Here is a 115568-nt window from a genome sequence, read left to right on the forward strand (position 1 = left end):
GTATTCATTTTGATCTATTTCGTCCTCATACACGATTCTGGCTGGAATCTAATCTACAGTTAAAATCCATTATGAAATTTAAAATCACGTACTCCTCAGTCAAAGATTGCGCTTTGCGGTAATCAAATTATTGACACGGAATCACAGGCTAAGCTTCGGATCGGTTTCCCGATCCTAGAATGTAACGAGGACTCTATAAAAACCTCATTCGTGGGCTAGTTGTCGAACATTTGCGAAGCATTCTCGATCAGAATTGGTCCCATTTGTTCCGTGGTAGTGAAAAATTTTAGTTACGACCATAGTTTGGTATCGCCTTACCCCGTTTTGCCGTTGTCCGTGGTTTGGTCGTGTAGAGCGGAACCGAGTGGAAACAAACCGCCACAATTGTTTGTACCAGACTGTCTAGAACGCACCAGGAAGCGATGTATTTTCTCAACGATACCGACGCGGCTATTTTTCCACTTGCTCGAACCGGTGACATCCCGAAGATGCTGGGATGGAATCTTCCCCCGGAGCAGCAGCATCTCGTTCACGATCACTGGAAAGTGTATCCGGCACCGCCCTTCCACATGCATCTTCTGCTGGGCATGATCTACTTTGTACTAATGAATGTGTCATTAATTGGAAACGGAATCGTCGTGTGGATTTTCTCGACGTAAGTTATGCCAAAAGCTGGTGATTCCATTTGAAATGTTGGCATACTAATCGAAAAGTTTAACAAGAGTTGCCTAATCTACTCCTTCATAGTTTCCGTTCAATGTTTCACAACTTTTCATTCACAGGTCTAAATCTCTCCGGAATGGATCCAACATGTTTATAGTGAACCTGGCAATTTTTGACCTGCTCATGATGCTCGAGATGCCGATGTTTCTTGTCAATGCCGTCAGTGAAAAAATGGTCGGCTACGATACGGCATGTACCGTTTATGCAGCGCTTGGTTCAATGTCCGGAATGGGAGGAGCAATTACTAATGCCGTTATTGCATTCGATCGCTATCGAACAATTTCAAATCCACTAGACAATCGTCTCAGTCGAAAACAGGCGGGAATTTTAGTGTTTCTGACCTGGTTCTGGGCAACTCCTTTCACAGTACTGCCGATGTTCAAAATCTGGGGTAACTTTATCCCGGAAGGATATCTGACTACGTGCTCTTTTGATTATTTGACCGACGATACCGAGACTCGGGCTTTCGTGATGTCAATCTTTATGTGGGCATATGTGATCCCGATGTCCATGATTTGTTTCTTCTATATGCGCTTGTATGGCCATGTGCGAGAACACGAAGCTATGCTGAAGAATCAGGCGCGCAAGATGAATGTTGAATCGTTGGCAGCAAATCGTAACACTAAAGCTCAATCTGTGGAAATTCGCATTGCCAAAGCGGCCTTCACCATATTTTTCCTTTTTGTTTGCTCGTGGACTCCGTACGCTATTGTCGCAATGACTGGTGCTTTTGGAGACAAGTAAGACTACACATCGACAGTACATTTTTCGGTTCGTTCACTGAACTTTTCTCTTCCTCCAGGACAATTTTAACACCTTTTTCCACAATGATACCGGCCATGTGCAGCAAGATTGTGTCTTGTTTAGATCCATGGGTGTACGCCATCAGCCATCCGAAATACCGCGAGGAACTGGAACGTAGAGTTCCGTGGTTGGGTATCCGCGAAGAACCAGACAATGTCAGCACAACTGACAGTAAGCAAACCGTCGTGGCGGATGCTGGCAAGGTCAACGGAGAGTAACCTGATTTAAAAAGAACCAGTTCCATACCAAATACCAGCTAATAACTAATAAAACGATGAAGACTCCTGGCTATGTAACGAGGGTTTTGATTAAATGGAAATGTATAATTTATTCACCCTTATCCTGTATTTCGATCGAATCGGATTTTGTCAAACGAATGTAAAAATTTGCATTCTCTAATTCGATCGAGTGATGCTTTTGTATGGAAAACTCGAACTCGATCGAGCTACAGAATGCTAAATTTCGTATTCGATCGAAACAATCCGATTCGAACGAAATACAGAATCGGGGTGATTATCTACACACATATAATATCCTAAAGCAGAGCATAGCGTGAAAATAAAGAACGCAACAAAATATCTGGCTGTGATTATTTCAATTCTCAACTCAAACACAATGTATCTCATGAATCTTTTCACTGTCGACTCTGAATGATTTTTATTATTATAAATAATAATAATAAAATTCACTCAAAAAAATAATCACATCATAGCTACATGAAAAATAATCAATGTTGCTCGAATATCGAAAATGCAACGAACGTCAACGATCATCGTTCGCTTTCCTTCGCCTTCGCTGCATCGCAGCTGGCATGAAGGTAACAGATCGGCTGAAAAGTTCGTATCGTTTCTATGAGAGGCGCCACTAGAATTAAATCCATACCATTTTCAGTTAGTACCAATCTTCAAAAGATACGTGTTTAAATTTGACAGCTGTCTGATTATTAGTTTGTGAGATATTGCATTTTGAGTGAAGCTACTATTGTTATTGTGAAAAAAATGGAAAAAAAGGAATTTCGTGTGTTAATGAAACACTACTTTTTGATGAAAAAAAGTGCCGCCGATACCAAAAAATGGCTTGATGAGTGTTATCCAGACTCTGCACCGGGCGAAGCAACAATTCGTAAGTGGTTTGCAAAATTTCGTACTGGTCATATGAGCACCGAAGACGATGAACGCAGTGGACGTCCAAAAGAGGCTGTTACCGATGAAAACGTGAAAAAAATCACAAAATGCTGACACCCTAAAGATATCAAAGGAACGTATTGGACATATTATTCACGAATATTTGGATATGAGAAAGCTTTGTGCAAAATGGGTGCCGCGTGAGCTCACAATCGATCAAAAACAACAACGAAAAACCATGCTGAAATTGAACGAATTGGGCTTCGAATTGCTCCCTCATCCACCGTATTCTCCAGATTTAGCACCCAGTGACTTTTTCCTGTTCTCAGACCTCAAGAGAATGCTCGCTGGTAAAAAATTTAGAAGCAATGAAGAGGTAATCGCTGAAACTGAGGCCTGTTTTTGAGGCAAAGGACAAATCGTACTACAAAAATGGTATCGAAAAGTTGGAAGATCGCTATAATCGCTGTATCGCCTCTGATGGCAATTAAACGATACGAACTTTTCAGCCGAACTGTTATATTCCTTACAGTTGTTATTCGCATAAAACAAACCCCCGAATGACTTGATGTGAATGAGGAACGAATATTCATGCAGCGATAATCGTCGCAAGTCATTTCGCTATGATCTTTGGTGCTGTCTGCGAAACAAGCAAATTAAGACGCTTTACTCTGTATCAATACCATAGTCTTATGTGTGTGTGATGAATCCTTTCCCGCAGCACTCCTCCAGACGAGATATTAATAATTTAATAGATGTAGAAGGCTTCGCGAAGAATGGAATCCAACGATCATTGCAAGGACGCTGTTCGAACTAATTCGAGGAGTAAAGTAAATGAACGACTAAGAAACGAATGTATACAACGAACTTGCACGATGTATACCTGCAACGAAGAATGTATTAGTAGATTAGGGTTCTCCACGATTATTCCTTATTCATTTTCATCCTCCTCTCCTTTGTGCGATGAATAGTTCAACGTTATTCGAGACGGGTGTGAGTTATATAAGAAGTTTGCACTGAAGATGGATGAATAAATTAGCAACAAAGATAAACTTAAAATTACAATGTCCTGTACAGTCCATCAAAAAATGTTAGATCAGTAGCCGTGAACTAGTGAACTTGGTAATAATGCAATTTTGTTAACCCTTCGTTTATAAGCGTCGATAAACATTGGAAAACGACGGTAAAATTCCATAGCAACAATTTAGAAGGCTGTAAACATACAATATTTCATTACTTCCAATCACTCTAATGTCTCGTAAGATAAGAATCCAACAAATGAGGCTGGGCTCCACTAGGAGATTGATAGTACCTATTAGCTCTCTCCGGACAGTACCAGCCTAGATGCGGTGTGGAATCCGGCGGAAAAAAATGAACCAAGAATAGATCCACTGGGTTCCTGCTTCCATGTCGTAAAAGGCGACAATTGCTGAAGTTTCTTTTTTCTTTCAGTTATCAGATATTTTAAATGTTTCACTTCTGATTACTCAATTTTACTAAATTATCTCTTTATCCAACCTATCAATTTCCGTCTAGCTTCGGAGAAAAGTTTTATTTGGAATGTTTTCTTCTTCCATGTTATTGATTGTCTTTCAGGATTATAAATTGAATGATAAAAATCAACTCGCAAATGATAAAAATCAATTGCGCAAATCCGTTAATATTGAATAATATTTAAAAAAAACTTGATATTAATATTTCAAACAATAAATTAATATTTTTCTCGATAGCCGGCTGCCCAGATCATCCAATATAACCAATCAATAATTTTAATAAATAATTAAAATAATAAAGCAGTAAAAATAAAGAATCAAGACGAACGTGAAATCTGTTGACCTTTATTTGGTGATTTAAAATGATTTTATAACAACTGTTTAGAATATGTCAATGCAATAAATCAACTATTTTGTCTTAATCCTATTCACTCGTTTATTTTGTATTGCGTAATTTCATTTTTAAAAAATAGGGAAGTATTTATTCTTTACGCGATAGTCTTGCAAATTTTTCTTCAGTTTCCTAGAATAAGAGATGTGAATCAAGATTTCCCGGGTCTTCAATATAGGATATTGTTGAAACATTCACTCGGGAAGTCAGTGAGTTTAGTAGTGCATCCGAGCATATTGAAACCGGAACATACAGAGTTGCGCGCGAATAATACCAATACTGAAATTTTTACTAACAAATATCCTTCTCCCGTGACACTTGTGGAGTGCGCAGTAGTATATACAGCCTCTAGGAACAACAAGTGTTGGACTAACATACCTTCCCATTCCTTAGACGATCTACGTTCGGGCTTGGCCGGCGTCGGTACTGATCAATGAATTCTGGGATTACCAGAATATGTACATTAAAGGATGATTTACCAGTCCTAGGTTGAATCATCTAGAAACTCCCTGTACAATTTCAGCTAATCCCGATCAGTAACGGAGTAGCAACCAAGGGTGGTCGCTCAAGCTCAAGCTCGTAAGATAAGAATCTAACAAATCAAAGAATCTTAGTAATAATTCGAATTGATTTTTGCTTTCCTGATTCAATATCTACTTGATATGCAGCAAAATATCGCGATTTCTTACATATTGAAACTTAAGATTTGTTAGTAACACGAAGAATATGTGCAACATTGTATACCGTTCGACTGAGCTCGATGAACTGAGCAAATGTCTGTATGTAACAAATATTGTCACTCAGTTTTCCCGGAGATGGCTGAACCGATTTTCACAAACTTAGATTCATATAACAGGTCTCGTGTTCGCATACAAAGTTCCAGCTTAAACTACATATTCACAAGGGGACGGGTATAGCGTGATGGGTAAGTCGATGCCCTTTCACGCACCCCACTTGGGTTCGATTCCGCACATAGGATCAGGAAATTTTTATGGCCCGAAGAGGCGAATGACCTTAAGGTTAAAACCTCTATAATTGAAACAAAAAAAATTAAAAAAATAGTCATTTTCTCTAGTTTGCAGACCATGAGAGTCTGAAATCAAATAAACCGTTCAAAGTCCCGTAAATGATTTGCTGAATTTTATCCAGTACAATGTACCGATATTTCCTAAATTCGAATCGCATCGACAAATGTAAAAACATTTGTAGGTCATATTAGTGTATGCTTGAATGAACCGAATGTCACTATGCCGATATCCAGCTTTCGGTTCCGTAAGTACAGACAATAGTAATCAAATGTGATACAATGGAGCTCACTTCACTTTCTCACATATGATTGAATAAATTTTCACTAACTTACAGTTCAAATGTAGTAGTATTATGCAACAGAGGTCTTCAAAACTGTTTTCTAAACATTTTCAAATTGTAGTATTTCAGGTAATTTCGGTTATATAAGCGAAATTGATAATGAAAAAGGCACCACTAGGTGGATTAAAACAGGTTTTGTGCATTATCGTTTTATATGACAGGTTGCAAATTCATACACACTACCCTGTTTTTTCGGAACCATAACCTATCAAAACATAGTGCTTTTAAATTAAACCTGAATTTGCGAAGATCGGTTTAGCCGTATCTGAGAAATTGGAGTGATTTCCGGAATGGAACACACGAGCACTTTTCCAGTACTTTCGGAATCATGAACGATGATCCGGTATACTCAAAGTCAACGTATTTGGTCATAAATTAACCATACTTCATTATTTTTACGTTTCGTCTTTGACTCATCAGTGCAGAGCAGTTCAAATTGAACTGCTTAGTGCTAAACTCGGCAGTTCAATTTGAACCGCTAAGCAGACGTAAAGTTTCTGCTACTTACAGAACACTTTTTGTTTTGCAACGAAGTGCAATGTCTTTTCTGACGTGCCGAACGAAAACGTGTTTTCGACTATTTCTGGCCGATGCAGGTATGGTCATACCATACTTGCCTAATTGAGGAATTATACGGCAGTTTGAATGTATTTGGCTTGATTTTTCCGTGTCCTTTCCTTATTTCCTTATATTACATTTTGGTGGGGAAAGGGTTCCAATCAGCTTTTTACAGCCCTGTCCAAAATGTATTGCCCTCCCCGTTAATTTGTATTAGGCCGAATTAGCGCATGCGCGCCATATAAACGCCTCTTTCAATATGAGGAAATTACATTGTTACCCAGCAGTTTCTATTATTTCTTCATGTTGGTTTTCTTACCTTTGTTCATAGTTTGTATTCTGTTTTACCTTAATTCCAGTGTTCTATTCAGCTGTGATTCGTGTCTTTTGTTGTCATTTTTCACTCCGTACTTTTGCTGGCATGTTATGTTGCTTCCTTAAATGTAAAAGTTAGTTGTATGCAATGGTGTTTATATTCTTACCAATATTCCTTTCTAATTCTTTCAGCATTTTCGTATTTCTTGTTCCTCATCCAGTCATCCGTTTCAAAAAAAAAATAAATAAAAAAAATAAAAATTAGTGTTTCATTGATCTTTGTAGAGCAGCTCATCATGGTTTGACGGATAAGAACTGAGGACATGCGTTTTTATTTAAATGATAATAACACTTGGGTTTAATAGTATTGCTACAGCATGTTCACATTTCGTTATCTTCGGTTAATTCTTGACAGTATATTACCATCCGCTCAGGCACTTTTGAACATCTGGTACACTGACTCGCAATCGAAATGTGTCACAACCAATTTGATACAACACACCCGAGGGAACGGTATAATGTATGTTGTACACACAAAAACACATACATACACACAGGCACATACGCATGCACACATGCATACATACCTACATGTATTCCACAAGCAAGCATCACAACATTGAGTTACTATTTCTATTCTAATAGATTCTAACTAAAATTTGTGTGCCAATAGTCATCTCATTAGTAGAGTCACCATGTTATTTTACCGATTACTCGACTTTCAATAAATTTATTGAGATAAAATCGAATACAAAATCTTTGTCTCGTCTGTAAGAAGCAATGGCACATAAAAGTAGTTCAGAAATGAGTCAATACTGCTGTTTTAACGAACAAAAAAAAATGCTCCAGATTTCATGTTATTCTTGAAATTAATCTATCAAACAGAGATAACAGATCTCACTCTAACTAATGGTTTTCGTACATGAAATGACTAATGGATTTGAGATGAATGGGGGTACCGTTACCCAATTTCTATCTCTTCTATTGGTCGATCGTTAGTCCTGAGCTGAAACGGTGGCCTTTATTACCGTTCTTGCATGCACTCACTCTTACATTTCATTCACACATCATCTCACCCATCAGGTCCCAAACGATACATCCTCACAATATAAACTGGATGAACATCGTTTGACAGCTATCAGTGGTTTGCTCATTGGTTCGGTCATTATTATTTTATTATATTCTACAATATTCTATTTCATTCCACAGTATTCCATGGTACACAAACCACCAATAAACGTCAAAGATGGATTCGATTTACCGTTCATTTATTGTCATCGTGTGAAACCCAATTGGGATACGTTTACTCTACTTAATTTTCACTTCACACTGGTAATAAGGGCCGGTAGTATGAAAATAAAACATAAAAAAGAGCTCAGTTAAGCCCTACCGGCCTCTCCAACCCCGGATGTTGGAGCGTAATGCAATCAACATCTTATTCAAGTCGTTCCATATATTATTCATTTAATTCAATTATGAAACTAAAAACTGTAACGCATATCTTTATCAAATTGTAACGCTAATTGATTGTATGTGATGATGTTTGCAATACCGTCAAGCCCACCAACCAAAGGGAGGGGCTTGATTTTTCCGTGTCATGTATAAAAACAAGCTTCTAAAAATGGAATTTCTATACGTATCAGCATGATGAATGACTAGTAGTGTTATATTGTAAGAATTTTCATTTGAACCTTGTGAAAAATGGATGAGCGGTCTCTGAGGAAAAAGAGTGCAATTTTTTAGTTCATTTTGCACATTTTACCCCGTAACTCCCGAACCGAAAGTCGGATCCAAATGAAATGTTCACAGTGATTGCATAGTCTTTCTATATGAGAAATATCCGTTGCGGTGCCACAACGGGATCTATTACACCAAAAAACCCTTACACCAAAAAAAACCTTACACCAAATTCATGCCAATTATTAACTTATGTCAAACGTTCTTCGGTCAAATAACCACACATCTTATGAATCAACCCAAATCTGTATGCGGAAAGGCTTGCTTGTTGGGGACGGGTATAGCGTAATGGGTAAGGCGATGCCTTTCATGCAACCCATCTAAATTCGATTCCCCAACCCCGCACATAGGGTCAGAAAGTTTTTCAGGCCTGAAGAAACGAATGACCTTAAGGTTAAAACCTCTATAATCGAAACAAAAAAATGGCTTGCTTGTTAAATAGGATTTAATTATGTGTTCCAATTCTTAATCTACTGTTTTGATTGGAAGTGACTTCTATGAATCCCAATCTTCTCTCTATTTGATTTTTTTCTATGACCGCAACGAATAGACATCTGGAAAGGAAATAAACAAATGTCTAAAACTATTATCCAAGAAAAAAAAAATTATTGCTTTTGGTTACTATTGTCATATGTTTGCATTGCACAGTTTCTGTATCGTAAAATATTAATATAACGCTTGTTATAACTCTGACTTGTTTTTCACCTTAAACAAATAACAGTTCAATCGTATTATTGCATTAAATAAAAAAAGTCATATTGAAAGAGCTGAAAAATCTTATAAATATGAACAGTAACATTCTCTCTTACGACCGCATTTATCGTAACTCTGGGTCAAATAATCTGATATAAAATTAAATGTCGAAAACGTAAAAACTGCAAAATCTTATTTTTAGGTTGATATTTCTGCATTAAAAACCGGCGAAGGCACCTGTTTGTGCAACCGTGGGTCTCTCGCATTTGGATTACCATGATTTAAGCTCCTTAACTCAGTCGAACCAATGTTGAACATTAGTTGTATACGTGGATCCAAACTGTACGTGGGTTTGATCACAAAAGATTGACGAACGCGATCGAAATTTGGCATTGGAATATCGATGGGGATCAACTGTAAGCAAAAATAAATGAAGTAATGGACTTTGCGTCACAATCTTTGAGCTTACTTTGTAGATTGTAGAAAACTTTCCGTTGAATGCATTGATTTCTTTTGCTGGAGTGTATCTATCAATGATGGACTTGAACGGCATCCTGAAAACCGATTGACTGTCGCTATCGCTGCCGTAAGATTGATTAGCCGAATCAGTTGTCGATGAATCCTGTTTCAAATGATCGAATGATATATCGCTGTCCTGACTTGTCCATTCAATATTTGATTCCGTGAGCAGTGAGTTAAGCTTTTGTGTCTGCTCGACTGTTCGTTCAACAGATTTCTGTTCTACACTATTTTTTTGGACAGAATTAAACATCAATTGAGCATGACTTGATTCACTTTTGAAAGCATTTATCCCGGTAACGCTGTCACCCTGACTAAGCCTGGAAGACGGCGACTCTAGATCTATGGAATTCATCTGAGATAAGGATGCTGCCAAATGTATGCCATGATCCTTTTCCAGTACTTCCAACTGACTTAGACTGCATCCCAGATTTAGAAAATTACCAATACAAACGTTGTCTGTTTTAGCGATAGTTTCCTTAGGACTCCTATCTTCAATATCATTAGTGAATGAAAGTAAACTACTGCTATTATTGGAATTACAGATTGATATGGAACCGATAGTATTGTCCCATGAATCAGTTTGGGTAACAGTCGAAGCATTTGAAACGTTCAATTCATCATTCAATATATTCAATAGCTCTTGATCAGTCAATGCTTGTTGATTGGTGGGAGTGCATATTTCCTTTTCGGGCATCTCTAATCCTAATACATCAGCGTTCTATGAAAAACATATATATAAGAATTCTGCGGCAAAGCACAAAAAAAAACTAAATTTACCTCTTTCAAGCTATTGTTCTCATTGCCATTTTGATCACTTCCAGTATAAATAGACTCTCTCCGATGAGCTGCTTTCATATTGCCAATGTGTATTATTGTTTCGTCTTCGAAGCCGAGTTTGAACAATGAGCTGGTACCAAGCATAAACAAATCTTCTTTTGTTCTTACACCAAAATTGATCAATGAAACAATTTGACTTTGAGTGAGGTGTTCCTTCAAATCACTCAACTGCTCAAACGCTTCCTCTTTTCTACAAGAATTGTTGAATGTTTTTATTGCCTCACATAATAAAGTGGTTGATAGGTTATCGTTAAATTCATTAGTAACTGTCGTTACTTTTCCTTCAGCATTGATGAGACCTTCCTGTTCCATTTGAAGTAATTCATCGTTACGTTCCTCGAAATTTTTCTTCAACAAAACATGTGGAAAGCAAGGGAATCTCTGCAACATATTTGCTGGAGCTGTCGTCACGTGTTCCCATAAAGCATCTTGCATGCTCTTTTCGAGGGCTGATCCGTGTCGAAGTTTACAACTAGCTCCATCGTGACATTCAAGACCAAAATAGTAATACTTGCAAGGAAACTCTGAATGCATGTATTTACAGTTTTGTTCTTTGGTGCATTTGTCTAAATAGTAGTACCGGCATAATTTCTTTTGTGGTTCCACTTCGGGCGAACAATTGTCGTCCAAACTAGCACTGAATGGGCGTTTCATTGATATCTGAAACTGCGGTATATTCTATATTGATCCACATAATTAACACAAAAAAATACCTTTTCTTCCTCCTTCAAACCGGAAACAACCGATCCATCGCAATTACCAGTTGCTTCAACTTCCGCACTGTCGCAATTTTCAATACATGGTTTTGAGTACATATCACTTTCCATAGTTTTCCGTTAGGACTACTATAAAAAATTCTATAAATGGATGCTGTTATTCATTTACATTCAACTTCAGAAACTTCGGAAACCGGAAACCAGTGATGCCACTTTTCGTTGAAGTCAAATCCGTAGATTTAGTATCAAGTGTACTTATACTAGTACATTTACAAAAACTTAACAGCTTTAAGCTCTAATCTACAAAGGCAGGCTTCTAATAATGACAGATCGATGGCTAATAGATGCGTGATTACAATTTTAATTGGACAAGCAAAACAAAATATGCAGACGATGTAACAATATTCAATTATTTTCCTTTTATATCAAGAGATATAATACTAGATCAGGAAATTTCTGGTAAAATAATGCTAAATCCGTAGATTTCATATGATTCATCCGTAGATCCGTAGAAAAGACAGAAATCCGTAGATCTACACTGAAATGAAAATCTTATTTATATTCATTAGATTTGTCATATGAATCATATGCAGAATATAATTCATAGAAATTATATGGAAACTTATAATCTTTATTTAATGCGTACGTCAAATCTAAATGGACGTTATCATAATGAAAGTTATAAAAATATCCCATATTATTTATATGGAAATCCGATGAAAGTCGTGAATAGTTGTGTCCTCGATATTCATCAACTGCTCCAGACCATTTTTTTCAGGAAGTTTCGCATCTCAATGTAATTTTAAATCGCTGACAAGACAGCTCATCCAACTTCGTTCAAGGATCTGCGTTAACGGACCATGAAATATATATCCGGTACATTTCATTACTCTATCTGTCTAGTAAGATTCATTATTTTATTTTCAGTCTCGGGATCTCACTTCTCTTTCGCAAATATCATGAGGTGCTCCCTTACCGAATGGAATACTAGTATAGCTTGAATCCTCAAAAAAAAGTAGTAGTTGGCAATTATCGGCTATTCGTATGACCTCCATTGAAAGTTATATATATATATATATATATATATATATATATATATATATATATATATATATATATATATATATATATATATATATATATATATATATATATATATATATATATATATATATATATATATATATATATATATATATATATATATATATATATATATATATATATATATATATATATATATATATATATATATATATATATATATATATATATAACTAGTCATATGGTATATATGAACCTATATAAATAAATTCGAAGTGAATATAATATGCGCTTCATAAATTGTTCCAATGTATGTTGTGCGGATATCTAGTAATGGTTATAAGACGCGCCGATAAATTTGACTCAGACTGGAAATTTCATTCGTTATATGGAAATCCTGTAAAAATAACGTTAAGAAGAGTTTTATGTTTCATAAGATTATCTCATATATTTGACATGATGTTGAACACATCTTGTAACTATGATTGGAAATGCTAATAGTGCAAAATCATTAGAATATCATATAATGTGAAAAAGAAAATTTAGCGCAGTGTACGGATAAATCCGTAGGGTTGACATCACTGCCGGAAACTTCACACCCTTCACACTTAGGAAGCAGCGATGCCAGATTGTTGTGTAATTTCGGTAGATTGACATTTTACCCTGAAATTCTTGCGGTATCAAGCACGAAATTCATTCGTAACCGAATGTTCGAAGTGAGCACACGCGTTTTTTTAACAATCGACATCGGTAAGACGAAGGTGCCTATCACAGCAGAGGCTGTAGTATAGGCATTAAATAAAAGTGATAAAAAGTAGCATCCCCGCAAGTGAGTTCTGTCTGTGCACCGGTTTTGTATCGGTATCGACAGTAGACGCTATTGTGCTATCCTCGGGCAGCAGTTATTTCTATTGTTTGCTACCCGCATCGCAGCTGCCAAATCCTGAGTCAAGGTCACGCTGAAGCACAACGAAGGAGTGAAGGAGCAACTCACCTAACAGCTTACCGTGACATACTGTTAAGTATTTTCTCAAACTTTTTCTTTCAACTTTTACTATTCATATATTTTCTTTTCATTTTATTTCTTTCTTTCTCATTTCAAGTGCGGGAGACTTCTTTACTCCCGCACTTTAAATATGAATATTGATGACAGTGGGGGTGTCTCGGAGGAGGGCGAAGCTGAACGAATGAACGAAGAACATTTAGAGGCTGAGTTTGCTTCCGAGATGCCATCTACCCCTCCTATACCATCTCCCCCTCCGATACCATCTCCCTCTCCAATGCCATCTCCCTCTCCGATGCCTCCATCTCCCTCTAAGATATTGCCTGCTCGCCAAAAAGTTTACCAAGACGATGGCTCGGGGGGCCCGTGGGTGGTATACTTCCGGCCCAAATTAAAGTCTCTCAGAGTTTTAAATATTGCTCGGGACCTGGAAAAACATTTCTCGGCAATAAAAACAATAGATAAGGTTTCGCCAAACAAGTTACGCGTTGTTGTGTCCGACCTGAAGCAAGCAAACGAGATTGCTACCAGCGAGTTGTTCACGAAGGAGTACCGCGTGTACGTCCCGTCTCATGTGGTGGAGATCGACGGTGTGGTCCGTGACGAAAGTCTGACAATCGAAGATCTGATGAAGGACGGGGTAGGCTGTTTCAAAAACCCCGACCTTCAACCAGTGAAAATTTTGGAGTGCAAGCAATTGCACTCCAAATCGATAGATGGTAAATTTTACCAATCGGACTCATTTCGCGTGACTTTTGCCGGATCTGCACTTCCAAATTATTTGGTAGTGAGTGGAGTTCGTCTACCTGTTCGGCTGTATGTACCGCGGGTAATGCATTGTACAAGCTGCAAACAGCTAGGTCATACGGCAACCTATTGTTGCAACAAACTGCGATGCGGCAAATGCGGAGAGGCCCATGAGGACGATCTCTGCAGAAGAGCAGTGGAAAAGTGTTGCTACTGCGGGGAGAATCCTCATGATCTTTCGGTGTGCCCTACGTACATACAGCGTGCGGAGAAATTGAAGCGATCCGTGAAAGAACGTTCCAAACGTTCTTATGCGGAAATCTTAAAAAGAACCACTCCATCGACCCCTGAGAACCCGTTTGCAATCTTGCCAGTTGAAGAGGATACCTCTGACGACCCAGGCGAAGGACCTTCCTACACACAGGTTGAAGGAAGCAGGAAAAGACAAAATCTGGCTTCTCCCAAGCTTCCTCGTAAAGGCCTCAGACTGTCCTCTTCGTCACAAAAGAACCAAACGGAAACAAAAAGTGCTGACTCAAAACCGAAGCAAACACCTCCTGGGTTCAAAAAACTTAGGGATGATAAGGAGTACCCAGCACTTCCTGGGGCATCAAAAAACCCGAATGACCCCAAAGCACAACCAGAAAATCCAACAAACGCTGGATTATTGAAATTTTCTGATATCGTGGACTGGATATTAACAGCCTTCAATATTACTGATCCTCTGAAAAGCTTCCTAACTGCTCTACTGCCAACAGTAAGGACATTTTTAAAACAGTTGACTGAACAATGGCCCCTCCTTGCAGCGATCGTATCTTTTGATGGATAATTTACCACTGAGAATCGAAGATATGATCATTGTGCTTCAGTGGAATTGCAGAAGTATCATCCCAAAACTTGATTCTTTCAAACACTTAATACATACTCATAATTGCGATGTATTCTCCTTGAGTGAAACTTGGCTTACTTCTAACATCAACCTCGACTTCCATAATTTTAACATAATCCGCCTGGACCGAGAAGACTCTTATGGAGGGGTACTTTTAGGGATTAAAAAGTGCTATTCATTTTATCGTATTAACCTCCCCTCGACACCGGGAATTGAAGTTGTTGCTTGCCAAATTAATATTAAAGGCAAAGATCTATGTATAGCTTCTATCTACATTCCTCCCAAAGTCTCGATAGGGCATCGTCGGCTTGCAGACATCATAGAACTTCTTCCTTCACCGCGGCTGGTTCTAGGGGACTTTAACTCGCATGGTACAGGATGGGGCTGCTTATATGATGATAATCGTTCTTCGTTAATCCAAGATCTGTGTGACAACTTCAATTTGACAATTCTAAACACGGGAGAAATGACACGGAACCCTAGACCGCCAGCACAACCAAGTGCGCTGGATTTATCCCTTTGCTCGACTTCGCTACAGTTAGATTGCAAGTGGAAGGTAATCTGTGATCCTCACGGTAGCGATCACTTGCCGATCATAGTTTCTATCACCAACCGTGGAAGACCATCGGAAACAATCAATGTTTCGTACGATTTCACACGAAACATTGATTGGAAACGTTACGCGAGCTCGATATCTGAGAAACTAGAAACATCACAGGAGCTTCCTCCGGAGGAAGAGTATACATTTTTGGCTGGCTTGATTCTTGACACCGCAATTCAAGCTCAGACGAAACGAGTACCTAGCGCGCAAACTAGTATGCGTTCTCCCAACCCATGGTGGGACAAAGAGTGCTCAGAGCTGAAAACGAAAAAAGCTTCAGCCTTCATCTCGTTTAGAAGGAACGGAACTCCAGATAATTATCGGAAATACGCGGCGTTAGAATTTCAAATGAAAAGTCTGATTAAAGCCAAGAAACGCGGTTACTGGCGAAGGTTTGTTGACGGATTAACGAGAGAAACAGCAATGAGCACTCTTTGGAATACGGCCCGTCGCATGCGCAATCGAAATCACGCGAACGAAAGCGAGGAATATTCTAACCGCTGGATATTTGATTTCGCTAAGAAAGTATGTCCTGATTCTGTTCCGGAACAGAAGATATCCCGCGTCGCGACATTGAATACAAACGAAACACCGTTTTCGATGGTAGAGTTCTCACTTGCGCTCTTGTCGTGTAACAATAGAGCCCCGGGGTTAGACAGAATTAAATTCAACTTGTTGAAAAATCTGCCCGACTCTGCCAAAAGGCGCTTGTTGAATTTATTCAACAAGTTCCTCGAGGGTAATATTGTCCCACACGAATGGAGAGAAGTGAGAGTTATTACTATTCAAAAACCTGGAAAACCAGCCTCCGATCACAATTCGTATCGGCCGATTGCTATGCTTTCCTGTATTCGGAAATTGTTGGAGAAAATGATTCTCTTCCGTCTAGACAATTGGGTCGAAACAAATGAATTGCTTTCAGGTACACAATTTGGGTTCCGCAGGGGCAAAGGAACGAACGATTGTCTAGCGTTGCTCTCAACAGAAATTCAAATGGCATTTGCTCGTAAAGAACAAATGGCATCAGTTTTCCTCGACATCAAGGGGGCATTCGATTCAGTTTCCATTAACGTTCTATCTGAGAAGTTGCATCAGCATGGTCTTTCACCAGTTTTGAACAACTTTTTATATAATCTATTGTCCGAGAAACACATGCATTTTGAGCATGGTGATTTGACGACAAAGCGATTCAGTTACATGGGTCTTCCTCAGGGCTCATGCTTAAGCCCCCTTTTATACAACTTTTACGTAAATAACATTGATGAATGTATCAACACATCTTGCACGCTAAGACAACTTGCCGACGACAGTGTTGTGTCTATTATAGGACCCAAAGCTGCCGATCTCCAAGGACCATTGCAAGATACCCTCGACAACTTGTCGACATGGGCTTTTCAAATGGGTATCGAGTTCTCTACGGAGAAAACTGAGCTGGTTGTATTTTCAAGGAAGCGAGAACCTGCGCAATTACAGCTTCAACTAGGGGGTGAAACCATAGCTCAGGTTTTCACATTTAAATATCTCGGGGTCTGGTTCGATTCCAAAGGTACCTGGGGATGTCACATTAGGTATTTGAAACGAAAATGCCTACAGAGAATCAATTTCCTTCGTACAATAACCGGAACTTGGTGGGGCTCTCACCCAGGAGACCTGATCAGGTTGTACAAAACGACGATATTGTCAGTAATGGAATATGGATGTTTCTGTTTCCGCTCCGCTACGAATATTCATTTCATTAAACTGGAAAGAATTCAGTATCGTTGTTTACGTATTGCCTTGGGTTGCATGCAATCAACCCATACGATGAGTCTTGAAGTGCTGGCGGGCGTCTTACCGTTGAAAAACAGGTTCTGGGATCTCTCATATCGACTGCTAATCCGATGCGACATTTTGAATCCGATGGTGATAGAAAACTTTGAAAAGCTCGTCGAGCTTAATTCACAAACCCGTTTTATGTCCTTGTATTTTGACTACATGGCTCAGAATATAAATCCTTCTTCGTTTGTTCCCAATCGTGTTCATTTTGTGGATACTTCTAATTCTACTGTGTTTTTCGACACATCCATGAAAGAAGAAATTTGTGGAATCCCGGATCCTGTACGCCCTCATGAGATCCCAAAAATTTTTAATAATAAATTTAAAGAAGTCGACTGTAATAAAATGTTTTACACTGACGGATCATATCTAAACGGGTCCACTGGCTTCGGTATATTCAATGTAAATTTCACCGCTTCCTATAAACTCAGTGATCCAGCTTCAGTTTACGTCGCAGAACTAGCTGCAATTCAGTATACCCTTGAGATCATTGACACTCTGCCCACAGATCACTACTTCATTGTATCGGACAGTCTCAGTTCCATTGAGGCTCTCCGTTCAGTGAAGCCTGGAAAGCACTCACCGTATTTCCTGGGGAAAATACGGGAACAATTGAGTGCTTTATCTGCAAAATCATACCAGATTACCTTGGTTTGGGTCCCCTCACATTGTTCCATACGGGGCAATGAGAGGGCGGACTCGTTAGCCAAGGTGGGCGCACTAGAAGGTGATATCTATGAAAGACCAATCTGCTTCAATGAATTTTTCAGTTGCTGTCGTCAGAAAACTCTAGCTAGCTGGCAGAATACATGGAATAGTGGAACTCTGGGACGATGGTTACACTCAATAATCCCACAGGTATCGACGAAAGCTTGGTTCCGGGGGTTAGACGTGAGCCGAGACTTTATTCGTGTAATGTCAAGGCTCATGTCTAATCATTATATGTTCAGCGCGCATCTCCGTCGTGTGGGGCTCGCTGAGAGTGGTGTCTGCGTTTGCGGTGAGGGTTATCATGACATCGAACATGTTGTTTGGACATGTGTCGAGTATTGTGATGCCAGGTCCCAACTCATAGGTTCCCTTCGGGCCCGAGGTATACCACCCTTCGTACCAGTCCGCGACGTCTTGGCAACTCGAAATCTTCCTTATATGACTCTCATCTATAACTTCTTGAAAACTATCAATGCTCAAATTTAGTGCTCTCCCTATCTCTTTCTCGTCTACAGCTCTACCGCACTCTTCTTTACGTTGCTGGAAGTATGGCCTGTGTAAACGATGCTTCGGAGCATGCACCTGCCTTGAACTGACTGAGTTGCTGGAAGCTACCCAAAAACGTCACATCAACGTCAAAACACACCAACGAAGCATCCCAATCCAGAATAATCTCTTCATTGCTACAAGCTGAAAAACATGAAGATTCATCGAACGCAAAATGTGTCTAAAAGATGTATGCCACAAACCAATGATGTATTCAAATTTCAATTCAATACTGTGTAGGTCCCACCCTCCCTATGTCCCCTTACTAACTGGGGAGTATGCCGCCCCGTAATACGGCATCCCTTTCTCTCTCCCTAACAACAAGACAATCGGCCACGTTAAGCTAAAGCAAATGAGCCTAATAAAAATTTTATTTGGAAGCACGAAATTGCAAGAGAAAACCTTTAATTTCGGCTCATCAGACAAATTAGTTTTCGTAGTTTTACGTAGAAATTATTAGAAATCTAATTTCCGTAGATCTTATTTAAATGATCCGTAGACCCGTAGAAAATCAACGAATCCGTAGATCTGACATCGCTGTTTGGAATGTCGGATCTGAGGAAGATCTGGATGTCGGATAAACGATCGATTAATCGAGTAATCGATTATTAACTGTGATAATCGAAGAAAACCTAATCGAGTAACGGCCCTTACACCATCATCAAAAGTGTCATTACTAAAAAGTAATGACACTTTTAATGATCGTGTAAGGTCTGCGAGTTCAGTAATGACACGAGTAATGATGGAATTCCGGATTTTTCATCATTACCAACATTATTTCTTCTTATTTTTTTGTGGAAGTGCTGAATATCGTCCGTTGTATTAGATGAGAAAATTTGACAACCATGAAGTAAACATTCTCTTCAGAACTGAACGTGAAAAAAAATTCTGGAAATGACAAACCTTAACGTTTCAATGGCAAATAAAATTTATTTTCAGCTAAACGAAGATAAAGAATATTGCTAATATTCTTTAATTGCTGAGGGAAAGTTATTCTGGTAACAAGCCCCGTGCTGGAATAGTTACAAATACTCATCATTAATAATGAACGTGTAATGCTAAAAAGTAATGATGTACAGTAATGCAGTAATGACGAGCGTTTGAGCAGAAGTGTCATTACTTAGCTTTCGAACGCTTAGCGGTCGTCCCGATCCGCTTTCGAACGATTAGCGATTGTCCCGACCGCACCATAACAGTCCATGGCTATCCTAGTCTGTGCTTACAAATATCGTTAACGGTCGTTCCGATCCGCTTTTGAACGATTAACAGTCATCCCAATGACAGTATTTTCACATCCTAACAAACGATTGCTGAGATGATGCACCGATCAATGGCGGTCATCGAATGTGTATACCACGTGATCACGTGGTATCGCAATATGAATGATAATTTACAACCACACAGTAATGACGCTTTTAATGATCGTGTAAGGGACACTAGTAGTTTGAAAAATAATATTCGATTATTAGATTTGGCACGATGACGACACAAATGATCTGCCGATGAAACAAGTTCATCTTTGACAGTTGCCGTGTACTTGTTTTGTTTTGCGACTGCAAGTAAAAATTGAAAAAAATTACGAAAAAGTGCCTGTTAAAAACGTATTCCACAGTGAAAATAACTAAAAAGATTGCCCTGTATGTGTTTCCAGCATCAAGGAGCGATATATGTATGAATCTGTTGAGGGTGAGGCGACTTGCAATTTTTACGTTCGAACGATTTGGTTGAAGAAATAATAACTTCTGATGAACTTTTAAACTGTAAAAAAGTACACGTCAACTGTAAACAAAAGTTCATTCTGTTCATTTTTGTGAGGTTATGTCATGTTCGTGCAAAACCTAATTGAATTATTGAAAAGTTCGAAAAATCCGACATCCCTAGTTGGTTCAATGGATTCAATTAGATTTTTTATCGTGACGTCACAAATGAACAAAAATTTATCCTTGACAGTTCAGTGGTACTGTTTACAAACAAGCTTGAACAAACTCGAGGATCATATCTCATACAATCATCTTTACATTTCACAACTAGTCACTTTTATTTAATGAATCTTCGAAACTAACAGTATCGAATCGTTAACAAATGTTCTTAAGGCCATCGTCCAAGTACCATGTGCGCGGGTGGTTTAGGAAATTTTCGATGGAAATTTTGAAAAATTTGCCAAAACCAAAAACATACAGACCTTTGAAATACTTTTATCTATCTACAGGGTGAAAATGGCTGGAAAATTCGGAGGATTTTCCGAGTCTTATCAAAAATAGCACTGAAAAATGAGCTTTTTTTGTAATTTTTCATGGAAAATCCACGAATTTAAAAAATTTCCACGATATCGGTTATATGAAATTCGTTGATTTTCCATGAAAAGCGTGAAAAGGTTTTCCAAAAATGTTTCCTAATGTGATCCTTGTTGCCAGCATAAGGTTTTTTTGAAAAAAAAAAATTCATTCCATCGAATTATTTTTCAAATAATTGTGAAAAATTACAAAAAAGCTAATTTTTTCAGTGCTATTTTTGATAAGACTCGGAAAATCCTCCGAATTTTCCAGCCATTTTCACCCTGTAGATAGATAAAAGTATTTCAAAGGTCGGTATGTTTCTGGTTTCGGCAAATTTTTCAAAATTTCCATCGAAAATTTCCTAAAACCACCCGCGCGCATGGTACTTGGACGATGGCCTTAAATTCTATTTAGGCGATACGGACCGTGAACGGTCTCATCCGTTTGTCAACAGACAAACAAAAAATAGTCTGTTTACAACCAGTACCGCCGAACTGCCAAAATGTGTTCATCCGATTGAGGTTAGCAGTGACGGTAAAAACCCGCTTAGAGAAAAACGTTCAACGGTGGTCCTTCGTTGGTCCAATACGTTGGATCGTTGGTCCAATGAAAGTCCAATCAATCGTTCAACGGGAGGCCAACACGGGACCTTCGTTGGCCGATTTTGAAACAGACCGTTGAACCGAATGCCATTTGTTTCGTTCAACAAACCCGGCAGACAGAGGTCCATTGTTGAGCCATTTTTAATATAAGGAGTTGGAGCCCCGTTGGACTAGTTTTACTGGAGAATTTCTGAAATTAATTCCACTTATTTTTTTTAAACTTACACTACATACCCGCACAGTACTTCTACTTAACGTAGAATAACAATAAATTTTCTTTCTATATGAAGGTAACACACACTTTTCAAACACTTCACACACTCAAAGACCAACAAAATTGAACGGCCTGCTGAGAGGGAAACCTAATTAGGTTTTTTACCGTCACTGCTAACCTCAATCGGATGAACACATTTTGACAGTTCAGCAGTACTGTTTGTAAACAGAAATTTCTTTTGTTTGTTTATTGACAAATTGGATCAGACCATTTACGGTCCGAATCGCCTAAATAAAGTTTTAAAACATTTGTTCACGATTGAATACGGCTCGTTTTTGATATTTATTAAATAAAAGAGACTAGTTGCAAAGTGTAAAGATGATTGTTTTAGATGTGCTCTTCGATTTTTGTTTAAGCTTGTTTGTAAACAGTACCGCTGAACTGTCAAGGATGAATACTTGTTCATTTGTGTCGTCACGATAAAAAACCTAATGGATCATATTTTCTGCTCGCTTACTTGAAGCTACTCAGTGACACAAAATGGTGTTTAACCAAAAATTGGGTAGAACCTTATCAAATTGACTGATACGATGTCTGATAAGCGGCCCTTACACGAGAATTATTTTTGTCATTTTTAATGATGACTAAGTAATGATGTATTTCAAATTTGATAGAAAACTCGTCATTACTGCACCATACACGTTCATTACAATGATATTATTTTTTAATAATGACATTTTTAATGACTCGTGTGAGGGCCGCTATAAAATAGAGACCCTGTTATAATTAGAGACGCGCGGAGTGGAAGCCAAAAGGAACCAAACGAACCGTCAAACGTAGAACCAAAAGAGCGAAGTAAATAAACATTGTTTGTTTCAGAAAAATTCAATAGGAGTATTGTTATCAAAGCTAAAATAAATTAGCTATGGAGTTTAATTTAGGAAAGGTTGAAGAAATAATTTTAATGTTCTAATAATCAAGTAAAATGGGTTAAGGTACGTGTATACTGAATCAAAAACATAATTAAATTTATTTCTTCAGTGGTAAACTTCAACTAGGATTGATACTGGCCATAACTGGAAAGTTTGCCAAACGTTTACTTAACTTTGCTTTGAAGTCCTCGATATCGATCAGCTTGACATACACTATTAGTTAAATACCGATTTGAACATAACGCCATATATTCTATGACAAAAAGACCTGCATTTCAAGTGAACAAAATGTGATCTTTACCGTGAATTTTTAAGCTCATCGTATAAACACAAATCTCTCGAGGTTGTTTTCTGAAACGATCAAATTCTGAACAGATTCTTAAACACGTAGCTCTTGAACCAACATTACTTTTCCTCCTTCGGAAGCAATATTTAACTTATGTTCATAATTAAAATGCAGCCTAAAATTTTCTGTTAAATCGCCGGAATGAAGTTTACAAAATTTCACCCTTTATCTCTTAAGGAAATTGAAAAAAACTACAAGGACCAGCCCCATGGGGTTGTTCGAGCCATTTGATGTGGAAAAGGCAACCAAAATTTCTAAAGATCTAGAACCAAACAGTTGGCCACACTTTTGAATCCGCAATTGCACGAGAGTCTGCTTAGAATGATCTTCAAGTTTTGTGTGCAAGCAGTTATTTTTATAGCGTTAAGTTTCTTTACTTCTGCGATTTCGGTTGAAGCGATGAACTTTATCTCATTATCAATCGAGTTCATAATATAACAATTAAAAATCAATCTTAAGCACTCAAAATGAATCCTAGGATAGTTGTCAATTTCTCAGGCAAAACGACATAACATGGAATTTCATCCGAGCTTGCATGACACAAGATCAGAGCATACCAATTGAAGTTTCAAACCGTTTTATGGCACTTTTTGTCCTGCTGTCTAGCAAAAACCTACCTCTAGCATGCTACGCGTAGGACTGAAACGTTAGCTATAATTTCGCTTCTATTTATAGATTCGCGTGCTTCCACAGGCTTCGCTTTTGCATCGATCGACCAATCAGAGCGATGCTTTCCCTTTGATATATCGCTTTCTCCTTCAAACCCGTCGTCTATGGCAGGGAAATCCGTTATGCCGAAAATTTTTATCAGACAAAATAAGACACTGCTCACTACTAATCAAAATTTCAATCATATATAATTGAAAATACGTGGCTTGATACATTCAAATAGAAACATAGAAATATTTATAATCGAATGATGAAACAATATTAATAATTGATACAAAATAGACTGAGCTGTAAGTGTTTAAAACCTGACCACATTTCTACGTGTATTTTTCCATGAGTTTCTAATTTGCACCTCTATATAGAAAACAAAGATGTGTTCCACATAAAAAAAAACGAACAGCGGTAAACGATCTATCAAAACGGTTTTTAGCCAAACTTGGCAGCACACTTTATTTTACCTTTTATATTTTTACTCTTCTAGAAAATCACACCAAATACCGACAGGAATTCAAGTTTTTAAATTTCAAATCAAAAGTCAAGTTCAACCAAATTTGTTTTGGCAACCAATAACAGATAGATCGATGGCTCCAATTTCACGAATTTTCTCTCTGGGCGATTAACTATAACAGCGTAACTAACTATAACAGCTTTATTATGATGAAAGTGTCGCTGACTTAAGGACTATTAACACCTTTCCGATTCGGCTCAGTGGCGGCCCGGCACCGTGCACGGACACCGATATTATTTCATCTGTTCGCTATGCGCTCATTCACTCCTATCCGGCACAGTCCCTTTTCCGTGCAGCTTGTCGTCCGTGTTGTGTCCGCCAGGCAAACTCGAATTTGTCGACCCCCAATTTTTTTTAAATTTTCACTAAAGTCAGTTTGTCAGTGCCTTTGCCGTGCCGGAACAGAAACGGCATGGAAGGGTTCCGACAAAAAACACTGACGGCGCACTGAAGGCACTTTCATTGAACTGTCACGGAACTGAACCGGAACGGAAAGATGTGAATAGTGAATAGTCCGATGGCCCTCCGGCGAGACAGGGGTTTGAGACAAACCTAACGAGCCGCCCGGGAAACACTCGTTACGAACAATCTAGCAATACGAATCGGAACAATCTGCATCGACCTAGGTGACGAATGAAGGGTAACGATTGGAAGCTCGGCACACGGAACTGTAAATCGTTTGGCTTCAAATTCGATGTCGGGATAGAAGGTGTGGAAAAGCGAGCAGCGAGCGGCTACCCTCTACCAGAGTGTACTAGGAACTGGCTTCATAGTGTTGGGCAAAATGTGTCTGCTTACCTGCAAGATGTGCATACGGCTTCCAACGACAACGACCAACGGTGCGTGAACTATGCTAACTCCCGAGGAATAGTAGTCCGAAGCACCTTCGATCCCGCAAAGATATTCAACTACGGAGCTGGACAGTTAGAGCTACGTCTTAGTATCTGGGACGCTCTCGAGCCCTTTCGAATCCCGGAGTGGGCTACGGCAAAGTGATGGACTTTCTTGTCGACTTCCGGTGGAGCTCTCAAGGTGTAAGCACGTTGATTCGCGGATAGTGTGTTAGAAATTCGAGTAATTCGTGAGAAGGAAAGAAAGCTTTTTCGTGCTGAAGTGGCTCGGCGGCGAGATACCACCGGTAGTCAAAAACAGTAAAGTCCATGTGACTCTATAAACGAAACCGCTGGATGTATGGTCATTGTAACCTTTCCAATCGAACAAAGAGAGAAGAAGAAGACTTTCTTGTCTCTTGTTCAATATAATAATCCATGGCGGAGAGCGGCCATGGAGCGAGCAACATAGTGACGTTTGCTAGATACAACAAAGAACAGCACAGGGCTAGGCTGATGAGTAAGGTAAGTAAGATATTTTGTTTTCTCAGCACTAATAAATAGTCGTCATAATAACGATTGCTCCGTTTATTTTTAAAATATTCAAAAAATAAAAGTGAAAGGTATTTAAACTATACTAACAGATTTATCGGGTACTCACTAGCCTGTACGTATAAGGATTTATTTGATTAAATTCAATTTTGTTTCGGAATATTCGAACGGATAAATCGTTCGTCTGTAATAACTAATTCTTAAATAATTCGACTGTTTTCTGTTAATCATTTCCTTTTTTCTTAAAGCTACATGCCGCATGCTGTAACGCAATTCTCTCCTGTCAATTCATTGCTTAGGTACTCATAGTTATCTAATCTATTTTTTGCGAAATACTACAGAGGTTTTGTTCAACCACAATGTGAAATGTTCACACAGTTACATGTTATGAATATAATAACCGCTTGTATGATTAAAAGCACTTATTTCAATAGTATGAAACAAGGCCCACCAACAATAAAACAAACTCCTCTCCTGCGGTGGTAATCTTGATTGTCGACCAATGATAATATTATGTTCTTGAATATTAACAAAAACAGTGTGTACAAAATATCGACAATAGTCTCTTCACATCCTAAAGAGTAGTGATCTTTGTTATCAATTGGAGCACATTAATGCCGGGTTCAAACAAACTACATTTAATATTTACTAACAAATATGGCAGTTTTTTACAGAATATTCAACTCGATATTTATCCGTTTCGTCATTTTTACCCGTACTGAATCCTCCTTGTCTGTTTCTAGTCATTTCGTCCGTTGTCGCTTCTTCGGAGGTTCAGCAAATACCCTGTCGTTATTATTTTCCACATCAGATAACGATTTTTTGCTTCCTGTAAGCTTTATATTCATAAGACGTTCAGCTTTTTGGATCACTTCTGGATCACGCATCCAGGTGCTACTGAGAATGTCATCGATCGAAGGTCGATTGTTGGGATCGACTGTCAAAATATCGTATATGAGCTTTTTCGCCTGTGACGATACCGACTTCCAGGAACGGTGACGGAAGGTGAATTTAGCCCGTTTAATTTGCTCAACAGCAGGACTTCCGTAATCATCTGAGAATGGTAGCGTACCGCTAAGCATTGTGAACAAAACAACTCCCAACCCCCAGATGTCAACTTTTCGGGTATAGGAACCCCTACCACCGGTCATCAGAACTTCAGGTGCAACGTATAATGGCGTTCCGCACAAGGTCCGCATCACTGAGTCTTTCTGCACGAATTTACTCAAACCAAAATCAGATACCTTGAGTAACGTCTCTTCGTTGCTGTCTCGTAGAAGAATATTATCCGGTTTCAAGTCTCGATGCGTGATACCTGCAATTAAAAGTAATCTTGTAATGATAATAGATCTATATATATAAAAATGCAGAGATCATTCTTTGTAATCGCATCACGTAAGAACGGATGGACGGATTGAGATGATTTTTTTTTGTTTGATCAGTTTTTACCCCCACCGGGTTCGTACATCAAAAAAATTAGGAAAACTTGCCGGAAAAGTGGGAAAAACCAATAAAGTTATTTTGTATGGACAATGGAATTTTCCACTGAAAAAGTCGTCAATGATTGCTAGATCATCGATAGGTGTTTGGCGCATAACGAGTTGCAAAAGTGTTTGGCCTTCGAAGAAAGGAATACTAGATCGTTGAATGAATCTTTTGGCGCGCAACGAGTTGTTTTGTGTGAATTCATGTGGTTCGTCATTTCGAACCACGTGCTTAATTGGGTATCAACATTATTACTTGATTCAATGATGGAACGCATATGAGTGTTCTAGCTATACCGTAAACAGGATCAAAAATTCTGATATTGTTTACCAGAAGATGCATTGTGTGCAATCATAAATCAAATAAACATAGATTTTTCAGTGTAATAGTAATGTAAGTGAGCAACCCGTGACACCAAAAGCGCCGTCTGATGGAGAATGGGTGCGTAAATGCTCCTAAAATGCATGCATAAAGTTGCATGCGCATTTAACACAACCACAGTAGCTAATGGAAAAATATACACCCGTTTCTCACTAGAGGTGCTGTTAGTGTCACCGTACAATGGGAAATCTATGTTTATTTGATTTATGGTGCAATGTAATCAGTTAGATGATTATGGTTGGCCATCGTAGGCGTGAGTTGAACAAATCACATTATAGAACGATTTTCGTATGAATCAATGATAGGATTCTGATGTTTAAATAATGAGGTCAAACAAAGAGGTTTGCCTTGCATTTAACATACTGAAGTTCGTTCGCGTCGGATTAATTCTGGTAGATTGAAAACCATTAGTTGTGAGATTTTATGCATTGTCACAAACGATAAGCTTGGTACAATCACTCCTCATGTTCACTCCGCTATAACAGAAGCATTGCACATTATTTTCATACAAAACTTTCTAATATAGATTCTCAGTACCGAACTCCACCGTTCGGGTACTAAAAAATGATATGGTGTCGAATAATAAGACGAGTATTGATACAATTATTAAACGAATGCAGTGTTAAAAGTTAATGGACACAATATTTAAAATAAAAAAATGGTAACTTGAACTTTCGAATGTCCAAGAATTACTCATTTTATCTTTCGGTTTATTAACAATATCAAACTAACTAGAGATTGTGAGAGGAGAAAGAATATGAACAATGTAGAGTCATAGTACTCAAGGTAGAGTAAGGATTTGAAGATAAAGTTCGGAAAAATTCGACGTAACAAGGTTCATTTAAGTAAGAAGAAGGTTTCTCGCACCTAAACTTTTACCTTCTACCAGAGGAGTCGAACTTAGCGATGCGAAACATCCGAGTCTCTGATATATCAAAAATTTACTAAATAATTACTGACTGACCAGAAGTCCTAAATTAAAAGTAAAAATACTGTTTTATCGCTAAATTGTTAATCGAAATTGTCACGCTACGAATATTCATCAAACACGATTAAATAATATCACCAGACTAGCGAGAAGTGACGAACTACAAGTCGCGAGGGCAGCTTTTGTAAATTTGTGGAATCACAAAGAGTAGTCATGTTAGTTATTTTTGCTTCACTTTTTATTCCTATATGTAGTTCACTTTTTATATACTATAGTTTGAGATTGATCTACAATCGCTGTTCGATGCACTGACTCAAAAGATGATATGGCGATCGGTGCATTCGCTTAATTTTTGCGTAACAAAAGCTTTTAACATATTCACAGTTTTTTTTAAGAATTCATCGCAGCCAAGTAATCAATAAAATAATGGAAAGATACATTAAGGTTCAAGAGTAACCAGGTTAACTTTTGTTGGTGATTTATATATTACGTACATTTTATTGGGTACGTATGTCATAGATCTATGTATTCATATATGCAGAGCAACCAGCTTATCAAAGTGGCTTACACGATTGAGTTTCAAACAATCTTTTTTAACAATAATTTATTCTCAAATAAATGTTAAGCCTGTCTTTTTGGATGAAATATCAGCTTTGATCAATGTTTCACCAACGTTTGATGGAAAATTACTTACATTTTATGAATGTAGATTTTAATCCCCTAACAAAACAGTTAGTAACACTGCTTCAATGCATTTGTATTAGATTGCGCTATACAAAACGAACAAAACTAAATATTATCTGTAACAAAAGCAGTTTTCCGGAAAAATAAATAGTTTTACGACAACATTCCATATCCATTGCCTTTAGCGTGTTCAATTAAAGGTTCCTATTCTGCGGGTTTACTTATAGAATCCATGTAGGAATGTGTTTGTTGCTAATCAAATGTGTCAGTGGAAATGTAAGCTGAAACTGAAATAATTTTACTCGAGTAGTTTTAAAGAAAACGGAAGAGTTTTAGACTAAGATTTTCGCTTTTCTTGAATTGCAATTTTAAGCAGAATGAACTGATTGGTTTACACTTGTCGTTCGAGGTCAATTCCTGGTGGACTCGATAGATTGTGCAGTGTGTTGGAAGGATCTGGTAATTCCTGTAAACCAGTACATGAAATCAGCGTTTGAAATTTTAATTCAATTTTTTTACGTGGTGAACATATCACCGGCCACAACTGATATTTTTTTTTTCCTTTTTTTCGGATCTTTATTGGGAAATGAAACCGTAGCCACGACAGGAACAAAATTTTTTCACACTTCGCAGTGAAAAATCATGGGAAACACATTTCTAAAATAGAAAAGCGTAATCGATGAATTAAAAGTTGTATTTATTTGGAAAATCCGAAAACCTTTTAAATTAATTTTAGATTTTAATTTCAACCAAAACAAAAAAAAAATTACCGAATTATCCGTAAGCTGACACTACTGCATTTACTGAATTTTCGGTAGTCGTTTGACATGTCAACAAAATTTTCATTACCGAACGCTCAGCAATCAATTGAATTACCGAACTGATTACCGAACGGTCAGCTGTTGAAAATTCGGTAAAATATTACCGAATTCTGCGAAAATTTCTTAGTGTGTATTTTTCAAGCATATGGAAGATTTATTGATTAAAATCAGGAAAAGAAGTGCCGGAATTTGTTTTTACGCACACATTGTTGACATTACTCATACGCTTGCATACGTTCGACAGTCCTACTGTCCAGAAACACAAATTCAAAAAAAAATTCGGCGAGACGAAGTTCGATGGGTCAGCTAGTATATAATAAAAATTGTACTTGAAAAAATGCTAAACTTTTTTTTGTGTATATCTTTTTTAGCATGGGTGAAATTTTTATTTTGAGTAAAGATCTATTCAATACTTTTCGTTTTTTCATGAGTTGTTTAGGAAGCGTACCACGTGTTCGTTTTACTCGGAGTCAGAGTCGCCCGTATGTAGGTATAAAAACAAAAACGGTATAAGTTTGTGAAAATGATTGTAGTCATCTCCGAGAGAACTGAGTGCATATTTTTGTTACATACATACACACACAGACGAACTGAATCGAATGGTATTTGGCATAGCCTTTCTATATAAAAAAGGCAAAACAGTAAAACTTAGGTTCTCAGATATCTTAAAAAATCATGAAACGTTGAAACCTGTTGTTATTAATTTCATTACAATAACTGCATAACATTGCAAATTCACAAAAGAAAATCCATTTTATTTTGAAAATTCGCAAAAAAACGCAAATCTTTGAGAATTCGCATGATAAAATCACATAATTTTGAAAATTCGCATGAAACAACCGCATAATTTTGAAAGTTTGCATAAAAAAACCACAACCTTGAAATAATTCGTTTAAAAAAAGAATGTATAAGTAGTCAGGTACACTTAACACAGCCATAAGCAACCCCAACCCCTTAATGACTACTATCTGCTGACGACGATAAAGTCGTATTTTGTTTCGTTCGGCACGTCAGTAAAAGCAGTGTAAAAGTTTTTAGCAATAATATTAAATTTACGTCGGATTAGCGATTTATTTTGAAGCGCGAGGTAAAAAAAAAACGATAAGAAAGAAGCCTAAGTTGTTCTACAAATAAAACTACTTAGCAATTACTTTTCTTTTTTTTTTATTCTTTGCTGTGTCACTAACGTTGCAGGCTAAGGCCAGCCCCATCTCACCCGTTTATTGTTAGGTTATATTTTTGATTGTTTTTTTTATTTATTATTATTGTAATGGCTTTTACAGGTTCCCGAGGATAGTTTTGCGGGGTCACAACACTGGTTCACTCCAGTACGATAAAAAATTTTCTTCCTCGAACAAGAAATACACAAATTTTCGTCGCACTAGTGCGAAACATGATCACACGTTGAGAGCTTCACCGGAAGGGGCGGTTACTTTTCCTTTTCGTCAAGTTTTCTTATGAAGTTTTCATATGCGTTCGGAAATAAAATATGTAGATTGTAGATCGCAAAGTATAAAAAGGAAAGGAAAAAAAGGTTTTGCCTGTTATAACGAAACACCATCTGATACAATTGAGAGATACGAGGTCAACGAATTCTAATCGATTTTACCTGAGCTGGGAAGAAGGATGTGTAAAGCCAAATGAAATGATATTTATAATGTATCATACAACGGATTTAGATTGAAAAACCACCTGGGTTCGAAACAGGTAACCAAACCTAGGTTTGATTCGATGTAGCACTTACCTTTAGCATGCAAATATTTAACTGCATGACACATTTGCAAGAAGAATAATTTGGCATTCTTTTCCGAAAGAAACTCGTTGTCGGTTATGCGTGTCAACAATTCTCCACCTTTCATGTACTCTAGTACCATGTAAACCGAATCTGGCGTGTTTACAATATCATGCATTTTTATTACGCATGGCTGTAAAAATTAGAAGTCACTAGATATAGGATTCACTAATTGTTGCATGCTACATACGTGTTCCAAGTTCTTCATTATGTTTACTTCGTTCATAACTCGCTGAGGATCGTTCAATACTCTCCGTTTGCTGCCTTCTGTCAATGCATTTTTCTTTACATATTTGATTGCATATGGTTTGCAGGACTTAGTATCGTAAACCAAATGAACCTCACCGCAAGCTCCAGATCCCAGTTTACGGCTGACATAGTACGTGTCGTTGATCGCTTTCGGCAGATCTTTCAATTCGTTAGATGAGCATTGATCCTTGAACAGCAATGCTTTGTAGTTGGGGTGTGATAATGCAATGATATCGTCATTTTTAAGTATCATTTCTTTGCCAGTCCCAATCAGATATCCATTAACAAAAGTGCCATTTCGAGATTTATCCTGTAAATAAAACATTTACGATACAATTTCCAATGAATCTAGTGCCCTTTTATCTAACAGTAAAAGTGTGTAGTTTATTTATTATCCTATGAATATAATAATAGTTTGGCATATGCTTGCATTGAATATATTCAGATGAATGCAACATAGCTCAGAGGTTTTACGCATACGATCAATAATCAATTCGTTTCCAAAAATTTAACTTAGTTTTAATAGGACTGAAATATTGGACCAGTCATACAAGCACATTGATAGAGACTTCACGTACGGAGATAAAATAAAGAAAATGTTTAATTTCCTTGTCTTTATGTCAATGTTTATCATATAAATATAAACTAGCTAGCAGTCTTACCATAATATACGTTGGACTCTGCAAGTCGTTGGTGTCCTTTCTTATTGAAAAATGTACCTTCGAAATACGACTGAGGAGTCTATCCGATAGGCAGTCCTCACCAATTCGTAAATGATTGGACTCGTTTCTACCAACATTGAAAATTTCATTGCAAAGGTCTGAAATAAATAGATAAATTAATAAAACCAAAACTAATATTCCTATGAAGTACGGTGCATGATTTTGTTTCATATGGCCACTCGAATTTGAAACACATTCCAATCCCGGGTCTAGTACAAGAAAAAAATAATTCCCCAATATGACCTAGGAAACAATTACATAGACACAACAGATAAGTTTGTTTTAGATACTTCTAGCTAAAATAAACGTTTAGCGAGATGGACCAAATCATGGTCTTAGCCAAAACATCACACACACAAAATTAAAGTTTGTCGGGAAAGGAATAGTTGCAAAATAATATTATTGTTATAAAATTGTGAAAATCACAAATCATGTACCATAGCTGCAGGAAGCAGTTCTGGAAATAAGTGGAAGTGGATTTTTAGTACCGAGGGTCTTAATTTTTAAATTTTTCCCATACAGTCTGCCCCAAATGACCGGTTCCACTGGTTGACTTTCGATCTGACTCCATAGACCAGAGTGTTGAGTTTGTGTCGCCGTCTGAGTATCGGGATCTTTATTTGCCATTTTGTTATCTACTTTCTAACTCACAGGACAACCAAAAGAACTTAAACTGTCACTTTATCGGAATCACTTTCACGTACTTATAAAAGATTACTAGATTGTCCGTTATAACAATAACCACGTTGTTTAGAAACTCGATATTATATATATGATGTAACAATGTATCTACGCATATCGAGAATCAAGATTCACATTGAATAATACAATCTCGCACTAAAAACATCCGATTCCAACGAAAAGTGTGTAAACATCATACAAAAGAAACAACGAACAGCCAAACTAGTTCTCTTCTTCAATCCCGTTGTCTTTTTATTTATAGAAAGAACTCAAACGAATGATTCCTCGTGTCTGTTCATAAGTGAATATCAATACATATGAACCAATTCTTATTTTTTATGAGGTCCTGGATAGAGCTATCATGTAAGCGGACTTTTTTCAAACCGTTTGCGGTAAACTTGAGGAATGGTGGTGTTCGTTAGCATTTCAATCAAACTCAACACATTTCCAAAACGTTACAAATGTTATACACACATAAATTAAATTACCTAATATTAAGGTTGTTCGTAACGCTGCCCACTCAGCAAGCAATTAATTTTTGTTGGTCGTTGAGCGTTTGTTGAACGGCATACTGCGCGAAATAATCGTTCAGTTTACAGGAACGGTTTGTTGTTGTATTACTTCTACAAAAATAGTGTGGAAATTGGGTCCTACTAGTGAAAAATTAACGATTAGCGATTCACACGTGGCATCAGCCAACTATCACCGGCTTGGAACGGTTACAGAACTACAACATGATATGTAAGTAATTTTTGTGGAGACACACAACATAATCGTCATGGAACATCTTGATGTCCGGTACGTGAATAATATCTGGCTAAAGAAATTCTTCAATTAATTTTGGCGTCGACCGGAGTTGATCAATCCTCTGAATCGTATTTGATACTGGCTTCTCCTGATGAAAACAAACCACGACGTTTAAATGTTCCGTGAACTTGACGTAGTGTCCCTTCATATGAATTGTTTACAATTAGTGTTTTTGTTCCGTAACCGTTCCATTCCGGTGATAGTCGCCTGATGAGCCAAGATTAATTTAAAAATTTCTTTAGCCGGATATTATTCACATACTTTTCACTGGTGTCGTCGTTCTCTTTTCATCGGGAATAGAAATCTAATTTCCAAATATATGCGGACTCTAGTGCAACAACCGATTCAAATGAATGTCGAAATTGAGTGAGAAGAAGCGAACTGATAATTACTAATTACTAGATAATTACTTTGAGACATGATGGGTAATGTCAATCGGAGCGGCCTTTACACGAATATTAGATTGTCATTACTAAAAAGTAATGTAATTTTTAATGAACGTGTAAGGGTAGTAATGATGAATTCGACCGTCCTACGACAAAAGGTTCTAACTGCAAATGACACTTTCTCTTTGTTTACTTTTTCTTTCGCGATTTACCGAACTGATTTTATATTGGACGCTTTATTCTTCGCAAAACTTTCAAGGTAAAACTACAAGCTTTCGATTTATATTGGAAACTATAGAGAATTTGCAATAATTGCTCCATAATAATAAAAAAAGAGAGTAAACAAAGAGAGGCTCTCATTTGTCGTGGGACTATCTAATTCTCCATAAGCGGGCCTTACACGATCATTAAAAGTGTTATTACTAAAAAGTAAAGTCATTTTTAAAGCACGTATAAGGGCAGTAATGGTGAATTCTGCATACAAATTTGGAATGTCATTACTTAGTAGTCATTAAAAATGACATTAATAATTCTCGTGCAAGGGTCACTTATATAAGTATAACTAAATATAATTTATAAGTTATCTTGAGGGGTAATCTACAATCTCAAAAAACAGTTATCATTGTAAAACGAAATAGCAGTCATCGTTGTCGTTGAGCGGAAATTCAAAAGAGAAGTACAGTTTGTTTGGTACATTTTTCTCAATTCATCAGCTTAGCTTTTTTGAGCTACTAACTAAAAAAGAATTTCTTGCTTGTAAGTAGAATCTTAATCTATTATAACCTAGGCGTTCTACAGTTCTTAAGCCAAATGAAGTAATATCTATTAAGGCCAAATACCATGCCCACGATTGATTTTAGGAAATTTTAGCTTTGAAAAACTTGTATCTATCTGTAGGAAATCGGAGGATTTTCCTAGTGTTATCAAAAATCTCTGTGTATTTTTGTGATCTTTCACAATTATCTTGAAAAACAATGCGACGACATAAATTCTTATGAAAGCTTTTCATGGAAATGCAACGAATTTCGTATAACCGATTTCGTTTCCTTTTGGCGATTTGAAAGGACTAAATAAATTAGTAATTATTTCACAACAATACTAATTCGCAATTAAACTTTCCGTTTTATTTATAGCTTTCATATTGTCCCAGTATAACGAAGTCTATTAGATGGAAACCCAAGTAGCAAATGTAACTTATTGAACTTTCAAGATGTTTTACAATTGATTTAGAAATGTTATTTATGTTAGATATGTTTAGTAATATGTATTAGAATTGGTTGTGCAACGTATCACTGTTAAGTTTCACAATACTACCGAAAAAATCACTGTAGAACAACTTTAAGTACATCTAAACAAGTGTGCAGTAAATCACCAACTTGTTAATGTTTCACTAGAAGCTCTACAAAAAATTTCACATCGTCATGTAAAACGAGAGTAACTACAACAATTGTGCAACTTATCAAAAACTTTCCAAACGGCTGTTATAATTGTACCGGGCACAATATACGTCGAAATTGCTATAAATCTCTTGTGGAAGAAAAATTAGTGAAATGATTGATGCTCTCCGCCAGGCAAAAAATGCTAAGCCGAATTGATAACCTTGCTGTAAAAAATATATTTCTGCAGAGACCGCATTGTTTTGGCTGCCTCATGAATTTTAAGATCAGTGTGCGCAGTTTACTTCAGTTTTAGAAAAACATTGATATAAAAATCTAAAACTGCCAAAAAAGTTGGGCAAGATGTTTGAATTGAACACAAAACTTGCAGACATGAGATTATTATCAAAAAAGTTGCATGATTACAGCGTTATATACGCAATGAAAACAAAAATCAATCAGATAATTTGTATTCGGTTTTCATTTCCCGAAAAAAAAGCAAACCTGACATCACTTTTCAAAGATATTGAACGTTAAATTTCATCATAGTTACTCTCATAGTTATATATTATCGCTTGTGCAACTTGTTTTTGCAACTCCAGCACACGGACTTGCCCAAATAATACCTACAGTGCGTATCACAAAAGTCGGGCCCTCTAAGATAAATGACTATACTGTATTGTTGTTTAATTCAACTAGAAGATTAAAACTGATAAAAACAAAATAAAAAACAAAACGTAGAGCATTTCTTTCCGAAATATTAACATGTTAATGTTTCCTGTTATTTAGATAATATATGTCCTTACGTTGGGTGAACCATTTTCTATTCAACTCACTGTTACCATCGATGCCATATTGGAAATATTCAAGAAAAATTCATTTCGAGATTTTTCAGGTTTAATTAAACATTAGTTTGATCAAAATCATCTGAAAATTTTAAAGAATGTTTGAATATACGTATTTCAAACACCATTCTGATGATTCTCATTAAAAATAATAGACTGTTATTTTCACAGAAATTTGTGTACAATCATCAAAACACGTTAATTTAAAGGCGCTTGAAAATTTCGGGCGCACGAATACATGTTTCACCATAAAAATGCAATTCGTTGTTAATTTTTCATTTACAAAATCACAAAAGATTAATTCTACAATATGTAGCATTATCATTTTTTATGAGCAGATTATTTTACAAGATCCATGTTTGTGTTGAGAGCAGTTGTATTGAAAATCGAATCTGAAACTTATTTATAAGAAATTATGTTTGTTATGTTTTTGTAAACGTCATTCCATTTCTTGTTTACATTACGTAGTAGATTGCACGAGTTTCACAATTGCTTTTTTGCTGGTTTTATTACTGCCTTTTTGATGGGATCGACGCATGAGTTTTTGTATCAGTTGCACAATAATTGTGAATAAATGTTCGTTATAATGGATAAACTTGAAAGTATGTTGCACAACATAGAAAAATTGCGCTTTTTCCATAACACAACAGTTACTAGAATAGTGATACAAACTAACTTGATAAATTGCACAATCTGTAGAAATATACAGGACAGCAACTTAACATGCTACTTGGGAATTGTTGAATATTTTTAAAGTGTAGAAATCTGATGAAAGTGTATCCTAATAAACTTTCCGTAGACAAAAATATGATTTTTTAAAGAAAACATTATGTCATCGCATTATTTTTCGAAATAATTATGAACACTCGGAAAATCCTCTGAGTTTTCCAATTAATTAAAACCACCCGCGCATGGTGCTTGGGCGATAGCGTTGAATGTGATAACAAACAATGTCAAAATACAGCGGTGTACACATAATGCAATTTGAAACCAATTTACTGATTGGTTTAATAGTGGAGTCGTAAGATATTGAAATACATAGTAAACATGAATTGAAAGATAGGTATAAATATAATCTTTTGCACGAGCTACGTGACCTAACCAGCTTCAAAGCAGGCATGTCCAAACACTGCACTGCACTGCGTGCTCCATATAACCACCGCCACCGCGTGTATTGAGAATGCCATTGCGTGCCAGTGCACAAAGAGAAACACGAAACGCAATATCCGAAGCCACGGTGCTCGTGGCGCTGTTTAATTTTCGGCGCTGGTGCTTCAAGCTTCGGCATACACCGAAACTGCGTGTTTTCAGTTTCGTTAAACACCGGAGCCGAGTGTTTTCAATTTCACGAAGGCACCGAAGAGCACCCATGCGTTGGTTATAATGTCAATCAATTGAATTCAATCAGACGCGTATTGATGAAAAAAGAATTAATCATTCAAACGCATTTTTCGTCATACCGTGGTGCTATAGGTGCTTATAGTACAAGCAACGTATATGGCAAAATCGGAAACACTCGGATTCGGTGTTTGCCGAAGTCAGGAACACTCGACTTCAGTGCTGCCCGAAAATCCAAACACCGTTGCTTGGCAATTACACGACCACCGGTACGGGTGCTTTTTCTACTGCGTTCGGTGTGTGTTTTTCAACACGGGCACGAAGCGTAGCATTCAATACTCCTGGTGGTGTGCTCACGAGTGATGGTGAGTACCGTGCAGAACGGATCCGTGTTTTTGCCATGCCTGCTTCAAAGCATATAATTTCGCTGGAGTTGAGTAAGCTCAAGCTTAAAGTAATGTTTTGAAAAGTTATAAAAAATGAACAAAATGTAGCCAAGCCCCCAATCATCCTTTACAGTTTCATTCATTCATAAATTCATAGTTATTATTTCGTAAACAAAGTAGTATTACTTTTCATTCCATGCTAACATAGTTTAAACTCAGGTTCTGCTAGCTCTCAGAGGCTTTGACAGAATAAGAATTTTCTGAACAATTCAAGAGGAGTATTGTTATCACGGTCTAACAACTACTCAAAGAATTTCAATAATTGAAAATGTGTAAAATTTATTATACTACATCCAATTCTTAGCACGCAATTATTCATTTATTGTTCTAGTAAACAAGTAACATGGATCGAGGAGCATATGCCGAACCAAAAAAAAAACACAATTTAAAAAATTTCTGCTGGCAATAAGCTTCAATTCGGTAAAACTTTAAATATTGTCCAGGGTCTATAGAGCCTGCCAAACTTTTATTAAGCATCAATTTAAAATTATTGATGTCGATAAGATCGTCGTTGTTCGTCGATTTCGAAGATCATATAGCTGACATTTCAAATTTCGGTTATATTAGCGTACAAGTGACTTATCGACTGACAGCTCACTTACAACCACAAATGCAATTGAGATTGGTTTGTTTTCATCAGGAAACGCATGCATTAAACACCATTCAGACGATCAATCAACTTCGGTCGACGTCAAGATTAATTTATTCATATTTTTAGCCGAATATTGCTCATGTACCCGATGTTAAAATGTTCCTTTAACTTGACGTAGTGGTTCTTCATATGAATTGCTTACAATTAATGTTTATGTTCCGTAACCGTTCCATGCCGGTGATAGTAGCATGATGCTACGTGTGAATCGCTTTTATATATTGTTTTGTTTTCATCAGGAAACGTATTGGCCACCCATTTTCACTAGGGCCGCCGTTCGTTTTTCACCGGGCATCAGAGATGCCAGATCTGCAGATTTGTCTGTAAATCTGCAGATTTGGGGCATAGTGCTGCAGACTTTTTTTTGTTGTGCAGACTTTTGCAGACTTTTGAAATTCTGGCAGACTTTCGTCTATATTAACAGACTTTTGAAATTTCCGCGACTTTTTTTTTGCTCGCCAAGTCAGTTTTGCGTGTCATACTTTATAGAGAAATTGCTGCCAGCAAGACATACTTGCTGACTTCAGATGTTTTTTCAGATTTACAGACCCTGTCTGCAGATATTTGAAATTTTTACCTGGCATCTCTGCCGGGCATAGAAACCTCAATTATTTCAGAAAGTGACAAGTTCAAATGTGTTATTGTTGATACGCTTGGTCCAAGAAAAGGTTGCACTTCCGGTGAAACTCTCAACGGGTGAGCACGTTGCATCGTGTTAGTCCGGGGAAAATTCGAGTATTTCGCAAGAAAGAAAGGATTTTCAGCCGTACTTTGACGATTCGACGCAGCCACACAGCGAGATTTTCGCTTGTAGTCAAGTGAAAAGAAAGTCCACTGGACTATAAACGAAAATTAACTGGCAATATAGCCTTAGTTGCTGTGCCATCAATTCGGCGTCATCTCAAGTGAGGTGACGCCAACCAGAAAGGAAGAAGAAGAAGAAGAAGAAGAAAAGGTTGTGAACTACCCGAACTACTAGATAGCCTAATGCAGCCGACGCTCCCCTATAGTTTTCCGAATTGGACCTTTTGAAAAAACTCCCGACATTTCGGTATCAACCCTGATTTTACAAATGGTTTGTATGTCACGTCAGTGTGACGTTTCTTGACAGTTTTCCAATTTTTCTCGGTGTGCATTTCGGAAATTCCTTCGTTTAGAAATTTTTCTCGTATTTATTTCTCCAAAAAGAACGATCAAAATCAATACTTACTGTTGTTGAAATTGTTACAAGTGTTATTTTAATAGCGATTGCAACGAGGTCAGCTGAAGCAGTTGCCTGGAGGAATCATGATGTCTAGTAAAAGTCAGGACCTCGTCGACAGCTGGGAGGAAATTGACGAAGATCGTGTAAGTGGAGCAATCTTCATTGCCAACAATGTCACTCAGCATAATCACGCATTTCCGTAGCTATAGCTAAATGCTACGGAGATATAGTTACAAGATTTGATTTTTGAGTGCCTCAAAACTGTTTTGGTAGTCACAATTTCAGACATATTGCAATCTGTTTACGTATACTTTTCTCTTTGAATGGTTGATAATGAAAATGATAGTCTATGAGCAGTGATGTCTTGGATTTCGTAATTTAGAGAATATTAAATAGAATGTACTTGGTTCACAGTTGACTTCCAGATTAAGCAAACTTACTGACGAGGGCACCACCGAATCGGGAGAAACATGCACAAACCGAGACAGTTCTGAACCAACTGGCAGTAGTCTAACCGCTATGCTGGAGGAAGAACTGCGCCCACGAATGATTCTTCAGAGACCGCAGATGCAGATTCTTCGACGACCGCAATCTAAAATTCCAGAGGAAAAGGCGACTTCTGAAAGTAAGCCAAAAACGCAGATAAAATCATTCGATCAACGAAAGCAGGAGTATGCGGAGGCTCGTTTGCGGATACTAGGCTCAGCCCATGACGAAGAAGAGCAACAGCAAAATCTGCCAATTGAACAGTAAGATATCCAACTTAAATTGTCTGCCTGTATCATATTGAATAAAAATCGTTAAATTTTCAGAGTTAGGAAAACCACTCCAATCACAAATGGTTACCGAATAGGTAACAGTCCTAGTAATAACAACATCAGCGGACAAATCCGTCCCCAAAATTCATTTCGAGCTCCGCCGGCGAATTATCATATGCAGCAACATCCTGGTCCCTACTACCAGCCACATTCTTCCGGAGGTGCACGAAATCAAATACCACCAGATACTGGCAATCATCACTACTATCACCATCAACAAGCCCCCCATCCCGGTCCAGGTGCGTACACCTTTCAGCAGCAGCAGCAACAACAACAACAGCATCATCAACATGCTCAACATCAGAAGCAACTGATGCCTTTCGGAATGCCTACTCAATCATCGTCGATTAGTAGCTACCATCATGGAGTACCTGTACCAGCATATGGTGGCGCACTCAGTAGTAATAACAATGTTTTGAGAATGCCTGCTGGCCCTGACGGTTCACATGGGTTTACGATGCGACGGTAGCTAGTTTATTAGAATCGATACTAATAAATAGGTTCTAATGGATGATTTCGATTCAAAACAATTCTTTACTTTCTTAATTATGCTTACAATTGTACTTTATCGACAGAATACATTTTCTTTTATAAAAGTTCTGTTATGGTGGGTTATATTTTCAGTCAAGTTGCTTTGCTATTCAAACACGGACAAGAAACATTATATGAAAACACAACATAATTTTGAATCCATGTCATCAAGATTGTACACTTTCGATAATTGCTATTGCTTCTTCAAAATGATTGTGAAGCAAACTGTTTTGAGTATTACTGTATGATAAAGGTGCGATAATTTAAACAAAATATAAAATTTTACCACACGCTCTGTATGTATCAAACAAATAATTATTCTTCAAGTAGAATATCAAATACTCGAAAATTCTATAGCTTATGCTCTATGATTCCGAACTTTTCTTTTGTACTATCACTATAGACTGATTTATAAATGATTAGGATTGGAATTGGCGAATCATCATTTGATGTACAGCTTTTGGTAATTCCAGATTTTATTCGGCCAGTCCTGAACGTAGATCGACGGTAAGGTTAATAGTCCAACACTTGTTGTTACTGGAGCGGTCTCCATTATATACTACTGCGCACTTCAAAAGAGGGAGAAGGATAGTGGGCAATAAAAAAAATTTAAGGGCATATTCAGTAGTGGTTTAGTTCTAGATGCATAATTTATGCCAGTTACAAAATTTAAATCTGGATTTTATAACAAGAAAAACTGACAGACCCAGTAGTGTTTAACTCGTGTTTCAAATATACAAAAAATAGAACGGCATCGTAGACCAGTTTTAAATTTGACAGGAGAACTGGTCGAATAAATAAAACTAGAACGGCTTGCTGGGGATACGTTTGTTTCAGTTTCAGTTATATTATAGACCACCCATATGAACCTTGCAGCTGCTGAATTTGCTCTAATAATAGAAGTATCCTTTTAACCTCTGGGAGCTCCACACAATTTAAAATCATTTGGTCATTATGCAAAGGCTAACAGACTCACGATCACACACAAACACACACACATCGTTTGATTGGTTGATCTGGGTAGCCGGCTACCGAAAGTATTTAATGATTATTATAACAATTTCTTATTATTACTCCAGCTGATCGACCCACCTTGCGCGCTGTGCTATCGTATCTAGCATTCTAATGACATGCCCAGCCATCGTATGCATCCAATCTATGCTATGCATACGGAAATAGCTTCTCCAAGCAACTGTGGCAATTCGTGGTTCCTACGCCGTTTCCTGGTTCCATGATCCATCTGCACTCAGTTCACAATTCACAATCACCCCAATTCTGCAATCCGACGAATTTGTGATACGAACGAATCTACACTTTCGTTCGAGTTCGAATTTTGCATTCTTCATTCCGTTCGACTTGTATGTTTCGATCGACTCTCGTTCGGGAACACTTGAAATTTCAACACTACTTACACGTTCTATATTATTTATATTATACATTTCTTGGTAAACGAAACCGTCACACTTGTATAAACAAATTAGAACGATTCTAAACCGAACAGAAGTAATACGTACGCAAGTCGATCGAGTAATGTTCGAAAATTGAACAACTCGAACGAATGATATTCGAGTTCATACCCAACTCGAACGGAATGCAGAATGGAAATTGTACATTCAATCGGAATATTTCGAATCGATCGACGAACAGAATAGGGGATATCTTATTAATATGCCATTGGTATCATTGTCGGTATGCACAATGCATGACAATAAATAAACGATTTCTTCGATAACGTTGGTTTCTGATGTCTGGAACGCATTTTTTATTAACTCGATCCACCTAACTTAAACTTTCAGTCGTGTGTATGCTTCGATTGTCATCTTGTACTCATCAACTTCGTCAATGATAATCTGTGCAGACTCTTGACAATCCTTACTTTCTTATTCACACAATCTAAAGGTGTAATAAAAAGACAGACCAACTGAATTACGAGCTCAGTGGCGTACCGAGAAAATTTGGCGCCCGGGGCAAGATAAGATTTGCCGCCCCATCGTTGGTTTAGTGAGCAAAAAAAACCTGAAGTCCATCTCCGGAAAGATGACTTGGACGAGCAAAAAGGGTCCCAAGGTATATTTTCAAAGATAGTTTTTTTTTATTTTTTATGCAAAATGATCAGTGGAATCTATTATTGATAAAGTATTTGCAAAATTTACAATCATGCCCGTTTTACCTTAATTTTCACTTTTTCGTACTTTACTTCAAAGATTACCTGTAAAACTCAAAAAAATAATGGTTCTATGATTCGTATGAATCCCCACAAATTAGGTTACAGTTTCAATGGCCGCATGAATTGTGTTAAACAGTTTTACCTTAAAAAGAGTCGTGTGATCATTGAATTTATCTGTAATCCGCTTTTTAACGATTTCTACGTAAAAAACTTGATTAATCCACCTAGCAGTGAGATGATACCTTTTTTTATCAATCCGCATGTGTTTTTTTGCATGGATATTCTTAGGTGTTTTGGTTCTCATGACATTATTTTAATTATCGTCGTTTCAAACGGCAAATTGAGATTTTAATCACTCATTACCCTGTAATTTCGAATCTGCAAATCGTATCGAATTTCAATCTTAACGTGTGACATTCGATTGAACATTCCATGAGATGTCGAAGTAAGTTCCACTTTAGAGTTTTTCGTCATTATTTATGGTACTTCCAGAGCTGGTATTCAGGAACTAGCATAACCCAAAATGATTCGAATGGCCATAAATTAATACGCCAAACAATTTACATCTTCTATATCGGTATGAATTTTAAAAATTCATCATATGTAATTCCAGAATCGGATAAAATTCACCAATTTTGTATGGGACCTTAAGACCTTTAATTTGAATTTTTGTTTTTGAAGTTCGATTTGGCCTTTTTGAAAAAATGATTAAACTTTGAGAAACGATTCGAAACTGGATCCGGAGTTCTAAGATCGGTGTAGCCGAAATCAGATAAATTCACCTGAGGAGTGTGTAGACATCTTTGAGAAATTGTAGTGCGAATTAAAATTTGGGGGTGCATTCCGAATCCAAAAAGGAATACCGCTTAAACTGAAATAAATTTATTTGGTAATCGACTATCCAAATTTACAAACCCGATAAACCTGATTAATTTATGTGAAATGGAAATTTTTATACTAATCACCCTGTATCTCCTAAACCAGAAATCGGATCTGACTAATTTTTATAGGATTTTAAGACCTCTCATTTGAATCATAGATGATTCTTAGATTTCATTTGAATCTTAGATCGGTTCAGCCATCTACGAGAAAAATGAATTGCATTATTTTAATTTCGTTTCACATGTCATCCTGTGGTTCCGAAATCAGAAGTCGGATCCAAATTTGGAAGTATACTAGTTTTCATATGAATCTGAGTTTGTAGAAAACGGTTTAGCCATCTCCGTAGTTTTTTTAATCAATGTAATTATGGAATTACTTTCAACTCGAAAATGCTAATATCATCTGGTTTATAAATGCCATATTCGAACGATTATGTTGCCAAAAACGAACCGTGCTAAAAGCGGTCCAAGGCAAATTGTCATGAAAAAGGATGCTGTACACAGTCTTTTGGGCACTTAGAAACAATTGTATGTCACAGTATAAAAATCGTGTTTTCCGTTGCTCCCAAGCATTTCTTTGTCATACAGTGCTCAAAACTTCTACTGCTGGAATAAGGGAAAAAGTCGTTTACACAAAAATATTGATATCTCCGTTAAAAATGGACGGATTTTAACAAACTATGGCTTGTTGGATAGCTATTACCGTGCGGAATCTAAGTCTAAAAACATATTCTGTTTTCAAGGTCAATTCTGACAGATACTGTCAAAAAACTGAAAATTTTGACATAAAACTCCGCATAACTCAAAAAGTAAACATCCTATCTCAAAACCATTCAATAGCGTTTTGGATGACGGGGAGACCTTTCATTTGCGACTAGTTTGATCAAAATCGGTCCAGCCATCTCTGAGATCTCGACCTCTTAGTTGACAACACACATACAGACACACACACACACACACACACACACACACACACACACACACACACACACACACACACACACACACACACACGCACAGACATTTGCTCAGTTCGTCGAGCTGAATCGATTGGTATATGACATTCGGCCCTCCGGGCCTCGGAAAATTTTTGGAAAGTTTGAGCGAATTCTATACCTATTTTTTATATATATAAAAAAAGGTAAAAATAGTTTGGTCAACCGCAGGCACGTACCAAGAATTTTTTTCTAAGATGGTAGGGGGCGTTGTGGAGAACATGTTTATGGGGTCGGGTATAGTCGATGGCTTTCACGCAGCCCATCTGGGTTTGATTCCAAACCCGGGCATAGGGTCAGAAAGTTTTTTTGGCCCGAAGAGGCGAATGACTTTAAGGTTAAAACCTCTATAATTGAAACAAAAAAAAACATGTTTATCTTTTTCCAAACGTATGGGAATATACATCAAAATACTTGACAAAATTTTGGTTATGAAGGCGTTTGGTGGATATTATATATTTTATAATTGACTCAAATATCTTAAGAAGGGAGTTTTCATAATATACGGCAGACCGGAGCTCAGCCGGACATTTTTTGGAAATTGAAAAAAAAACATACATTTCAACTAGGTTTTCACCCAGGTTATCTCTACCGTTGTGTAGATTCAACCTTCAGATACAATTCCCAATTTGTGACTTAGGAAAATATGCACTAGTTTTCATACCAAGTCGCGCAGAAAAAAGCAACTCAAAATCCAATATTTTTGGGTTATGGGGCAAAATCAGACTATAAAGCTTCACACAAAAATTAAGAACGAATACCATGGGGTAAAAATATCCAGATAGGTTCAACCTTTCGTGAAACTCACGTCTCAGTCTCTAGATACTAACTGACGTCTGTCTGTCACATGAAAGGGCGATTACAAAGTCAATCCATGGATCTAAATAATTGCAGGTTTATTAGATACTTCAGCTGTGGTAGACCACTGTCCGGTCTAGCCTCGATCTCACCTTATAATTTCTTGAGATTCGTGAGGGGGCTTGATCTCCTAAGTCCCCACCCCCTGTATACGCGCCTGGCTAACCGTAATATCGTTCCGGAATGCTGTTTCTTAAGTTCTTCTAAAGTGAAGAAATGAATAATGAAAAGAAATCGGGACAAAACGGTCTAGTTGTGTAATTTATTCCCGTTTCCGGAAATACATATTGGTCACAAAAATCCAGAAGGGTTTCTCAAAATTGGCGGAACAGATGTTCTTAAACTTCACATTCAAATAAAAAGGCCTTATAGCCCCATAAATAACTGTGTTTATCTCGGCCCGGTAGTTAGGTTACTAATGCTAAAAATGACAACCTTCATTCAAAATATGATGCAAAAAACAACAACGAAAAAACAAGTTCCAATACATAGGTCTTGTTAGTTTATGGTCATAGCAACCTACATCGGCTATAACCGTGATGGCCAACATTCAAAAATGGAGCATGTATCAGTTTGTATTAATGATAATGATAATGTGGAAGCGAACAGTCGATAAGGTGGTTGCAATGTGCCCCCTATTCTAAATGCATAGCGAATTACACTCAATTTACACATGTTTTTACACTATTTCATTTCAGTGGACTGTATTGTAGACTATATTGTTTGTTGCTTTCCTTAAAACACTTGCTAGTAAAAATTAATGCCAATACGTAATTGCTCTAAATGTGACAAAAATTTTGTAATTGTGCGAGCTTTGTAGGAAGTGATGTTGAGTTATTTTTTTTTAAGTTCTCGTAAAAAAAATATTATCAATAAAGGGTTATTTTATCATACGTTTATGTAGGTAGTTTCATCTCTGGGTGTAAACAGGATTCATAGGTATATAAATTGAATGCATAGTTGTGTCTATTTACTATATACGTACGTGATACATATACAAGCGTATAGGTAATAACAACCTAAGCGCATCGCCCGACTCCACTCATATCAATTCGATCACTCAGATAGTTCGCACATGTTTTGGAAATTAAGCTGATCAGTTCATTTGCCGGTGTCAGATTCAGTGCAATTAGTTCAACTTATGTTTTGATTGATAAGTGTGAACCAAGTGGACATCATTTTCTGTACTAAGCCTTTATCAGTTAGATTTGAACTGTATTCTGTTGAGTGCCATAGTTTTCAAACTTTGCCGGTAGGCAGGGAAAATAAGTGAAACATGAATCCTATGTTGAAGAATGTTCTGGTTATTGGAGGTGGAGGCCGCGAACATGCCTTATGTTGGAAGTTAACACAAAGTGCAAAAGTAGCAAATGTCTTTGCACTTCCAGGTAGTCCCGGAATTGAACAGTTGGAGAAAGTAACACTGGTCAGCGATATCAACGTGAAAGATTTCGATGTCAGTTTTTTTATCTCACATTTTCAGCAGAACAAAGACTAAATCCATTGCTAATAATTACCTTTCTGTACGAAATTAGGCCATAGTATCTTGGTGTAAAAACAACTCAATACATTTAGTAGTAGTGGGACCTGAAGATCCTCTCGCTGAAGGTCTCGGGGATATTCTGCGACAAGGAGGGATTAAATGTTTTGGTCCTGGTAAAAAAGGTGCTCAAATTGAGGCGGATAAAAATTGGTCCAAAGACTTCATGCATCGCCATGGAATCCCGACTGCTCGCTATTCGTCCTTTTCCAATGCAGATAAGGCAAAGGCATTTATTCGAAGGTAAGTGACCGTTGATTATTATAAACAATTGCAAAACCCTTAAATATTATTGAAGTGCATCGTATGAAGCCTTGGTCGTAAAAGCCAGTGGTCTAGCTGCCGGAAAGGGTGTAATCGTGGCCAACGACAAGGACCAGGCATGTTCTGCAGTAGAGGAAATCCTGGGCGATCGTAAGTTCGGTTCTGCTGGTGACGTTGTAGTAGTCGAGGAGAAACTTTCTGGTGAAGAAATTTCCGTACTGGCATTCGTAGATTCGAATACCGTGCGTGTGATGCTGCCTGCCCAGGATCATAAGCGACTGCGGAATGAGGACCTTGGCCCTAACACCGGTGGAATGGGTGCATACTGCCCCTGTCCGATTATTAAAGCACATGAACTGGAAATTGTTACACGCGAAGTTTTGCAACGAGCTGTAGATGGATTGCGCAAGGAAGGCATCAAGTATAATGGTTAGTAGTAATAGTTTGCTTTTCATTCACTTCGATAAGGATTCAGTTTATCAAGCTGAGGTCAATTGTAGAGAGGTCATATATTGACTTCGATTGGCGGTAAACAAGCGTCATCGATGTCAATATCTCTGTACTATACTCTCGCTTTTCTTCGCATTTCCCTCACTCACTGATAACATATTGTTGTTTTTTTTACCAACATCTATAATCACGTGCTTGCAGGAGTGCTGTATGCCGGAATGATGCTTACTCCTAATGGACCAAAAACATTGGAATTCAACTGTCGTTTCGGTGACCCGGAAACTCAGGTCATTTTACCTTTGCTGGAAAGCGACCTCTTTGAAGTTATGGAGGCAACGTGTGACGATCGTTTGGATGGGATCAAATTGAAATTTCGCGAAGTAGTCAGTGCTGTCGGAGTTGTAATGGCCAGCAAAGGTTATCCGGAAACTTCTACTAAAGGATGTGTTATAAAGGGTATGTTTTTACCATTTTTATATATCTCAACTCTAACGGACCAAGCCCACCGGCTGAAAGTCTCTTTAATAAAGAAAACTAAACTAAACTAAACTCTAACGGACCTGTAAAATTCGACAGTAGTATAACAGCCTGACTAACATGTTCATCATTATTTTCCTGACCTGTTATCAATAGAATGACGTTTTTGGAATGAAGTGATATAATGCTCTAATTATTACGAGATGATATTTAGAAAACCGCAAGTCGATTTCTAGCATAAACGTAAAACTATTCAGTCTCTTTTTGATTATGCTGACACATAAGACTCAAAAGTTTTGGTTGAAGATCTCATTTCTAATATGGATAACATTGTGTAGAATCTATTGACCTTTTTATTGTTTAGAATAAGAATAAATTACACAAACATCCTATTCATGAAAGGACCGACCGATAAACCCAGATTTTTTAGGATGGCAATTCGAAAAAAAATCAGAAACCTCAAGAACTAAGTCCGATTCAACCATCTCCGAGAAATTTCAGCATTCAGACACAGGGATTTGTCAGTTTATCTATTTATTCCGGTATTGTATTTAAATTTAATCGGATTACTTATAGTTTACATGAAATAAGGGATAGGGAAAAATCAATGACCACATCGTAGCTTTTAAAAAGGTTTAAGTTCGTTGAGTCATCTTCGGGAAAATTTAACCGATAAAAATGTGCGGTTAGTCGGTTACGTCATTTATACGATTATATCTCCGGAACCGGACGTGACAGCCATTTAATCTTTGAATTTGATCAAAGACTCAGTATCTCACAAGCAAGCCTAAGCAAGTAGAAATCTATTTATTCATTGAATTCGAATTGAAAGTTTAAAAAAATCAGAATTCGATTGTATCAGATTCACCTCAATTTACGGTTGTTTTTATGTATTGTGAGCTAGATTCCAACACATCTTGGTTGAAACAAACCTTATTCTCAACATATTAACAAAATAAAAGAGCGAAATGATTATTTTCAATAAATGGATTCATACTTGGTGTTGTTTGTACACAATTATGTTTTTATTGTAGAACTAGTAGTTACTAGAACCTACATCGGACAGTTGTTGTTTGTTTTGATCTTAAATCAATGATAAGCATTGTGGTAATTGCGCTCAGTGAAACGTAATCGAGTAATGTCTGTCGTCAAAGTACGTCATAGTTAATGTGCTGAGAACAGTTAATCATCACACAATGCTTTTACGTGATTATGACTATGGATTGCATTAAACGAGTCTAAGTCTTTCGGAATATATTTGTTAGGGAATATTTACGAAAACGGTAACGAAAGTTCATATAAAAGTGGCGAGATTTTGTACGTTGATGACTCAGCCATTTCTCAATGCATGCTCTATTATATTTGAAATTTCCTGCAAGAAATACCTCTACGGAGATTCTCAATGTCTCAATGTCAATGATTCCAAGCGTCATACCATCGTGCTTGTTAAAAATTCCTAATAATATACACAAAAATATCGATATTTCCGTGAATAGTTGATGGAGTCTTACAATCTATGGCTTGTTTGATTGGTATTACGATAAGATATCTAAATTTGAAGCTATATTCAGTTTTCAAGGTCAATTTTAACAAATGTTGTACACACAGATATTTTCTCAGCTCGTCGAGCCGAATTGATTTGTATCTCGGCCCTCCGAGAAAGTTTCCCAAAATTTGAGCGAATTCTATACCTATTTTTTATATCTATAAAAAAGAAAAATACCACTGTGACCGGTCGTATTTTGTATACAACTCTGATCTTTGTGATTGTTTATATAGTAGTGGAACCACTACAATAAAACCTACACTTGCTTTCTATTACCTCTGCTTCATACTGATTTACTAATCTTACGTCCTTCCCAGGTCTCGACACAATTGCCAAACGTCCGGACCACATGGTTTTCCACAGTGGAATAGGCAGAAACACCGAAGGCGAATTCGTTACTAATGGAGGTCGTGTGCTGATCAACGTTGTCTTGCATTCCAATCTACAAACGGCAGCTGCTTTGGCGACAGCAGCCTGTTCCGATGTACAATTTGCTGGATCGCAGCATCGAACCGACATCGCCCAGAAGGCATTAAAACAGTAATTTTTAAAATTTTATCTATCGTTTCATATACGTAGAAACTACATTAACGTGGTGATAAACTTTTGTTGTAATCCTTTGCCAAGCATACAATATAATTCGAATAAACTCAGAAAATTTCCATACTCAAAATCTTTAGAAAAACAATCCATTAAATTAGAAGCTGGTCATCACAGAATTCAAAATGCACAAACTTAATTTTCTTCCTGTTTGACAGCGTGAGTCTATCCTACAAAGCTAGCGGAGTAGATATAGATGCTGGAGATGCACTGGTGCAGCGAATTAAACCACTTGCCAGAGGTACCAAACGGACAGGAGTTTTGGGAGGTCTTGGTGGATTCGGAGGACTTTTTCGTTTGAATGAGGTTAGTACAACATGATATACATTATTCAACGCACAATATTTCCCTTTTGGTCATACTAAAATGATGATAATGTCAGTATTTGATTTGTTGAACAGATCATTTTTAGTAGGTTTTACTTGTTGCCAAATTAGTGTTATGAAAATGTTGTTGTGTTGTAGATTTTAGGTTGTTGCCAAATAGGTGTTGTAATTGTCACTCGTTTTTAACCAAGAATGTTACATGATAAAATAATTCAGATAGTTTTTCAATTAACCATTGCAACCGTAAGCGAATTCGCATTAAGGCGTCAGTCTCGTATGAAATGCAACAGAGAGTAAGTGTGGAATATATATAATTCTGAAACAAACCCCGAAATTTTTTTCTGGGTACGCGCCTGCACACACATATTTACATATCAAAATTAAACCCAATAAATAACTAAGTACAACCGATTTTCCCAATGTTGATCTTGTTTTTATGTGAATTTTCTTCAACTCATGCTCTGTTTCAATAGTTTCAAGTACCGTTTCCATAATTTTGGTTTTTCAATTGGATGAAGTTTCGATGAATTTGAATGAAGTTTCGATGCATTTTTTTTCACAGACAGTTCCTTGTTTCGGCTATATAACTGGAGCTACTCTATGAAGAACTAAGCTTCAGGTGTAAACAATACACTATTAATAATATTTACTTAAATTTTAAGATTTCTTGCTCACATGATTCAAAAGTTACGGAAGATTTTCGGTGTGCCATTGTTTGGAAATGTCGATTGAAATGACCATAACCGTGTATTTTCAATTTAATAGACTCGAAATTTTAATTAATAGTGAGCAGTGTCTTATTTCACCTGCTAAAAATTTAAAACGTTATACAGGTTTACTGGAATTCCCTACCCGAGACGATGATTTTGAAGCAGTAAGCTACAAATTAGCACATACACCCGCATAGCGTTTTGGCTACCTGGGCAGCCATGGCCACCAGACGGCTACCAAAATTGATTCAGTGAAGGTTGTCAAATCCAATTTGACAAAACAAAGTCGCCTGTATCTAAGTTAGCCGTGCGTTTTCATCTTCTCACCTTCGCTGAAAATGTCAAAGATTTCAATGTGGAAAAATCCTGGTGGATACGGTTGTATCGTTTGAGTTGTATATCTGGCAGCGGTGAGGCAGTCGGTCACCAGAATGTCTGCCATCCATATTTTTCTAGCTGGCAGCGTTTAGTCAGCCATCTGGCAGCCATGCGTATGCCGGCAGCAGTAAGCTAATGCTTCAGTCTTTCATGATTTACATCAGAGGTTACTGTCAATCAGCAAGCGTCACCTGCTTTGGCAGGATTGCTTTGATTAAATGTAGTTTCCTCGCATCCGCTTGTTGACGTTAGATAAGCTTCGTAATTTGCTTAAAATCAAGTTCTAAATTAAATTTCAGAAACCAGCATGATACGTCTGTATTGGAGTAGTTACTGGGCATCAGCTGATGTGGAGAATTACAGCGGGGAAAATGTCGAAGCGCTTTAAGGATCAAGAGTAAACCAAGTTAACTTGTGTTGGTAATTTGAATATTACGTACATTTTATTTGGTACGTATGTCATAGATCTATGTATTCTTACGTGCAGTGCAACCAGTGGTTTGCACGATTGAGTTTCAAACAATCTTTCTTAGCAATATTTTCTTCTCAAACGAACGTTAAGCCTGACTTTTTGGATGAAATATCAGTTTTGATCAATTTTGCACCAACGTTTGATGGAAAATTGCTTACATTTTATGAATGTAGATTTCAATTCCCTAATAAAAAAGTTAGCAACACTGCTTCAATGGATTTGTATTAGATTGCGCTACACAAAATAAACAAAACTAAATATTTTCTGTTACAAAAGCAGTTTTCCGGAAAAATAAATAATTTTACAACATTCCATATCCATTGCATTTCGCGTGTTAAATTGAAGGTTCCTATTTTGGGGTTTACTTATGGAAGGTACATAAATCCTTATATCGCAATAATTTCTGCAAGAGGAAATCCATATAATTAAGTACCTCCACGCCATTTAATTTCATGAATTGTTCACGTATATGTCTAGTTTGAGTTACCAACCATCTACTCATTATTGAGGTGAGGAACGAAGCTGTGAAAATTATACATAAGAGAAAATATTTGAGTGAATTTAATTGAAAATTTGAGTTTCTTTTTTTTCACTCGAAATAATAAAATGCTTTCCTGCTTACATTTAAATACATGGAAACCTTAGTTAAAGTATTTCTTCTTTCTGCACGACGTTCGAAAACTCAACGCTTGCTCTAATGTATGATTAAATGCGAGAGAACACATGACTTGACTAAATTGTACTCAAATTTTTACATATTGTTCTAGTTTATGAATTTGAGTAATCGCATCTCAAATAATGAGTTATGTTCAAAGAGTATTGTGTGATTGAGCTATTCAGTGAAAATATTGCTCATTCAAATGTTCGAATCGATTCGTACCATATCTAACTTTAAGGGGTTGGACATAGCAGCGCTAATTTGTTGAAATCGTTGATTCTACACTATAAACCGACTTGCACATAACATAACATTCGTTTCGCTATTTCATTGTCTGATATTGTCTATTTGTATCTTTTCTAGGTAACCTACGAAAATCATTTAGGAAAGCGTGTTCGCTATCAGGATCCGGTACTAGTACAGGGAACGGATGGTGTCGGGACTAAGCTGAAAATTGCCGAAGCAATGAACTGTTGGGACACAATTGGGATCGATCTGGTAGCGATGTGTGTGAACGACGTATTGTGCGAAGGAGCAGAACCGTTGGCATTCTTGGATTACATTGCTTGTGGTAAATTAGACGTTCCAACGGCTGCGCTGATAGTCAAGGGGATCTCAGAAGGTTGTCGAGAGTCGAAATGTGCCTTGTTAGGTGGAGAAACGGCTGAAATGCCCACGATGTATGAAGCAGGCAAGTACGATTTGGCTGGTTATTGTGTAGGAGTCGCAGAACATCATGCACTACTATCTAGAATTCCGGACATACGGGAAGGTGATCTTGTTATTGGAATACCATCTAGTGGAGTTCATAGCAATGGTTTTAGTCTGGTGAATAAAATTTTAGAATCAAATGGGCTTAAGCTCACCGATGTAGCTCCATTTAGCGAGAACGGATATACGTTTGGGCGAGAGTTCTTGACCCCTACACGACTGTATGTAGATTCTGTGCTTCCCTTGCTACGGAAGGGCAATGTAAAAGCACTAGCGCATATAACGGGAGGAGGATTAACAGAAAATATTCCCAGAGTTCTTCCCAGTGGTCTTGGGGTCGAATTGGATTCGAACAATTTTGAAATTTTGCCTGTGTTCGGTTGGTTAGCGGCAAACGGAAATGTTCCTAGTTCAGAAATGTTAAGGACATTCAATTGCGGCATTGGAATGGTATTATTGGTACCTGCCGATGATGATAAATGGAAATCATTGGAACCATTTGGAGGTACTAAAATTGGCCATGTCGTGCGTCGTGAAACATCAACCTCCCCGCAAGTAAAAGTAGAAAACTTCAGTGAAGCTATTGCCAAAGCATCCGAGCCGTATCGAGCGAACGACCAGAAGGGCTCTATTTCGTACAAAGACAGTGGAGTAGACATTGTTGCCGGAGAAGATTTGGTAATGAAAATTAAATCAATGGCTAAGGCAACCGTTAGAAATGGTTGCCTCAAAGGGTTAGGCAGTTTCGGTGGTCTATTTCGCTTGAAGGACGTCAGTAGTTTCAAAGATCCAGTACTAGTCATGGGTACTGATGGTGTCGGAACGAAGTTGAGAATAGCCCAGAAAATCAACAATCATGGAACAATTGGTATTGATCTTGTGGCAATGTGTGTCAATGATATCCTTTGTAATGGAGCTGATCCGTTAAGTTTCTTAGATTATTATGCGTGCGGTAAACTAAACATTCCAGTTGCAGCGGAAGTGATTTCCGGTATTTCTAAAGGGTGCTTGCAGAGCAACAGTGCTTTGTTGGGTGGTGAAACAGCTGAAATGCCAGGAATGTATGAAGAAGGAAGTTACGATTTAGCTGGATTTACGCTTGGTGTTGTAGAATACGATCAGATGCTGCCTAATACGAGTGCCATAATGGAAGACGACCTAGTAATCGGCATTCCATCATCCGGTGTACATAGTAATGGCTATAGTTTAGTCCACAAAATCTTGGACTATGCCGCGGTCACATACAATGACATAGCACCTTTCAGTGCCACAGGAAAATCGTTTGGAGAGGAACTGCTTACCCCAACCAGAATTTATGTTAAAGAAATTCTGCCATTGTTCAAGCATAACGTGATAAAAGCCTTGGCTCATATAACTGGTGGTGGTCTTTCCGAGAACATTCCAAGAATTCTTCCTCAAGGTATTGGAGTAAAACTCGATTCAAGGAACTTTCATATACCGCCAATTTTCGGCTGGCTATCTAAAACTGGAAACGTATCGGAACGGGAGATGCTAAGGACATTTAATTGCGGTGTGGGTATGACTCTAATTGTTGCGCCGAAACATGTTCAATTTGTACTGGAAAACCTACAAGGTTCAGGAGCGACATTGATTGGTAAAGTGATTACATGCACTTCCACTGAAGAAAGAGTTAAAGTTGCTAATTTTGCCGCGTCATTGAGGACATCGCAGATAACCTGCTGTTTGTCGAAGAAACGCATTGCCGTACTGATTTCAGGGTCCGGAAGTAACCTTCAAGCATTGATCGAAGCTACCAGAAATTCCGCGTTCGGAATTCGAGGCGAAATCGTGTATGTTATTTCAAACAAGAGTGGAGTTTTTGGTTTGGAACGAGCTGAGAAGGCAGGTATTAAATCAAAGGTGATACTTCATAGAAACTTTCCCACCAGAGAACAATTTGACGATGCCATGTCCGAAGAGCTCGCAAAGCAGAATATCGATCTGGTTTGCCTAGCCGGCTTTATGAGAATTCTGTCGGAAGCGTTCGTTAGAAAATGGAAAGGTCGTTTGATAAATATTCACCCTGCGCTGCTACCAAAGCACAAAGGAATTCACGCACAACGGCAGGCATTGGAGGCAGGAGATTCAGAGTCTGGTTGCACGGTGCATTTCGTGGACGAAGGTGTCGACACAGGTGCTATCATTCTGCAAGAAATAGTACCCATACTGAAGAACGACACGGAGGCGACACTGACGGAGAGAATTCACCGTGCTGAGCATGTGGCATTTCCAAAAGCTTTGCGATTGATTGCTAATGGCTTGGTCAGTCTTGGGCAGGACAGTAAAACGGTGTGGCATTGAGTGAATTTCGACGGTTATCGAATGTATGTAATAAAGATTTTGTAGAATAATGACGTTTGATTTGTGATTCCTTCGAAAACGAATTATTTTGATAGGATAGTATTTTTGATTTTAACTATTTACCCCGAAACTCACCTCTATTAAGACTATTTCTACCGGATAGTGTCAGAAGACACCTTTCCAATTCCAACTGGACAAAATTCACTAAGTTAAAAAATTTCTCCACAAATAATTTTTTAACTTTTCCTATGATAGTCGTTCAGAAAATTTAGCGATATTATTTTCCCCAGCTCATCATCTATCATCTATCTATATATATAAAAATGCAGAGATTATTCTTTGTAATCGCATCACGTGGGAACGGATGGACGGATTAACATGATTCTTTATTTGTTTGATCAGTTTTTACCCCCACCGGGTTCGTACATCAAAAAAATTAGGAAAATTTGCCGGAAAAGTGGAAAAAATCCATAAAATTGTTTTGTATGGACAATGGAATTTTACACTGAAAAAGTTGGCGCGCAACGAGTTGCATAAGTGTTAGGCCGTTGTAGGAAAGAGTACTAGATCGTTGAACAAATTGTTTGGCGCGCAACGAGATGTTTTGCGTGGAGATATCACATGCATACTTGATTCATGTAATTTGTCATTTCGAGCCACGTGCTTAATTGGGTATCAAAACTATTGCTTGCCAAATGACTCAATCTCGGAATGTATATGACTGTTCTAGAAAACCGCTGTAGGCAAACGAAAATAATCTGATATCGTATAAACGATATATATATATATATATATATATATATATATATATATATATATATATATATATATATATATATATATATATATATATATATATATATATATATATATATATATATATATATATATATATTTATATATATATTTATATATATATATATATATATATATATATATATATATATATATATATATATATATATATATATATATATATATATATATATATATATATCGTTCACCAGTTGATGGATTGTATGTAATGGAGTTAGATAAATAATATTGGTCATCGTGAGCGCGAGTTAAACAAATCAGAAAATTTTTGATTGAATCAATAAATTGTTCTGTAGAAGCGCTAATATCAAACTAATAGATTTTCCTTGCTTTCTAATGATTTAGCGCACATAATAAGTGGCCATTAGATAACAATGTTCAATATGATTATCATAATGGATTTATACTGCCATTTTATATTTCATATTCTGGGAAGAATGTTCAAATTGGCAAGATCCATATCAAATTAAAATTTAAGCGACGTCTCTCTAAGCAACCAAAAGTTCCACAGTACCTGACAGGCCCGTGTGGGGTTTCAAGAGAGGGTTCAAGGAAGGGTTCAAAAGAAGGGGGGCAGGTGCTCAAGAGAGGGGAGGTTCAAGAAGGGTGGAGATTCAAGGGTGAGGAAGGCGAACAAATTTGAAGGAAAAGTCAAGTTATTTGCACTTTTATATAATAGGTATTCTATTGTTCATGGAACCTAATGTTGAAAAATCTTCCATTGGGTGGAGAAGGGGGGAGTGTAGCTGTTAAAACCCCTAAAAACCCCTCCTGCGCATGGGCCTGGTACCTGAACAATATCCACTTTATTAGAGCCCTAAAGTACGCGTGGCACTTTTTGGCAACTTGAATATACAGAACAAGTTCTGAAAAAACTTTCTCGCTGCTTAAAAACTGTACAAGGAACTGCTTCAAAGTTTATTCTGTTGCGTCGGGTGAACATTCAAATATGAGTAATTCCTTAAAACGGACTGTTCAGAATGGTTTGTATGCTTTGTATGTATGTGTTAAGTTTATCAATACAAAATTCTGGTTAGTGAGCTTTTTATCCATTACCGAAAGCAAGAATAACATCTGGAAGAGAAACATAAAAAAAAAATAAAAAAACCGCATAACTCTGAAAATTTGCATAAAAAAAACCGCATAACTCTGAAACTTCGCATAAAAAAACCGCAGAAGGGAAACCGCACAACTCTGAAAATTCGCATAAAAAACCGCATAACTCTGAAACTTCGCATAAAAAACCCGCATAACTCTGAAACTTCGCATAAAAAACCCGCATAACTCTGAAACTTCGCATAAAAAAACCGCATAACTCTGAAATTTCGCATAAAAAAACCGCAGAAGGGAAACCGCACAACTCTGAAAATTCGCATAAAAAAAACCGCATAACTCTGAAACTTCGCATAAAAAAACAGCATAACTCTGAAAATTCGCATAAAAAAGTAAAAAAACCGTAAAAAATTAGGAAAACTTGTCGGAAAACTGTGAAAAATCCATAAAGTTGTTTTGTATGGACAATTGAATTTTCCGTTGAAAAAAGTCGCCAATGATTGCTAGATCTACGATTGATGTTTGGCGCGCAAGAAGATGGTCAGTATTTCGCTGTTGAAGAAAAGAATACTAGATCGTAGGAAAAGTGTTTGGCGCGCAACGAGTAAAATCTCCACCCAAAACTGGAGATTTTACATGCATGTGATTCGTTATTTTGAAACACGTACTGAATAGGGTATCACAATCATTGCTTGCCAAATGACTGGTGGAACGCATTTGACTGTTCTTGATATATCGTAAGCAGGATCAAAAGTTCTGACATCGTTTACTAGTGGATGCATTGTGTACAATGTGATCAGTTGGATAAATAATGTTGACCATTGTGAGTTGAACATATCAACATATAGAACGATTTTTTAACGAATTAATGACAAAATTCTGCTGCTGAAATAATGAGGACAAATAAAGAGATTTTTCTTTCGTTTAGCATGCTTCGAGCAAATTTTTTAGGGTCTTGGATTACAGGAGGCTTAGGCTGCTTATAACATCATGCCATTTGTAAGCTGCTTAAGCCAAATCATTCCATTTTTCGAACTTTGTATTACTTGACCAATCAATTTGAGTTTTCGAATGTTCAATAATGATTCGCTAAATTGTTAATCGGAAATTGATCCTGTGATTGTCATGCTATGAACATCAAGTAATATCATCAGACTAGCGGTGAAGCAGCTAATGGACAACCGCTCAAAACAGGTTTATTCCTTCCGATAATTCATTATTATTTACCATTAAATTTTTTAACGTCTTCAGTCTACAATTACAAACGACAAGTCGCTTTTGGAAATTTGCGGAATCAATTTCAAGTATTCATTTTGGTCATCTCTGCTCCACCGTTCATCTCATATGTCGAAACAATTAGTTTAAGGATCTACAAAAAATCTCCGGGAAACGGCCATTGTTGAAAAACGCAATGGCAGTTTTCTCTACTATTGCTTGATGGATCGAAGAAAATATCGTTTATTCAGAAAATAATATGCTAAACAAATTGATATTTCTGTTTTGAATTTCTGCTCGAAGGCAGCTAAGAAAACTACTTTTGCGTTTTGCAACAATGGCTGTTTTCCTGAGAAGGTAAATTGCCCCATAAGAGAGATCTACAATGCACTGACTCAAAGGATAAGATGGCGATCGATGCATTCACTGAATTTTTCCGTAACAAAATCTTTTAACATGTTCACAATAATTCGTCGTAATTCGTTTATTTTGGGCTAATTAATCAGTGAAATAATGGAAAGAAGCATTACCGTTTGACAACTCTGCTGTCAGGAAAGATAAATTTAAAAAATAATTTCAAGCGAGACGAAGTTCGACGGGTCAGCTAGTAAATATATAAAAATGCAGAGATCATTCTTTGTAATCGCATCACGTAAGAACGGATGGACGTATTTACATGATTCTTTTTTTGTTTGATTGGCTTTTACCCCCACCGGGTTCATACATCGAAAAAATTAGGAAAATTTGCCGGAAAAGTGGGAAAAATCCATATTGTTGATTTGTATGGACAATTGAATTTTCCGTTGAAAAAGTCGTCAATGATTACTAGATTTACGATTGATGTTTGGCGCGCAACAAGTTGCATAAGTGTTAGGCCGTCGAAGGAAAGAATACTAGATCGTTGAACAAATTGTTTGGCGCGCAACAAGATGTTTTGTGTGGAGATTTCACATGCATACTTAATCCACGTTTCGAACCACGTGCTTAATTGGGTATCAACATTATTGCCTACTAACGTCGTTTTCGCTTTGTAAAACTTAAAACTGACTCAGGGTAGTTCCATCAAGTAAACACTTTTCACGAAACTAAGTTGGGTTTGCACTTAACAACGGGGTTGTGAGCAAACCCGATATAACAATCAGACTCAAAACTGACTCGATTTTCAGTTCAATTACGTTGAAACTAGGTTCAAAACTGGTTTCAAATAAACAATTTGACAGCAGTTAGGGTTGAAACTGGGTTAGGTTAGGCATCCAACGAAAACGACATAAAAGACTGGCGGAATCCATATGACTGTTCTAGAAATACCGCTGTAGGCATAAGAAAAAGTTCTGATATCGTTCACCAGTTGATGGATTGTGTGTAATGGAGTCAGATGAATAATATTGGTCATTGTGAATCAATGAAAAGTTCGTGCTGTAGAAGCGCTAAGGTCAAACTAAGAGATTTTCCTTGCATTTTGCTTTCGAATGATCACAATTATCTACTGTCCGTATAAAATCGGATCGCAAAACGAGAGTTGCTTCAGAGCGAATCCCTACAGAAGCGTGCTAACCCGAGATGCTCAGACGGGTCATCGAGAGAAATTCGCTTTCGCACTGGTGTCCATTCTATGTTAAATGAACCATACCGGTTTTTTTTTTTACTGAGATGATATCCGACTCCTTTTGATGGCACTGATTGCATCGTGTGAAGAATTACTAGAGAGCGTTCCAAGATACGATAAAAGCCATTCTTGCTGATAAGAATGTTCAAATTTTTAAGATCAAAATCAACTTAAAATGCATGTGTTGTCTCTCCAAGTCCCCAAAAGTTCCTTCGTACCTACAAATATCCACTTTATTAGAGCTCTAAAGTACGTATGGCATTTTTGGCAACTTGAACGTACAGAACAAGTTTTGAGAAAACATTATCGATGCTTAAAAACTGTACACATTTTCACATTAATTTTGGGAGATGTTTCTTTTTTTTTAGCTAGAGCGAATGTGTGTCGAATTTCGTTGATTGTAGGATAAGTAATCAGAGAAATATTGGAGAAAAACGTTAACCACTTAGTCGTTTGACAATTCTGCTCTCCGAACACATGAATGCGAACAAATAATCAGCTAGTCCTTTAAAAATGTTCAACTAATATACATATTTCTACTATAAGATGTCTTTTGACACCCTAAACTTTTTTTTTAAATAATATTTAATAAGGCACACTGCCTTAGTTCTAAGATGTCGAAGGTCCACCCTAAGTTGAAGACATTAGTCTATAATAGAAAAACTACATATACCTCTTCAGAACTAATTGCCTCAAGTGGCACAACGTCTAGATCGTTGATCAGTCTCAAGCACAGCCACATCTTTTCCAAGTATGCAAAACATGTCGAATAAAGTAATGCTCAGGTAACAGAAGAAAACGGCTTCTCTTCAGTGCTGAGCATTTCGACACGATTCATTGTATTATAGTTGATGTAACCCGAGGACTGAAGTTCAATTTTAGACACACGCTTCAAAATTACAAGGTCAGATTAAAAAACCGCGAGGTCCTCGAAACTTGCTACATCAGCCGTGTGCGGCGTTTAAATTCGTTTTTGCCGATAAGTTTCCAAAGAAACTTCTGATTTGGCAAGGTATGCGCAGCTGTGGACAAAAAACACAAGTTTCCAACCGAGGAGCCGTTCAAATATTAAATGACCAAAGCTTTAGAGCAACCGTTGTTTGGTGGTGGAAAATGGTGGTGTTGAAATAGGCAAATTTTTATTACAATACTGTTTTATAATCACCGTTTTTGCCTTTTTCTTCAGAACGATAATAGAATTGCAGGCAAAACCTGATTTTTGATCGGAACTCCGGATACCCCAGGGCTACCACGTTTGGCATAAAGCCGTTTGGCATAAGGACATTTGGGATAATGGTTAGTTGGCATAATGGTCATTTGGCATAACAGTCATTTGGCATAACAGATGAACATGCTGCTTAATAGAAATTGTTCTAATTTACTGCAATTTTGCAAGGTCTAATGCGGCTACGCCTCATCGTTTTTAATGACCTGCTGTCCGACCTCGCTGCCGCTCGTTCGGATTTAACTAAGGGATAGCTCCTAGCTTTGGGTAATCCGGGCAAATGCCCGCAACTAGACAGAGGTGATTTCTGCGGGGGCGCTGCCCCCCCGCAGTGGCCGGCGCTTCCGACGGCGGGTCGCCGGCGCACTCGCGGCCTTCCACCTGAATCATCTATGACGAACAGAATATTGTGCTAGCACTAAGTGAGTTGCTTGTATAAAATGATAGTGTGCTATTTACTACAGAATTTTAAATATAAAAAAATATGTAATAATGCTATTTCACCTAATATTATCGAACTATTTGGACCGAATATAAAATTCACATATTTCGTTCGAGTTTTCTTTGCACAACATAACTCGATCGAAACGCAAACGAAAATTTACAAATCCAATTATTATTATGACAAATGGCATTATGCCAAATGACCATTATGCCAAAAGACCATTATGCCAAATAACCGTTATGCCAAATAACCATTATGCCAAATAGCGTTATGCCAAACGGTATTATGCCAAACGGGCCGCCCCCGGATACCCCTAGTGTTATACACCATTCGACTCAGTTCCTCAGTTTCCTCAGGTTTCCTCAGCTCAATTTTCTGGGAGATGGTAGAACTGATCTTAAACGAACTCAGGCTAGTTTGAAAGCTACTTTTGGGTTGTGATCGAATAAAAATGGATACCAGATTCCTGCGCGAAACTAAGAAGAACCCAGTTACCTTTGGATCCGTGAGATCCACGAAGCTCTTCAGTTATCTGTTGCTCATAGCTCAGGGGTTTAACAGTAAAGTTTCCCGGAAGCGTCCATTTTAGTGTAGTCTTTAGGAAAAATATTCATATGTGGGCAATATCATACTAAGTCCAAATGATATAATTGACTGGTTCTGAAAACACGGTTGGTAGGAAATATTACATAGGATGTAAACTGGAGTATTGGTAACATTGAACAATGTTAATTGTATACCAGGTTAGCCAGTTAGCAATGCGGGATTTTTGAACTGGAAATACATGTTGATTGTAAGTAAAAGGTTTAAATTAAACATATTTTATTCAAAGTAATTGCCTTCGGAAGCTATGCATTTTGCATTATTTCTTTTGGTTAATTTATAATCAAATAGAACGTGATTATCAACACTTGAACATAAAATAAAAATACTCATTTTTTTCTAGGAAATGCAATAGACACTAAAATCCTCACTTTTCAACCGTTCATACAAGTCGCGACTGATGGAGAGTAAGCTTCAACGAGAATTCAATGGAACTTTTTTTTTCAAAACAGGTAATGAATGTAATAGACAAAACAGCAATGGTTTTTGGTTTAGTTTGACAGTGAGCTAATCGGTACCAGCAAGGACATCTCTTGAAAAAAAATCCAGTATTATGAACTGGTACACCTGGTATATAAAACTGAAGAACATTAACTAAATACGCGTCGATTGCTTGCCATTTGCAAGAGATCGCATGGCTTTCTGTAATGTTTGCATCCGCTCGAAATAACTTTTTGCAAAACGCTCATTAGATCGTTTGCTCTCTATGGCCTTGAGATCTATACTATGTTAGCAGAGGATCAACTCGCCCTCTGTATTTTTATAAGAAAAAAATCTGTTGACCCTCTATGGCGGAGTTCAGATGGAAGACGGAACGTGGAGACGGCGTATGAATCACGAATTGCAACAGCTACTTGGTGAACACATATCATATGCAGAGCAAAAGTTGGATGATTGCGATGAGCATGGCATGTCAATAGCATGCTTCGCGACAACCCAGTGGTTATCGAATCTTATCCGGTAGTCAGAAGACAAAAATAAGTACGAGTAAATTTTGAATCATCACATTACTTTTAAATTGTTTTTGATTTGTCGAACACTACATTGATTCAGCTGTATGTGGAATTTCTCTAATCCAGTCATTAAACAAAGTTTCGTTCAGTTGAAGCTGTCATTATGATCATAACACATAAAACACAGTTTAAATATACACTACCTGTTCGTCGAAGCTCTACGAACGCCAACTCGAAAAGGACGAACCTCCAAATTGTGGTGATTTCTGCGTCGGTTGCTGAGCTAAATTACCGAAGGAAACTCCCGAAGTAGACGATCCCAGCTGCTCGAATAGATTGTTTGATTGGGTAGAGGGACTCAGCGGTGCTTGACCAAATCCGCTAGCAACACCAAAAGAGGGTTTGCTACCGAACGCCGGTGGACTACCGAATCCCGGCGTACCACCGAACGTAGGAGTACCACCGAAAGCAGGCACTCCACCAAAAGCTGCCGGACCTCCAAATGTAGGTTTGTTGAAAGCGGACGACGTTGGTGAACCGAAACCAGTTTGTGCCACAGTGCCACTGACGGGTTGACTGAATGCACCCCCTGAATTGGATCCAAAGCTAAAAATAACACAATAGTTTTAGCGTATATTTTTTCGGTTCTATAAATTTGATTTGTAATTACCTAGAACTTCCGAAAGTTGAAGCTGTGCCCGCTCCTCCGAATATCGACTGTGCCGGTTGTGGTGAGCTTGGCTGTCCGAAAGCAGACGAACCGAAACCAGTTGATCCAGTAACAGAGCTGCCAAATATGTTCCCAGTACTCGCACTGGGACTAGTGAAGGAAGCTGTACCACCAAAAATTGACCCTCCTGCTGTCGATGCTGCACCAACTGATCCAAAAAGTCCACCGCTTGTTGCCCCCGCACTACCGAAGATACTGGACGCAGTTGTTGCCGTTGGAACAGTGACCGATCCAAATGCCGATTGTTGACCACTGATTGTAGTTCCGCCGAAAATAGAACCTGTCAAACGAATGATAAATTTGAACAAAGATTTCTTTCCACTTATATTCAATCCAAAAAACAAACGTTATTATTTAAATACATCCTGTTGTATAATTATGCTGTGACTGCTTATTTTATATTAAAACGGAATTAAGTTTGATTGTTCATGCTTAAACAGATTTTGCTGCAAGACTTCTTGCTTTCAATCATAAACATTTTGGGCTCTTGGAAGTGCTAAACAAAAACCAGAAAAAAAATTACCTTGCGTACTAGTTGCTTGTGTGTTAACAGATCCGAATAAACCTCCGCCGCTACCTGTCGAAGCGAGTGTGCCGGCACTGAATGGCGAACCGGTGGTGGCTGGACTGCTGCCGAAAATTGACGTTCCCGTGCTGCTGGCGACAGCTACAGACCCAAACAGTCCTGTTTCGGGAGCTGTACTGACGACACTATTTGCAGCTGTAACGCTACCGAAAAGATTGGATGCAACTTTAGAAGCATCAGTGCTAGCCGCACCAAAAACAGCGGGTGTGCTGATGCCGGAAGCAGTTCCGAAAATAGAAGTAGTTTCAGTTTTTGGAGCTGAAAATGAAGTGCTTCCGAAAATATTTCCTGTTTGCGGCGTTGCGCTAGTTGTTACCGTCGGCGAGCAAATATTGAAGGATCCGAATAAATTAGACGCCATGTCAGTGGTCGATGTTGTTGGGGTAGTCGTGCTTGTAGAGTTCGAAGACACTACTGCTGGTACTGTGACTGATCCGAACGAAAAACTGGGAGTAGTCGTAGTTGATGCTACGGTCGATACACTTGGAGCTGTATCAATAGGAACTGTAGCCAAGGAAGATCCAAGCGATGTTGCTACCGTGTTCGAAACTGCTTCTTTCTTTGTGGATAGGTCCGTTACTTTCGTTTCAGCTGCGATGTTCCCGAACGACAAAACTGTCGCAGAACTCGTTGTCGTTGGTAATTTGAACGATCCGAAAAGAGTGGGTGTTGTGCTTGTAGCGGTAGTGGTATTAACGGATGTTTCAGGAGTAGTTGCGTCGGTAGTTGAAACTTCTGTCTCTGCCGTAAACCTACTAGTGGAGGAAATTGATGAAGGAGTAGTAGTACTGTTGATGCTACCAAAAATTCCTGTACTCGAAGCAGCCGTTGAAACTCCAAATATTGTAGCCGGAGTAGATTTGGTGTCGGTTCCGAACAAGTTAGATGCTTTAGAGATATTCGTTGAAATAGGATCCACATTTTTCAGTAAATTTGTAATCGCAGGAAATGCGGCCTTCACTCCTTCTTTATCGGCATCATTGTTTTCTGAACTAGATACATGAAATGGTTTATCCGGTTTTACATCACCACTTGATTTTTCTGCTTTTTTCGGCTCCGATTCTCTTTCTTTAGTAAAATTCAAAGTCGCAGCTGGCGGAGCATTCTGTGATAATCCAAAACTAAGTGGACCTCCTGTAGGAGCTCCAAACGAGAACGTAGCCGGTTTGTTATTCGAGTTAGAACTGGATCCGAATGTTAGCACCGGTTTATTTTTCTCCGTTGCTGGTGAAGAACTTTCAGTTTTTGAAATTGCCTGAATTGTTGTACTTCCAAAACCGAAAAGCGTTGTATTTCTTGAAGAGGGTTCCTGATTTTCTTTATCAAGTAAAGTATTTTTCGACATGGCTGGGATTTGTTTTATTGTCGTGTTTCCAAAAAGTACGGTTTCTTTAGGCAATCCTTCCTTTGTCTTTGCGGGTTGTCCGAAATTCTGGAACAAAAGTTTTTTTTTTTAATTTGGCTACTGCTAAATTTTAATCCATTTGTATAAAGAAAAGAGGTGTTTTCTCTTGTTCCAACATAGCAACGAAAAGAGACTACAGCGTACATGAACGAAAATTTGCATGTATTCACTATTGATCAATATAGGACTATTGTACCAATAGTCATCTTTTTAGTGTCACGCCATATTATTTTTGGTTTATGAGATGACTACTGGAGCAGAGACTAAGGGGGTACCGGTACCCTATGTTTGTATCTTTATGTACCCAAGCGATGAACGAAAATCAATAAAACCTCACATATTGTCCAGCGGGGGGGACATAAGGGAAAGTCGAGCTTAGACTGAACAGACACGCATTGCTTACTGCGTTGTGTGTAACGAAATCCAAAGTAGTTCAATTGGCAGAATGATTTCTTGGGTTGCAAAAATGTCTCTAAAGTAAAATTTATTTTTCGAAAGTTTTCATTTTTTGATATATTCCTTCGTCAGTTTTTTTTCCAGTCTGGCTCGCACGAAACATTCTTGACCAAACCAGATAATTCGGCTAATTTCTTACAATTCTTGAGGAACATGATCCTAAGAACAAATGATAGTTTCTATTTGTTTACTTTCTCATTCAATTATTGCGGAATATTCCTGTTTTTTCGATAATTCCTTCAGTTTAGATCAGAAGATAACAGTTCTAGTTATTATTCGCTATAAATAGTTAAATTGAAGGATTACGTAACAATCGAATCAAAGAGGCAAAGTAGTAATCAAAGAGAATCTGCGCTTAGAACCTAATCTAATGTCCATCGAGAATTATTGAAGTTCGAGTAAATATTGCTTGAGAAACAAAAGAAAGTCAACTTGCTTACCGGCGTTGCTTGTCCAAAATTAAAAACAGGTCCTGGGGTTGTACGTGCTCCCGTTGTTACGGCAGTAGGCGTTACCGGATTGGGCTTAGACCCGAATTCAAATTCTTGAACTGCTTCTTTAACAGCTACCGCTGGTGCAGATTTCCCAGGCACGATTGTTGATATTACTTCCGGTTCGGCTGCTTTCGGTTTGGGTTTGACTTTTTCCGTTTTTTTCGGATCAGTTGAAGCTAGGTTAGGTGCTGAAATTGTTTCTGCTTTTACCTTTTGCTTTTCCATATTAATACGATGCACCTCGTTGCGTCGCTCGCGAATAACCTCTGAGTTCAGTCCAACCCGATCGGGTCTACCTGGTTTGATAGTAATAATTTTCCTGTTTCGTAGCATATTTCGCAAAGAATTCATTTTGGCGTCGTCCATTCGTCTAGCATCTTCACGAACTTGGTCGGCTATTGTCATCGAAATAATCGAATCAGTTAATGAGTCAACAGTAGCTAGGATCGGATCTGTTCGATTTCCTTTTTCTAATCCACGAATACTTTCACGCATGCCGAGACGACTTTTAAGAATGCTAATCTTCTCACGTTGTCTATTGAGAATTTCCTGTTGTTTGGACAACGTTTGATAGAGGACCTCCAGACTAGGTACGTGCATTCTTTGCTTTGAGTTGGCCCTGTTTGCTTCCTGAAAAATTGACCATTGCGCATCGATGTGTTTGTTTACAACTTGCAATTGATTTTTGTTGATAGCCAACATATTCTGAAGGTTTGTCAACTGCCGCCGACTCGATTGAGACATAGCATGAGTTTCTTGAAACTGATTTGGACTTGGATGCTTGTAAATTGAATTTTTACTATTGGCTTCGGCTACCATTGCAAATGCCTCGTTTAAACTTAAACGAAGCGCTTGCACATCTGATGTGAGAGAATCAGTGCTCTCGGTAGCTTGTACGCTCAGATCTTGAAGTTCTTTAAGATTTTTTACGATGTTAGCGCTTTCTCCCTTTGACCCAACAGTAGTGTTGAGTGATTTGCACCGATCTTTCAAACTGGATAGTTCTCTCTCGAACTTCCTTAACTCCTCAAAAATCATTGAACGAATGACGGAGTTCGTATCGTCAGATGCTTCCGATTTCTTCTGAACTGGTTTCTGGGGTTGCTGGGAAAGATTTCCATTTGATCCAACACGTTGTATTTGACCAGTCGGAGGGGGCGTGTACGTTGGAGAAACTGTTACCAATGGTTTGGCAGTTTCCAAGGGTTTTGGTTGGGGTACTTTGTTTTTCAGTAGAGATGACTGAGTTTGAGGTTGGACAAATATTTGTGCAGGCAATGTGAATGAACTGGTTGCATTTCCGAAAGGACTTGTTTTCACTGGTTCTTCACTTTGCGTTGCAGGTGAGGCCGAAAAAGCAATCTGTTTGCCGAACGTAGGAGTAATTACAGCATTCGTTGAGACAATATTTGATCCTCCTCCAAAGAGATTTATCGGCGATTTGTTCTCACTAGGACTAAAGAAAGATTTGGTTTTCATCACAGCTGGAGTAGATGTTGCTCCCATAGGTACTGCGAAAGAAATGTCACTAGATTTCTGCGCAGAATTTGCAGCGCTTACAACTGGAATTATTGTTTTGCAGTCGTTTAGTTGAAATTTCCCGGAACAATCTGTAATAGGTTTCGGTGGGGAACATATATTTGGAATATTCGAAGTCAGATTAAGAATATTAAACGACACTAAGAAACCATATGTTGAAAGCATATGAATCATGGGCATTACTGGATACGTCTGCTCGCCAATGGTAATTACATGCGTGCAACCGGTTTCGAGTGTTAGTCCAACCGGGAAAGTTTCTTGCTTATCCGAAGATAGTGGTAGTTCTGCACGTGATTCGTCTGTCGTAGTCCACTGGAACCATGTGGGCGTTTCTCCGATCTCAGTTGTTCCTAATATGCCTACTTCCATACTATTTGCGGAAGCCATCAACAAAAGATTCCATGGCAAAATGTGTTGCAGAAAAACTTGTCCCTTCCGTGGTACACTTTGGCTATAGCAAATATCATCATAGTTGATAAAGACTGGGTTTCCTATTTTCGGAGCATTCACAATAAACAGTGCTGGTACGCTATCATCTGCACGGGACAAAAATACTGCTGCAAATTGGTACGTGGATAACCATTGTAACGCTATAACATCAAAGTCTCCGTCTATGACACCAACTGGACATGTAATCGTACGCGCTAATTTTAGATCAGGTTTATATTGGACAAGTTTTCCATTTGCAAAACCTACCACTAATTGTTTTCCTTTTGGGCTCCAACAAGCACACATTGCCCCCTCACTTTTATCTAACGAATGAAATTCTATTCCAGTGGGTTCCTTCAAGGTATACACAGACAAAGCACCATTTTCTGTGCGTAACGAGAGCATATTATGTATTACCGGATTCCACAAAAGTTGTGTACTTCTAATCACACCCTCGGGTGATGTTCTGATTTCGTACAACTTCTTAACTGTCGGCATGAGGAACGAAGCCACCGAATATATGTGGATGAATGGAACATTATTTGAAATAACATCAATGGCTAATAATTCGTGATCGCAGCTAGTCGCCATTTGAAACGGCTCACTCGGAAGTGGAACTGTGCGTAATGGTACAGCAACATCCAGTGCTCGTTCTGCGGTAATATCTTTCAACTGCAACACTGTAACAAAGTATTCTTAATGATAATATAATTATTTGGAAGAATTACTTACCTTTGAACTGCGAACCATTTGTACCAGCAAAAATCAATCCATAAACGCTAGCAGTCGCTAATAGGTTACAGCTATTAGTTACGTTTCCATCGCCTTGGAAAATCGCAACTTTGCTTTGCAGCTTGAACTTAAGATCCTAGATACAAAAACGTAACCTTTCTATGACATGAACAAATCCATTAAAATATTTCAGATTCGCAATCTTACCGTAACATCTAATCCCTCTGGTGCTGGAGTCGCCATCGCAATACAAAATAACACAATTTATGATATCAAGAACTATAAAATAAATTGTATAAACGGACGCGACTATCGATTGTGCGGTGTTAAGAAAAAAGAAAAAGGAATAGCAACAAAAAATTAAAAAATGACATTTGACATTTTAAATTCCCGGTAAAAAAATTCCCAGTGAATTTTGTCGAGGCACGATATCGGCCCGATCGTGATCATTTTGGTCAGAGTTGCCAGGTTATTTTTTCAAAATCTGTCAAAACTCAAAATTTTGTCTGGATTTATCTGGGTCTACTATACACAAAGAAATTTCTACCGGCTTCATTTTCAGTGAGCAAAAATAAGAAAAAAAAGTCCACCCACCTATCGTATAGAGGCCAAAACCGAAAAGGTATAGCAAGATCTGACAAAATCTAAGAAAATTTGGAAAATTTGGAAAATCTGTCAAAAGATCTGGTTAGTTTGAGTGTCTGGCGAAACGAGCAAAATCTGGTATTTGTCAGATAAATCTGGCAACGCTAGTTTTGATGCTTTAACCCTGTCAGCTTGGAGCGAAATTAATTTTCAGTTTAGTAACGCCATCGCACGGCATCACATTCAACATATTATGTCAATTGTATGGGTGCGCAGTGCTGCTATTTTGGCGCGAACGAATTTGACATTTCTCTCCCCTACTTCTATGTACTAGATTCGATGAGGACTCGCATAAGGGCGCCATGCTTGCAAAAAATTATGTTGCCAATGATTTGTTCGTGAAATGTGAGAGCTGGATATCTTGTTAATATGGTGTCTTTGTTATTGGTTACTTGGGTGTACGGCTTAACAAAATTCTCTTTATTCACTTTCTCTTTGACTCCCATTGGTTTATGTGACCTTATAAAATGTTCACGTCGATTGGCATACGCTCATTTCGCCGACGGTCGTTAGGCATACAGTTAACTAATATTTTCCGAAGATTCGTATAAATTAACATAAATGGACGTATTAACCGTGCTCTTACAGTAAAAAACGAAGAACATTGAACCAGAATACCAGAAAAAAATTATTTATTTATGTTAAATGATCTATTTTTTCGAATGTATGTTTTTGGTAGACTAAGTGAACGGGCGGATTACATATTTGCTTGTGAGGGGCTGCCGTCACTGACTGCGGGTCAATAAAACGTTACGACTCGGAAGTTTTATTTTGACTATTAAATAATGTGTTTTTGATGTGGAACACATCTTTATTTTCTATATAGGGGTGCAAATTAGAAACTCATCGAAAAATACACGTAGAAATGTGGTCAGGTTTTAAACACTTACAGCTCAGTATATTTTGCATCAATTGTTAATATTATTTCATTATTTGATAGGATATATTCTAAGATTCGATTTAAATGTAAAAGGTGATTTTTTTGAGGTTAGGATTTTCATGCATTAGTATTTGCTCAGATTTTTTGAGGTTATGATTTTCATGCATTATTATTTGCTCAGTATGCTCTGACATTTCATCATGAAGCCGAACGATCTGCCACAACGTCGAATTTTCAGTGAATGGGCCCTAGAAAAGTTGGCAGAAAATCCGCTTTTTTATCGACAAATTTTGTTCAGCGATGAGGCTCATTTCTGGTTGAATGGCTACGTAAATAAGCAAAATTGCCGCATTTGGAGTGAAGAGCAACCAGAAGCCGTTCAAGAACTGCCCATGCATCCCGAAAAATGCACTGTTTGGTGTGGTTTGTACGCTGGTGGAATCATTGGACCGTATTTTTTCAAAGATGCTGTTGGACGCAACGTTACAGTGAATGGCGATCGCTATCGTTCGATGCTAACAAACTTTTTGTTGCCAAAAATGGAAGAACTGAACTTGGTTGACATGTGGTTTCAACAAGATGGCGCTACATGCCACACAGCTCGCGATTCTATGGCCATTTTGAGGGAAAACTTCGGAGAACAATTCATCTCAAGAAATGGACCGGTAAGTTGGCCACCAAGATCATGCGATTTGACGCCTTTAGACTATTTTTTGTGGGGCTACGTCAAGTCTAAAGTCTACAGAAATAAGCCAGTAACTATTCCAGCTTTGGAAGACAACATTTCCGAAGAAATTCGGGCTATTCCGGCTGAAATGCTCGAAAAAGTTGCCCAAAATTGGACTTTCCGAATGGACCACCTAAGACGCAGCCGCGGTCAACATTTAAATGAAATTATCTTCAAAAAGTAAATGTCATGTACCAATCTAACGTTTAAAATAAAGAACCGATGAGATTTTGCAAATTTTATGCGTTTTATTGTTTAAAAAAGTTCTCAAGCTCTTAAAAAATCACCCGTTAGTTCCCTGCCATAGACGAAGGTTTGGAAGAAGTAAGTGATATATCGAATGGAAAGCGTCGCTTTGATAGGTCAATCGATGCAAAAGCGAAACTGTTGGAAGCACGCGAATTGATAAATAGAAGCGAAATTATAGCTAACGTTTCAGTTCTACGCATAGCATGCTAGAGGTAGGTTGTTGCTAGACAGCAAGACAAAAAGTGCCATAAAACGATTTGAAGCTTTAACTGGTATGCTCTGATCTTGTGTCATGCAAGTTCGGATGAAATTCCATGTTATGTCGTTTCGCCTGAGAATTTAACAACTACCCCAGGGTAAATGTTGAGTGCGTAAGATTAATTTCTAATTTATATAAGATGAACTTTATTAATAATGAGAAGAAGTAGTAGAAATTTAACGCTATAAATATCACTGCTTTAATATTAAAATCCGTATCGCAAGTATGTACAAAGATATGTTTGCATAAATTTGAGATATTGGTGTAATTTCGCCGGTTATAAAACAAACAATGTTCGGTGTTGGTTCCTAATCAAGATAAATCAAGGCAGAATGTCGTGCAATCACAGATTAACAGACATGACAGTATGTGTAAATTCTTATAAAAATAATTTTTCGTGATGCACTAGTTCCACCTATATTGTACTGCGCGAACTATTTACTATCTGTACACCCCTTGTGATATGTATAAGTTTTTTTACTAGTTGGTTTCCCCTCGTTTGTCAACACCGATCAGCTGCTTGCAGGGATGCCTGATTTCATCAAAATATTTGAAAATGAATCGTCACAATAAATTTTTGGATTACGTTGATAATATATTTAACTTTTTCGCGATATTGGAAGGTAACCATTTATTTGACTCAACGTTGTTCATCTAGACTATTTTTTATTGTGTTGGAAGTTTCACCCGAAATTAAGTGGCGGCAGACCAGAAGCAAGTAAATATTGGTTCGATTTTGTATTGCGTTGGAGGATGAGAAGCAGGCACAATTATGTATATAGTTTTGGCAATATGTATTAAATCTGTACCCTGCATGAAATTCGCATGGAGGTATACAATACATTACAGGTAATTCTGTATGAATGGCAACTCTGTTGGTAAATGAAAAAAATAAACACAGTCTAGATGACAGACAGGATGTTTTTGATAGGGTAACGTGGCGCCATCATGACATATGTGAGTACTGTCCCAAATAAAGGAATATTCAAAATGACCGTTAAAATGATTGAAGAATCTAATTTGAGTGTCCTGTCTGTTAGTCTGTGGTGCAATAGCGGATTCAAATGTGTGACGATTGATTGAACTGTTTGATTGTAGATCTTTATAAATTTTGGTTGCCTTGTTCCACATCAATGTCTCGAACAACCACATGTGGCTAATCATTGTAGTTTTTTAATCAGAATTTCGCTTTTCATGTGTGACATAGTCTTTGAAAATAGTGCTAAGGAGTGAAAACAAATTTTCGAAAAAAATGTAAGTTAAGAAAATGGGAAGGAAGGGAAGGAATAGGTTAACAGAGGTATTTTGGCCACTTCATATATTTCGGCCCACCTAACAAACTTTATGGATTTTATCTATGTTAAGTAACCCATGTTGCATCAATCACATTAGATTACTTATTGCGGAAGGGGTTCTCACGCTCATTTGTAACCGATCTTATAATGAATGAAATATAAGCGGCCCTTACACGATCATTAAAAATGTTATTACTAAAAAGTAATGTCATTTTTAATGAACGTGTAAGAGCAAGTAGAATCAATACAAATTTAGAATGTCATTACTTTAGTAATCATTAAAAATAACATCTCGTGTAAGGGTCGCTATACAAATTAATTATCAAAATACCGATTCTCAACGACGCGTAACTCCGCAAAATTTTAATAACGCAGTATTTTTATTTAGAAGTGGAATGAGCCATGTACATTTTAAATTCGCAGGGCGTAGTCCACCAATTTGAAACACATTGAATCCTCAATCCTACCTCAAAACGCAAATTCAATGACAATTATTGTATAAGAATATTGATAAAATAAGACAATGGTTAGCTTGTTTGAACCGATTCTTACCAACACCTATCACTCTAGCTTAGTGATTTTGGGTTTGTTTCACAACACAAATATGTTTGTTTCAAAATATGTTCTGTAGCTACTCTCATCCAAACAGTTTCAAGACAAAATTTGAGCTTGTATTGTCTTGATCTTCTATATCATATGTGGCTATCACAATACATGCCTTATTCAACTATTTCAACTAAAAATATCTAAGACAACCAAGACCAAGAAGAATTCAAACTTGGAAATTCGAAAGATCTTCCTACTCAGACCATATAATTCACACTTCTTCCGTACAGATTTCTAGTTGGTCATACATACACTAAACATATCATTTAAACAGTTTAGTAAAAAAAATATATGCGTGCTAGATCAATAACGAAATAAACGACGATCCTAGTGAAAATTGGTGGCCAATATATTTCGTGATGAAAAAAAAACAATATGTAAAGGTAATACACACATGGCATCTGATGACTATTATCGGCATGGAACGATTGCGGAACAACAACATCAATTGTAAGCAATTCATATGATGAAACACAACATCAAGTTCACGGAACATTTTAACGTCGGACTAAATTAATCTTGACGTCGACCGAAGTTGATTGATCGTCTGAATCGTGTTTAAATGCAGGTATTTCCAGATGAAAACAAACCAATCTCATTTGTGGTTGTAAGTGAGCTGTCAGAAAAGTCAATATGCATATCTTCCGAACCCAAGTAACATTTTTAATATTAATAAATACTTGTCTTCAATGCTACATAATAGATCTTGCATTAAAACTTTAAACTCCACGAAAGCCTTCTGAAAACCTATATAAAATCATGTTCCTGCCAAGTGGACCATTCTTCATAAGGTTTATAAAGCAAAGTGAAGAATCAGCATAAACCAGCGTTAAACTCCAAATTCAAGACAATTTTGAAACCAGGTTTATGATCAACATTAAATTTATTCGGATGGAATGAATTCCGCTATAAATAAACTGTCGTTTTGATAATATTTTTCTTGACTATGTGTGTGTCATGTCTGCTTTAAATGCAATCAGTAAGAATATATTAGATTTTATTTACGAGTTTGAGGATTTTTCCGAACGTAGAAGCATCATGTGCTTTTATTTCTATCGTGAATGTTTGGATAGAAATAAGAATTATAACTAATCGCCTTGAAATAAATGCGGTTTTTGCTAAAGTCTTCATGATTTATGAAAAATATTTTTTGATTCATCGTCATTTTTGTATAAAACTATTTCGTAGCGTTAAAACTTGTGCATACGTTCTGAAAATGAATCATGAAAGTCCATCATATTTCCTTGTTTTTGCATTTCAAAGTTGATTTGTTGTCAATGAAGGCTACGGAAAAGAGCATCAAAATGGCGGCCATGAAATTTTCTTTAATGCAAATTACCGAGCAAATTACACTTAACCTAAGAAGCAATAAATCAAATAGCCCACAACAAATGCGTCATAAATGTACTTTAGAACCCTCAAATTTGCTGTGAGTGAAACCGACGACACGACCTGCCACTCGGTTATCAAAACTGTATCGCAAATTTAACTACCCCTCAGTAACTGGTAATGTCAAAATTAAATCTCCTGAAAAACTATTCAAACTGGCAACACAAGTTGATGAATTGTTGATTTTGAATAACAGTTACCAAAACCATGGTTACTGCATATTGAAGACTTGAGGAATGTAAACAAAATAAGCTGCCACAGGTGGAAGATCCTTATTTCGCGGCAAAGTTGTCGGTTTCACATAACATTTCAATATCCGTTGATACTTGTTAAATAATTCAACGTAATCAGTCTTCAGATCAGATCTGTGACGTGAGTTTTAAAATGTTAGCAAACTAAATAAATGAGTTTTAAAATGTTAGCAAACTGCAAGAGTCATTGAATCCGTCATAATAAATCTTATTATCAATCTGATGATTTAGTACCGAAATATGAATGACAAAGCTGAGTCAATCCGGTATATCAGTACTATTCTACTAGATGCAATTGCACTTCATATGCAGATGCGAATACACTTATAAATAGAATTCATGTTTAATTTACTTCAAATAATTTTATAATTGGTTCTCAAGCAGAATATAGGCCGTAACTTGATGATTATATAGAATGAAGCCTGTCTATCGTAGCACTACATTTAGTGTCAGATTTGGATATTGTTCCGGTCGGCGCGAATACAAAAAGAACGTTGTAACCTTCACTTGATAGATGAATGTATCTTTTAATATTAAAATTCGTTCATGATCAACTATTGAACGTGGGCTCTGGTGCAGGATAATTCTCTAAATCATGATAACTTATATATTAATTATTTTTAATTATTATTAATTCATTCCTCGTACCTAGCGTATTGTGAAATCGTCTAACTTTGTCGTATTTAATAATTAAATTTTTCAGGGGTGCCAGTCCCCGGCCAATAGCTCGCGGTGTCTCGTGCAACTTTCACAATCTTAGTTTCTGAGTTCTTTTAATTTTACGCTGATGGCACAAAAATTAAATTAAAAAACTATTTCAAAACATTCTCGACTGGTTTGTTTATTTATTATGGGGCTCCTTGGTAACTAGTTCGTAGCAACTTAAACAGTGTTGCTCAAGAAGATTATTTTGATCGTCATCAAGGGGTCGCTATATTTTTGGTAACTGGCGGTAAATCGCTCACAAACACTTTTCATTGCGATTTTTCTTCGAAGTGCCTGGTCGTGTCGTCGGTGAAACTGTCATTCAATGAACACGCACACACAAACACACACACAAAACTAGATTTATGAAAGAATTTAACTGAAAATAATGTTTTAAAGAAAATATTTGAAAACAATACTAAGAGTGTTTGCATGGTTTTACCACAGACTAACAGACATGACAGTATGAGTAAAATCTTATAAAATTAATTTTTCGTAATGCACTAGTTCCACCTATATTGTACTGCCCGAACTATTTACTATCTGTACACCCCTTGTGTTACGTAAAAGTTTTTTTACTAGTTGGTTTCCCCTCGTTTGTCAACACCGATCAGCTGCTTGCAGGGATGCCTGATTTCATCAAAATATTTCAAAATGAATCGTCACAATAAATTATTGGATTACATATTTAACTTTTTCGCGATGATGGAAGGTAACTATTTATTTGACCCAACGTTGTTCATCTAGACTATTTTTTATTGTGTTGGTAGTTTTCACCCGAAATTAAGTGGCGGCAGACCAGAAGCAAATAAATATTGTAACAAAACGGGTTCGATTTTGTATTGCGTTGGAGGATGAGATGTACGCAGAACGAGGCACAATTATGTATATAGTTTTGGCAATATGTATTAAATCTGTATCCTACATGAAATTCGCATGGACGTACACAAATCAATACATTACAGGTAATTCTGTATGAATGGCAACTCTGTTGGTAAATGAAAAAAATGAACACAGTCTAGATGACAGACAGGATGTTTTTGGTAGGGTAACGTGGCGCCATCATGACACATGTGAGTACTGTCCCAAGTAAAGGAATATTCGAAATGACCGTTAAAATGATTGAAGAATCTAATTTGAGTGTCCTGTCTGTTAGTCTGTGGTTTTACTGTAGTACAAATTGCTTTATTTTTAGTGCAGTTGTTAGTCTACACTAAGAAAAAAACCAAAGTAACGGTAACCTGTTTTTCATTGTCATTTCAAAAGTGTCAACAATCATGATATATGACTATTCACCATTAGTATTGTATAAATTACTAGACAACAAAGACTACGACTTGACTAAACTATTTGTATTTTTGACTTTCCTGGCATGGTCATCCTGACAATGATAGTCATCTCAAATATAAGAACAAATAGTTAAAAGCACAATTTCTAGTAAGGTGAAATTGCTCTCGAGCTTTGATATATATGAGAAGCGAAATAGTTATTGCTACCACGTAAATATGTTCACAATATAATAATGTTACCATAAATAGATACATGGTTTAAAAGACGATTATGAAGTTTGAAAACACTATTCATGTAGTCCATATCAACAGAAGTTATGTAGTAAGCACATTATCGTATAGTGTTTTTCAACCTACTATGTATTTCATTTGTGCTGACTATACAAATTGTCAATGAACGGGTGTACTGTTATTGTCACATAAAGTTACAATTTAGCAGAAAATTTCGTACTTGGGTAACACATCAGTGATGGATTTGAAGAAAATATTCTATATTGTGACTGTGTACTTTGGTAGGTCTTGCAGGTAAGCAAAGTTTGTAGCCTTACTAGTTTCCGTCGTTGAAATTTTGCCGGCAACGGTTATGTTTTCCAGTGAAATCAACATCTCGTATACGGTTTATTATTCATTATCGGTCGCAGTAGAAACAACATCAAGCGATTGATGAAAACGAAGATTATCATTTGATTCCCGGATCCAATTCGCTCGAATCCGACGGAAAATCGCAGGTGGGTATCGAGGTTTGCATCTGGACTTGGCTAATAATTTCTTTCATGCTGCCAATTTCTGCTTCAGGAAAAACTCCACCGGACTCATTTGATTTGATGCGAAAATAAAATAGAGTGTAATGAAATTATTTTGTTGTTCTTGTTCTAGAATTTAAATTCATAAAACTTTTCAACATTAGCTCATGTTTTGCTGATCTTCAGCATTGTTGAATCAACCACTGCTTTTAGTTTCAAAATAACTAGAAGTGAAATGTCAAAAATACCATGACTCTGGTTATAGCAAAACCTACAATGTAAAAAAAAAAATTCGGTCATGGTTAGGCTAACCATCTCAATCGTATTAGTTATTCATACAATACACTGTTCAATATTACTATTCATAGTAAACATGAACTTGACTATTGTTGAAATCATCTGATTTCATAGTCGGCTGAAAACCACTATACGCTCATGGTCAAGTTGGCCCTCTATATAGTAACAGTTACCATACTATTTTTCTGAGTGTAGGTAAAGACTTTTATAGAAGCTTTAATAATAAATAGTTGTCATAAAACAGATAGTAATTGAAAAATCAATTACAAAACTCCTATAAATTATAATCAAAACTATAAGGCATTCGAATTGCTACTTGGGAAATGTGCATAAAAATATTTGCATAAATAATGCATAAAATAAGACCTAATTATATATTCATTTATGTGAATGGGATTTACCATTCATCTCAAATTGGTTAAAATATAATTTTCACTCAAGTGTTTGAAATTTTAGGTTTATAAATTTGAGCAGTCGTCACTCAAATCATGTGTTGTGTTCAATAAGCGTGTATCGCGAAATTCACTGCGATGACCTTGAATGTTCATGCAATCAGCTGCTAGATGTTTGTTTTGAACGGTTTGATAATGAGAATGTTCTCTTTATTGTGTTGTTTTCGAGGCAGACCAAATTTTTTTAAAAATGTTTTTGTTGTGTAATAAATAGAAAATAAATAAATGTAAAATATTTTCAATTATTAAAGCGTTTGAACAGGTAACATTCAATAATATATCGTTCACCTAAAATTTAAAACAGTATATTTGTTCTACAATTTGCAGTACACTTGATAGCAGTTTTATTTATTTTGTATGACTTAGCCGGATCGATGAAATATTTACAATGTTCTCTCGACACAAATTTATCTCACTGAAATCAGTTTATCTGTGCGGTTTTCGAACAAATTTTACTAGCAGAGGAGAATTATATAATGTACTTCATTAGTATTTATTTTCCAATGCGATGTGAATACAGACCTTTTATTTTCTAGAAATGTTACCTGGTTCTTGGCGTGACAGAACAATCTGACCAAAATACTGTTCGCCAGGCGTATATTGCACTTGTTAAAAAAGTACATCCGGACAGTGGGCACCCTGAGGCTGATGCACAAAAATTTCAAGAAGTAGATGCGGCATTCCGAATTTTGCAACAAAAATTCGCCAAATCTCGTCGAGGTATCGTTGAGGATATGCAGGATAAGGTTAAAGTATTTGACATTCGCCACACAGCTCCTCAGCATAGGCAATACCTTAGCTTTGATGGAATAGGCATCGGGACACCGTCACAGAGGCAGAAGCAATATCAGACAGTTCGTGCGCAGCGTGCTCAGGAGAGAGTGCTAGAGCATCGTATGTCTAAGGCACAAGCTTCCGAGATGGCTCTCATGAAAAAGGGAGAATATTTTAAGAAGCATGAAATCAAGACCAAATATGGGTTTGACAGAGTTGTTGAAGATTTAATTCAAGAAGCGATGTCAAGAGGAGATTTTAGCAATTTGTCCGGGTTCGGGAAACCGTTGCCCGACCATCAAAGTCAGAATCCATATGTGGATTTTACCACAGCAAAAATCAACAATATTATGCTGGATAATGGATTCACGCCTGAATGGATAACGCTGCAGAAGGAAATTCGCGAGGATACAACTGAATTGAACATCAGTTTGCTTAAGGAACGAGGAATGCTAGGCGAGTTTCCGTTAAATCAACAGGATGAGCTACGGTGGGATAAAGTTTTGGAAACTCACGAAACTATGGTTGATAGGATTAATAAGAGAATTGATAAATTTAATTTGATAGTACCGGTTTTGAACAAACAGATGATCCGTGTAGACTTATTAAAATTAAGTCGGAAAATTCTTGAAACTGGCAAACACAAAGGACAAATAGAAAATGTAGACAAGTTGTTTTCACCTGTAAATGAAACACAGGGCGTTAACAAACCTAAAAACATATTTAGTCTCATTGGGTCGTTGTTAAAATGAGTTGAAGAAAAATCTTCAAGGTTTTTTCAATAAATTTTGAAATAAAAATCACGTGATCGTCTACAATTGATAAACCAGTATATAATTCAAACAGACAAAATTAGATGTTTATTAAAAACTTATTTATTCTTCAAAGTGATGAATTAAACGATCAAAGACTAAGAATATTTTAAGCGAGTTTTAAATTTTCCTCTAGCTTGTCGCAACGAAAGACGTTCTAGCCAGACGTACAATCAGGGATTTCACCATCCACGTAGTTCTCGCCCGGCAAGCATAAAAGCTACTAATCGTAAGTAAGAGGAAATTTTCTGATTAGTATTTCCATCATTCCATATCATTTTCATTGATTATTTGTTGCAGTTATTGGAAATGTCGTAGTGGACCTTCTGATCTTATTACTGTCTCTGTTATTTTTCGAGGTGTTGGGTTAGTTGAAGCAAATGTGTCTTTTACAATGGTTTCAGATAATTTCGTTGGGGTCATTGTTTTATCGTTAGGTTGTAGGTCTTACAAGTACTGGGGTTGTTTGGGAATCGAATCGATTCAAAAGAAGATTTTTGTCGAAATTTGTTTATAAGACTATGTAACATTACATCTAATGATTGCACATTTGCCTTTGCAATTCATTTGTGGTCCAATGCGCCAATTGGCGCTTCAATGCATAATATCGTACGCTAAGAATCGGCTGCGAAGTCTATTGAAACAGAAAGGCAAAATACCATAAAAGGAATGCAATGCCAGGACTGCTTTAGACCAATGTGCCCCTACTGTCTTCAAAAGAAAGGTACTGTGGACCATCAATGGCGTAGTGCACATGGAAGATGAAACGTGGAGACGGGGTATAAACCACGAATTCCAACAGACAGCTGCTTGGAGAGCCACCTATCGCACGTACAGCTAAATTTGGATGGCTACGATAGGCTGGAACCGTCGCAAGGAAGCCGGACGATAATCCAGCGAAAATGATTCTTGAATTTGATTCGGTTGAAACAAAAAGCAGAGGAACGCAGTGAGTAAAGTGGATCGATTAAGTGCAAGGCGATCTACAAAATATATACCAAATATTCGTGACTGGCGATGAGCATCCATGCATCGAGTTTGCTGAAGACGTATGCTTGATGAAGTAAAGAACACCCCAGGACTATAGCTGTTAAGTAATATAGGTAAAGTGGTATAACGAGATAACCGTTCCAACCTATGAATACTTAGATATTTCACCTTTGGACAACCATGGACAAACTTTCATCGTCATCATCATGGCAGCGTAAAATCACCCTGTTAGCTTGGAGCGAAATCAATCTTCAGTTCAGCAACGCCATCGCACGGCATCACATTCAACATATCATGTCAATTGTATGGGTGCGCAGAGCTGCTATTTTGGCACGCACGAATTTGACATTTCTCTCCACTACTTCTATGTACGAGATTCGATTCGCACTTGTCAGAGGGCGCCATGATCGCAAAAAAGGATGTTGCCAATAATTTGTTCGGAAAATGTGAGAGCTGGATATCTTGTTAATATGGTGTCTTTAGTAGAATGCAGGATGCCTTGCTTTGAAGGTGGCGGAGGGTATGCGATGGAAAACGGACAGCAAGCAGATAAAACCCCCAGGAAAACCCTTTACGGCTCCTAATAGTTTTGACCCGAAGGAATGAAGAATAGTAACATTGAATTATTCGACAAAGTAATAGTGCGTTTTAAGTTTGGAATTTCTTAGTGGAACTGTAATTGTAAGGTCCCACTCGATAGTTAGTTACCCGCGATAAGCATTGTGCACGGTACCATATCCCGGGTTTTCCTTCGTTGTGAAACGCAGGCCTCTGTTACACACGCCAAGTTGCTGCAGCATCTGGATATACGTTGCTGATTCATCGCCCCGAAGCTGGTGTCCACCCTGCCAGCCGTACGGAGAACTCTCAATGTCGACCAACGGCATCTCGGCCGCAGCGTTGAATAGAAGTTATCGACCGAATAAAATGCGCAAGTAACAATAGTAACAATCTCTTCCGGTTTACTTAGAATACAGTGGTTAAAAATATTGTTCGGTCTTATTATTATTTTTTGTGTAGTTTTTTGTAGTGCTACTTGTTTCTACCGAAAACACGATATACTCAGTGGACACAGGTTGGCAGAATGTTCGCCCAAATATCCAATAACCGAAGGAAAATACAAATACCACAGGTTGATAGGAAAGGTAAGGTATGTAACAACAGAAATAAAAAGGTAGCATTTTTTATTCCAGTATGAACATAAATAAATGTATTATCCATTTCTTATCTTATCAATCAATAACATTGTTCCAACTTTTTTACATTGAAGAATTTACACAATTATACGTCTACCAAGAATTTCCGCTGAATCTTCGGCATGCTAATTGAAACATTAAAAAATCAACTAGTGCAAATGCAGTTTACCAATTTACGTGGTTAGAATCACCCAAATCCAATGAACAATTTCAACCCGCTTGTACGAATGTACATACGAATGCCGCTGCATTTTCATCAAATTGCCAAGCCCTACTCTACGTTTATTCTTCAACATTACATTACTAGCTGGTCGATCATGAAAATGTTCTTGTGATGTCTTCAAAATTTTGCATGTATAAAAATTTAATCTATCCACTTACAGTAATGTGTTGCCTAAGAATATATTAGAAAAACTTCAAGCCGCAAACCAGCTCCGCAAGTTATATATTCATAATAATATTGTAGTAGTTAGAAACAATACATAGCAATCGGGTTCACGCATAGCGGATTCGGATGTATCCATATGTACACAAATTAAGCAACTGCTGTCTGTGAACATTGTTGTTTTGAGCCATGTAAAACAATGTACACTGATTAACAAAACCAGTGATGTTCACTCCAGGTGAAACTAAATTTGCTTTCTAAGCGGCGGGTGTGTCTGGAATAATTGATGTGAAGAACGATAGAACCAAAGTTCGTAAAAATGTCGCAACATCGTTAACGTTCATCCTGTTTGCTTCCTGTATGATGTCCGATTGGTCATGCGTCTCCACAGAATTGGGTTGCACTGAATCACCTATTTGTGCCATCGACACTGGGGCTTGCTCAATGTTCTCCGCTACCGAAGTGGCCCCAGCAGTTGAGCTTGCTGTTGCATTTGTATCTTGTTCTGATTTTATTCCATCAGAACTAAGCTTAGCTTCCCCAGACGGCGCAGGAACTTCAGGGGTTTGACCGTTGACGACCTCATTGACATTTGGAGCAACCGGTGCTGCACCTTCTGCACGTCGAAGAACACGTTGCCGGCCAATCGCTTCCGGTCGAATCCCGTGGGCATTGTTAATTTGTTGTACAACGATTTGGCGAGCTCGTTCCAATCGTTCCGTGTTATTGTTACGAAAGAAGCCAATTTGGTATCTATTGCAAAAAAAAGAATACGATATTAGGAAATCATTAATTTGAATAACCGTTAATCTTTGATAACTACACATCGCAGACTAAATTGTGTCCGGTAGCAAAAATTATACTCACAGATAAAGCGATATTCCAATGAAAAACACGGTCAAACATCGTGTCGGTGACGAGTACAAGTAGACCACGGTCATGAGAATTCCCACACGGCACATGCTGAAAAAAATATCCAACCAATCGCGATTTTCCTGCTCTTCGACTACAATATTTGGAAACCTTCTGGCCGGTGCTGGTGCTGCATCTGCTCCGGCAACGGGGGCTCCACCGGCAGCTGCTGCTGGTTGCACTTCGGCTCGACCATCGACAGTGTCCGTGTCCCTGGTTGATTGTGCAGTAGATGGTACTGAATTGTCTGTTGTACTTGGCCCTGCAACCGAAGGTGGTGAAATTGCTGTGCTGGTACCGTTCGAGAGACCAGGAGTTTGGCTGGGTGTGCCGGGTGGTGCACTTGGCTGAGTTGAACTTGTTGGGATGATTCCACTCGATGTGATTGGTGCTGGAATGCTACTGGCCGATGGCATTGGTGATGAATTCACCGTAGATAAATACGGATAGTATGCCAAATTTGGTATGGTTTGAGCCAGCACTGGATTGGTGTTAACTGGCGGTATTGGTAGTGAAGGGTTCATTTGAGAATTTGGCTGAGGTAAAGCATACGTAGGTAGGTTCGTGAAGGAGCTTGAATTCGGAGCCTGCCGATTGGTTTGTCCAATGCTGTTGCAAATAGAACAAAATTGTTACCAATTTTAAGTCTGCCTGAAACTTTTAATTGACTTACACATTCATATATTGGTTCAGATACTGCATGTACGTTTGCTGCATCCAATTCTGCATAGCTAAATGTTGTTCCATAATATAATCGGCCGTCGCCACTGAATTAGACAAAGTTGGCATCGAACCAGCTGCGTTGCTATTTTGTTCTCCCGTAACGAAGCGCTGCCGTAAACCATCTGTGCCAATTGAACTACTAGCACCTATTTCCGATGATCCTTGTGATGCATTGCTAACTCTAGGATTGATCGATGTTGAAGCGCTACTAACATGTGGTGTGTCCTTTGGTGGCATATTTTTTTGATTATAGTTTTTCAAACTACTACTATCTCCACCCGCGCTGGTGCTGGCAATGCCACCCGTTTCTTTTTGATATCGATTGGTTTTTGGTGTGAACACTAAATGCACCGTATACGCCTGCTGTCCGTCGTACTGTCGCAGAACATCCTTCAGTATAACACTATCACTTAACAATTGGCCAGAATATATCAATTTTTGTTCATCGGTACTCTGAAAAATGAATTGATTGTTAAATACTGTTTTCTTTTGGCATTCATAAAAACAGCTGAAACTCGAAATGAACGAAGCAACTTCTACTAACGAATGACTCTTAGCCACGTAGCGCTTGCTTGAACAGATCTCGCTATCAGTTGAGATGCAATGTAGAGCTGATAAGCGGAAAAATACTTTCTACACTATATCGTTTAACAGTTCAAACACTGTATATTCTGAATATACGAAAAAATTTAAAACAATGTTACAATGAGAATTACAAACTCTACTTTTACACTAAAATGATAGATAGTCTCCTTCTATCAAATTTGATTTGTTTTTATTACAAATTCTAACTAATTGTATTGGTGTGTGCGAATACCACGTCTTATCGGCCGCGAACAACTGACATCGACGTGTGTGCATAAATATTTGATTAAGTGGCCCATGTTGGCCTCTCTAACACACTTCCATGTTCAGCATTACGATTGGCGATTTGAAAATTATTGTCGCTCCGCAAAAGCACCAACACGGAGACAGATCAAACGACGAATACGATGCAAACTAATGTAGAAAACTGAAACTCAGGGAATAAACAAAAATAAATTTTATTGCTTCCGAACTACCTGATAAGTACCCGCATACTTAGAGACCATATCCCAAAGTCCCCCCTTATATGATAAGCCGCAATTTTGAATTTTTACAATCCAATTACGTGATAATATATAAAATAGAATCAGGACATACTCAATAGCTATAGTTTGTGTTTATACCTTTATTTCAGAAATAACAATATTTCAACTTCTAATCTATCATTTTCAAGCCAATCTTCCGCTTCTATTCTAGCAACTAATTTTGACTCGCTAATTGATTTGTGCCTGAGTCCTACGCTAATCACTAGATCAAATATAATCACAAATCAATACAACTTCAACGGATGGAATCAGTCCAATGATTTAATGTTACTGTTGCGGGGCAAACGTATTAAGTAATTTTTCGAAGGAACAAAACACCCGATACTTACAGGCTTACCGGGATGTACTTCCGTTAGGTGCCCTTTCAGCCGTCTGATCGACCAAGTTGGTTCGCACTTGATCGTTTGGTCATCGAACTGCTGGTTCGAAGCTTTCACAATTAATGTTATGTCCATGATGCAACCCCGATAGTTTAGTGTGAATCACTATCTGTCAGAGTGTAGGAACAGCACAATAATAATATTCTGTATTAAATACACAGATCAAAGATCTAATTTTAGGTATGATTTGGATGGGTTCTTTTACTATACGGCGAATGTTTACAGTTTCACGATACAATGTCGAATGATAAAAAGGAAAAAAGAAGGGGAGACCTTTCACTGTTATCCGTCAATATTTCTTCTTTTCTGAGCACTAAAATTTTTCACTTTTTGCGTTTTATACGTGGAGCTTTTGTGTTAGTTTTAGTTAACCTTTCCAGCTAGATTTCAAGCTAGTTCAAGCACAAAATACATTCGAATTTTCAAAGAAATTTAAGTAGATTCACTTTGTTATGCACATCGACATAAACTTCTTGACTATACGGAAAAAGGTGAAATTTTTTTCCAATGCACCACCAAACACCACCCATCAGCTAGTGTTTGTGTAGTGTGGGATTTTCTGATTGGTCCAAATAAGCTCAAAGGGCTTAACACATTCGACGAAACGATTGATATAGAATAAATACTCGTCAAATCATCTTAGTAAGTTTAATTATTATTGTAGTGTCATGTTTTAATTTAATGTTGTAGAAAGTTAATAATACCAATAAAATAATTTATCGTTTCTTCTCATTTTTTGTTGCGCAAACATTCTTATACTTATCAATAATTTGACATCATCATTGAACGACCTCCTTGACTGATTTGTCAAAGCAGTTGACCGTATTCGGAGATGTCATTCCAATCGTTCCGGAACGAACTATATGAGCAAATGATGACAGCTAGAGCTCACACGCTACCGATGAATTATTCAATTATAAGTACTCTCTACCCATTTGCGCCCAGTTGAGTCGACTTAAATTAGATTCAGAATATATAAATTCGTCAATCATACTTAGACTCAATAAGTAGCGAAAATCGTAAGGCAAATGATGCATCAAAAACAATCAAAAGCCCCATTTCAGAAGACTTATATGAAAAATATACCACTATTATAATGTTTATTACTTTGTAATATGTATCGTATCTGTCACTACATACTACAATTTTCATGCGAACATTTCACGGATTCGACAATATAAAAGATATATTATGTTTGTGGTAGAATTTTCGCAGAATGTTTTAAACAATTTCAAGTTAATTGTGTATCTTATCTGTCACTATATACTAGAATTTTCATTGAAATTTCAATTTTCATGGCTTCGTAAAGCGGCATTATGATTCGTATACTATATGCTTGTAGCTGAAAATCATAACGAAACCCCCTATATATTTTCAAATAACTACAATAGTCTGGAATTTGATTAGGAATTCAACATGATTTCCAAAATGGGTTTCGAATAAAGTTCGATAAATAATTTAACTGTGTTGACTACGACAAGCATTTTTATCAAATAATTCAACATCTGAAGATACTACAAAATAACAAATCATACTTTGTCCATATTTTGTAATCAATCATCATATTTTTTTGTTGTGAATACTGAATACGATTGGCAAAAGATAGGGCATTGGAAGAATGTTGCTTGTAATTATAAAACAAAAATGTCTATTGATTGCCATTCGTAAGAGTCTCTTTGTGATGTTTGAATCCATTCAACGCAAACATTGTATCGCCGACGCAAACCTTAAATCCAAAACAAAATTCAGCTCTTATTGCCGTAACACTCGTTCATTCACGATTAAAGAAACTTTGACCGCAATAATTCATACAACTAGTACTTACTACACGCCGCGAGGAAGAATCAAATTACATCAACTGCACTCGGCGTTGAGTCCGGTCGGTCACATAATAAAACAGACAAATTATGCTAAGTCAACATTCTCGATGCCGATGCCATTGTCGCACCGCGATATATTGATATATATTCAATAACATAAGCGGTGCAATGTAGGAACATAAAGAATCATTCAAATATTCAATGTACTTATATATATTTGTAAATAATTGGCATTAAGAAATTTAGATATAAAAACCCAAAAATTATCAATAAAGACACAGTCAAAATCCAAACCTCATTCAGCCAACATTCGTTTCCGAAACATCGGAGCTCTTCGTTGCTTTCCACCTTGCATCCCTTGGACGAAGGGCCCCATTCCAAAGTCTATAGCGTGTAGTATTTGTTACGCAGGTGCTACAAACTAAAGAATTCAATCTAGACTTAGAGGTGGCTTGTACCGCAGGACATCTCTAACTAGAACCTTGGTCGAACGTCGTAAGATCGCCCAACCGGTGGACGATACATTGCATTGCGCTCATTGTATTGAACAGAAAGGTGCTTGAACCTCTAATATACATATTTTTCGAGTATTTTATTTTCAATAAAAATAGCAAAAGTTGCGTTTTTTTAGTACAATTGTTGTTATGTTTGTATCGATTCATAAATATTTCGATGCATCGATTTTTAAACATTTTTAGGAAAGAAATAATATGCAGCCTCAAAGAAGAAATCACTCTGAGCTGAGCCCGTAGTTGCACTTTGTAATTGACCGAATGAGTGGAAAGGTACAATGAACCAAGAAAATGAAGCTTAGGAGAAGCAAATCATTTTCACTGTACATACCCACTCACTCCTAACTTTTCATTAAATGAATAATAACAACGCAGGTTACGACCTAAGGTTGTGCTACTGATGAAAAGGAAGGAATGTTAGTCCGATGTTCGTTGTTTCTAAAGTACCGCGGTACCACTGTATTTCCACGAGCATCACGGGATAGGGGATGCGTTAGTAGGGAGGGAAAGAGATCCGGATATGTTTCGGAAAACAATATGATCTCTACAAAAGCTGATTGTCGATATCCAGGAGAAATATAATAAGGCATTACGAGTAAAAAAATATAAAATATCTCTAAGGAACGATATCAAAAGTATCCTTTTTCTTCTATTCGCATAGTTGTAAACAACGCGAGATGAAACACGACCACTGAAAAATTAAAATAAAATAAACACTCGCGGATGGTTAATAAGACTTCCGCAGCCCCTGGGAAGGAGTGATCGAAACATCCCTAGTTCATTGCATTTCATTATTGGACTTGACCACGACAAACATAAAAAAAAAATCTACAAAAAACTATATATCATTGGTATAAAAAGATTACTTCGCGAAGTAAGATTAGTTGATGTCCTAAATTCTCCTAGAGCTATACATCAGAGAATTCTTATCTCCCACGCCCGAGAAGAGCATCTTGTATTTTGCAAATGATAGTATGTTCAATTCAGTTCTCGTTGTGATGGTATACGAATTATTACCAGAACATCGAATCTCTTGTAGATTTCACAGTCAGTTGTATAGAAGCACTTGAACTGTTAACATGTTTCGAATTATCAAACACCGGGAAAGCTTATCACCACGATTTTTCTGTAGGGGTAAACACGTAAGTGGAAATTTTTTTGGTTGAGCTGAGAAACGTTGGAGAAAAACAAAAAGATTTTCTAGTACAAATATATCGATAGTATGCTTTCTGTAGCACGCAAATATCTTTAAAATTTCCGTTATCCATGTGTTTCACAGACAGGAAAGGTGATAGCAATCCGCCGCGAGGATCAATCAGTATGGGAACGACGAGCCTCTTTCAGTCCAGCAATAGTGAAGAAGCTCATCAAACAGGGTGTGAAGGTGATTGTTCAACCATCTAACCGACGATCCTATCCGATGCAGGTGAGCTAACGAGTGCGCAATTTCTTCTTCGTTGGGGGTTAGTTGATAAGCAATAAATAGTATCAATGACGATGGGCAAGTGATAAGAGAGAACACTCTTTCTGGAGTGTTGTTTCCTGAAAACTACGCATGAGAAATACAAGCTTCTTTGGTCAGTTAGAGATGCAAGGTAGAGTAAATTAATCTCAGTTATCAGTTGGAATGTCCAATTTGATACCATCCTAGGTAGTAACTAGATTGACGCTCTCGTGTTGAATGAAGTATGATGTTTAAAAACACGTGTTTTCTGATAAGGTAATCCAGATTGAAATACTTTTCAGGGGCCGTTAATCTCTAATTGCCTAAGTCGGGTGTGCTTATTAAACATTGTGGATTCGACTGTTCGATTTTTCATTTGACTCGGCACAGTGGTCGAGGCGACGATTTATTTTTTTATGTGAATACGTCGCACTTTACTATGGTGGTAACTTTGTTGTGTTGTGCGCAACGTCATTTTTGCTCCATACCATCGGAAATACGTTAAGCATCTTATGATATTTTCAGTACTATGAGATAACCATAAATGACTCAAAATTGAGGTTTTCTAATTTTTTTGGGATCAATCAGCATCAAAACTGAGAAAATCATGATACGTGCTTGCTTTTCTTTTGCTCGGATAACCATTCAGCATTCAGTTCCAGTATTCAGTTCTTAAATCCAAATCCAGAATACAGATAAAGAAATTAAATTTCTGAATCCAGTACCAGAATTTTGGTCCTAGGTCCATACTGCATAGATTTTAATCAATCAAATTCAGAACAATAACTAATATATTTTTTCAGTTTCAATATCGCCGGCTATTCAGTTCATGTTCTGTTCCTCATCCATGAACATGAACATGAACTGAATAGCCGGCGATATTGAAACTGAAAAAATATATTAGTTGTTGTTCTGAATTCGATTGATTAAAATTTTAAACAACTAATCGGTTATTCTTTCTCAATGGTCATTGTTGATTTATCATACTGGCAGCTTAGCAATGATATTCACACCAATCGAGCAATGACACATACCTCAAAAGGAAAATGAAACGCTCCAATGAGGTTTTATCGCTACACTTGAATAAGAACACACTCCCAGCAGTTACCTGGGAAAGAAAGCAAAAAGTGTCTCAGTTGTTTTAACCAATTACAATATATTAGGTCGCGATGTAATGTAGGATGTAATGAGAGTAGATGAACTTAGAGTTGGTTTTGTTTTTGAAAAGTTTCATTTAATCAGGACAACTCTTTTTATAAAATGCTAGTGAAATACACCGTTCGAACAGCTTTATTATGCCCAAGTAGCTGTTTATTGCGTGACACTAGACTCAATGATGATATAGAAATGCAACGATAGATTTAAATTTCCTAGATGAAATTAATCAGCAAAATTTTCACAGGACATTAAGCAGTTTTTATTCCACCTACAAAATGGCTCACGGAAAGAGCAATTCTAACTCAATTTTCAAGTATGTTGTGATGCCTTTTCGAGTAAATACAAGCACTATCACTTCACTTCAGCAGCAATTTTATAGGTTTACCATATTACCGGTCCAGGTTCAGATCTGAATTCAGAACCTGGACTTTCCATATTACTAGTCTAGTTCTAACCCTGATTCAGGACTTGGACTTAATCCTGGACTTGGATCTGCACCAGTAACTAGATTTAACATATTACTGACTCAGGCCCAGATCCTGCTGCTGAAGTTGGACCTACCATATTACTAACCAGGACCTAGAAGTTCCAGTTTCAGATTTCAAACCTGCAACTGGACCATGATTATGACTTACCATATAACCGAATCAGAATCTGGAATCGGACCTAGATCTGACTTATCATATCACGAATGCAGGATCTAAGCCAGGGCTAATAGTGTGGTAAAACTAGGGGTGCCATGTTATGTAAAATTTTATCGAATCGACCATGTTTCTTATTATGGTTCTCGATTCGAACTCAATTAACCATTTTTACCCTACTTTCAGAAATTGCAGAAATAATTTGGAGTTAGTTGGAGTTAAAATTTGAGAAAAAATATCAAGTCATGTCTATCCTATATGGAAAGTCCCACGCATTAAAAATCACGTTTTAGTAGCTAGAAAATGTACAGGCTGCATTTTTTTTCTGGCCATTGTATCAATATTTAGCGCAGGCAGTGCATGCAAAAAATTAGATAATGAAACATAAACTTACTTTGAGTCTATCTTTGGATACAGTCGGTACAAAATATCTGCTTGGAAATTTTGTGTTTCGATCTCAGTTCCTCGCCAAAATAGTTTCCTTAAGAATCAAACGCATTGCTCTCATTTATACTCACAATTTCATCCTCCGATGCAACAACTATAGGAAAAGATACAGCTCTTTTGCAATAACTTTGACCAAAATCAGATGTAGGCATATGCGATTATTTCAAATTGGAATCATTTCGAACGTACTGTCCTAACGAGAGATTTCAGAATATTTATCTCAGGTGTTGGTGGTATTTGAGAGAAGCATAGCATGCTAAAAGGGGACCGGTATGCAAGTATCTTTTCGTTCGTTAACGTTATGCAAGTATCTTTGCCTAACAGATTTTGTATAAACGAATGACTAAAATATATATTATTTAATTCCAGATGAAAATATTATAATGTAATCCATAAATGATATTCAATAGTATCACGGATTGATCACCACAGTAGCGGAAAAAACCTATTACCGAAATATGTATTCATCTTTTTCTCAACTTGTCGATGTTCAATATGGGACTGATATCAAAGACATCATAGTAACAATATATCCAGCTTTCACATTTCCCGAACAAATCATTGGCGACATCCTTTTTTGCGAGCATGGCGCCCTCGGGCGAGTCCGCATCGAATCTCGTACATAGAAGTAAGGGAGAAAAATGTCAAATTCGTAAGCGCCAAAATAGCAGCACCGCGCAAGCATACAATTGACATGATATGTTAAATGTGATGCCTTGCGATGGCGTGACTGAAGATTGATTTCGCTCCAAGCTGACAGGCTCTGGTCGCAGTCAAGTTTTGAAAACCGATAGATGGAAACCGTTACTCAAACGAATACGGAACGTTGAAAATTGTAAAAACAATTATTGGTTCAATGTTGATTCATTTGTATTCTATTTAATGTTTGGCTTGATAACAACTGAAAATTTAATTTAGACTTAATTTATTTAAACTTAAATTTAGAAAATTTAGAAGGAGATTTAAATTATTATTATTATTATTATTAGTATTTTTTATTTATTTATTTGACGCCAGTTTTAACCTCTTTTCAACTACTTAAGTACTGTGGCACTAAAGTTTTTCGTCATCTTTATCAAGCAATTAATGAATCCAGACAACTCTTATGTGATTCAGTATTCCGAATGTTCAATAGCCACGAATAACAGTTATCGAAGAACTGCGGAGTAATTTATTGAAGTTATCTCAAAAACGATTAAAATGCCAATCAGCAATTATATGTTGTCATAATGCGGCATTAGTCTGCGCTTTTTAGTTACCTTGGTCGCTGAGAATAAATATAAAAAGCACATACAAGTTGAAGGTATAACATTCAATAAATAATGATGAACGAAATTTCTCAAACAACTTGACTCTTTCTAAAATCTTTACATTTTATAGGCATACCTCAACGCAGGTGCTACGGTCCAGGAGGACATAAGCGAGGCGTCGGTCATTTTTGGTGTCAAACAGGTTCCGGTTGATGCGCTGATTCCGCAAAAAACCTACTGTATCTTCTCTCACACTATCAAGGCACAGGAAACTAACATGCCTCTCCTAGACGCCTGTTTGGAGAAAAATATTCGTTTAATCGACTACGAAAAATTGATGGATCGTAACGGACAACGTTTGGTTGCTTTCGGCAAATATGCTGGTGTCGCAGGAATGGTCAATATTTTGCATGGTCTCGGTTTGCGGCTATTAGCATTAGGGCATCATACTCCATTTATGGTAACATAATTTTAACGTAGTAAAATGATATTTACCATAACGTACGGTTTCAGCATATTGGTCCAGCCCACAACTATCGCAATTCATCAATGGCACGACAAGCGGTGCGAGACTGTGGTTACGAAATCGCTCTCGGAATGATGCCTAAATCCATTGGACCGCTAACATTCATATTCACGGGTTCCGGTAATGTATCGCAGGGTGCTCAAGAAGTTTTCCAAGAGCTTCCCATCGAGTATGTTCCACCGGAGGCACTGCGAAAAGTATCCGAACATGGTAGCCAGAACAAACTGTATGGATGTGAGGTGAGTCGAGCTGATCACTTGGAGCGGAGCGAAGATGGCGGATTCGATCCTGTGGAGTTCGATCAATACCCAGAGCGATACATTTCAACATTCAATAAAAAGATAGCTGCATACGCATCGGTAATCATCAACGGTATCTATTGGGCTGTAGGTTCACCAAAATTGATCACTATCCCGGATGCTAAAAATTTATTACGACCTGCGAACACTCCTTGGTTACCGACCAGCTCAGGAGCTCCTGCCCTTCCACACCGAATGTTGGCAATTTGTGATATTTCAGCAGATCCCGGTGGTTCTATTGAGTTCATGAATGAGTGCACAACAATCGATACACCGTTTTGTTTGTATGATGCTGATCGAAATAAGGATATGAAGAGTTTCAAAGGGCCAGGTGTTCTTGTTTGTTCAATAGATAATATGCCAACGCAAATTCCGAGAGAATCAACTGATTTCTTTGGAGATCTTCTTTATCCCTATGCTTTGGATATTTTACAAAGTGATGCTGCGAAACCTTTAGAGGATCATGATTTCTGCCAACCTGTAGCAGGAGCGATAATTTGCAGTAACGGAAAGTTAACACCTTCGTATGAGTATATTAACGAACTTCGTGAATTTAACAACAGATCGAGACAGAAGACCGAGGGTTGTGATACTAGCAAAAAACGAGTTCTTGTTCTGGGAGCGGGTTTTGTTTCCGCTCCACTCGTCGAATATCTGCACCGCGAATCCAACGTCAGTATTAAGGTAGGATCTCAAATTAAAGAAGAAGCTGATCGATTGGCTAATCGTTATCAAGGAATCGAATCGGTTTATATTAACGTCGAAGATGAAAGCGCCAATTTGCAGCACCTTTGCGAGGAAAGTGATATTGTAGTGTCCCTGTTACCCTATTCTCTCCACGGACTGATCGCAAAGCATTGTGTCGCTGGGAAAACTCACCTTGTTACCGCCAGTTACTTGAATGATGAGATACAAAACCTGGATGAAAGTGCTAAGGAAGCTGGAGTTACACTTATGAATGAGGTTGGATTAGATCCAGGAATCGATCATCTTCTTGCATTAGAATGTATACAAGAAGTCCAAGAAAAGGGTGGTTCCGTTGAATCCTTTGTTAGTTTTTGTGGTGGACTTCCTGCACCGGAGCATTCCGATAACCCACTTCGGTACAAATTCTCGTGGTCACCTCGAGGTGTTCTACTTAATACTTTATCGGCAGCTAAGTATTTAAGTAAGGGTCAGGTTGTCGAAATTTCAGGAGGAGGAGATCTCATGACAGCCCCACGGGAACTGGACTTTCTCCCAGGTTTTGCATTGGAAGGTTTCCCAAATCGTGATTCCACAAAGTATAAACCGTTATACGGGCTTAAAAATGTCCATACGCTTTTGCGAGGCACTATACGATATAAAGGCTTTTCAGATACAATCAAACCGATGCAATTGTTGGGTTTGATTGATCCAAACCCTCATCCAATGCTGCACCCCCATGGACCAGAGATCACCTGGAGACAGCTGATCATCAACCTACTTGGATTAGTTGATGCAGACATTTTCTACGAAAATCTCAAGAGCAAATTAGCAGAGCGGGTCTATAGTATCGAAGGAATCGAGGAATTGGGTTTATTAGAAGATATACCAGTTGTAAAAATGGGATCGCCTCTGGATACGATAAGCTACTATCTATCGAAAAAGTTGGAGTTTGGTGGGTGTTAATTACAATACACATCTATTGTTCATCTCTCATATCTTTTTTTACAAATTCGTAGGTGATAAGGAACGAGATTTAGTTATACTGCGGCATGACATTGGTATCCGTTGGAATGATGGACGACGAGAAGAACGTGGAATTAGTTTGGTGGCCTATGGACAACCTGCCTTCAAAGGTGGACATTCAGCAATGGCAGTTACCGTCGGATTCCCAGCTGCAATTGCGACAAAAATGATATTAGATGGTAACGAACGATTGTTTTAAGTTTGTGTGATTATTTCGATCGTGATTTCTTTTCTAGGCGAAATTCAACAACGAGGCGTCGTACTACCATTTTCACCTGATATTTTCCGAACTATGCTAGCGCGATTGGAGAATGAGGGACTGGTGGCAACAACCACTTCCAAATTCTTGTGATGTATGAGTATATGCCGAAGATCGTTCAATATAAAATGAATGCTTGACACAAACGAAATAAACTCGTTTAATAACAGTATGCAGTTTTGTTTTGAATCCGCAACTACAAACTTATTGACGAATTATCATATAAGTTTTTTTAAAACATTTTTTCTTATGTACGTCGAGTAAAAAGTAATTTTTAAAAGTGTATGTATGTGTGTCTTCATCGCTTCAGGGCATTACTAGTGGATACGGGTAGACTCACAGTACAATTTTTATCTTTATCAAAAAGGTTTTCGGCTATAAGCTGATTCGCTTAGCAGTATAATTTGTTTATGAGATCAGTTTATCAGTTCTGTAATAGAAGAGCAAAATGGGTGGACTCGTAAGCAGAGTCACTTACGCGCCTGATGGTCATCAAAAGGTAACATAACAAATGCTCAGTAGTTCCCTTCGCATGCCTTCTCGTAAGTTTATGATGACATTTGGTCAATAGAACGGCGTTGACTGGCGTTGTATGTATATAATTCATTTGAAATTGCGAAATAAATTGCAAAAAATCCTTTTAAAAGTCTTCTAATTCCTATTGCTAAAGTGTAATTGAAAATGTTTAATGTGATTTGATATTATCTCTGATTTACCTAAACTTTTTGCCAACTTGTTGATTTATTTTCGAAAAACCATCTGCAATATTCCTTAGTATTTATAGATGAGCATCAATCAATTCTACAGGAACTTGAAATAACCTAACAAAATTAATCAAATGAACATCATTTGACAGCTAACGAGGGTTTGTTCACATGTTCATTCTAATTTGAAAAAGTGTTATAGAATTTTTATTGAAAATGTAAACAAACCACTGGAAGATGTCAAACATAAACTTTATTTATCATGAGTTCACTTGTGATGTCATTCGTTAGGTATCAAGTAATGTTCATTCAGTAAATTTGAATTTCAGTGATGTTTGACATCTATCTGATTTGTTTATCCTGGAATGCTTCTTAACATTTCTGAACCTGCTGAATTTTGTTTGAGTACAGACAAAGATCATCGTGATTTCCTCCTAGGGTTAAGTTAATTTAATTTAATACCTAATTTTGTTTTACAAGATGACATCACAAAACTCGTGATGAATAAAGTTCATGTTTAACATTTGGTTGAACGTAAGACAGACATTAGGTTTTGCACGAACATGACATAACCTCACAAAAATGAACAAAATGAATTAATTTTGACAGCTATCAGTGGTTTGTTTACAGTGGATAAGTTCATCGGAAGTTCATCGTTTGATTTCAAATTTTGCACGCTGCCTTACATGAAACGAAGGATCATCAAATTTAGCGATATGGATGCAGTTGAAAGCAAGCAAAATCACAAACTATCCGCATACGCACACGGATTGTCCCCCACTGACAGAGCGAACGGAAACCTGCACTCAGTCTGAGGGCTTCAATCCACTTCTCTTTCCCTTTTTCATTTAACCTATTCATAAAGAAATTTCTGCTTGGTAGTGGAAACGCAAACAGAGCAAATTTTTTAGTCTTTTTTACCGAGGAACACGAGTTCAACAAACACTTTTTGGTCATTTCCGAACATTGAATCTTCATCTGAAAATCAAAACAAACCATTGATAGCTGTCAAAAGGTGAACTTGATTCATCGGCAGTTCATTGGTAGTTCATTCGAGTGGTCATCGTGCAAAACCTAATTAGGTTTTGCACGATGACGACACAAATGAACTGCCGATGAATCAAGTTCATCTTTGACAGTTGCCGTGTACTTGTTTTGTTTTGCGACTGCAAGTTAAAAATTGAAAAAATGACGAAAAAGTGCCTGTTAAAAACGTATTCCACAGTGAAAATAACTAAAAAGATTGCCCTGTATGTGATTCCAGCATCAAGGAGCGATATATGTATAAATCTGTTGAGTGTGAGGCGACTTGCAATTTTTACATTCGAACGATGAACTTCTGATGAACTTTTAAATTGTAAACAAGTACACGTCGACTGTCAAAAAAAGTTCATTCTGTTCATTTTTGTGAGGTTATGTCATGTTCGTGCAAAACCTAATTAGGTTTTATTTACACGATGATGACACAAATGAACTGCCGATGAATCAAGTTCATCTATGACAGCTGCCGTGTGTTTATTTTGTTTTGCAACTGCAATTTAAAAGTTGAAAAATGAAGAAAAAGTGCCTGTTAAAAACGTGTTTCACAGTCAAAAGAACTAAAAAGATTGCCCTTTATGCGTTTCCAGCATCAAGGAGCGATATTTGTATAAATCTGTTTAGTGTGAGGCGATTTGCAATTTTTAAATTCGAACGATGAACCTCTGATGAATTTTTAAACTGTAAACAAACACACGGCAGATGTAAAAAAAAGTTAATTCTGTTCATTTTGTGAGTTTATGTCATGTTCGTCATCTAATACCTAATTTGGTTCTACAAGATGACATCACAAATGAACTCGTGATGAATAAAGTTCATGTTTGACATTTGGTTGAACGTAAGACAGACATAAGGCAAAATCCATGGAGGCAGTACTAGGTTTCACATGAACATGACAGAATTTCACAAAAAGAAAAGAATTAACTTGTTTTTGACAGCTGCCGGTGGTTTTTTTTACAGTTCAAAAATTCATCGGAGCTTCAACGTTTGAATTTAAAAATTGCAAGTCGTCGCACTAAACAGTTGAAGAAAAATTCAAATGCAGAAACATGTGTGCAGTTATAAACCTCCAAAATATTTATTTATCCGCTTACGCGCATGGTTTGTCTTCCGCTAGCAGAGAATTAACCTCATTGCCGCAAAACAAAACAAACCACCGGCAGCTGTAAAAGATGAACTTGATTCATCGGCAGTTCATTTGTGTCGTCATCGTGTAAAACCTAACTGCTTAACTGTCAAGGAAGAACACTTGTTCATTTTTGACGTGACGATAAAAAACTTCATAACACGATCACTTCGTGGAAGTTTTCAGCGCCGTTTGCGAAGTTCGGGTATGGTCAGCCTACTCTAGCTTAGCTGTTCAAATGATTAATTTAGAAAGTAGTCACAACCAACAAGGGAGAAAAGTAAGAGAGTTACTCAAATTGGAAATATTTTGGCCCTTAGTTTCAACTATGAACTTGTTCACTCATTCTCTTGAGCAAAGGTTATCAAATGTGGCAAAGTATAAGAATGAGACCTGCGAGAGTGCCTTGCAGTTAATGAACTTTTCTAGGCACCGTCAATACATACAAGCGCTCTACAATCCTTATCATATTTCCAGCACTATTCGACACAAACCAGCAGCGATACAAAAATTGAAATTGTTTGCGTACCAAACTGTTCATCAACTTATTCGCGTAGAGACATGCCGGTATTTGTTCTACGCAGAGACATATTTCAGTGTGTGAATGTTCGTTACAGAATGAGAAGTAACATCGTAAAAATATGTTTACGTAGAAAGTGCGCCTTTTAACTATGAACTCGCAGGGTAGCGAATGAGCTTCAGCTGATATTCAGTACTGCTAGAACTATACAACTCAACGGACCGAACTCGCAAATTGCTTGAACAAGCTTAGTGCTTCATGTTTTCTCCGCAAATCATCTGCATCTCAGGATAACACTCAGAAAACATTTGGCTTTACAACCAGACCTGGCTTCTGCTCTGTACGATTTGTTTGTTGAAATTAATCTGATTACAGATTATATAAATAAACAGTGCATTTATCATTTGGTTGAAGTAAAAAAGTTAAAATATAAGCTTGCTAGAAAATCTAAACTACGACGGATGTATTTCGTAGAAGGTACTCGTGATCATTCGGGAAGTGCAAAGCTACGGGGATGCACCTCGGTTGTAGTGTGCTAGTTTCATTCATATGCTAATTAGATTGACATCTGTTTACGCTTATCAGAGAATAGACTAATTTTTCTATGTTATGTTATTTATTTATATCGGATGAGACAATTACAAATATATTATTTTTATCCGTCTAACTAGAATTTTTCGAATGAAATTATCAATATCCATTGAGCATTCGTGTCCTAGAAAAACGTGATTGTTTTGTTGTAATCGATTGAGACGAGCATTTATGAACGATGTTTTGAACGTTTCGAGAGGTAAAAATTGATATTTGTTGAAAACGATTTACAATTTAAATTCATCGGAACAACAACAAAAATAACCGATGATATGGCCTGGCCATGTACGTGGAAACCTCGGTAAGCATTCGAAAAATCTGATTAGTGCATGTGTGCAGCGCGATAAATAATGCGATTTATTTATCAATAATTTATTGTATGGTATTTATGAAGTTGCCGGTGAAAGGCTTAGCCATAATAAAATAACAGTATCAGTACCCTATGAACTGAAACTATCGATTATCACATCGTGGTACGTAAAAGGAAGGAATATTTTTCATCAGCCGCAGTCATACTCTGGACGTTTGCAATCGTCATCAATTTGAATTGATAAGCGCGAAACATACTTCGTAAGCCACTAGGGAAGAAATAACTGTTAATTAACAAGAAGCAAAATTACCCAGCAGCTTTTAGGTCATAAACTTGAATCCAGCCTAGAAGAATCTCATCGACCTCATTGAGTGCTTTGCACTCATGCAGATTTGGAAATCGAACAAGGCATGAGGTGATGTACATCGTTCTTATCAATGGACCGCATGATGGATGTTGAAACGTGGTCTACTGCCGGTATTGGGTTCTATAGTAATCAGTGAGTATGTGCAGATGATTTAAACCAGCAAAGAGTGAGGACTGCCATCTTATCATCTGTTGAAAATCGATGGTTTGGTAGGACAATCTTTTGGTTGTATTGTAATATCAGAAGAACTAGTAGAATTGTGTATATGATTGTGAAAAAACCGCGTGGTGATCCGGATAAAACGAAACACCATAAATTGAACCAATAACAGAAATCACAATGATCGGAATTAAGTACCTTAGTGAGGTTCACCTTAGGGGATTTGAAAAGTACAAGGTAAGAACCGAATGCACCATTATCCTAACAGAGGGTTTCATTCTAATTTTTGCTCTTATTCAGTTATTTGATAATATTCCAACTACAACAACTTGAACACTTCTTACACGATTTCCATGAGTGTAAACTTATTTCCATGTTGTTTAAATCACACGTGAATTCAATCGGAATTAAACAAAAAACAACTTGTGATTTTACCCAACAGTAAAACAAAATTTTAGCGTGAAGTGAATGTACCACCCAAAACAGTGTCGTGATGAGAATGCGACACCCAAAATAGTGTCGACCGATGGCAATTAGGTTTTGCACGAACATGACATAACCTCACAAAAATGAACAGAATGAACTTTTTTTGACAGTCGACGTGTACTTGTTTACAGTTTAAAATTTCATCAGAACTTCATCGTTCGAATGTAAAAATTGCAAGTCGCCTCACACTCAACAGATTCATACATAAATCGCTCCTTGATGCTGGAAACACACACAGGGCAATCTTTTTAGTTATTTTCACTGTGGAATACGTTTTTAACAGGCACTTTTTCGTCATTTTTTCAATTTTTAACTTGCAGTCGCAAAACAAAACAAGTACACGGCAACTGTCAAAGATGAACTTGATTCATCGGCAGTTCATTTGTGTCGTCATCGTGCAAAACCTAATATCTGCAAGTATTTGACACGCTGCTCATTAACAATGTTGAACATAGTTTAATAGTAAGCCTATATATCTGTTTTCTGTGATTAAATTCAATTAGCATTTGATTGAAGTAATGATCATTTCATATCATCATTGATGGTATATGTCGTTTAAATTTCATGTCTCCTGTGTGAAGTCTTGGTACAATATTTCTTGACTATCAGTGCAGTGCTGAAGTTACATGGTTCTACAAGACCCAAAACTCAAAGAAAAAGCAAAACTATTTCATGGTACTATATTCCAATGCGAAATTTGACCTTCTGTTTCATAAGACTTCGCAGCTGGCTCATTAGTGTACTATTGCATGGCCACTGCTACGATCATACGAACACTTAAAATACTTCCGTTTTTAGCTTATGATAAATTTTCTTAGATGTTTACTGTGTATCTGGAAGAAATCCACTTAAAGTTTCCACTGAGGTGAAAAGCAGCATACAGATCCGGTCTAACTGAGTGACACATGCGAATGAATTTGATAACGCTGTTGTGATGTTCGGAACAGCTTTGATAAGCCGAACGTAGAGTTCATGGTAATTATTTTGTTTAGTCGACACTGTTTCTGTTGAAAGAGTTATTGACGAGTGAAAGGTGCTACAGAGAAGCATGGGTAGATGTTGTTGTATTACACCACTAACATCAAATAATCAATTCCGTACTTTTAATAGCAGCGTTACTGAAAACAGGTTTGCTAAGTTTACTTTTATTTTAGATTCTTATGAATTTAATGTGTATATGCTAATACTGATGCACAGAAAACAGATATATACACAGAAAAAAATAAATTGTGATATCACCTCAAAATCGCTGCACATCATTGTTTAAGTAGATTGTTGTAATATAGCACACCTATAAGCCTAATTGAAACGACGTATGAGTATTGATGTGATTAAGGAGATGTACTGTACTTATTGTAATGTAATACAACGTAATGAAAAATTGCGTGACAGCAACCGATGTGACCACAAACAATGTGATTTAGAACAACGTAATTGCAAATGATGTATTTCGTGAATATAGGTATTATTATGAACCTATTTTAAACATTTACAAAAACATAAAATGTGGAATTTTATATGAAAACAAAATATATAAGCTAGGATAAAGTAATAACAAAAACGTATTTTATTATTGTTTCAATTCATATTTCATTTGATTTAACATTTGTCGTTTTTCGCTAATTGTATCAATAGTGATCAGACCATGTGTTGCTGTTGGCCTACTAAAGTTGCTTTCGATCGAGTACCTTTCACTGGTCTTAGCTTAAAAAAATAAAGTTGAATGAACTCTAAAGTTTTGGAGAGCACTGGCGGATAATGATAATAAAAAATGAAATAAAACTTGATGAGGTGTTGCACGACCGAAGCAAAGCTGTCAGGATGTTCACTGACCCTGTGCATGAACATAGAATTGATGAGTTGAACCTAAAATAAAACAAACACAAAAATTAAGCTAAACGAATGCCAAAATTAGACATATTTTTTACTTTTTATTTCCATTGCTTGAAAATCACAAAAAATTTGGTCATACAGTAGCTTGCATTACGATCAATGAGCAATGCATAATACGTTAGCGGTTGTAATCCTGATTTTATTATTTTTGTGAAAATCTATGGAACAGTTTCGTTTGAAACCGAAAATGACTCAGTTTCGAACTTAACTGCTATCAACTGCAGTGGGTTGCGAGCTCTGCTATAAGCGAACACTTGTAACTTGCATTCTTTTAAATGCATTACTAATGCCGTTTTTCATTGAAAAGCACTGCACTATGGTTTGAAACGGGAAATTAGCGTGACAAAAATATTTTCACTATTAAATATTAGTTTTTTGTAGTTGGTGTCTTCACAAAAGTTGTTTGTTATCAAATGGCGCTCCTTTTGATATAAAACATTACTAGGGTGGTCCTTATTTAGATTGAAATCTGTAATCTAATTTTCTTAATTGAACTCAAAAACGATTTTATTGTACAATAAAGTTGTAGGAAATTTTGTTTTGAGGAACTTTGCCGAAAAAAGCACCTCTCTATCTTTTCATTTGACCGAGTTACATTAATTGTCCCGGGTAAGAGTAGGGTGGCTCCCGAAAAATCGATTTTTTTGTTCAAATGTTTTTGTGAAACGTTCTATGGAAAAGTTGTCTTCAGAAGAGTTGTTGAAATAAATATTGCGCATAATTTTGCTGAGTAAAGCTTTTTCATATGAGCTACCAGTAAAAAGTTATCATTCAAATATCAAAATTCATTAGATGCCAGATCGATAAAAATCTATCCTATGCGGCTACTGAAAGTTAATAATATAAGTAAACATTTAAGAGAAAATTGGGAGGGTGTTTTTCTTTTAACTCATTTAAATTAGTCTTAAAAATACCTTCAAAAAACTCAAAAACATTGCATAACTCTTAAACGCCTTAATGTATCAACATACTTTCTTCAGCAAAATAATAGTATCAAGTTAGCCCTACAAGTGTTCCATACAATGTCCATTCGAGAAATGAGACACACAAAAACTACAGCCGAAAATAGATTTTTTGCTGAACAATTTTAATTAATTCATTACCAAAATAACTGATTCAATTGATTTTGATTCCGTTATCGTAATGATCGTATCGTTAACATTCAAAATAAAACATAAAACAACAGTTGATTACGGTTTGGTATGTATTGAATAAATTAAGCAATGAATTATTCAAAATATTATCTAAAACTAAATATTTTGCTTATTCGGGTAAGTCTTCTGAACTTCTCCTATTTTGTTTGTTCGACAATGCCAAGATAGGGTCTGAAGATAACAGCAGCCTTTTAAAAACATCTTCAATGTTCGCGATTCTGCTGAATTTTTTAGCATGGTGCTCTCTGAAGTTCCGGATACTTTTATTTCGAGTCTCCTGAGCTTCTTCACTAAGCATACCAATAGGTAAAATTGCGTGTCTAATTATCGTGGCTCCATGTATCAACAATTTATGGGCAGTTGGTGATAGTGGATACAACGATATATACAACGCTCGTATTTTCTCAGTGTAACTTTGGAATTCGTCGAAGTTTATTTTATCGGCTATTGATTACACTGAGAATAACGTGAAATCCTTCCAACAGTGTTTCATCAAGGCCTGTTATATCTGCTATTTCTTTCCACTTCTTGAAAAATTTCCGAGCCGTGTTTCCGTCGTTGGAATTACCTCCTGATAGCAATGGTTCACCGATACGTTGGCCCAAATGTTCTCTAAACGCATTATATTTGTTTTCATACGCAATTCTTGAATGATATACTGTAAAATGTCCTTATTACTTCTACCAGCAATCATTAAATCCGTTAGCTTTTTGTAAGACAAAGCACTTCCTGAAACCCAAGTAAATCATTAGTTTGTTAAAATGATTAGATTGTATTTATTCTAACCAAAACTCATTGTGCGTCGTTTTCCGGTTGTCACAGGCTATTCGGTACACAAGTGGGTGAGAAAAAAGGCGTCTCGGGTTATTTTGGTAATAAATTAATTAAAATTGTTCAGCAAAAAATCTATTTTCGGCTGTAGTTTTTGTGTGTCTCATTTCTCGAATGGACATTGTATGGAACACTTGTAGGACTAACTTGATACTATTAATTTGCTGAAGAAAGTATGTTGATACGTTAAGGCATTTAAGAGTTATGCAATGTTTTTGAGTTTTTTCAAGGTAATTTTAAGACTAATTTAAATGAGTTAAAAGAAAAACACCCTCCCAATTTTCTCTTAAATGTTTACTTATATTATGAACTTTCAGTAGCCGCATAAGATACATTTTTATCGATCTGGCATCTAATGAATTTTGATATTTGAAGGTTGACTAGTTTTTAATGAAAAAACAATCATAACTCTTAATTGGTAGCTCATATGAAAAAGCTTTACTCCTCAAAATTATGCGCAATATTTATTTCAACAACTCTTCTGAAGACAACTTTTCCATAGAACGTTTCACAAAAACGTTAGAACAAAAAACCGATTTTTCGGGAGCCACCCTACTCTTACCCGGGACAATTGATGTAACTCCCTCAAATGAAAAGCTAGAGAGGTGCTTTTTTCAGCAAAGTTGCTCAAAATAAAATTTCCTACAACTTTATTGTACAATAAAATCGTTTTTGAGCTCAATTAAGAAAGTTAGATTTCAGATTTCCATCTAAATAAGGACCACCCTAGTAATGTTTTATATCAAAAGGACCGCCATTTGATAACAAACAACTTTTGTGAAGACAATAACTACAAAAAACTAATATTTAATAGTGAAAATATTTTTGTCACGCTAATTTCCCGTTTCAAACCATAGTGCACTGGTGGCGTAGATTGTTCTGGTTTTGCATTTTCGAGCATAAATGCAATATTCTGACGGTGTGTCATTGCCATTTGATTGATTGAAAGAAAAAACATCGAACTCTGATACCGGCACTGGAAATAGAGGTTATAATATGGAAAATTAGCATGAATAATTTTCTGAACATTAAATCCGTGGCAGTTATAGCGTTAATGATATTCTTTATTAAAAAATATTTCATATTACTTACCCAGAAAACGGAAAAATCTTGTAAGTTTTCCCTGAAGTTACAAGCTTAGCTCTTAGCTCACGATTGGCCCACAAAGTTTGACACAAACAGCATTGCACTGGGGAAAAACACTTTAATTTATTAATGCGCGCAATAGTGAAATATCACACATTTTTTAGGGGAAGTTTAGATGTGCATTAATTTCAACGTGTTAATAAATCCAAGCGTGTAATAACACGCATTTCATAGGACAGAATTTTACGCGAACAGAATTATACCGAGGTTCTCATGCTTGATATTACATTATTTGATGAAATTTTTTTATTATATAACTTCGATTGTGATATTATGTCGATTTGCACACAAGATTCAAACAATTTAATGTTTATAAATTCAGTACGTGGTTTTGTTGTCATAATAGAAGATTAGGGTATTATTACTTATGAAAAAATGCAATATTGTATCCAATTAACGATTACGTCTTTATTTCAAGCTCATTAGTAGAAATTACATCGAGGATTATTACAACTTTTTTCGCTGTGTAGGCTCGCATACGAACTGTGTATAAAGTTTTCTCATTTAGCGTTGCGAATTCTCGCAGATGTCATTGCGATCGACACAGTTTTCAGTGCCGCATTCACATCACGACACTATTTTGGGTGCTACATTCACTTCACGAAATTTTTTCGTTTGACTGTCGGTTGAAACGATAAGTTTATTTCTGTTTTATTCTTTTACACTAATGGAAATCGTAAGAGAAGTAATCAAAGTGTTGTAATTAGAACAGGCAGAAGAATAGTGTTATCGTTCCGGAACGTACTGGACCGTTCCGTTGAAAAATCACAACGAATTGTCGAGTATGTGACAGTTTTGAACTCATTGTTTCTAAAAAAGCAAACTCCAGGTATTACATTCCTTTCGTGGAATTTGGCCTTTCTGTTTCAACAGACTTCGCAGCCGATTCATAGCGTACAGAATCATTGGCATGGCTAGTGCTACGATCCTACTGACACTAAGAATTCTTCCAGGTCGAGCCCCAAAAAAAAACGACAACCGACCAGTTGAACCGCCAACCTAGAATACTATTATTGTTTCTAACGTATAGCGAATTTGAAATTTTCACAGGATTATATATATATATATATATATATATATATATATATATATATATATATATATATATATATAAATATATAAATATATATATATATATATATATATATATATATATATATATATATATATATATATATATATATATATATATATATATATATATATATATATATATATATATATCTTCTTGCTATGTCCCTGTTACCAGACCCTGTCAGCTTGGAACGAAATCATTCTTCAGTTCAGCAACGCCATCGCACGGCATCACATTCAACATATCATTTCAATTGTATGGATCCGCAGTGCAGCTATTTTGGCGCGCACGAATTTGACATTTCTCTCCTATACTTCCATGTCCAAGGTTCGATGCGGTCTCGCCTGAGGGCGCCATGTTCTTAAAAAAGTATGTTGCCAATGATTTGTTCAAGAAATGTGAGAGCTGTATATTTTGTTAATATGATATCTTCGTTGTTACTGAGCTATGAAAACTACAGGAAGTATCACAAATGTGTAAAATAGTTTGAACGATATAATCGATAACAATGATTTGTTCTTGCAACTTCGTTATTGTTACACTGTCGTATTCTCTTACGTTCGATGAAGTAAGAAAGGACGCCAGTGTGAAGGAGAGATCATTCAGATTGGGCTACAATCTGTAACGTTCCATGATACTAACAATTTCCGTATACTTGTTATAGTTTGATTGTGTTATTGTTTGTTTTAATAAATAAACATTCGGAAAATATTTTCCACGGCTCTCTGCGATTCTCTGAACTTCTCAACTATAAAACAATGCTAAAAATTATTGTCTAAAGCTCCTTTCGTGTCTTGTCCAGTACAACAGCGTCGATACCAGCATACTCAGCGTTTATGTGATGCATCCATTCTGGAACTGGCTCGTGCAATATTGTCCCCGATGGATTGCACCTAATCTGCTCACTTTCACCGGATTCCTACTGACGGTAGTGAATTTCTTCATTATAGGATACTATGACTTCGGATTTACAGCGGCTTTCACACGACCCAATCCCATTCCTGATTGGGTCTGGATAGTAGCAGCGATTAACTTATTTGTAGCATATACTTTAGGTTAGCAGAGGTAAAATTTATGTTTACGAAAATAAATCTTATCAGTTTTTTCCAGACGGCATTGACGGAAAACAAGCACGACGGACAGGAACCAGTGGTCCGTTGGGTGAATTATTCGATCATGGGTTGGATTCATATTCAACACTGCTCGTTCCTTTGTACATGTTTAGTTTATTTGGAATAAATGATTTACCACCCATTAGAATGCATTTCGTGATGCTGAACGCGTATCTTAACTTTTATCTTTCCCATGCCGAAAAGTACGTTACGGGTGTGATGTTCCTGCCATGGGGATACGATTTTGTCATGTGGGTAAGTTCGGGTTAATCGTTTTGTTTATAGCATTGTAAATACTAATGACACTTTTACAGGGAGTATCTCTCACGCTCGCCATCACAGGTATATGTGGACCGCAAATTTGGCAACTCACTGTGTTCGGAGTGAAACCATGTTTCATCTTCGAGATGACTCTGTACATTTCGGGCATGATAACTAGTCATCCAATTATTGTTTACAACATATATAAGTAAGTATCATTAAAATGTTTGTAATATTGCTCGTTTCTCGTGTTTTTTCGTTAATTCGATTTTAATCGCGATATCAATCACAACGACATTTTGTGCGACTCGGAAACAGGGTGTTGTTAATTGAATATTTTTTAGGCATATTTTCGCTAGATAATTGAGCTTGGGTTTTAAAAATTGGTAACTTCAATAACTTCTATCAATGCCCAAGAAAAAAGCATGAAAAATAAGAAAAAGACTGAATTAAATAACATTGGCAAAAAAGGCCAATACTCGAGCCACAAGCTTTTTCTATTCGAGGAAACGAGCCACAAGCTTTTTTTTATCTGGAGAAACGTTTACATCGAAATGCATTGCTTAAGTTTAACCGCGAGGCGCACTAATTGACCTCTTTGAAATACTTTTTGATCGAACTTGTAAAAATTGATCGGCTAAACCACGCAAACTTATCTGCACCCTCTCATATTATAGTTAACGTAGGAGATAATATCACTCAATAAAAACTGTTCTATTGAGAAAGTGTCTTCATAGGCTCACGGCAGGTATTAGGTATGACCTTGAGAGTATTTAATTATCTCTTGACCTCCGTGAACGCAAATTTAGAATATAATTTTTTTTTTGAGTATTTCTGTTACCATTATTTGTACCACCGTAATTGTTACTAGATATTTATCAAATGATCGTGTTGTAGATGGTCAATTACGTGCCGTGAGTTACTTTTCTCGATCAAAAGATTTTGTTGAGTAAAAAGTACACACGATTTCCTGCTAAATTACGCTGCATTTCTCTGCTGATATCATTGTCAGAGATCACTAGTAAGCCAAATGCACGTTTTTGTCAGTTTGGTTTTCAGTCCGACGTATGTTTCGATAATTATCAAAGAGAAACGTGTCACAATATTAGTCATTTCCTCGATTCGATTCGTCGAACCTAATGCGGTTATTGCAGTGCTATCTATGATTGATCTTATATCCCTCTTTAAGGGTAGTCGCACCAAGCTACATTTTCGTTGGTAGGCAGTTTCCAATTGATGCGCGTAATCCTCGACAGTACATACGCTATGTAGTGTGCGATGAGTGTTGTGATACGTAGATAGTTTTGACCGCATACTAACCGCGACTAGTGTACGGACAGTGCACGTTGATGAAGCTATATATGAAGAAACGGTCTTTAACCTCTAACACACACAACCTATCGTTGATTTGCTACCATCCAATCTCGCGCAGGCGCAGAACGTAATACTACAAAGCTAGTTTCTAATTCATTTGATGTGCCGCAGCTATGGTAAAATGTAGCCGCTTTCCCACATCTTCTATTCTTTCCAACAGTACTACGACATCGAATTTGCGAATTTGTCAGTCATCGTGTGATTAGCAGTTTCATGTGTCGAAGTCCTTCATTCGTCAGCTAGGTTTTAACCGTTTATTTCGATACATATTTCTTGTGCGGTTATTCGTAACAATTATTTTTCGGGTGGTTAACTTTTATTATCGGTTGATGTAAGTTCTGGGAAGAGATTTTTGTTCATGATAAAAATTAAACTGCTGGACATGCTGAGCAACCCCCGAAGCTAGCTGTAAAAAAATTATCCTCCCGTTCTCACGATATCCTTCGAACTATAAGTCTGATTCATACATGTGATACAGTATGAAGCATGTGATCTTAATAACCAGTATGCATTATCGAAATTCAGTAAAATATAAAACATTTGAAAAAATATGATGACATGAGCCAACTGATATGCCAACTTCATCAGCAACTTCTCTAATAGTGATTTGGCGATCATCCATAATCATTTTTTCCACTTTTCCCACATTTTCATCGATTATTGACGTGCTGGGTCGACCGGAGCGTTCGTCGTCTTCAACGTCTTCGCGGCCGTCTTGGAAACGCTTATACCACTCGTAAACACTTGTTTTTTTCATAGCAGACTCACCGTAGGCTCTCTGTAACATTTCGCACACTTGGTTACACTTTATTTCATTTTTCACGCAAAATTTATTACAAATTCTTTGACTCTTCAATTCTTCCATTGTTTAAACTAACAAAAATCGCCGAGCTCTAAAAAACACGTCTACACCAGACGCTACAAGACAGAATGTAAACAATGAATACAGCTGAAAATTTCACCATACATTAGGGACATATGTACCAACATAATAAAAAAAATTTTGACCACCGGACTCTCCAGACGCGCGCAATTAAAAAAATCCGGGAACTTTTTAAACAGACCTCGTATTACTCATATTCTCATAAACACTACAGTAATATTCTTCAAAAATATGTTCATTAAATAGAAACAGGAAAGTTTGTTCTGGCGAAAACTAGCATAACCTACAAATCGAAAAAGGTTCAAGCCAAAATTACTTTTGTTTTTTTTTGCAACGTCGCTTCGTAACGTATATCTTTATGCGTTGTAGCGTATATTTTTATGCTTTAGATAAATAACAATAAATTAATCTTCCAGATCCTACCGCGACAAAACCGGTAAAATGCGTCCATTTGGAGAAGCGATTCGACCAATGATTGCTCTGCTTGCCCTTTTCGTAATCAGCTCAATTTGGGCACTATTTTCTCGTAACAGTATTGTTAACCTGGAGCCTAGAATGTTTTTCATTCTCAGCGGAACGATATTCTCAAATATCAACGTGAGTATAAATCGGCTAAGGATATACTGTAGAATAGTAATTCACTATTTTTTATATTTATTAGTGTCGGTTAATCGTAGCTCAAATGTCCGATACTAAGTCGGATCGGTGGAATGCTATGCTGAGTCTGCTGATGGGAGCAACGATAGTTTGCATAATTCCCTACCGGGTCCTCGGAAAATTTGATCTCTTGGTCGAATACGAGCGAAATATTTTATACGCTTTAGCTCTGGTAGTAACTATAGCTCATCTACATTACGGCCAGAGTGTTGTAAGAGAAATGTGTACTCACTTCCGGATCAAGTGTTTCAAAGTAAGATTTCCGTCCCCCAAAAATCTAGCTAGTACTAATCATGAAAATTCTAACAATATCGTTTATAACGGTTCATATGACCGAATGAAGAGATCGTAGAACTCAGTAGAAACGCTAACCAAGGTAATCTAATAGATTTGTTGTGTTGTTTAATACTTTATCTCTCTCAAAGCTAGTGAAGGTATATAAAATAACCCTTTGACTGAACGTAATTGATTAGTTTTTAACAACGGATACTAACCGACTCGAAACCATGAAGGCATTTCCATCACTTACGCACCGTAGTAGTCTAGATTTGTTGATTTGAGTAAATGTTCACAATAACAAAATTTGTTTTGTCTTCACTGTCGCGATAATCCACATATTTGCGATTCAACAATAACTCACCACTACCATCTAGATTGCAGCATACGGAAAATCATCGGCATTACTCGAGTACTAAACCGACATCGCAAAGAAAACAGGTATTTCACTGATGTTAGTTCAAAACGATACCAGATGTTTTAGTCATCCAAACTTTACAATAAAAGCTAGCTGTTCTTCACGGTAACAAAATTGTTTGTATATAGTTTTGAAAAGTGCATGCCATTGGGACTGTTTGAGTAGACATCGAGAAACCTATTTATTAGACAGTAATCACTAGCACAGTCGGGAGTGCATTTTGAATTGTTTTTCGATGATGTAATCGAATGGAAGAAAACGATGCACAGAAGCTAATGTTGACTAATTTTATGTTCAGATAATAAAACCGGTGCCTGTACTAAATGGAAACAATAGCAACGATGGAATGGTGGAGATTGTTCTGTAACGAAGCCACATGGTGCCTCAACCAGCGACACAAGATTAAACACGTTGCATTAGAAAACTTAAACCTGTAAATAAAGATTCTAGACTATAACGCAAGTTAATTTTTTTTATTTTAGTTAAATGAGAACATCATAATCTGTAGTTCGCTTTCACATCTCATCCAAGTCAGTCGATATAACAAAACCGTTTACGTTCGGGACGGAAGTATCCAAGTACAGTATTGTGTAGTGAACAATAGAACGACCTCGAAATGAGTGAACCAAACGAACAAAAGCTAACGTCGACACGAAAGAATACAATTGTTGTTGACTTCAG

The 115568-nt window shown here is 37.1% G+C and overlaps 10 protein-coding genes across 28 annotated transcripts; 6 read left to right on the forward strand and 4 right to left on the reverse strand.

Annotated features, from left to right (window-relative positions):
* The first annotated feature begins 201 nt into the window (after positions 1-201).
* Positions 202-2105, forward strand: LOC131429495 (opsin-3). Its single transcript, XM_058593644.1, has 3 exons — positions 202-655; positions 783-1463; positions 1526-2105. The coding sequence occupies exons 1-3, from the start codon at positions 423-425 to the stop codon at positions 1743-1745; spliced, it is 1134 nt and encodes a 377-aa protein (XP_058449627.1). The 5' UTR covers positions 202-422; the 3' UTR covers positions 1746-2105.
* A 6712-nt stretch (positions 2106-8817) lies between these two features.
* LOC131432925 (uncharacterized) lies at positions 8818-11603 on the reverse strand. Its single transcript, XM_058599522.1, has 4 exons — positions 11279-11603; positions 10506-11225; positions 9676-10446; positions 8818-9620 (listed from the first exon to the last, which is right to left on the reverse strand). The coding sequence occupies exons 1-4, from the start codon at positions 11390-11392 to the stop codon at positions 9405-9407; spliced, it is 1821 nt and encodes a 606-aa protein (XP_058455505.1). The 5' UTR covers positions 11393-11603; the 3' UTR covers positions 8818-9404.
* A 13984-nt stretch (positions 11604-25587) lies between these two features.
* Positions 25588-33716, reverse strand: LOC131429496 (ovarian-specific serine/threonine-protein kinase Lok). Of its 2 annotated transcripts, XM_058593646.1 has the most exons (6): positions 33149-33716; positions 33066-33085; positions 32569-32726; positions 31848-32216; positions 31610-31790; positions 25588-26881 (listed from the first exon to the last, which is right to left on the reverse strand). In XM_058593646.1, the coding sequence occupies exons 1-6, from the start codon at positions 33253-33255 to the stop codon at positions 26310-26312; spliced, it is 1407 nt and encodes a 468-aa protein (XP_058449629.1). In that variant the 5' UTR covers positions 33256-33716; the 3' UTR covers positions 25588-26309. The 2 variants fall into 2 exon arrangements, with proteins under 2 accessions (XP_058449629.1, XP_058449628.1); XM_058593645.1 differs by lacking the exon at positions 33066-33085 and having other exon boundaries at positions 33117-33715.
* Positions 33717-40274: 6558 nt separating this feature from the next.
* Positions 40275-42048, forward strand: LOC131429498 (GATA zinc finger domain-containing protein 10). The gene is made up of 3 exons (XM_058593647.1): positions 40275-40503; positions 40775-41109; positions 41173-42048. The coding sequence occupies exons 1-3, from the start codon at positions 40444-40446 to the stop codon at positions 41645-41647; spliced, it is 870 nt and encodes a 289-aa protein (XP_058449630.1). The 5' UTR covers positions 40275-40443; the 3' UTR covers positions 41648-42048.
* A 4291-nt stretch (positions 42049-46339) lies between these two features.
* LOC131429499 (trifunctional purine biosynthetic protein adenosine-3) lies at positions 46340-57114 on the forward strand. The gene is made up of 7 exons (XM_058593648.1): positions 46340-48066; positions 48146-48393; positions 48449-48843; positions 49066-49320; positions 51205-51427; positions 51646-51793; positions 54395-57114. The coding sequence occupies exons 1-7, from the start codon at positions 47887-47889 to the stop codon at positions 57062-57064; spliced, it is 4119 nt and encodes a 1372-aa protein (XP_058449631.1). The 5' UTR covers positions 46340-47886; the 3' UTR covers positions 57065-57114.
* Positions 57115-65110: 7996 nt separating this feature from the next.
* On the reverse strand, positions 65111-71695 carry LOC131429500 (nuclear pore complex protein Nup214). 3 transcript variants are annotated; one of them, XM_058593649.1, is made up of 6 exons: positions 71559-71695; positions 71352-71487; positions 68598-71299; positions 66234-67728; positions 65651-65990; positions 65111-65586 (listed from the first exon to the last, which is right to left on the reverse strand). In XM_058593649.1, the coding sequence occupies exons 1-6, from the start codon at positions 71592-71594 to the stop codon at positions 65199-65201; spliced, it is 5097 nt and encodes a 1698-aa protein (XP_058449632.1). In that variant the 5' UTR covers positions 71595-71695; the 3' UTR covers positions 65111-65198. The 3 variants fall into 3 exon arrangements, with proteins under 3 accessions (XP_058449632.1, XP_058449633.1, XP_058449635.1); XM_058593650.1 differs by having other exon boundaries at positions 71352-71506; positions 71559-71673; XM_058593652.1 differs by lacking the exons at positions 71352-71487; positions 71559-71695 and having other exon boundaries at positions 68598-70813; positions 70887-71020.
* Positions 71696-81242: 9547 nt separating this feature from the next.
* LOC131429504 (dnaJ homolog subfamily C member 28) lies at positions 81243-82831 on the forward strand. 2 transcript variants are annotated; one of them, XM_058593659.1, is made up of 3 exons: positions 81243-81400; positions 81466-81616; positions 81675-82831. In XM_058593659.1, exons 2-3 carry the CDS (start codon positions 81527-81529, stop codon positions 82662-82664), a joined length of 1080 nt encoding a protein of 359 aa, XP_058449642.1. In that variant the 5' UTR covers positions 81243-81400; positions 81466-81526; the 3' UTR covers positions 82665-82831. The 2 variants fall into 2 exon arrangements, with proteins under 2 accessions (XP_058449642.1, XP_058449643.1); XM_058593660.1 differs by having other exon boundaries at positions 81505-81616.
* Positions 82832-84881: 2050 nt separating this feature from the next.
* On the reverse strand, positions 84882-88987 carry LOC131429503 (homocysteine-responsive endoplasmic reticulum-resident ubiquitin-like domain member 2 protein). Of its 3 annotated transcripts, none has more exons than XM_058593656.1 (5): positions 88714-88987; positions 88390-88549; positions 86881-87383; positions 86163-86816; positions 84882-86048 (listed from the first exon to the last, which is right to left on the reverse strand). In XM_058593656.1, the coding sequence occupies exons 2-5, from the start codon at positions 88513-88515 to the stop codon at positions 85553-85555; spliced, it is 1779 nt and encodes a 592-aa protein (XP_058449639.1). In that variant the 5' UTR covers positions 88516-88549; positions 88714-88987; the 3' UTR covers positions 84882-85552. The 3 variants fall into 3 exon arrangements, with proteins under 3 accessions (XP_058449639.1, XP_058449640.1, XP_058449641.1); XM_058593657.1 differs by having other exon boundaries at positions 88390-88584; XM_058593658.1 differs by lacking the exons at positions 88390-88549; positions 88714-88987 and adding an exon at positions 87475-87608.
* A 2794-nt stretch (positions 88988-91781) lies between these two features.
* Positions 91782-98678, forward strand: LOC131429506 (alpha-aminoadipic semialdehyde synthase, mitochondrial). 2 transcript variants are annotated; one of them, XM_058593661.1, is made up of 6 exons: positions 91782-91914; positions 92052-92198; positions 95843-96172; positions 96226-98176; positions 98241-98426; positions 98484-98678. In XM_058593661.1, the coding sequence occupies exons 1-6, from the start codon at positions 91852-91854 to the stop codon at positions 98597-98599; spliced, it is 2793 nt and encodes a 930-aa protein (XP_058449644.1). In that variant the 5' UTR covers positions 91782-91851; the 3' UTR covers positions 98600-98678. The 2 variants fall into 2 exon arrangements, with proteins under 2 accessions (XP_058449644.1, XP_058449645.1); XM_058593662.1 differs by lacking the exons at positions 91782-91914; positions 92052-92198 and adding an exon at positions 95568-95765.
* A 3421-nt stretch (positions 98679-102099) lies between these two features.
* LOC131429507 (ethanolaminephosphotransferase 1) lies at positions 102100-115349 on the forward strand. Of its 12 annotated transcripts, XM_058593674.1 has the most exons (9): positions 102100-102371; positions 102566-103558; positions 110709-110961; positions 111017-111273; positions 111333-111487; positions 113953-114133; positions 114198-114446; positions 114847-114910; positions 115186-115349. In XM_058593674.1, exons 2-8 carry the CDS (start codon positions 103502-103504, stop codon positions 114886-114888), a joined length of 1194 nt encoding a protein of 397 aa, XP_058449657.1. In that variant the 5' UTR covers positions 102100-102371; positions 102566-103501; the 3' UTR covers positions 114889-114910; positions 115186-115349. The 12 variants fall into 12 exon arrangements, 11 of the variants coding, with proteins under 11 accessions (XP_058449657.1, XP_058449656.1, XP_058449646.1 ...); XR_009229437.1 differs by having other exon boundaries at positions 114198-114910; XM_058593673.1 differs by lacking the exon at positions 114847-114910.
* Positions 115350-115568: the final 219 nt, after the last annotated feature.

Source organism: Malaya genurostris, chromosome 2, assembly GCF_030247185.1.
Source record: "Malaya genurostris strain Urasoe2022 chromosome 2, Malgen_1.1, whole genome shotgun sequence".
Taxonomy (NCBI): Eukaryota; Metazoa; Arthropoda; class Insecta; order Diptera; family Culicidae; genus Malaya; species Malaya genurostris.

Excerpts from the sequence above, each read along its gene's own strand:
- LOC131429495 (XM_058593644.1), top strand. The coding sequence starts at position 423 with ATGTATTTTCTCAACGATACCGACGCGGCTATTTTTCCACTTGCTCGA. Across the intron at positions 656-782 it reads GTCGTGTGGATTTTCTCGAC|GTCTAAATCTCTCCGGAATG; the intron begins GTAAGTTATGCC and ends TTTCATTCACAG. Across the intron at positions 1,464-1,525 it reads ACTGGTGCTTTTGGAGACAA|GACAATTTTAACACCTTTTT; the intron begins GTAAGACTACAC and ends CTCTTCCTCCAG.
- LOC131432925 (XM_058599522.1), bottom strand. The coding sequence starts at position 11,392 with ATGGAAAGTGATATGTACTCAAAACCATGTATTGAAAATTGCGACAGT. Across the intron at positions 11,226-11,278 it reads GTTTGAAGGAGGAAGAAAAG|ATATCAATGAAACGCCCATT; the intron begins GTATTTTTTTGT and ends CCGCAGTTTCAG. Across the intron at positions 10,447-10,505 it reads AGAACAATAGCTTGAAAGAG|AACGCTGATGTATTAGGATT; the intron begins GTAAATTTAGTT and ends TGTTTTTCATAG.
- LOC131429496 (XM_058593645.1), bottom strand. The coding sequence starts at position 33,255 with ATGGCAAATAAAGATCCCGATACTCAGACGGCGACACAAACTCAACAC. Across the intron at positions 32,217-32,568 it reads AGAGTCCAACGTATATTATG|GATAAATCTCGAAATGGCAC; the intron begins GTAAGACTGCTA and ends TTTTATTTACAG. Across the intron at positions 31,791-31,847 it reads TAATGAAGAACTTGGAACAC|CCATGCGTAATAAAAATGCA; the intron begins GTATGTAGCATG and ends TAATTTTTACAG.
- LOC131429498 (XM_058593647.1), top strand. The coding sequence starts at position 40,444 with ATGATGTCTAGTAAAAGTCAGGACCTCGTCGACAGCTGGGAGGAAATT. Across the intron at positions 40,504-40,774 it reads AGGAAATTGACGAAGATCGT|TTGACTTCCAGATTAAGCAA; the intron begins GTAAGTGGAGCA and ends CTTGGTTCACAG. Across the intron at positions 41,110-41,172 it reads CAAAATCTGCCAATTGAACA|AGTTAGGAAAACCACTCCAA; the intron begins GTAAGATATCCA and ends TTAAATTTTCAG.
- LOC131429499 (XM_058593648.1), top strand. The coding sequence starts at position 47,887 with ATGAATCCTATGTTGAAGAATGTTCTGGTTATTGGAGGTGGAGGCCGC. Across the intron at positions 48,844-49,065 it reads GGAAGGCATCAAGTATAATG|GAGTGCTGTATGCCGGAATG; the intron begins GTTAGTAGTAAT and ends ACGTGCTTGCAG. Across the intron at positions 49,321-51,204 it reads TAAAGGATGTGTTATAAAGG|GTCTCGACACAATTGCCAAA; the intron begins GTATGTTTTTAC and ends CGTCCTTCCCAG.
- LOC131429500 (XM_058593649.1), bottom strand. The coding sequence starts at position 71,594 with ATGGCGACTCCAGCACCAGAGGGATTAGATGTTACG. Across the intron at positions 67,729-68,597 it reads ATTTTGGACAAGCAACGCCG|AATTTCGGACAACCCGCAAA; the intron begins GTAAGCAAGTTG and ends CTTTTGTTCCAG. Across the intron at positions 65,587-65,650 it reads TCAACTTTCGGAAGTTCTAG|CTTTGGATCCAATTCAGGGG; the intron begins GTAATTACAAAT and ends TGTTATTTTTAG.
- LOC131429504 (XM_058593659.1), top strand. The coding sequence starts at position 81,527 with ATGTTCTCTCGACACAAATTTATCTCACTGAAATCAGTTTATCTGTGC. Across the intron at positions 81,617-81,674 it reads GCAGAGGAGAATTATATAAT|AAATGTTACCTGGTTCTTGG; the intron begins GTACTTCATTAG and ends TTTATTTTCTAG.
- LOC131429503 (XM_058593656.1), bottom strand. The coding sequence starts at position 88,515 with ATGGACATAACATTAATTGTGAAAGCTTCGAACCAGCAGTTCGATGAC. Across the intron at positions 87,384-88,389 it reads AAGTACATCCCGGTAAGCCT|AGTACCGATGAACAAAAATT; the intron begins GTAAGTATCGGG and ends TTCATTTTTCAG. Across the intron at positions 86,817-86,880 it reads CTGAACCAATATATGAATGT|CATTGGACAAACCAATCGGC; the intron begins GTAAGTCAATTA and ends TATTTGCAACAG.
- LOC131429506 (XM_058593661.1), top strand. The coding sequence starts at position 91,852 with ATGTTTCGAATTATCAAACACCGGGAAAGCTTATCACCACGATTTTTC. Across the intron at positions 92,199-95,842 it reads GACGATCCTATCCGATGCAG|GCATACCTCAACGCAGGTGC; the intron begins GTGAGCTAACGA and ends TACATTTTATAG. Across the intron at positions 96,173-96,225 it reads GGCATCATACTCCATTTATG|CATATTGGTCCAGCCCACAA; the intron begins GTAACATAATTT and ends GTACGGTTTCAG.
- LOC131429507 (XM_058593663.1), top strand. The coding sequence starts at position 103,502 with ATGATCGGAATTAAGTACCTTAGTGAGGTTCACCTTAGGGGATTTGAA. Across the intron at positions 103,559-110,708 it reads GGGGATTTGAAAAGTACAAG|TACAACAGCGTCGATACCAG; the intron begins GTAAGAACCGAA and ends TGTCTTGTCCAG. Across the intron at positions 110,962-111,016 it reads ATTTGTAGCATATACTTTAG|ACGGCATTGACGGAAAACAA; the intron begins GTTAGCAGAGGT and ends AGTTTTTTCCAG.